A 144,179-nucleotide genomic window follows, 5' to 3' on the forward strand; every position below is an offset into this window, starting at 1 on the left:
AATCCTTTAATCCAATCAATTGATTGAACTCTGAATCCCATGAATGACAAAGAAGCTATCAAGAGCACTAACAAGAGGAGATGGGAATACCTCTCATAGCCGGACTTTTTTTTTCCCGTAGAAAATAACCTCTTCTCGAGGTTTTCTTTTTTACTGCTTACTGATTTTTTTGAGCAAAGGATTTTGTTAATTGCAATGAAAAATGATAACAGGAGGCTAGAAACAGTAACTAAGAGTAAGTTATCATGCTTGATGATTGAAGATTTCTCAAAATTGAATTGGGGATTTTTTTCATGGCTAGGGTTTTGATACTTGGAATTGGGGCTTTTTTCTCCTTTCTTTTCTGTTTCTCTCTCTACTTTTCTCTCTCTCATCTTTTTCATTTTACCTCCCGGACTATTAAATATTTTGGTTGAACTAAAGTGTTATTATAATCTACTTAGTTAATGGTTTGAATAAAAAGGGGTCAATGATGATTCTCGAGTTGTAAGTAACATATTATTTCTGTTGCAGTTTAGTTTTCATAATAAGGAGTAAGTTAATGTCTTCTTTTCAATAAGCCTTGCATTTCACCACGGCGATAACGCTCCCAAAGTCGATCGACGTAGTTTAGATGTGTATGGATTTTAGGGGTGTTACGCTTATGATATTGATGTTTGCAGATTATAATAATTGTCCATTATGGGATATTTTGGTATCTTGGTTAGGTGACGAGTATTAATTATATTGTTTATTATCCTGATGTCTTTAAATTACTAGTTGCCGATTTTCCCATAATAAGTTAGTAGTTTCTACTTTCTACCACTAGGACACTTTTCCTAAATAATGCCTCGTAAAATATAATTTCCTGTTTTATCTCGAGAAAACTTGATAACAACATTATCGTCTACACAGGTTCGGGCAAAATTTCGCGCATTTTTTTCTTAGTTCAAAATATAGTCGCTACTCAGGGTAGAGATAGCGATTTTGCATGTTATTTCTTTTTGTTGTTGCTTTGAGTCATTAACTAGTTATTAGGCCCCGGGTTATGCCCCGAGTAAGAAAAAATTTCATTTATTAATATAATACTTTATAATAATAACACTAAATACAACTTAGCCTAGTGCTTAAGACTTTAGTATATGTACTTGAGGTCTCGGGATTAAACTCTATACTATGAAATTTCTAAATTTTTCTGTTGTATGTGGATCACATGAACTAAAACTCCCTAGGGAGAGCGCCACGTGGCATAGTTTCTTGTTTGTGCACGCCTTTTAATATATTTGTATAGATTTGTGGATTGAAGGAGAAGAAATATATCAATGCAAAGTCCCTACTATCAGCAACAATTTTATTAAAAAATGTTGCGTAATCCCCCGTAATTTTATGGATTTTATAAATATATTTTCGTATTTATATATTTATATTTAAACATAATTTAGTTTAAAGATTTATTTATTTAAAGAAGGTTGACTATCTTGAAAGTCAAAGAAATTATTTTAAGGATTAAGGAAGTTAAAAATATTTATTTAGGCATGCTTTGAAAAATGTTTGAAATACTAATTTGATTTGGAAAAGAAGTCTAAATGGGCTTGAGGAACCCAAAATTCTAAGTAGATTAGGAAAATAGTTTATATTGATGTAAGAGTTCTAATTCATTAATCCTCTTCATCATCAAACTCTATTTGAACTAAATCTCCTTTTCCTAAGCCCAAAAGGAAAAGCCTCTTTATAAATACCTTAATACCCAATTATTTTACCACACAAGATTTATTTTCCTCTCTCTTCACACGCAAACAACCGGCCTTCCTTGTTCTCTCTCTCCTCAAATTTTTTCGGTTTTCTTATTCTCTCAACTTTTCTTCTTCTTCAAGTAACATTTCTTCTTCGACAAGAAACATCACTACACCTTCAAAATCATAAATCTTTGTGCGTAATTGCTGCTCCGTGCCTCCTTATTTCCGGCGCCCTTCCTTGTTCTTCTTGGTTCTTTGAATTGTTGGTTAAGTTATTTTCTTCTTTCTCAAGTTTCCATTAAAGATCATGTTTTCATGCTTTATTTTAATACTAATCATGATGATTACCTTTAAATTACTGTTTCAATGATTAATCTTGATTCATATATATTATGTATTAAAAAAAATTAAAGATTTGTTTATTATTTTTAGATTTAGTTTTAATTATCAAAGTATGAATTTTTAGGGTTTTAATTATTGGAAAATCATAGTATTTTGTTATAAACTATGAGATTGTTTTAAATTATGAATTTAAGCATGTTTATGTATGTAGAGAGATTTATAATTTATAAGTTGCTGGAATTTTAGGAAGGGCTTTAATAATGGAGTTTTAAGGATTTTAATTACTAGTATGGTAGTACTATGCTAGATGCTAAAAGAATTGAAGTCTTAATAGTAAAATCAACTTTTGAATATTTTTAAAGGAGATTTAAATTATTTTAAAGTTGCTATATTTTATTTAGAGTATTGATTTTAGTTTATGTTGATTATTTTAGACGGAGAATATTTAGTAGGTGACTTTCCTATCAACTGGTTTACACAAGGTACATACATACCTATGTATTCTGTGATATAGTATCATGATTTAAGAAGGCAAAGTTGTAGTATCATGTATAGAAACTTTATAAGTTCACATGTGATTTTTAGTATGATCTGATTTTACATGTTTTATGCCTGTGCGCAAACATGTTAATTATGAGATTGATTATGAGTTAAAGATTATCATGTTTGTATGAAATTATTGATGCAAGGATGTGGATGGTAACTTTAGCTATTATCACATGGGGAAATTAATATATTATTGAGATGGAATAATCATGTTTAATCATGTGTTCCCTTACAGTATTATTTTCACTACTTCATAATAAGGACTGTGGGCCTTATTTGGTAAGTTGATAAGTTATGCCTTTGAAAGGAAAGATTGATTATCGGCTAGGTTCAACAAAATAAGAAAGATTGATATTAAAGAAAGTAATATTGGATTGTAAGTTGTGTGATCACTTATTAAATCCTAAGATAAAAGAGAATTTTAGTTTTAAATGTTTGATTTGATATTTCTATGTTACTTGTATGTGTGTCATAACAAGTAATAAATTGTAAATCATGTAAAGTGTAACTTGGATAGTAATAAACTTTAGACTGGTGCACGTCTAGAGTTGGACAATCAGGAGTTGGCGTACATGGTGGTAGCCCATGACTTTTTCTGGAAAATGGATTGATCATCATTCCTATTTTTCAAAAGCTTCCTCGATATGGTAGATCATTTTGAAATACGAATTCGTGCCCGTATTTCGTCTTACTAAGTGAAGGCAAGTTTAGATAAGATAACTTAAGTCCAATAACTATTCCACTAAAGTAATAAAAATATGTTTAAAGTTTAGTTAAGTAGAAGTTATCTGCAGAATGTTATATTGTTATATTATTATTTATCCCTACATGTTATTTATTATTATCATGTTAGGAATATTTATGTAATACTATGTAGTACTCAACTTTGTTGATTACGTGCTTTGTTTGTGATTGTTGATCATGGCTTTGCCTTATTGATCCTATGATGACCCATTTTGGTGAGCAGATTCTTTAGAGATATGACATTTACAGGTTCGCATATATTGCATCATTGGGAATCTGGAAATGGAGAGCTTGTGTAATCTAATATTATATTTACTTATTTAGTTGGAACATTTTATAATAAGTTTGGTTTGAGGTAGTCATTTATATAGAGTGTTTGGTTTTAAGTACTTATTTATTTATTATATTAAAGTATGAAGTTTAGTTATATGTTTTCCGCTGCAAAATTCTGAATAAGCCAATACGTTATCACACGGGCGATAATTGTTTGATAATTCTCTATGTTTTATATTGAAAAGTTATTTCTAAAAAGGGAGATTTATCGGGGTGTTACATGATGTAACTCATAATAGTGACTTTGATCGATGAGGCAAATCCCAATGGTGAGTAGCGATTTTAAGATAGAGTCGCTACCTTTTAAAAAAAAACTTGCATAGTTCGAGTTTACATGAAATATATAATTGTAATTTGTAAAAATGAAGTTTCAAGTTTATGCAAAAGGAAAAACATGACATCATTGGTCCTAACCATCACCAATTTACTTCAGAAAAGTCTCAACTTTTTATTAGAGTAGTCCTAACTTTTACGGATCTCTTCTCAAAATGATATTTTATCTTACTTAAACTATTAAAAAAGTTTATTGAGACATACTCCCTCTATATTTTTTTTTATCTTTCTCACTTAGAATCTTGACACTATTCACAATTAGATAGAATCTTTTAGATTTTTCTCAATATATAAGAAAAAAAATATAGTCATGTAGGGTCTTGTTTGATTCGTCTCAATGAGTACTTTATTTATATTCAATTATTATAATTTTTACTAATATGTAATAAAAGATATTTAATGTAGAGTAAGTGTATTGGCAAACAAATAAAGTCAAAATAGGAAAGATAAACAAAATATAGAGGGAGTATCACACTATCCAATAAACTTATGAAACAGTCTAATATCTCTATTACATAAGGGAAGGGGGGGCCTATGGTGTCCTCTTTTGAAGTGACTATTTTGCCCCCCCTTCCCTTTCTAAAGTACAAAAAGAATATTAATACCAAAATGGGGGTTCAAACAAAGCCACCGAAAATTAAATTGAACATCACTCGCAAATCACTTATATCAAGAAATTTTACAAATCACTCAAAGAATTGAGAAAATCACATTGAAGAAATCACGCAAATCACTCACATGATCAGAAACTTTACAAAAAACTAAATATTAACTTACACACTAATATAGTAGAATGTCAATACATACAAAACATTCACAAAATTCACTTACAGATCGTTGTTCTAAAAAAACCATTTACAATTACATACTCACAAAAATTACCTATAAACACAATCTCAGAAAAACATAAGATTTTGACAGTCATATCACACATTCGTCCCGGCGATTTTCGAACTTTCAAACAGGTACATAATTCTTTTAATCATCAAAGTATTTCACATTAGTCGATTATGTAGTTGAAAAAATGGATAATAGCAATTAGTTGAGAAGGGCTTTATATAATTTGATTCATTTCAATATAAAATCAGAAAACAAGATGTGTAGGAAATTTGATTCATTTATGACACTGATAAAAAGTAACAATTTTAGTTCTTTTATTAAAATTCCAATATAAAATTTGTGCCCAAAACTTTTGCAAAATATCCATGTTCAGTTAAAGGAGGTCTGTACTCTTCGAACCGTAAATACTATTCTCAATTAAGAGAGGTGAATAATAACTTGGATCTAAAAACTGCTTCCTCCCAAAAACGAGGATTAAAAATATTTTTGCAAAAAGTATAAAAGTATGAATAAAAGGAAATGAAAGAAAAAGGAAAAAGTAAAAATAAAAGAAGTAAAAATAAGTGGGAGAAAATAAAAAGGAAAAAGAAAAAATAGAAGAAAAAAAAAACTGAAGAGTATAGCAAAAGCCAAAAGGAGTAGAAAGAAAAGGAAGAAAAAAAAAGGAAAAAGATAATAAAAATAGAGAAAGGAAATCAGAAACTGAAGCATCAGACCCCCTTTTTGCAAACAACTTTTTCAAAAATCCATTTTCAAAAAAATAAAATTACATTAATTTGCGAAATCAGATTGTGTATGAAAATTTTAAAATTTCATTTCAAATATAATTGAAACTCGAAGTGTTAAAATTTAAAAAAGGAGAAAAATTAAAAATGACCATTTCATGCGAAAATAGATTGTGTATGAAAAAATTAAAATTTTATTTCAAATATAATTCAAACTCAAAGTGTTAAAATTTAGAAAAGGAGAAAAATTAAAATGACCATTTCATGCAAAATCAGATTGTGTATGAAAATTTTAAAATTTAATTTCAAATATAATTGAAACTCAAAGTGTTAACATTTAGAAAAGGAGAAAAAAAAACTGAAATTGTATTTACTTTTCGGTTAACAAATTACTGAAGTCCATGATTTAGGAAATTACCTTTCTTTGTTACATAATCGCCCCAATTAGATCTACTGCTTCATGAGACTTGAATTGAAATGCTTGATTTTTTGATGTTGTTCTTTGACGTTGACCTGAAAATCTACTTGATGTATGTTCGAAAAGTTCCTGATTTTGTTATTGTATATTGCATACTTTGATGAACTGGGTGAACTAGGTTCCTTCAAAATATAGGTTGTAGATTTGTAGTGAGAGGAGAGAGAGAATGAATAGTTAGAATGTACTGAAATTTTTAGGCCGAGAGGAGAGAGAGAATCAATAGTTGGAGCATTTTTTTCTTATCTGATGGTCTTCAGTTCACTCTCACTCTTCACCAATTTAATCTCACTCTTCACCAATTTACATTCACCAAGTAAGATCATGGAGATTAATAAGTTCCACACCGTTGATTACATATTTGAAGTTGACTGGACTGATGAATGTGCGTGGATTTTCAAGAAAATTAGTTAAAGTCAACAAAAAAGTAGTTACAAATGCAATTTCATTATTTATACTTATTTATTAAAGTGTTTTGAAATACTATTTGATTGTATTTCAAAGAATCTTATTCACAAAATGGAGGTGAACTTAAATACTAACTTGCATTTTGTTTTTGCTTTCTACTTAATAATAATTAGGCCTAAAAATGTCATCGCACGCATCGCGTGCATAAAAAGCTAGTGTCATAATAAACCAATTTAATAGTTTACTTAAGTTGAATGACCATTTTAATAAGACTCTAAAGATGAAACTATTCTAACAAAAGTTGGGACCTTTATAGTGGGGACAAAATTTAAAAATTTCCAATACAAAATGCTAATCGATTTGCTTTTTCCATGATTCATTAAAAATCAAACCTACCACTTTACCATTCCCCATTTCCCCTAATGCCTGCATTGTGCTCCCAGTAGCACAATGAGAACTGTGCTCCCACAATACAAAATAGAACATTTACGAATACGAAAATGAACATATACGAATGCGAAAAGGAATATTTTACTGTTGAAGTGGAACATTACAAAATTCATTTATGAAAATGAATATTTTATTGTTGAAATGAAACATTACGAGAATTCATTTATGAAAAAGAATATTTTACTGTTGATGTGGAACACTACCAGAATCCAAATACGAAAATGAACATTTTTGGTTGAAGTGGAACATTACTAGAATTCAATTACTTAAGTAGAACATATGCTTATCAAATATGGAACATACTTTTAGTGAAAATAAAACTTACTGTTTTGGTGGAAATAAGTGTTATGGCCTGTTCTCCCCAACTTATTTTCAGTTCATTTCAGTTCGATTCAATTCAGTTCAGTTCAATTCAGTTCAGTTCAATTCAGTTCAGTTCAATTCAGTTCAGTTCAGTTCAATTCACTTCAGTTCAGCTCTGGACAATACTTTTACTCTCACATATCACTATTCATTTCAGTTCAGTTCAGTTCAATTCAGTTCAGTTCAATTTAGTTCAGTTCAATTCAGTTCAGTTCAGTTCAGTTCAATTCAATTCAGTTGAGTTGAGTTTAGTTCAATTCAGTTTAGTTCAATTCAATCCAGTTCAGTTCAATTATTTTATGCCGAAGAGAACAGACCCTTAGAAGAACATTTTTTAAAATTGAACATTTGCTTATCGAATATAAAACAATTCACAAAATATAGAACATAATTTTCTACTGAAAAATAAGCTTAAAACGAACATTTGTTGAAATAGAACACTTGTTGATTGAACATAGAACAATTTTTTTACGAAAACTAGAACATATTTTTTTGCTGAAAATATGCTTAAAATGAATATTTGGTGAAATAAAACATTTACTTATCAGAAATGAAACAAATTTATTGAATACGTAATGACTGATGTGTACCGTGCTCCTGGAAGCACAATAGAATTTTCACATCCCCCTCCCCTCCCCTCCCCTCCCCAACCCGAGCTTGTCTTGGCAACCAACCGTTTGAGTCTCTTAGGGGACTCAAACGGGGGTAATTTGGTCATTTTATGCGTTGGAAGATTTCACGCGTGTGTGGCTGACATTTGCTTGGTACCAATGCTAGGTTATAATGGTACCATTCTCCGAAAATATTGATACCTTGGTACCAGTCCTGATAACAATTTAATACCAATGTCAGGTTATAATGGTACCATTGTGTTTTATTTTGGGTGTTTGAGTCTTTTTTGGACTCAAACCGTTGGTTACCAAGCCTTTCTCTCCCTCCCCTCCCTCCCCTCCCTCCCTCCCCTCCCTCCCCTCCCCTCCCCTCCCCCCCAAAGTTGTGTGCATTACCCGATACACCCCTCTGGTTCATTACAACAACATTTTGTATGCTTACATTATCAACCAAGCGAGACAGAGACTGCGAGAGAGTAGAAGTCCGGCACAAAGATTTAGGACACAACAATTATATATGAAAAACCTACTTTAAGTCTTTAACCTCTCATCTTTTGCTTAATCTCAACGTTTTTTACCGATACTTTTCTCCCTAATTCTTTCTTCTAATCACACTCTCAATTCTCAAATCACATTTCCGCGCTGATTATCGAGGAGAGAGAAAATAAAGCAGAGATTTCTCTGCTCTGAATATCATGGAGGACGCATATGCCAGATCTGCTACTGAGGTTATTTTCTTAGCTTCATCAAAATTCTCAAATTTTGATAATTGCATGGTTGACAAATTCACATTTTGATTTTGAAATCAGGTGTTGGACTTTTTTGCTGTCGATCCAGCAAAAGGTCTTAGTGATTCTCAGGTATTCACACTCCTCAATTTCGCTGCTAATCAATTTCAATTTTTTTTGATTTTTTTTTTTTTTTTTTTTGAGTTTTATTATGTTTTTGCAGGTAGCTGACCATGGAAGGATTTATGGCAGAAACGGTTGGTACTTTTTTTTATTTTTTAAGTTAATTTTTCTTTGTCTTCTAATTAGACGTTGTCAGCTCTTTAAAAATACTAGCCTTATATGCACGCGAAATCGTAATCAAAATTGAATTAATTGCATGATTTCATGTAGTAATAATTTGAAAGAAATATAATTTACAAAGTTTTCATAAAGAAAAACATCCTCATAGTAAAATAATGTAATACATCTAAGATATTGTTTTTCAATTGCGTAATTTCACTTCATAGTGCTTGCTCAACCACATGCACTCCTCCGCCCAACCATTGCAATTTGAGAATACGGATACTTATACATTGGTCCCAAATTGATCATTATAGTCGTGCTTTGATGATCCTACAATTAAGAATTTGACTCTCATTAGCTTAAAGATCAAACTAGGACGCTTTTGGGTACTCAAGATGATGATATTCCTCTACTTCGAGAATGATGGGGGTGTCTTCTGTAAACTAATTTGGAAAGCATCACAAATACTTCCCACTAACAAAATAATGCGACATTGCAACATTAACCTTAAAGATCAAACTAGGACACTTTTGCGTTTACTAATGATCAAGCTTTTCATTAGCATTAAGTACACATCATGTGTATGCTTCTATTCTACAAAGACCAATTGAATGATGTGGCAGTGTCACCCCCAAAATGCTGTCAGCTGTCCGGTCGTCTAGAATTGTGATTTATGTGGCATGGCTGGTACCTTTGTGATTCTTATTTCTGATTTTTCATATTGTATTTTTACTTGCTTTCTAATGCATGATTTTTTTTCTCATGTGAATATTGCCCTGGAATTCTTTTGGCTGCTTGAACCATTTCAGTACTTCCACAAGAAAAGAGTAAGTTTATGTCTCTAATCCTTCTTTTTTTTTTGTACAGATATCTTTGAAGCATATGTATTGGTTGTATTGCTGTTTTGTTTCCCTGTCACTCAATTACACAATTTTTTACTTCCAAATAGCATAGTTTTTCAAAGAAATGTTGGGGGTTAGTATGATCATATGAAAGCAGGACAACTTAATGGTTCTACTCCCTTTGTTCGAAATTAGTTGCAACATAGTTTCAGGAAATAAGTTGTTGAGTGACTATCAGTTATTACTTCAACTAAAGGTTAGATGTGATAGGAAATTATGGGGTATGTTTTATTATCGAGTGAGAAAGTGGAGTATTAATTGTACTGAAAGAGACTGTCCTAAGTTAGAGAGGGGCGGGTTGGAGAGAGGCGTTAGAATATTAGTGGGCCCACTTTCTAAACAGAAGTGTTTAAATTAATATGGGACATATGAACAAAGGAAGTGTTCGAACAAATTTGGGATGGAGGGATTATTTGTTAATGGTCATGGCAGTCCATGGACCACGATCATGTGCAGCGTGGCAAGGACAGTGCAATTTCCCTAATGATTTTCTTGAAGAGGATGACACAACTATGATTGGTGGTAGTAGGTTTAGTTTGTTTGTTGGTCAGGCCTGATGATAGTTCTGGACCTTCTAGTGATGTTGCTGTGGCGTGTGGGTGGCTGGTGATAATAATTTTATTGAAGGCGTTGAATTATTACTAAATCAGTTAAGGGAAGTATAAATTGGCAGAAGATTGGCGGGTCTGAATCCCATCAATTTGTAGAGTTTGATAGGGAACCTTTGGCAAAGAAGTCAGGGAGTTAACGTGATCATGTTCTTAATAACTGAACTCAATTAGTGAGACTTTCTTTCCTAGAAGCATAGATGCTGACAGGCATGCAGTGATTATTTTTGTAACATGGGAATAAAACTGACTAAGTGGTACTAAAACATGGCCTATTACTTAGATGTACTCTAGGAAGGAGAACTAGATAAGGAACTGGAGAACTGAAAGTTGGTAATTACGATAATCATGACCGGAAAGAAGAATTTTTTCAGTTGTACTTACCGTATGATTATCTGTTGAGATTTTCTGCTTCTTCCATGAAAATTATTTACCCATGAAGATGAACTTCTCCTAAAGTTTGTTTTGCCTATTCTAGTTACTAGGGAATGTTAGCTAGTATCTGTGATAAGACATTGGAAAATGCATCGTGTCTCCACAAAAAGCATTAAAATCGTAAGGGGAGTTGGGGCGTAATGACTGGAACAGAAATTATGCAGATATTGTTAATACTTAATACTCATAGGCTAAGAAAAATGATTAAACTTTCCTTGCATCTGTATTCTCTCCTTTTTCTCTCTGCTATGCATGAGGGAAATTGCAAATGGAGTAGGGGTGAAGTGGTTACAGGCTGCATTTTGCCGAGTAAGATAAGTTCGAGATTTTAGGAAGTAGCAAATGGAATAGCAATAACATCAAATTTCAATAAATTCTTGTTACACAATACGGAAAGTTCTTTTTCTTTAAAGTGATATTTTACCCTCTCCCTGGAATAGCAATTAAATTGAACTTGGTTAATTCCTTATTACAGTCGTGCTGAGAATTGATAACAATCTTTTTTACAATTATTAAAGAATTAGGTTAGAAGGTGTTGCTGCCGCCCATTTACAGAAGGAGGGATAATGACCAAAATTCCCTCAAGCTATTTTGGTGCAATTTTTTCGAAAAAACTAGTCCAGTGACACTCACTTATTAAGCCTTTGACTCCAGCTGTACAAAAGTCTCAAAGAAAGAAACTTGAAAGCTTCACAAGTGGAAACTAAACCCTCAAAAATCTGTCGGTTTATTTCCTTCCAAGTACACCACCAACTTGCTAATAGAATCATCTTCCAAACCTTGGCGCACCAACCTTATTTCGTCCTTTTATTCCAAGACAACAAGAGCATATTTGACATGACAAGGTGGGAGTGTGGGACCCACCTTAGTGCAACAAGATCAAAGATAAGTGCCAAAGAGAAAGAGCCCACGGGCAAAAGAGGAGGAGTTTATCAACCAATGCCCCTCCTTAAGGCACAAAGTGCAACGAGTAGGAAACAAAAATTGCTTCTCTTAAGAATATATGTGGTATGAATTTTCTCGTACACTGCTGAATTAAGCTTCAGGAGCTTTTGTCTTCCAAATATCAAAAGCAAGGAAATTTGTGAGTACTGTTTTTTCTAACGACAAAGCAGGCTGTCTTGACAAATCATCTCGTCATTCTGCTCCAAACATCTTGTCATTTTGCTCTAAAGAAACCTCTTGAACAGATAGACATTGTAAACTTTTTGACACTGAATCTCCTTCCCAGTCTCTAGGAAGCTTAGAAAGGTAACATTCCAATGCTTTTGGTTACTATTCTAGATTACCACCTGAGAAATGGTGGTCTCTTTTAGTGAATTCAAATCTGAACAAATACGGAAACTGGAAATTGAGCTTTTAGAGGTTAATCCCTCACACCAAATATCATACCAAAACTTAACTATTGAACCACTTTTAACTTTCAAACCAATCACAAACTTAAAGTTTTGCCAACCACTTGAAATGATGCCAATTCTGTTTCACTTCTCACTTGAACAAAGCATGGATTATGGACTAAGATATTGTGCACCCGAAAAGAACATACCATCATACAAAAGAACACGAACTTTTATTCAGCCATTTCACTGAGTAAAAAGAACACACAATTGATAATTAAAGAACATGTATAATCTCCATTTTATAAAAAAACATACTTCCTCTATTCTTTTTCTATTGCAACGATACCACTTTGGTAGTTTCACATCTATGGCAACAATCCTATTTTTGGTATAAAAAGCAACTTTAGTTGACAATATTACCCTTACTTTATCTTAATAAAACCATCTTTAAATACTGAGTTTGCCTCATGAAGTTGCTTTTACTTTGTTAAGGATTTATTTCTCTCTTACTGTTGTTAATTAAAGAGATACCTTTATGCTAAACTACCCACCTTTTTCACTTCCTTAAAAATTGTACCCAAACCCATTGTTGCAATAGAAAAAGAATGGAGGAAGTGTCGTAATGATATGAACATATAGCAAATTAACATACAATTTACATTAAAAGAACATACCTTTATTTGAATTTTTTTGGTGTTAAAGAGTTTATATTGTGTTAAATTATCACACAAATCACAACTCAAATTTTCACAACAATTGAGAAGCCATAGATGAAAAAAATGAACTCAAAAATCAACTGGACGAACATACCAAAAGAAAACATGGTTTAAGATTAAAGAACATGTCTAATATCTAATCATTGAAAGACACATGTCATAATGAAAAGAACATATAATTTAAAATTAAAGAACATACATTCTACGTAAAAATAACACACATTTCAAAACAAATAAAGAACATATATATTCTCCATTTTTAAAAGTACATGTGTCATAAAAAAAAGAACATATAATTGAAGAAGATACAACATAAAAGTAAAAAAAAACATATTTTTTAGATAAAAAGAACATACAATAAAATGAAAAGAACATGTCTAATCATTTACCAAAAAGAAAGAACATAGTCAACATACATAAAAGCAAAAAGAGCAACATCTACATCATGTTAAAAAAAAATTCATCTATCATCTACATCAATTAAAAACCAGTAAAATATTTGAAACACTGATAAAAAAACAAATCGAGAGTATCTCTTATAGCTTAAGCAAGGTAGAGTATCAATTAAGGATTATAATATCAATACCCTTTTTTTGTAAAAAGGGAAAAGGAGTTGCACGATTTAAGAAAACAAACGACAGCATCTTTTTAAAAATCATGAACTCTAAAAATGGTAAAACGATATAGTTTAGAGTAGGGTGCACCATCCTCTACATGCACTTGGGTGCATTTTCCTATTTGCAGACCATATGTAGGTTACCTACTTTCAGTGCTCGTTATGATAACTTTAAGAGAGAATTATAATACTTACTATATCAATGTGTTTAATTCTCAATGCAGGTACTCCTTTCTGGAAGCTGGTCATAAAGCAATTCGATGATTTGCTTGTGAAGATATTGATTGTGGCTGCCCTTGTTTCATTTGTTTTGGCTTTAATTAATGGAGATACTGGCTTAACTGCATTTCTAGAACCTTCAGTAAGTTGATTTTTACTTCTACTTGATATGTGGGTCAAATTTGTTTTCCTTACCTACAAATAGACCCGGGCTTGACTCAATCTAAAGCGGATCTATTTGGAGGTAAGGAAAATAAACTGTTCAGTAAACTCAGAGTACATTAAAAGAGAATCATGAGGAATGTAAAAGTTATTAGAAATTGATTGCATGCCAACCAGGCTAACATTTATACAAGAACATTTAGGTCAAAGCCCTGTAGAAAAGTTTGAAAGTAATGTAGGAGAATTATCCTAAAGGTCTTTTGTCTAGAGAACTGGATTTCAGAACTTTCTGTCATTTATTTCCGACAACAGAAACGGCCAAATATGACGACCTGTTCCGCCTGAATCAACATAAACAAAAAGATGGCGGATACCCTCATCGTATTCTTAAGAAAATCTGTCTCAATCAGACCTCCTAGTTACAGTGTAAGCTTAAAGGACACAATTGTTAAGGAAAATGGGGAAAGGAAGGATAGTAAGATCTTCATGCTTTATATGGTATTTGCCATGGTTATATAAAAACTGGAGTTTAATATGGAAAAATTGAATATAGACCTGGAAAAAGGATTGTTGGGAATAAGTGTAGTTTGGGTCAACTTTGGCTGGTTGAATTTTGGGCTATTTTGCTTCCGTTGCCAGTTTTGAGCTTTCCGTTTCTGTTTAAACAATAAATGAGCTTTTGAAAACTATAAAATGTAGTTCATAGTGTTTGTTGTCACTTGTCAGCATAATTAGTGTAAGTATGACACATTGAAGTTCATTATATACCTTATATTATACAATTGTTGAAGTCTCATGATCAAGAAGTGAATTGCTTGTTGAGTTGATGAATAATCGCTTTGTTAGCTTGATTCTTCTGAATTTGGGTTTCTTTGAAATTGTCCAATGTGATCTGTGTCTGCTGCAGCAAATCCGAACCATGTACTATGCTACAGGTCAACCATTGGTCTTGCCAGGTTTATCACTTAGCAAGTATTATGATCTTATATGAGAGGGGGGGGGGGTTGGTAGTGGAATTTTTAGAGCTAAGATAGTGTTACAATGTTTAAGGTTAATAGTAAAGTAATGGGTATGAGATGATGTATTGTTGCATTTGTGTAACAGTTTTCCCGCTTTTTGGGCCCCACTTTAAAATGTTGATATTAACTGCCAAAATGTACAGGTTATTCTCATGATATTGGCTGCAAATGCTGCAGTAGGTGTAATTACAGAAACAAATGCTGAAAAAGCAATTGAGGTAAATTTATTGGATTTATTTGAGTTGCTGGATAGACATACTACCCTTTATCCAAAATGTCATTTTTTATATGACTATAGTCCCTTGATCACGTTTAGCATAGATAAACACCGATGATAATGATTGAGGATTTGTTTTTGAAGCTCGTTCTTAAAATTCTGGATGAAGCAATTCTTCATTATCCCAAACTCCTAATATGTGTTGCTTCCTTTATTCAATTATCCCTATTTCTGGTTTATGATCATGGATTTGGGGTCTATCGAGGTCATGTATATCTCTGCTGTAATATTGTTAGACCTCCTTACTGTCCAAATCAGTGTCACATGCCAATTGCGAAGCTCCAAGATGCTTTATCAACCTGAATGTTTGAGAATAATTGGTGAAGTAGTTCAATGGCTACTCTGTGTTCTTAATCCTTTCTTCAAATTTTGCTTCTAGTGGAAATAATTGCTTTGCAGATGCTAGATAGAGCTTGTACTCAAAATGCAAAAGAACAATGGTTCGCATAGTGGATATGGAAAATTCTTTCCATTGATTGTTTTGCTGCATTAATGGGGAGCAGATTACGGATGATAATTATTGAGTAGTATACAAAAGATGTAACCCTGTATAGGAGCTCTGTGTTGTCTTTGGATAAATATATTTCTTTGAAGTTGAAATATTATTTCTATGAAGTATGAAAGACTTACAACTATTCGATAACTAATTCTAGAGGCTGTTAGACCAGATGTTGTTAGTTCCATGGACATCCTATAGATGCGCAGTGCATATTCTATTCATTTAATAAATTTTAAATTAGTTAATATGATACAAAAAACAGCAATTAAGCTGACTTTTTTTTTCAAGTGAGACCCCTTAGAAATATTGATCATATCGCCTGGATTTGATGGTTTTTTTAGGACTTTACTTTTCAACCTTTCAAGTCGGACCTTTATGACCTGTGTCTTTTGTCTTTTCAATCTTTATGACGACTTGTTACTTTTTTTCATGATGTAATTGGTTTACTTTTTATGTTTGTGCTCATGCTGATGTGGCGTTTAATATGAATTTTCTATTTCTTGTTTTACCCCTGTTCTTATCACAGGAGCTAAGAGCCTATCAAGCAGATGTTGCGACTGTTCTAAGAAACGGTAATATGATTCCTTAGGGCCTGTTTGAAATCGTTTTTGTTTTCAGTTTTCAGTTATTTAAAACAAAAAAAATGGAAACCATAATATCTAGTTTTTTGTTTTCTGTTGTCTATTTTATCAAAATTGACATGTTCAGTACAAGTATTCTAATATTAAGTTTAATTATACCGCTTATATCATATGAGTTTTGCATATATCAAACCAAAACCGGAAACTGACAAGTGATCCCCAACGGGCCCTTAGTTATGCTGAACATGGCCATAGTTATGTCATGTTGTGCTTATGACTTATCCAAGCTTTTGTTGTCTTTATATTTTTTGTGTTCAGTCTTCACCTCTAATTCAATTGAAGTCTTGTTGGCTTCTTAACAGGTTGTTTCTCGATAGTACCTGCCACAGATCTTGTTCCAGGGGATGTTGTAGAAGTCACTGGTAAGTTGTTGATTATATATTCATTTCTTGCTGGGTTCCCATAATGGTATTTTTCTGACGTATTTTTTTATATCAAAATATAGTGGGCTGTAAAGTTCCAGCAGACTTGCGGATGATTGAATTGTTAAGTGATCATTTACGAGTTGATCAAGCCATTCTTACTGGTACTTGTTGATTTTCTATCTCTCATCATTTTTATTCCTGATTATCATTTGATATTCTATGTATGATAAACGTAAGGGAAGCAGATGTCTCATTTAGTTAATCTTAGTTATCTCACTCGTATGTGTTAGTTGCTGCAATATCATCATCCCTGGACATACCTCAATATTCCATTTCTGTATTTTGCTGTTTTCATGGAACTTTTGTCAAAAATATTTTATCTTCTTTCATCTTTGTGGCGAATTAATAGCATGGACCATCAGCTTGCTGGGTCTTATTTGTATAACTAGTATTTGGGGTATGATCCACTATAACCTTCATTTGACAACCTGCTGACTACTTGTTATGCTTACGGATACTGTGTGGGTAACCTGTAAATGGATTTGTTTTTGCTGACGGAGTTCCTTTTCTCATATTCTGGTCAAATTTTTACTGTAGGTGAGAGTTCCTCAGTAGAGAAAGAAGTTGATTCTACTTCAGCTGTGAATGCCGTCTATCAAGACAAAACGAATATTCTCTTCTCGGTAATGTCGTAGTCGGGATCGTAGCATCAAATTACTTGCTTGGTCGCATGTGTTGAGATACATCAGATTAATTCTTTATTCGTCAAACCAATTTTTATTTTCTTAGTAAAGAAAATAAGACTTGTATTATGAAGGTAAATGAGAGTTGACTTATAGAGAAAAGTGTATTGATTTATGTTTTGGAGGAGGTTTGTCTTGGTGATCTATAAGATTTCCTCAAGGATTGTTGTGGAATACATTAGGTCACTATTGCTAGAGGCTAAGATAAAAAGAAGAAGAATGTGGTGAACTGCATTTGACCCCCTTGTTTGGTTGTCCTGGTTGGACAAGAACATTGACTTTAATGCGCAAGTCCCAATCTGAACTGGTGAAGTCCTTGTGGGCTAGATCATCCTAATGCTACCTCAGTTGCAGATATGGAATGAAGGGTCAATCCATTATGTGAAGGTTTTGTTCAGGCTTTTTTTTTTGTTTTAAATGAATGCCTCTTAGTGCTCTGTGAATAGTAGTCCTGTAGCATATAGTTGAAATCATGCCATGAGGAATAGTATTCCAGCTCTCCATTCTTTTCACCGCAGCGTCCATCGCTTAACGATAGACATGCCAAAACTTAGAGGTTAGAGTAAATAGAGGATTTAGATGTTAGAGTGAGCAACCATTCTCCACTCTCATTCCTCATTTTTAAAGCCTCTCTTTGGCATATTTATCTCCTATTTCACCTTTTTTGTGAGATATGATGGTGCAGGTCATTTCCGTAGGATTGCATTTGACTTGAATTGGGGGGATACACTTTGTAGGCTATCCTAGAATCTTGTAATTAAGTGGGTGCCTTAGATCTTAAAGTTTATGGTTTAGGAATTTTCCTATCATCCTGCTACAAATAGTGGCAAAGAGCTGCTAATCCTTGCTCCCGAAACTACATCTGCAGTTCAAAAGGGATGAAAAGATTTCCGTGGACAACAATTTGCATAAACTCAACCCGAAAGATATTTTTTAGATTCACAAGCCAATGTAGGTATACTGGTAAGGTTTGAGTTAGGCAGGGAGGACCTGGTCCTTGTGCTGCAAAGTGCATTTCTTCAATTAAAAGTTCTTCACAAAGAGGTATCAATGCTTTAAATAAGTCTTTTTTATTACTTGCAACCTTTGTATGATATCATTTTCCCTTCACTCAGAATCAAGGGTGAACATAAAAGATACGGGATGCCTATTAGCGCTCAATGTGTTTAGGTGGGTTTTATATTCTTATCTCTTTCTGTCAATTGTTAGGGTACAGTTGTAGTTGCTGGTCGTGGAAGAGCGGTTGTGATTGGCGTTGGCTCTAATACTGCTATGGGCAGCATACGCGATTCAATGTTGAGGACAGATGATGTAAGCCATTAGATGGAAAACATCGTTGCTTTTTTTGATTTTCTTGGGGACTCTTCCTGTGTCATTGTGTTTAGAAAGAATGGGGGTGCTATTTTAATAGTGTTAGTTCAAGTAACAAGCTAACTTTTGATGCACAATTGCGCACCATCTGTTGCAGGAGGCGACACCGTTGAAACGGAAGCTGGATGAGTTTGGTACATTCTTGGCCAAGGTTATATGCTCTGCATTCCACTCTAATCATAAGAAAGTTCTAATGAAGAATATTGTTACTATGTTTGTATACACAAGAGTAATCTATGCATTTGCTAGGAAGATGAACTTTAATATGACTTGCTTCTATAGTTCTCATAATGCTTGGATTTTTTGGTTGGAGTGGATATGATTCATCATGGTGTTTCCATTTCGGACAGTCCTTGAATTGGGAATTCGGTGACCTTCCTAGTTGTCCCAGGCTGTCCATTTCTGGAGTTCTCTGGATCATATAACATGCTTGGGAATTTCATCTAGTTCTGCTCTCAGTATCTCGTTTCACAAGCACGTATAAAACATAGCATGTTTTTTTTTTCCACAAGTTTTTTTTGGAAAACCAAGCTGACGAGGCTTAATAATTTTCAGAGCCTTTTATGTTTAACTTTAATGGAACTGGAGCCTCAATGCTACTGACAACTCAGAAAACTGAATTCTTATATAAGTGTGTCCACTCATTTTTCTCTTGTATCTTATTATAGTCGGGGAATTAGGAGTTTTTACTTTTTACTCTTGCTTGTGATCCAGCTTCTTCTGGTTCTCTCTTTCTCTCTCCTCTCTCTTTTTTTTTTTGGGAAACGACTACCTGCGATTATGGGAGATCACAGGTTTACCATCCTGGAATATTTTGTGGAGCTCCAACAATATCGCTTCTCAATGCGGGATCCTTTTGTCTTTGCTACTGCTTAGAAAGAAAGCCTTTCATGAATCACTCTCCTAAGCTACCCCCAAAGAGAGAGTAGAAGAAAATTCTAGGCAAACAGGAGTAAAGTTAAGTAATATGGCACCCTAAATAGGATTCTGTTAAGCCATGCTCGCCACTATCTGATGTATGCTTATTCTATTGAGTAATGTGGAGAAATCTCTATATGAACATCCTATCATATGCAATAATGCAACATACAAATTATGCACCTGGGCCGTTTTTGAATCCTTAGGAATACAAAATTACGATACATACTCTCTTCATTTGTTATTAGTTGTTTTACTTTTTCGCAAGATATCATTGTTGATATATCACAACAAATCTTATTGTGTAATATACTAATATATTATTGATTTTGTCTCAATGTTTATTTTGAAGACATTAATTTTTTTCTTTTGCTAATAGATAGTTAAAGATATTAATGCTTAAAGTTTTGCATTGGCAAACACAAAAGTCAAAGTGGAACAACTAATAAAAAACAAAGGGAGTACAAGTGCCATGTTTTATAGTATACAATTCTATTAGATGCTTTCAAAGTGTTGATCATTTTGTCCCTTATGAGACTCTAATCGAGTTTGCAAATGATCATACAGAGAAGGGAAAGGAAAGCTAAGCTGCACATTAGAATATTCATTGCTGCCAATGATATGTATATATATATGATTTTGAGTTAGTTCATTCAGTTGATATCATGTTGACAAATTAATCATATAAGGTAATGGATTAAAGTCCGCTCTTGATTCCTCTCCTATGAAAAATAATTTATTCTTCATGATAATACAGCTTCATTTATTTCAGAAATTGCCTCTCTGGTAGTTTGACAATTATAGTGGTCGATCTGTGGACATGTGGACCTTCCCTTAACCTTGCGAAAGTGGAATGCATATATGGTGTTGTTGGTGATATAAATTTATCATATCTGTGAAGAATGGATAGAAAATTTGAGATATAGAGAGATAGTGTTGGATGACTTGAGGATGAGGGTAATAAACAATACTAGCGCCTAGCCAGAGGCTCAGATTTATAAAACTGTTTGAATTGGTTTCTCACAGAATGAGATATTCTATGAAATTGGCCATGGCTTCTCTACAGAGGAGGTTCTAGTAATCTTTAAATATGCTCTTGATATTTGTCATCAACTATGTAAGCCATGGAGTATTAGACTATCTGATAGCTGCTTAGCCTATTTAAATCTCAATGGTCTGGTCTGGTCTGGTTTTGTGATCAAAGGGCTTTTTGTGGAATGTTATACATTGTGATTGCCTAGTTCGACCGTTTTTTTTATCCTTTTAACTTATTTCTCAAGTTTTAGAGGACTTCTGCAGTTCTGCTCCTTTATCTTTGTGGCACCCCCCTTTATCTGAGCTTAGTCTATCCAATGAGGAAAAGTAATATATGTACCTTTTGTTTGTTCTCTGAAGACAAATATTGGAATGGAGAGTTGGAAATTAAAATCAGATACCAATGAGGGTTGATTCTCAAGCTGGTTATGAGTTCTGACTCTTTTGTTGTCTCAAGCTACACCATGTGGAGAGGGCATGATGGTCAAACTTGACCATAAAATTCCACATTTGGTGTATTTATGGTTGAATTTGACCTTGTGAGACCACAATTCATGTATTGAATCGTATTGATCATTCTCTATTTTTAATTTTTCTTTTTTGTCAAATTTGTGGTGTTTAAGTGGGTGGCGTTCTTTGGTTGGCGTGGTTGGTGGGATGAGGAATTGATTATAATCTAACACCGGTTGTGGGGTTACGGCGTTTGATTACGAGTTGAGTGATGGGTAAGGATTGTTGTTGAGGTGGGGATTGGGGAATTAGGATATGTTGGTGGCTATGATAAGGGGTATGAGTGTATGAGGGTGCTGTTGGTGGTGGGTAAGTGGTTGGGATTGGAACATGAAGGGGTTAGGGTTGGGACTTGGGAGTAGATATGAAGGGGCTGATAGTGAGTTCTTCGGAAGTGGTGGGGGTGGAACCTTGCTGGTGGCTTGGTGGGACATAAGGTTTGTTAAATGATGGAGGTCAAGAGCATAAGGGGTTGGGGGGGGGGGGTTCTGGGAAATTAGTGTCAAGTATTTAGTAAGCTCTCCAGCAGTGGTGTCGGAATTATTAGGTTGGTGATGTGAGCCATGGGGTGGAACGGTGGCGGTGCTAGTGGTTTGGTGGGGGAATGGCTGAGTGCTTTTTTTTTAGTAATAGTTACTACATATGGTTTTTACTAGTTTACCACTTATTTGGCCATAAAGTTTTAGGAGAAATATGTATGTGAGTCCTAAAAGGGAAGATATAGTACTCCCTCTGTTTCAAAATATAAGGCATTCACGCTTTACGAAAATTTGCTTTGACCACAAATATCTCTCAAATACGATAAATAAAAATTTTAAAAATTATACCGTTGAATTCGTATTGAAAACTACTATAATAATATTATTTTTTAAATTTTTTTATCAACATAAATTGAGAGTAATTAACGGTCAAAGTTCAACCTCGAACACCGTGCGTGCCTTATATTGTGAAACGGAGGGAGTATTAATTTATTGTATATTGTATTGAAGTCAATGTTGTGGGCCAAGAAAAGTAGAGTGAGAAAAACTGATTGTAAAGATAATAATACTTCTTCCTTTTTGTTTTAGATGTTACACTTTCCTAAAACGGAATGGTTCAAAATAAATGTTCACTTTTTTTTCTTTCCTAAATTAGTAAGTTTTGCCTTGTAAAATGACCAACTTACCCTTATAAGTTATAATAATTAATCAAAATTAAACCTATTTAATTTAGCCAAATTTAACCTAAATTAACAATTAACCACCATCCCTCTTCCACCCACCCTAGCAGTCCAACCCCCTCCCCACCACTACATCAACCCCCCTCCCCACCACTACGAGCCGAAAACCACACCCCATTCGCCGGAAACCCCACTACACCAGCCGTAAACCCCACCCAGCCGCCAAAAACCCACCCCATTCGCCGGAAACCCCACTACACCCGCCGTAAACCCCACCCAGCGCCAAAAACCCAACCCAGCCGCCCAAAATGCCACTCAACCCGCCGAAAACCCCACCCACCCACCGAAAACCCCACCCCACTTGCCGAAAACCTTACCCCACGCGCCGAAAACCCCATCCTAGCCTCGAAAACACCACCCCTACTGCCGAAAACCCCACCCACCCCACTCGCCGAAAACCCAGTCGAGCGACTGCAAGGAAGGTGAAGGGGAGGGGGGTTGCGAGTTCAGCAGGGGAAGGGGAGGGAGAGGGTGTCAATGGTCGATTTGGTTGTGTCGGTGGTCGATTTGGTGGCATCGGTGGTCGCAGCGGTGGCGCACTGGTGTGGCCCACTGGTGGTGGTGGTTCACTGGTGTTCCTTACTCCCTTTAATCCCCACCCTAACTTTTTCTTAATCCCTCATTATAATTTTGCCTAGGTAACCGAACTTTTTAAAGTGTAACATCTAAAAAAAAAACGGAGGAAGTATAAAATTGGTAGGACCATTCTAGAAACAGAAAAAAAAGTGGGTAAACTAATACATGATAACCCAAAAAGGAAAGTGGGTAAACTAATAAAACCAGAGGGAGTTATACATAGTTAGGAAGGCTTAAAAAAGGGTAATCTTGTTTCTCCTTTCTTGTTCATCTTCGTCGTTGATATCTTTGAGTAGGATTTTAAAAGCGGTTATTAGTCGGGTTTGTAGATAGCTTACATGAGGGAGCGAGGGAGGGTGTGGTGGTGTCTCACTGGAATTGTGTTCTTTTTCTTAAATAAACTTGGGGTGTCTCAAAATATTTTAACTGTTCTAGTTCTTTGTTTGTTTTTGGGTTTCATGGTTACTTCATCAAGAGCAGTTTCGGGATTATTGTCCAGCCCACTATCTTAGATAGCCTTTTTTATTTGATGGGAGTCATCCATGATCTTCCTCACCTTGTTTCTTCTTAAGGAGATAGTCCCCATACAACTTTTTGCTCATACCCGACTCTGGGTACTGGTGGAACAAAAGTTATTCTTTTATTGGGGGGGGGGGGTTCATGGTAATTATTTAAACTAGGCTTCTGTAGCGAGTGAAATGATTTATTTGGGTTTTAGATTGGAGAAACTCAATATGTTCAAGAATCTGTAGTTGCAGGGACCCGCAAGGTATTACCTCCTGAAGCAGTGAAGTGTGCATATTATGTCTTGTTAGTGAGGAGATAGGGATGATTTGTTTTGCTTTGTTGAATGGGACTTTTTTTAATGGTAGAATGTTTGTGTCAATTTTTTTTTGGGGTATCTTACTATACACTACGAGGTTTTGAAGGCAAAGGGGCACAAGAATTTGTGAGAGGTTCATGCTTTGGTTGCAGAGAAAAGAAATTTGTCGTGGTTGATTGTCTTTGTTTTTAATTCTATTTTTGTGGGATAGGGTGGTGTATTTAGGCTTCTCATTATGAGAACACCTATGGGGTGTATCTTTGTGTCTTGTTTTTGTTTATTATGGACTCCTGATTCCCCTTGTTTCATTATTTTTCATTTCCTTTTGGGTGCATTTCTGTTTCTCATCTAGAAATGTCTTTGCTATTTTGTTAGGTTATTGCTGGTATCTGTGTGCTGGTATGGGTTGTTAATATTGGTCATTTCCGTGATCCTTCTCATGGCGGCTTCTTGCAAGGTGCTATCCATTATTTCAAGGTAACCAGTCATGGTTGAATTTTGCCAACATTTCTTAGATTGCTTGTTGCCAATCTATCTACATCATACATGCTCAATATAGGGTGTACAATTCTCAATGTTTGGCTGTAAATTTATTTCCATCATTTGGTTTGGTTATCTTCAGTCTTACTATTGGCAGCCCACATCAGTTTTTTGCCAGGTACATAGGTTGTCGGCAAGGAAATCCCTATCTCAGGGAGATGCCCAAGCCGTAATTAAATTAACACGCGCCCCTACCAGGATCGAACCCATACCTTGGGTGTGGAAGACAAGATGGCAAGCCATCTTGCTCACTTGATTCTCTGCAACCCACATAATGCTGCTATCGTGTTCTTAAAGACTTTTTATTGCTCATCCCCAAAAAGAATTGAAGATTAAAAAAATAAATAAAAAGAAGATATATTTCTTGTGAAATTGTACTCTTAAACTTTGTTTTCTTGAGGCTGGTGCTGTATATGTTGGAGCGAAAATGTGGGCTTAGAAGTTAGAACTACTGATGGGGCATGGTACATTACATCCTGAGATCATTTATACTTTAGTCCTTGCTCTCCCTTGTACATGAGTGACAAAATGACAGTTGACCCCATGGGTCTCTTGCTAATGTATAGCCTTACTTCCTCATCCCATAAAAAAGAAGAGAAAAAAAAACGCATACATCTTCTTCCAGTATGATGTAAAATTTGCATGTTGGACTCCGTTCATTTTCTTCTGTTGTGAATTGTGATGTGTACTCTTCTTTTCTGTTGAATGTTGGGTTCCTTTTATTATTCCCCTCTCTCACGACTTGTGATTATCAACCAAAAGTTAAAAGTGGACTGCACCTCATGACACCAGAACTCCTGTTTCTGGTCACTTGAATCTCGTTAATAGATATTTTATGTGGACTGTACCTCATGAGACCAATAGTGTTTGATTTTCTGAGTGTAACAGAAATCAGTAGCGAAAGATTTGTAATTTTTATGTGGTTCACACTATCAACTGTTTGATAAACTTTTTTTTTATTATTATTCATGGTTTGATAATTACTGCTGTAATTCTTGTTTAAAAGTTCTCAGTGCATTGCTTTGTTTATCTGTCTAGATTGCAGTTGCTCTGGCTGTTGCGGCTATTCCAGAGGGGCTTCCAGCTGTTGTTACAACGTGTGTAGATACAACTTTTCATGTCTGTTGCATTGGCAATATTGTTGTTTATATTTATTTTGATTGGCTTCAGGGCCTCAGGCTGGTGTTTCATGAGTATCTTTTCGTCTTGAAGGTGTTTGGCTCTTGGTACGAAACGAATGGCCAGGTTAAATGCGATTGTAAGGTCTTTACCATCAGTAGAGACACTAGGCTGCACGACTGTGATTTGCAGTGACAAGACTGGTACTCTGACAACTAATATGATGTCTGCCTCTAAGGTACTTTTTGCACCTTATTGATGTGAAGCATTTCACTTCTAAAGTTCTTTAGTTAAGAGAGTCGGACATAATCATGGTTATGTAGCATAGGAGATGCAATGCAAGTAACTTTTATGGTTAACTATCCTCACCTTAATTCATTGGGTTGACAATAATATGATGATTAACCGAAAAAATCAACTTTGTAGTAAATAATGTATATATTATCATACTAATACCAATGATGGATACGGAGTGTAATTGTAAATATTTGCTAAAGTATAGTCAAAGTTGAACCTCACCGTGTCCAATGACCAAGGTGATCGATTCTTCAATACGTGCCTTTGATTTTGTATCAGCTATATGCACTTCTAAGTATGATGCTTAACATTTTTTATAATTTTTTTTTCAGATATGTGTGCTCCATTCTGTGCGCCATAATCCTATTACATCACAATACGGAGTCAGTGGGACAACATATGCTCCTGAAGGAACTATTTTTGACAACGAAGGAGAGCGGGTAGATCTTTCTTCCCTTTTTTTTATGGGGCGAAAAGCCGGAGACTTGTCTTTATACCTGCCATATTGTTGTTTATCACTAGCCATATTGTTGGCTTTCAGATACCTTCGATTTTTTTGATTGCTAAGTGATTGAACTTTATATGTTGTAAAAAACCATCTGAACCATCATATGTGTGTATTTTCCCAGAGTTTGGCGATAGCTGGATTATAATCACTTTTTGCGTATATCCTTGTTGAATACTTTGGTATGTCCATGTTAGATAGATTGTAAATGTGTGTGACTGCGGGGTCATTGTCAATTAAAATATGTAGAAAAAAAGGTGCATGCTGCATAGGTACTTGTTTGATGGTGTTAAAAGCTAACCTGCTTTGGTTCTATTTTTTGGGAAAAAAAAAGATTTCATCGACATCAACAGAACGAATACAGAGTTGAGGGGAGGGGTGGGGTTGGGGGGGGGGGACAGAAGTTCAAATCAAATGAAGGCAAAAATATTATGGTGCTCTGGGTTCAAGATACATAAAAAAAAAAGGAATTAGTTGGGGAATGCCCCGTGAACGTGAGCCCAAAGAGAATCTAGCTTGCTCCCTTATAGAAACCAAAGGAATCTTCTTGACCATTGAATACCCTGTCATTCTTCTCTAACCAAGGCACCCCACATATTGGCAATAAAGCAACTTGCCACAAAATTATAGAGTACAAGAGGCTTTCAGAGTGGCCCAACAAGTCGTGTACAATAATGGAAATCTTCTCTTAAGCCTTTTCGCTTTTTTTCTTTGGGTAGGGGGGGGGGGGTTGGGGGGGAGAGGCGTCCAATGTGTCCCAACTAGTCATACACAACATTTATGTACTATTCTAGAGAATGATTGAAAGTCCAATTTGGGGAAAGAAGCTCCAGTGAGTAATCCAATCTCAATTTTATGTATATGGATCATGTGATATAATACCCGGAAGTCAGAACATAGTAGGACTGAGCTGTATTATATTTTTTGCAACCTTTCCAGTAGGAAATGATATGACTTGCTATGGTACCGCATATTGTTTGAAAATCCCTAAACATTGGATGTTTGAAGAAATTACCTGACATGGATACACCTGCACTTGTTAATACCATATTGTGGTTTGCATAGTCTGCTCCTATTCATTTGAGGTGTCAGTAAAAGCTAGTAATTTGATGCTCAGATACTTTTATCCAGCGTTTGCTTTTAGCTTTGGCTCTTTCCGTTATAAGAACTGATTATTTAAACTTCTTGTTCCGTTGCAATTGCTATCTTCTTTGTTTTATAATTGAAAAATATGGCATTTGATTAAATGAATGATAATCAGTTTTCTTTCACTTGTGACATGTGGATGTGTTTCAGCTTGACATTCCGTCACAGAAACCCTGTCTTCTTCACATTGCCATGTGTTCAGCCCTCTGCAATGAGTCTTCATTGCAGTACAATCCTGATAAAGGATCCTATGAAAAAATTGGAGAGTCAACAGAAGTCGCACTTCGTGTATTGGCTGAAAAGGTTGTCTTGGCTTTTAGATCATATGCACATTGGCCTTTTCTGACCATACACTTGTTCTCTTTTTGCAAATATGTTTAAAGTATATCTCCAAGCTTATGGTAAAAAGTGATACTTGTTATAAAATTTTCAATTCAGATTGGAATTCCTGGCTTCGATTCTATGCCATCTGCTCTGAATATGCTAAGCAAGCACGATCGTGCCTCCTATTGTAATCGGTATTGGGAGACTCAATTTAAGAAGGTATGGTTATGTATACTCTTTAAGATTCCTTACTTGTTTCTTCCCATAATTATGTGGTTGATTTTTCAAGTGGATTTCTTTAGTAAGGTTGTCTTTGCCTATCCTTAGCTACATTTAATTCTTTATTATATTTGATATCTTTGTGTGTTAAGTATTGTCTTTGTATAATAATGTAAGTAGATTTCTTTAGTAAGGTTGTCTTTACCTATCCGTAGCTACATTTAATTCTTTATTATATTTGATATCTTTGTGTATTAAGTATTGTCTTTGTATATTTTTTAGGAGCTCTTTAGCAAAGTCTAATGGAACTCAGATTTTGCTTGTTTTAGTGTATGGTTGAAGACAAACCTGGGAAAACCTTGGCCGATGAGTTTATAGACAAGCTAAGCACATCTGTTTGCCTGTAGTTTCTTGGTAGGAAATCCAACTCCAAAGGCTATGAGATTTCCTTCCGATTAAATTATCTATAGAGTAGCTAAGGCCTAAGCTATCCAAGTAGGATCACCATGGGGACCTTCTCTTCTTTTTCTTCTTTAAGCCGACATATGTATATGTGTAGCTGGTCCAAAATATAGATACTAGGCAAGCTGATTGCAACTCTATTACCTCATACGATCCAATCCATGCCACAAGAAAGTTTCTAATTCTATACCTTAAAAAAATTGTAGGAGCAAGTACTGGATGATATAATTATAGGATGGTTGCCAAGGTCCAATATTTTTCTTCTTGCTAATTAGATACATGGTTGACAACTTGAAAACTTTAGTTTTTGGATCGTCTTGGCAGGGATCATCTATTTCCATTTTCTTCCAACATTTTAGCTGCTTGTCTTCTTATATCCCTACCCCTGTATCTGCTGGATGTTGACGATGTCATTATTGGAATTTCTTTGCAGAAGAAATTCAAATTCTTTAGGATGGCAGAGCTTACATATGTGTTAAATATTCTTAATTCCATTTCTTAGAATTTTGAGATCACAGAGCTTGGCAGCTGACTGCTCTGGAGTATTTTCTGCTGATATTTTTTTGCATCTAAGAATATTTTGAGTTAAGTACTTCAATGTGGACTATCATACAATATGAGCCACGAAAGAAAATCGTGGAAGCGGTTGTGTTCGCGGAATTGATTGCCATGATGCGGAAGCGGCTTGTAATGGTTGTGGAACGCGGTTAACGCAACGTGAATTTTTTCTTTAAAATCACATAAACAATTTTTAGCCTATCATAGTTAAACAGATTTCCGCTTCAAAGTGTAAAAAGTATCCCTTCAACATAATATGAAAAATATCATATTCTTCTGTTATATATATGGTGAATGAATAATTACTTAAAAAATGAGTGTTTTATCCTATTATTCATTTAACCAAACACCAACTCATATACATTACCCAACTTAAAAACCCGTTCTTCTCCCTTCTGTAGTGTGTGCACATTGTTCTTTTTAGTTGCAACTTATATTTTCGATTGATCTCTTTTGGCCAAATCTGACAAGAAACGGGAGAAAAACGTTCTAACATGGCGAGTCAGCGTTACGTAACGGACATCGCGATGGGAAGGCCATGATTTTCATTGTGGCGTTACGTCATGGCATTTCGCGGGACAGCAAGTTCAAAATAGTTACAGAACGGGCGTTGCGTAAAGCAACTGGTGAGTTTTTATTCGATGATATGAGCTCCCGAAAAGGAAGGTGGACCTTGTCAATACGGGTAGCAATTGGTGAGTTTTTATTCGATGGTATGAGCTCCCCAAAAGGAAGGTGAACCAAACTAACCAAGCCTTTTAAACACTAGTTGGGTATTTCGAGATGTGTTTTTATCCACTTTCTGTCTAGACTTTGGTGTTAAAGCTATGGGCAAGAACAATTGAATTTACAAAAGTTAGAGCTGAAGTCTCTGATGAGCTCAGTGATTAATGGAAAGCTTATGAAACCTATTCTGGTGGAGATGTTTGCTATTTGAATAATCATTTATGAAGCCTTGCAGGTCTCTGCGCTAGAATTTTCTCGTGATCGCAAGATGATGAGTGTGCTTTGCACTCGGAAACAGTCTACAACAATGTTTTCAAAAGGTGCCCCAGAGAGCATAATTTCAAGATGCACAAGTATTCTCTGCAATGATGACGGTTCTATCATTCCATTGACTTCCGAGATTCGACTTGAGTTGGAGGCAAAGTTTAATAGGTGAGCTCACTTTGTTACAGACTGCTTAATCCTGTGGAAATTCTATCTTTAAATTATTTCTTGGAAGTACTTAATACAGACAGAATGCCTAGTAAGTGTGTAGGCCTTGTACAACAGAAGTAAATTTTCTCTGAGTTAATGGTTCCCTTTTTTATTTTTCTTTTGAGCTTGAGCACCACTACTCATACACACACAAATGGCAGTGTAATATACAACTTAATCTTCTGTCAAAACTGCCTTTAAATCTATCATCTATGATTAGAAAGTTGTGAAAACTCGCTGTTGTCCTGTTATCCTCATTAAATTTTTTTTTTCGAAAAGAACAAGTTTTGATATATTAGCAGCTGATGATATTGCAGACAAGCTGTCCTCAACCAAGAAACAAAATTTCATAAATAACCTTTTCTCCAGCTGCCTTAGCCCATAGACAGTTGTAGGGACTTACTTTATCCCACAACATATCACCTGATCAAGAAATTCCTGAAAAGGCATTGGAGAGTTCCCGTCCAATCAGAGACTCCAAAAAATCACCCCTAGCATTGCAGCACAACATTTTCGTCTTCTTCAACCCTCCGACCCCACAAGACATATCTGCAGCCATTGCCCAATAGTTCATAAGGTTTCAAATTTCTTTCTCCTAGTGGTGGAGGAAGGGGGGGGGGGTTTCATGTGCAGAGTTCTCATACTATAGAGACATGTTTCAGAGGGGAAATCCTGTTCAAATTCAGACTAAAAAGCATCCTAGACACTAGCATGAGCCCAGAACTGAGCTATTCTGTTCCCCATTTTCCGTACTTATCCACTAATGACCATCTACATGACTGCATTCATTAAGAATCGCTGCTCTCTGTTGTATATCCTGAAAAAAACCCCAACAAATTCCTTGGAAAGTTCTCTCTTTAGCCTTGCCATGGGGCTAACCATAGTTGTAATTAATGTGATTCGTCTCACCAGAAATCTGCCGTTTTCCCCTGCTGTAAAGCCCTGTGCGTTTTTTTTTTTTTTTTGCTTCTTCTATTTAACTGGCCCATGGATCCATCATTATATGCATTCCATAGCAATCATGACTAAGTGCAGCTTTGTTTGTTGAATTTCTTCTTTTTGGAATTAGTTGTAAGGAGTTATATTAGAAAGAAATCCATTAAGTCTCACCCATATAAAGGAGGAATAGGAGAAAAGAGCTCATGTGCTCAAGCTATTAAAGCAGTTTATCTACAAAATCAAGAAAAGTCTAGTAATGTTTAAAAGCTAAAATGGGTTCCACTATATAAAGCTATTGTAACTTGAAACTTTGATGAGGAGTATCCAAAACCCTCCAAATTTGTGCAAGCCATAGAAAAATCTTGACTCTTGGTGGAATAATGCACTCGTTTATCTCCCACAAAATTTGGCGAGGTGGTGTGGTCCAAATGCAGCTGTCCTATTGTTTTTCACTGGTTTCCGCATCTCCAGTGAAGCGCATATTCTGCCGTATAAATATGTAAAGCATTCCGTATCCGTGTTATCAAAGGATTTTTGTTTAGTTCTTTGGCAAATTCACCTGTATTTTACACAAATAGGCTATGTATAATGTGTAGAGGCCTAGTGGGGTTAAGAATCATGTTGTACGTCTTTTTCGTTTGAAAAATTAGTTTGGGGCTTTAATATAAATCTATACCTTTCTTTTTATCAGTTTTGCAGGAAAAGAGACCTTGAGATGCCTGGCTGTGGCCCTTAAACGTTTACCCATGGATCAACATGTTCTGTCTTTTGATGATGAGAAAGACCTGACATTTATTGGGTTGGTATGCTTTCTCTATAACATGTGTTCTTTTCAGCATTATGATTTTCTGTTGATGGTTACTATCTTGCTGCATGTGGTGCAACTTTGACGAACGTCATTCTGCCTGTTGGCAATTTATGGATTTCAATTATTTGTTATGTTTTTTCTTTGATGATTTGTCTGTTCTTGCATGTTCTAGTTGTTTAGTCTATTTCCATATCTTTTTGTGAATGAGAAAAGAGTTAATTCTTTGAAAGGTCGGAATCGTAGTCAATGAGAGGACAAGGAAAGCTTAGAATAGTTATTTATAGAGAAAACTATTTCATTCATCTAGTCCTGGAGTAAGGTAGTTTTTACTCATATCTTAAATAGTTTTGTTGTGCATCAATGCTACTAATGGAGAAAAGGAAGCTCACTGTCTACTACCAATCTCTTTTATTTCTCTGCAAGTCTGTAACTAATTATTGCAAGAACTGTGGGGCTAAGATGGGAGAATAATCTGGCCTAGCACCCAAGTGGAGATAATAATCTTGGGGAACTCTGAAATTCTCATATTTGACTGGAGATCCATTAGTATTTCCCTACAAAAACATGATATTTCTGATTTTGATGCGTCCCTTGCTTATACATGTGGTTGTATTACTTTTCACGGCTCATCTGTCTTCTGTATTGATCATTACCATTTTGTGAGTAGGTGGGGATGCTTGATCCACCACGAGAAGAAGTACGAAATGCCATATTGTCATGCATGACTGCAGGAATACGTGTTATAGTTGTGACAGGGGACAACAAGGTACTTTACATAGTCCTCTGGTCTATTTTGCGGTAAATACTATAGATTAAAGTTAAAAAGAAAAACTAGATGGATTCACTAAATACCAAGATACTGCGGTTGCTTGTTTGGCTTTTCTAATTTGATTATGAACCTCAGGCAACTGCAGAATCATTATGCCGTAAGATAGGTGCTTTCGATCACCTGGGAGATTTTGTTGGGCACTCTTTTACTGCATCTGAATTTGAAGAACTTCCAGCTTTGCAGAAAACAATAGCATTGCAACGTATGGCTCTGTTTACAAGGTACAGATCATTTTTTTATGTAGATAGCGGTCAAATACTTTTGTATTCTATATTTCTTTCTCCCTTTCTTGCTTTAAAATGATATTCTCTTATTTTGATAATAGCTCTGTTGTATACACCAACCTTCTTACTTAGGGGAAGTTGTTGGCATCTGAATGTGACTATATTTAAAAGTAAATCTACCAAGTTACTGCTTCATGTCAAACCATGTTGTATTCTGGATACTTTCTTTAGCTCTATGACTGGATTTTTTTTCTTGGGTTTGCATCTGTTTCTAGGTTCACTAAGGCAATGTGACTTGCTATTCTCTTTGATCTGACTATCTTACATGATGCTGTAGGGTTGAGCCATCTCACAAGAGAATGCTGGTTGAAGCCTTACAGAATCAAAATGAAGTGGTAAGATACACTTCAACCATACATGTTTCATGCGATTCCAATATGTCTTGTGTCATTTGCCAGAGTTTTCATCGTAAAAGGGTTGTGACTGCTTCAAGCCTTGAATCTCTGTATAAACTATGATGTGTGACTGACGATGTTTTCAAGAACTACTTCCATGCAATTGTGCTATGTCCTAGTAAATTAAGCATGGGACAAATACAATAAGACATGAGCAGCATGTCATAGCTTGGTGATCAGGGTTCACCTTTGAACCTTGGAGTATCGGGTTTGAATTTTACACTATCACTGGGGACATCTATGGAATCACCTCTTACTCTCCTAGGTGGGTCATCTACATTACCTATCAATGTAAGAGTCAAAGGATAATAGTTCTGGGTTCTTATATCTTGGATGTAAGTTTAATTCTGTGTTAATTTTTTGGGTTATTATAACTCATAAGAAAAATTAACTGCTTATTGAAAGATGGTTGTTGCTATGTTAGCTGATAGTAGTATTAGTGGTTTTGAAGATGGTATACTTCTGGTAGAGGAGACGAAAGCCAAGGTTTGTAGTTATGGAGACAACAGCAAGAAATCTAGAATCAGGGGTTAGGCTAAGGCTCTATTCTTTTGGACTGAATTAATAAAAATTCAGTTCAGTTCAGTTCACACACATTCATTTCAGTTCATTTCAGTTATTTCAGTTATTTCAGTTTAGTTAGTTTCCTCTCAGAGTTTTCATTCATTTCAGTTCAGTTTATTTGAGTCCAGTTCAGACAAATTCAATTTACTTCAGTTCAGCTCAGACAAATTCAATTTACTTCAGTTCAGTTCAGTTCAAAAGAACAGAGCCTAAGTCGGAGTAAAACCTGAGTTCCCAAACGAGGATGTAATGACATTAGTTAGTAAGTAGACACCTTAAGTGAGTGTTCTAAGTATGTCGGGCCAGTTTTTCTGGAGGAATGGAGATACTGAAAAAGATGTTATTCAGAGGGTTAAGTCGAGGTGGGTCAAACGAAAAGCCGCAAATAAGATGTTGAATCATGCATAACTCAAAAGGAGAGTTCTGTATGTTCAGATGAAAGTGTGGAAATCCCTTAAGGGTTTTAATGGAAGATATTTGAGTTGCATTTATTGAGAATAAGATAGGATAGAACATATCACCTTGGTTTGGGTGTGTGCTGTCTACCAAAAGATGCATCATGTATTCATGTTAGAAAGTGAAGAGCTCGATAAATGAAGTTACAAGAAGTTGAGGGAGGCTAAAGATAACTTGTTGGGAGGGAGTCAAAGATAGAAAAACTGCAACTTCAATGCCTTGATGTCTGGGTTAATCCAAGTTTAGTGCCCTGATCTTTTCATATTCGAACTTTAGTACTCTGAGGTTTAGCCTAACCAAATTTAGTGCCCTGAGGTTTAGCCTTCTCCAAGCTTGGTGCCCTTACCTTTTCGTATTCCAACCTTAGTGGGTTGAGGGCCAACAGTGTTATCAGTAAGGGTCACGTTTCACAATTCAATATTTAATGTGTTAAAAACAGGTTTCACTATTAAATAATTAGAACACAGTATTATTGGTAAGGGTTTGAAGTTGAGATTTTTTATGTTCTAACAATTTATTTCAATGAGCACATGATTTTTTCACATTATGTATTGAACTATATACGTGGCCCTGACAGAAAACTTACACTGTCTGCCCTTGGGTCAATAAAGTTGGAATTCTTTTGTAACTTTAGGGCACTAAAGTTGGAATATGAAAAGGTCAGGGGACTAAACTTGGATTAGGTAAGGGTCACGTTTCACAGTTCAATATTTAATGTTTTAAAAACAGGTTTCACTATTAAATAATTAGAACACAGTATTATTGGTAAGGGTTTGAAGTTGAGATTTTTTATGTTCTAACAATTTATTTCAATGAGCACATGATTTTTTCACATTATGTATTGAACTATATACGTGGCCGTGACAGAAAACTTACACTGTCCGCCCTTGGGTCAATAAAGTTGGAATCTTTTTGTAACTTTAGGGCACTAATTGGAATATGAAAAGGTCAGGGGACTAAACTTGGATTAGGCCAAACCACAGGGCAATGTAGTTGGAATATGGAAAGGTCTGGCTATGAAACTTTATTCAGGCCAAATCTCAGGGGTCTGGGCACTAAAGTTGGAATTTTTCTAGAAATTTATAGAGAAATTTGCCGGAGTACACTAGATAAAAGTGTATGGAAGAAGAGGATCTTTGTGGGTGATCAAGGGAGCTACTTCTTGGTTAGCACAGATGATCCAATCTTTAGGGATCAAGGCGCGTTGTTGTTGTTTCATAAGAGGAAGTGGTTGTAAAAATAATGCTGAAATATCCTCACTTTTGCTGTGTCTGGGACAATAGTTCATTATGTATCCATGATTATCTCCTACACATGCGCAAACCCACTGATTGATTGTATTATTTTTAAAAAATAAAAACTGTAATTTGGATTCTAATTGAAAGTTCATATACATCCATAATTATTTCCTACACATGCAGGCACCACTGAGGTGATTGTATTATTTTTTGAGATAAAAACTTTGATTTGAACTGTAATTGAAATTTGAATGTGGTGTCTTTGTTTATCTTCCACTTTTTAAAGTACATAATAGTTGCTATATTTTAGAAGCTCTGCTTCCATTCAGTTTTTGCCTGGTTTTCTTTACGTTTCATGAATGTGTCCTTAAAGGCTTATCATGTGGCAGAGTAGAACTGAATTCGTCACTGCCAATAATTAGAAATATTCTACGTGGCTTTCAATTGTAAATCCGTATGTATATGTTGGGCTTCCTTTACATTGTGTTTGTCTTGATGATTATTTTCCATTTTAATTTAATCGTAAGGTTGCGATGACTGGTGATGGGGTCAATGATGCTCCTGCCTTGAAGAAAGCGGATATAGGGATTGCGATGGGATCTGGAACAGCTGTTGCTAAGGTAACTAACATCGGCACCTGCATTACTATGCTGCCTGATAGTCCATCTGTTCACAAAATAAATTTTGGTACTGTATGCTTGGCGTACTTTCCTCCCCCTTTCGTCCATTGTTTCAATGCTTGTATGGAATCTTGACTTTTGAAGAGTAAGAATATTGAGGAAATCTCATCAGAGGTCTTTGTGCATTGTACTTTATTAGCCTTGGTTTTTATTATAATGCTAGATTTAGTAAAAATTGTCACTGGGTAACTTTCTATAGATAATTTTGAATGATAGCAATTGAAAACCGTTAAATTCATATAAGTCACTAGCTTAGGCTAAATAGCTAAGATCTGATGGATAGAATTATTGAATTGTTTGATGGTCTAGAGTTTTTGTTTAAAAAATTCTTCAAGCCTTCGTTGGGTGCTGAAGGTTGGCTTTCATATTATTGAGAAGGAAAATTTCTTTGTCTTCAGGCTCTCCTTTTGTTGTTGATTATATCGTTCTTGAAACCTTTTCTTGGACCTATAAGTCAAAATCAGAATAGCAATATTGTCACTGTCATTTCTTTCTCTTCGCTACTGTTTGTTAACTGTAGTCGTAACTCGTAACTCATAAGCTCCAATTACTTCGCTGCAATCTTCTTAGTACTCATACTCATTGTATGATTCAAGCAAAATTGAATCCTCTGCCTTTTAGTGTTGGTAATTTGACATATCTTAGGTGGATGTTTGTCTGATCATGTAATTAAATGCCTCGTATTTTTTTCAAAATTCTTGGGTTGTCATCTGTTCTAAATGTGTGCCATATCATTCTTTCTCATCCAGAGTGCTTCTGACATGGTTTTGGCTGATGACAATTTTGCCACAATTATCGCGGTATGTGGCTTGGCTTCCTATTTGATTTATATCCATATTGACGGTGACAAAACATTGTGATATAACTATTTATTGTTAGTGCCGAATAACTCACAGGCTGTCGCAGAGGGGAGGGCTATATATAACAACACCAAGCAGTTCATCAGATACATGATCTCTTCAAATATTGGTGAAGTAGTTTGTATTTTTGTAGCAGCCGTACTTGGTATTCCTGACACTCTTGTGCCTGTGAGTCCATATCGTTTTAGCATTTAATGATATTTTGTTGATTATGTGTATATTTGAAAATGACATTGATAATTATCAATGTTCTTATGCTTTTTCCATATCCCACAGTATCAAAGATTGCTAATTCTTGAGTTATCATCATTAAAGGATCAAATGAAAATGATTCATGTATTAGTACTTATTAACTAATACTTCCTCCATTTATTTTCTATTGCAACAATGAAGATCGGCACACTTTTTAATGAGGCCATGTAAAGAGGGGGGAGCGGAGAGATAGAGAGAGAGAGAAATAGAGGGACCCATGTGATCTTAACTTTTTTAGTCCATCCATATCTTTTAATATGAGTTAATTGTTACATATTAATATATTAACTCATAGAAAGACCCATTTAGGGTGCGTTCTATTCAACTTATTGGCCCTGAACTTATTGGACCTTATCTGAACTGAACTTATTGAACTTGAACTGAACTTATTGGAACTTATTGGACCTGGTTGGACCTGATTCAACTTATTGGACCTGATTGAACCTGATTGGAACTTATTGGACCTTATTGAAACTTATTAGACCTTATTGGCCCTGATTGAAACTTATTAGACCTTATTGGACCTGATTGAAACTTATTAGACCTTATTGGACCTGATTGAAACTTATTTGACCTTATTAGACAAAAAAATTGATCATTAATAAATAAATATTACCACTAACGTAAATACTACCCTCAAAATTTTTTATGGAGTAATAATTATTATAATTCGTCCTTTAAAAAATAATGATTATTAATTATCTCTATGATAATTAATTTAACAAAAAAATTTACTATTTATATATTTGCCTATACATAACTTTCACCACTAATATATCTAATAGTCTTGTTTTGATTTTATAAAACACTAGTAGAAAAGAAAATTTTAATATGAATAATAAAATAATAGACATAATACAAATAAATAAAAATAATAGACATAAAAAAAAAAAATAAAATAATGTAATTATAATTATTATTGCAAAATATTGTAATTATAATTATTATTATTATTGTTAACCTTAATTATTTGACCATGATTATAATATTATTTAATAGCAATATGAATAATCATATAATAGACAATAATACAAGTATAATAATATACATTGTGGTACTTTAATAAAAAATTCTAATAATAACATAATCAGCTAATAGTAATATGAATAATAAAATAATAGACATAATATAAATAAATAATAAAATAATAGACATAATACAAATAAATAATAAAATAATAGACACTAATACAAGTATAATACTATATAATCATTGTGGTACTTTAATTAAAATTCTAATAATAACATAATCAGCTAATAGTGATATGAAATTATGAATAACAAAATAATGGACAATAATACAAATATTTATTAAACATTGACTATTTGGACCTTATTAGACCTGATTGGAACTTATTGGACCTTATTAGACCTGATTGGAACTATTGCACCTGATTGGAACTTATTGGACCTTATTAGACCTTATTGGAACTTATTGCCCCTATTAGACCTTATTGCAACTTATCTGAACTTATCTGAACTTATTGGACCTGAAACTTAATTTTTTAAGTTGAACAGAACGCACCCTTAATATAGTGATTTTAAGATGTTAACTCATAGAGGGACCCAGATGTTATTAACTAAGCCTCGCCGGAATGTGCAGTATGCTGGTTGATTACAGTTAACTATTTCAACTAATATACTCCCTCCGTCCCATAATATAGTGCTTACATTCCTCTTTGGGTGTCCCAAAATATTGTTCTTGTTTCTCACCATTCTAATTATAAAATGGTATGAATTCTCCAAAGTACCCTCATTCAATAAAATATTTTCCAGTTTTGTCCTCATTTTCTCTTTGAAATCTGTACCAATATTAATTTCTTATGGATAAAAAATGGTACAAGGACCTTTCTCGATGAAGTTCATCTGACTTCTTTTCCCCTCATTAAAGGGAGTATGACTCTCTCCTCTCAGTTTACTCCATTTCAAATTCAGAAATGAATACTTCTTTTGCTTTGTCTCTGTTTATCCAAAATAAAACCTAAATTGGTGCGTTTTACTCATCTCATTCACGCATATATTCGTTTTTGGTTGATATGTTAGTTTCATTCACAAAATAATAACTTCATATTCAGATGTCCTACTTGATTTCATATCAAAGTCAGTCTTTGACTTAGTTTTTCATTTGATATTGTGGTTTTCTCTCTTCAGAAAATTCATAAATCTTGGTTATTAAGTTGATTTTCAGTTTATAATTTTAAAAAAAAAAAATTTACAAGCACAACCTGTTCAATTTCCTCATGGATAAGAAAATCATGTTGCTAATTAATGTCTGAAGCCATTAGAGTAGGCAAATGAAGCATTTCTTTTTTGTGAAATTCTTTCTTCGTTTCCGTTGTTTTTTCCCTATGGTTGACAAGTCTTCATATTTTTTGGGGTTCATTTTGGTTGTTGTAATTGTTGTGTTTATGGTTATGGAGGTCAATATTTCTAGATTTGATAAGGGAAAGACTTCGTGGATTTGTTGTAGAAATGGTTGCAATTTGTGTGCCCCCATTCTCCATACATATTGGTTGATAAAATTATTATTGTATTCTTATTGGCTGTTTTGAGTTGGTTAGGACTTAGGATTAATCCAAATTTTTTTATTTTTTATGGGTTGTACTCTTTAGATGCTTTTTTCTGTAAACCTTCCAAATTCCATTAAATGATCCGTGCCATTTCTGATATAAGTGCAAATACAATTCCAATGCAACTCTCTCATTAAATCCTAATCATATCATGCTCCCCTCTCCTTAATTCCCGTGTAAAATGAGAAGTAAGCACTATATTATGGGAAGGAGGGAGTATTTGATAAATGTGAAGACATGATAGTTGAAACAGTAGAGGCTTAGGATTGGTTGTTAACCAATAGTATCTTCGAAAATGGTTTCCGGTTATTTGTCAACTATTTTAGGATATTTTATGTATATGCTGTTCAAAGGGTTTTTAATTTAATGCTGTAACTTTTTGAAAATCAGGTTCAACTACTTTGGGTTAATTTGGTTACTGATGGGTTACCTGCAACTGCTATTGGTTTCAATAAACAAGACTCAGATGTTATGAAGGCCAAACCACGTAAGGTATATGTTCTTTTCACATAAAGTACATATTTTTGTCGATTCCCGGTTCCCCTCTCCCCATCCTCCGTCCTCAAGTTTAATTAATTTATGTACGTATGAACAGTAAGAACTAGAATTCTTATTGAAACTCGAACTCATAGGGAAGAAAATCAATTTATGGATGGAATTAAATACCAGTGACAAAAGTATTCGGTTATTGATGAAAAATCAATATACTTCTAATGTCGAATCAAGATCAACTAGGATGGAACTAAAGCATTGGGTCGAACTTTGTAATAGCTATTAATGGTCATCGACTCCCGGGAAAGGGTAGAAGAATGGGACCTATTATGTTATGATAATTTTTAAAAGAGACTTGTCTTCTTTATTATTATTTACTTGGTTACCCAAGTATAGTAGTATACTACTCTTGTCGTTTGTTAAGGTGACAGTAAAAGATTATACGTGCATGTGTTTTATTGCGGTATTGCATTGCATAATATGGGTTGCACTTTCTTTGATATAGGGAGGTTGCTTATGTTACTTTCTCTTTATTTCATGGCGGTTTTAAGGATACAGTGTCTTAGTAATGAAAATATTACTTCCTCCGTTTTTTTTTTTTTACTTGCAACACTTTTTTTTCATCAACTCCAATGCAAAATTTGGGTAGGAGAGAGGTAGAGAGGAAAAAAAGAGAGAGCCTCATGTGATTGGAGAGAGATAGAGAGAAAGGAAAAGCAAAAGTAGAAAGTGTTGCAAAGAATTAATTATTTTTCTTTTAGAAAAGTGTTGCAAGTAAAAAAAACGGAGGAAGTAGTTAAAAGGTTTGATGTGGCAGTGCCTGTGAGCCCGTGACTCTTATTTATATATATATATATAAATATATATATATATATATATAATATATATATATAAGTGAGTTCATATGAGAATGCATACTTACATGTGAAATGAGAATGAATTCTACGCCCTATAATTCTTATGAATAAGTGATGTAACTCTAATGAAAAAGTGATATAACTCAAAAAAAAAAAAGAATATTAGAAAAAAAATTTAAATTTTTTCTTTTGGGTTCAAAATTTTTTAAGGGGTATAACTCTAATGAACAAGTGTTGTAACTCTAATCCAATCGTGTGGTTGAGATTCATTCTCATTTTTCAGGTGATCTATATATATATATGTATATATAATATATATATATATATATATATATATATATATATATATATATGTATATACATATATATATATGTATGTATATATGTATGTATGTATATATGTATATATATACATATATATATATGTATGTATGTATATATGTATGTATATATATATGTATGTATGTATGTATATATATATATATATATGTATATATGCATTAACACCACCAATTTGGAAATAGTTTTTAGTTTATACTCGCTTCGTTTCATATTATGTTGCAAGTAAGGTTGGCAATTTCAAGAGATCTAGTAATGTGAAAAACTGGGGCTTTTTGGAGATAGTCTTGTAATTTCATATGAAGGAGGTTGTTCAAAGTAGATGTACGAAAGCGTGAATAGATTTATGTTGAGAGAATAAAATATATATGAATGAAACTTATAGGTTTTTATGGAGGAGGGGGAAGTAAAGTGTAAAAAGAGTGGCCCCAAATTCCAATAATAGAGGGCAATGAAATATGGGACACATAAAAAAGGGAGCAATGCAATATAATGTGGGCAAAAGGGAATTAATGAAAACATAGAAATTAATTGGAGAAAATAATATGAAAGGTTCGTTTATATGCAGAAGCGTCACCATAAGGTCTGCCACTCTAGCCTCCTTGGACATTTAATACAAGGCTAGATTACCAATATGACAAGGTGTGAGAGCCTAATGTAACTTTCTGATGGTTTGTGTATCAAACAACGAGTGAACGAGCTCCCGTTGCTCGAGGTTTCCTGTCCTTTCCTGGTCCTGGGTCAAAGTATGTACTCAGCAATATTATTATGACGAACCAGTCCATCCTCTCCCTTACGGTTGAGCATAATGAAGAAACTCTCCCTAATATTTAACAGATGAAATGTAAGGAAAATATTGTGATATACAACAGTGTGACGTTGAACCTGAGTCTTTTATCATGACAATTTAACAAACTATAAAAGAAAAAAACAACTGAACAAAAAATCAATGCATGTAATAAACAATTGTATTACACACGATTGGCTAAGAGGATTTGACTACCTATAATGAAAAAAATTACCCTGGAAACAAAAGAGCAACTTACAAGTTCATTCACACTTTCTAATATGAATAAGAGTTTACTTTTTTAATGTCAACTCCACCTTGTTTTTGATTCTTTTTTTATTTTTTATGTTGTAAGAGAATTTGACTACCTATATGGGGAAGGTTTACCCTGGAAAACAAAGTGTAACATACAATTGCATTCAAATTTTATAATGTCAACCCCAGCTTGTTTTGAAAACAGCTATGATATATGTTGTGTTTCCTTTTTCCTGAAAATATAATCTTTTTGGAAAATTGGCTCCGGAAGGAAAAAGAAAAAGGTCAGAATTTAGCGCAGATGGATTATGTATTGGTTAAAAAGGATTATAACAAAGTGTTCTCATATAAGGACTTGTTCACATGGGAAGCCAACCCTATATATATATATATACCACCATTTATCATAAAGGGAAGAGGACTTCCATGAAATGGTGCATAGTTCTCCGCATCGACAAAAATTTTCACCTTGAGTTGGTTAATCAGATGTTAAGGTGAACTTGAACAGCCCATTCATAGCCCAACAATGACAGGAGCTAAGGTTGTAGATGATGGCTGTTCCGAAAATCGTAGTAGCAATAATCTTGTTTAAGATGGTTTAATTTTAAAATTCGCCATATCAGCTTTAGCAGCCCATATTGACCTTGAGTCGGCGGTATCTGCCTATATAAAAGGCTCTTTTGCGACTCCAAAAGGATCAAGTTGGATAACTGACTCATACCAATTAATTTGATGTTTATTGATATCTAAAATATGGATTGGGGAGACTATAAGAGTTCTCAACATGACAATATTTGATAATATGTTAGAAGACCAGGATCAAAATTGTACCAATGAGGTCACTCCCATACTGTTTTCATCTTCAGGAGATTCCAGCCACTTTGGTTCAATTTCTTTTTACATTCATTTTTTACTCCCAACTTATAAATGGTAAAGGAAATTTTGCTCTTTGGGCTTAAATATTACTTTCTTATCATGTTATGAAGCTCAAAGCCTCAACCAGATAGCAGAGTATAAGTTCTCTTTCACGTATACTCATCTCAAATTACCAAAAAGATATAGTAGTTAGTCTCTCAGTTCAGAATATAGTATCATCTGAAATTCCATCTCTTGATAACACTGCTGATAGATTTTTTATTGGCCATAAGTATCTCATGTCCAGACAATCAAAAATTATGCTTTTTGTCAATATAATTGTAAAAATGAAATTCACTTTCTGCTCACTATCACCAATCCATATAAATTTCACGTATAGCTCCCTTGAATTAGGTCAGTATGTTGTAAAAGAGTTGAAAGACCAGTTTTACTTGATGGTAAGTAATTTAGAAATTGATAACATTCTATCGCTATGTTTTCCACTTGAGCCTGTTTTGTCATTCCATTGTCATGTCTGATGCATACATATTGCTGTTTTCTTCTAGAATTGGTTATTTTGTATCACCAAACATGCAATGGTCTTATTTTGTATGACAATCCTTCTATCTCCTGAGGTTTGGTATTTTACATTATCAAACATGCAGGTCGGGGAAGCAGTTGTTACTGGCTGGTTATTTTTTCGCTATGTAGTTATTGGAGGTAACTTCTACTTTTTCATTGAGTACCTACGTCCTTCAGTAAGTTATGTATTATGTGTTGGTAATGGATTGGTCAAAGTTGGTTCCCCTGGTGTTAATGATCTGCTGGGCGTTCTGTGTGTATTGCTGTCAACTCAGTCTTGTGGTTGGACTTTCAACATAAAAACCTTAATCTTATGGTTAGAAAGAGGCAGTTAGAATTTTGCAAAACACGTCCTCCAGTTGGGAAATCTTTTTCAGGATGGACTTCTTTTTCAGGGTGAAGTATATATTTATAAAGTGAAGGTTTGTATTTGATAGATATTAAGTGTGACTAGCATGCAGTTCTGTATCGTTATTCCTTGAAAGTGACACCTATGCTTCTTAGGATATGCCTTTACATTGTCGTATTATCTTGATTGAATGTTCTACGCAACAAAATAATAATGCCAAAGCCTTAATCCAAAACGATGGCCAAAATGCCTCTTGTAGTCGTCCACAAAGACCCTCTCCCATCGTTCATTTCTATCTAGTGCTATATGCTCCTGCAAAAACCATTTTTCTTGATGTCGTTTTTAAGTCCCTCGACCCTCAATCCAAGTCATCTTTGGTCTCCCTCGTTGTCTAAAATCCTTTTATTCCTAACTCCCAAATGTTTTTTACTGGTGTAGCTTGTCATACGTTCCTAAGCGAACGTAGTTAGTGGAATATTGTTAGAATCTTCTCTATATATTTTCATAAAATCAACTCTGATATTTACTTATTGATAATTAGAGGTACTAATGGTCAAAGCTCTGCAGTGGCAAGCGTGAAAGGCAAATTGTGTAGATTAGAACAAAAACATAGCTATTATATTCCAGTTGTCAAGAAGTCATACAATGTGGTTAACATTGTTGCCATAATTTACTAGTCACGTTGGAATCTTTTTCTTACCTTACTAAAAGATATGGTTTTCTTTCTGTTGAAGAATTTCTTGCATTGAGCATGATTGTAGATGGGAGTCCTCACTCCTCACTCTTGGAAGTTTATCTTCTGATGCTTCTTGATATGGAATACAATTCAAAATGATTACATCACTTACCAGAAAAGAGGAATAACTGTTGTGATTCTTTATGACAGCTTATGTTGGCCTTGCCACTGTTGCGGGGTTCATATGGTGGTTTGTTTATGCTGATACTGGACCCAGGCTTCCGTACAGTGAATTGGTAACTATCTTTTTGATCTACTGCCCTATGTTTACAGTAAAATTTACCTGCACTTTTGTGTTTGTGCTTGTTGTAGTAAACCTATCTCTTCAGTAACAAAAGAGAGATGCTCTCTTCTGTACTCTGTAGGCCTTCCCGGAATGGTATGGTTTAGCAGACTCTTTGATAAGATAATCATGGTTATGTATGAAAGGATGCAGGATTTGTCCCTTTTTCTGTATATTCCTTCCTTCCTTACCCGCTATCATGTTGCAATTAGCTTCACTGTATTGCTGTCGCAGGTTCTTGGTCTCAAACGTTATGAGTGCCATGTGATCTGTTGTGTTCAAATACTTCTAATAAAGTAAATTATGTTATCGTTGTGGGTTATGAACTCCGGTTCCTACTTCTGTTTCTAGGCCAGCTCTATAAAGGGAAATTTCTCAGTGCAATCCCCTGAAATATTTACTTGAATGCAATTAATTTAAACCTGGAACATGTAAGATAATTCTAATTCTGTTTAATCATGGAATTGGTTTAAAATCATGAAAATATTTTATGACAACCATGTTGGAACTTGAAACTTGAAAGTGTTGCTCTGTAAGCTGAAAACTAGTGGCACAGAGTTTTGGGGCCTTGATTCGATTTATTTGATCTTATTCCATTTAAGTGTCTTGCTGAGAACATAATTTTTTATTGGAGTTTCTGAAATCTGCCATCATACCTAAATTAATTAGAGAGTCCAAGTTTGTCCTCACTCAAGGACTCGTCTCATTTCACATGAGCCTAAATCTTTCTAGTCACTAGAGATATTGACACACAAGCAGACATGCACTCAATTTGACTACACAGGGATAAAGTTTATTCATCATGGAATACAATGATCTACAACTCGTGAATCCAGGAATTATTCTCAATTTGTCTCTTGCACTACACTTGAAATATACCCTTTAGTCGATTATTCCAATTTGTGTAGTCCGTCTAATTACTGCTTCGTTGGCACTATTGTAGTTCTTGCTTCTTGAACACATGTTGCTTTTGGGATCCTGATGATGGATTTTCTTGTACCAGATGAACTTTGACACCTGTCATATGAGGCAGACAAGTTATCCATGTAGTATATTTGAAGATCGGCACCCATCTACTGTTTCAATGACAGTACTTGTTGTGGTAGAGATGTTCAATGCCTTGAATAACCTCAGTGAAAATCAATCTCTTGCGTGAGTATTCAGTTTGACTCGAAATCTTTGCTTTGTACACTGCTGCTTCTGCCATTTTTACAAATGCCATGTTGGTGCTCATGAATAATAATAATGCAGTATTTGTTTCAGCAATCATTCTTGTTTCTGGAATTTCAACTTCATGGATCCTCATTTGAAAACCTGTCTAATAGGATGAACAATATCATTTATGATAGCAAGTAAATCTAAAGAGAGAGAACATGTAGTCTGTTGGTAAAAAGGTTGATACAGTTGCATCACTGTGAACCTTGTAAATGAGATGCAAGGAAGAGCCCCATAAACGTGTGTCCAAAAAGACTCTGAATACTCAATTCTTTCCTCCAAACACATTAGCGCCACAAAATCTTCTGTCAGAAGAATATTGGAGGTTCTATTTGTTTGATGCTGTTGATTCCATGTCTCAAGTAAATTTTGTGCCATGTGGTGTTTATAATTGGTCAAAAATATAATGCTGGTCTATTGCTGGTTGCCCCGTTCCATGAACCAATCAACTAATAGAATTCTCTGGTCCATCTTATTGTTTTTTATCTAAATGGGTAGCTCGCAACCAAAACTAGTAAATAAAAAGATATTAAAGGGAAGTTGTGTTTTCCACTCATCAAAAGGAGTAGTGAATGATCAGAATTTCTAGCTATTCAACAATTAAAAAGTTAATAAACTTTTTGTATAATATTTTGGAATTATTTTTCAATCACAGGAATTTTTCTTTTGTTTGAATTCTGTAATGTTTCGTTATTGATATTGGAAAACAAGTTTCTATATTCTCTTTGTTAAGTGGACCAATATGACTGGCTGGATATGCTTATGATGCTATCGGGCAATATGGCTTTTTGTAACTATGCTAATTGGAGTACATAAAGAATATTCATCACTTGCCTCTTCTGAACACTACTCATTAATGCTTTTCGAGGAGTTCCGACTTCAGACTGTTGTATGATAACTGTCTCTGTAATCATTGTCGACTTTGGACAGTTATGTGATAACTAATCCGTATGATTTCACTTCTTTTTCTAGTGTTATACCTCCCTGGAGTAACTTATGGCTAGTTGGTTCTATCATTTTGACAATGCTTCTTCACATTGTGATCTTGTATATTCAGCCACTATCGATTTTATTCTCTGTAAGTTGTTCCCGCACATCAATTTATATCATCTGTATGAAATGGTTTGATTTCTCTTTGCTGAAACTGCAGTTTATAACAAAATTTTGTTTTATCTCAGGTGACACCGTTGTCTTGGGAAGAATGGAAAGTTGTTCTTTATCTATCATTTCCGGTCAGTAATTTCTTATATATGCCCTATGTTCATATGGTCTTTTTCCTTTGTGAATGAGTCAGCTTGCGACAAATTAAGTTATTGCCTCTGGCCATTGCACCTCTTAATTTTTCCTTACTACAGTACGTGGAAGAAGCTAGCACTTCGTATTCTCATCATTATATTGGAAATGGGAATATGTGCATCTGTATTATATGAGCCAACTCTTGAGGAGTTTGGTGTCTACCTAAAGTACCTTAAATGCCCTCTATTCAATTTACTGAATTTACATTGAACGTTAATATACTATTACTATCATACATGTTTTTATAACTTGAAGCACGCATTGCGTGCATTTGAATCTAATAACTCCTATAAGGCATCTTGAGGATTTGAATATCTCTGGAGTGATATTCCATGTATTTGCCGAGTGAAAAGTACAAGTCTCAAATTCACTTTCTGAAAAGTGAAACATCTTCGTTGTAGCCTTTCTCAAAATCAAGCCTCCCAAATATGAATTATGACCACCAGTCTCTGTTCCTGTCGAGGTCTTTCCTTCACCAGCGGGCAGCCTAAGAACCCCCTAGATTGCTCAACAATGACAGATATATTACGTAGCTGTTTGGTTCACCAGCAAAGAATGAAAGGAATCAAGAAAGGTAATAGAGGAGAAAAAATAGGAAAGGGAATGTAAGAAACATGTTTGCTTCGTTTTACAGAACTATCCCACTTCCCCGCCAACTCTTTCGCTCTCTTCAATTCTCCAATTCCACAACTGATCATCTTCCTATTCTCCATTTCATCTTCAACCATTCTCTTCATCAAACTAGTTACTCGCCATCTTCATCTTCTCCTACCCTTGGCCATCTTCTCTATCCTATTCTTCTTCAAATATTTCATCAACAGTGGTCAGAATTTTATTACATTGTTGCAGATTTGTGGTGCTTTTAGTGGTCAAATTCCACCATTGAAGCTGCAAATTTGAAGCTTTAATGCTTGAATTTGACCATTAAAGCCCATAATATGGGTCTATCAGTTCTATTTATCGAATCAAAAGAAACCAGCAAGTTTTCTCCTGAAATTAATTCTCTCTTCTCCCTTTTATCTTCTAATTTTGGTGGTGGTTTTGCTTTATAGCCTCTTTTTGATGGCTCTGTTAGCTTGGTCTTGATTCATCTAGTGGATAGAACTATAGCACTGGAAGGAATGATGGGAGGACGAAAGGTGGTTTTCTAGATGGCGATGAATTGACGGTGGTGCAAACCTGTGGTGCATCAGTGCAACATTGGGATGGGGTAGTGATGGATGCTCATGTTGCATTGCAGTAACAGGGTTGCTGGTTCAGTGAACTAGTGATGGAACCCAATACCTGAATTGGGGGAGTTCAAGTCCACGGTGGGTGAGGGCAATCAAGAAGAGGGGGTTTGGGGTACTTATATTCAGCAAAAGTGGGCAAGGAAAATTTGAAAAAAGTGAACCAAACACCAACAAAAGGAACTTATGGGAGCCACTCCCTTTCCCTTTCTTGATTACCCTCAACCCCCTCCCCCAAAAATTAAAAAATCAGGGGAGAAAGGATAGGATTGTATTAGGTAGTCAAAGTGATCCAGCGAATAGGATCTCCCACATGTCAGAGGTGGGTTCTCTACCAACTACCAAGGCAAGACTTTTCTCTACAATTTTCTGAATGCTTTTTTCGTACAATTCTCTTGGTATTGAATTATACAGCCAACTTCTGTTGACTTTCTCCGTCTGCTAAATGATATTTCGCAAAATGCCCTAAATCATTTGTGTAACTAACTTTCTCCCTAATTTTCACTGTTACCCTTTCTTCACCCTTCTAGAATACATGAGCAAGGGAGGGGATAATTATCGTGCTTTTACCCCCACTCAAACTCCCACCTTGTCTTCATGATGGAAATCTGGAAACAGATGAGAGACAGATGTAAAATGTTTCCACTTGATCAACACTTTCACTGGTAGAAACAATAGGTCTGACACCCCCCACCCCCTAATCACTGGTTCAACCTCCGGCACTCAATCATATGTCAGTTGAGCCACCGTATTCAGAGCGAGAAAGTTGTAGCTTTAGGTAAACCTCACCCCCTACCTCAAATACCTCATTGTGCCCTCATATGTTGTGGCCCAACGTGCAACTCTCTTCAGCTTCCCAAGCCAGATTTATGGGATGATCCCTGGTCCTGGCCCCCAAAATCCTGTGTTGTGGCCCAATGTGCAACTCTCTTCAGCTTCCCAAGCCAGACTTATGGGTTGATCCCTGGTCCTGGCCCCCAAAATCCTGACCTCAGCTTTAGTGTCCTCTTTCAGTCTATTTATAAAATGTCCTTTGTAAATTTACTCTGGAACTCCATCTATGCACATGCGGGCCATGAGATGGGGACAAAATTCCACAAGTCGTCTTACTGAAAAGGTGAAATGGTGAATGCAAGTGGTACCATTTGGGCTAATGCCGCTAATCAAACAAAACTAGATGAACTGTGTTTCCATACGTATTCTTGTAGCGAGATTTAGGTAACACTTTCCACAACTTCACCAGTTTGAGTAGTTAGTTACATATTTTCGTGAATTGTGCCGATGGTGGTGGATTGGAATTGTCACAGCGTAAACCCTTCAACTCCTCGCATCATCCAGAATGTCGCTGATGCTCCCATTGAAACTTCAGCGACACTTTTGTGTCCATATCTACCACCATCGTCTTCTGGTACGACAGAAATTGCAGTGTGTCTCTGTTCTTAGGACCCAACCATCGGGGTTAGATCCATCAAAGAGAGGTGTGTCAAGCTTCTTATAATACCAATCTACAGTTCGACCCATCAAACTGATTTTCATGGAGGGGCCTCTATATAATACCGTAAATTGTTAAGTGAGAAGGGAAAATGGAACAAGGAGGGTTGGGTTTTGTGAAGCTGGTTATAAACCCGTTGAAGATTTTTGTACTTTCATGTTTTGACAATATCACACACTGGCACTTTGGCTTACTGTTCTGACGTGCTCAGATCTGCAATGAAAAACCTCTCTGATCTATCCACCAAAGTCCAAAAGTTGATGCATGGTTTAGGATGGAAATCCTTAATGTACCCTGCCGGCATTGTGTTTCCTATTATACTTTCATATTTCACTATTGTCCCAGAGGACCACCTTTTTTGTATTCTTTTGAGCTATTATGATGAATGCTGAAATACATTGATACTGGCTGTAGGTAATTATGATTGATGAACTGCTCAAGTTCTTTTCCAGAAATTCAAGAGGTAACTGTCCTTTTTTAGTTCAAATTTTATCTGGAAGCTTAATCTTTAATTTTAATCCGTATTATGCTATCAGCTATATTTAAAATGATCTATCTTGATTGCATATTTTTTAATGGCTTACTATCTTTTCTAATTCCATATTGTTTTTTCACTTTCACATGTAAAATAAATGCAATTTGCCTCAAGTAGTGTCTACCAAATCTTACACTTGATAAGTTAATGGAATTTAATGAAAATAATAACATCTTCTGCCATGGATATGTGCATGTGTTTGCTCTCTTTGCTCGCTTGTGAAAAATTATGTGATGTTCAAGTTTGAATGACAATGTATATTGAAATCCTTAGTCAAAACAACATACTTCCTCAAGTATTGTTTACTGCAACTTGTATATTTTTCGGAAGTTATTGGCTGGAATTTTTTTTATCGTTTTGATTTTCATTCCTCAAAACCTGTTAAAATTATATAAAAATATACTTCCTCCGGAAATAAGTGAAACACTTCTCTCTTTTATGTAAGCTTTTCGAGAGAAGTGTTTCACTTATTTCAGAGAGGAGGAAGTATATATTATTCTTAAGTTCTCCTCCTCACATATTAACAAAGAAAAACTTGTTCCAAATAGAAATATTCTTTTTCTTGTTTTAACTATTTTCATTTTGGAATTTTTGTGGTTGGTGGCACCATTGGAATTGAAATATGGCTTCTTCGTTTACAGGTATAAGGTTGAAGTTGAAGTTCTGGAAAACCGATTTACTTCCCAAAAGAGAACTGCGCGACAAGTAATTGATGTTCTGTGTGAGTCCAAGCATCATTTTTTTACTGCTGCGCTATGTCTGGTATCTGGCCTATGACTCTCGTATGGCACCTTTCAGTTTATACCCCTTTCAACACCTCCGTGCATTTACAATATGGAAAAGGGATTATACAACCTATGAGGATCAAACGTGGCCGATATTTTTGCACCAAGCTGTCAGATTTAGACATGAAAGCCATGATCATCTGTTACAGATTTTTGAACACTGATTACGTTGTAGATTTTTTCTTTTTGTGCATATTGAGGCACGATCAAACAGAATTTTGACATCGGAGCTTGTATCTTGTTCTTGTAAAGTCTGCAGCATAGGTGCTCAAAACTTGTGCTAAATGTCTTGATTTGAGTACTCGAAACATAGTTTACATTACACACAAAGGATATTAGGATGTGTGCCACAGAATCAAATTGTTTGCACTCAATACATAGTTTACATTACATACAAAGGAAATCAGGATGTCTGTCACAGAAATTCAAATGGTGTGCTTTACATCTTGCTTTATAAAGCAAGTTATAAATCTAATTTTGTGAGCACACTCTCAATTAGCCATACAATTAACATGGCATTTCATTGATATAGATAGGTGGGTACGCCATACTTTTATGCAGCTAGTCACGTTCAGAGAAAAGAAAAGCTAGATATAGTTTTGAAATGGAAACTAAACTGCACTCTGGGACTAAGACAGGAATTGAGTCCCTCCAGCAGCAGTGCCGGATGCATGTTGATAGAAGTGGGGTCACTTGACCCTACTTGGGGCAAAAATATATGAGAGAGAACTAATTTTTAGTGTATAAATGTAGATAAAAGTGTTAATTAGTAGTAGAAGAGAGTCCATTCAACACTGTTTCGGGTACTTATTTCGGGTTATGACTAGTGATCTCGTTGCATATAATTTCTAGATCCGCCACTGTCCCGCATACACGGTGCTCATTCTTCTTGCTCCTTCAAAAAATTTAAGTGCAATGTTGTTGAAGTGGGCACGAGAATTTCGAGAGTTCTTCTCAGCCTTGAATAAAACAATATATTACTCATTTATATTAAATCAAACAACAACTTATCAATTACAATTAAGAAATAATGTGAGACAGAGGGACAATAATTTTTTCTTTTATGAATCTCTTTATTTTACTTTGAATAATTTCGAACTACATGTGTTATGATTTCCCCACTGCTACCTTGTGGTGCAGTTTGAAATTGAACTGGAAGCACACAAGGCGACTCAATTTCTACTGTTGAGTAGAAGAAATTGAAAATGTTCACTGGGTCCCATTGTTTATGTGTAAACAAGGTGGATGTTTCTTTTTTTTTACTTTTTGACTAGTAAGCAAGATGGATCATGGATGCTTATTAGTTATTAGTACGGAATTTGCTTATTAAATAATTTGGGAATTAGGAGTCCAAAAAACATAAAGGTGATGGCAAGTGAAGCACATGCGTATTCAGTATGGGCACTTCCACCGGAAGAAGCGAGGGTGAGGGTGAAGAAACTGATGGACAATCTCCGGTCGGAATTTGGTGGGCCAGAGTTTGATCCCCACCTCACTGTTGTTCGGGCCGTAACCTTGACGCCGGAGGATGCACTTGACAGATTCAGATCAGCTTGTAATGGAGTCAAGGCCTACAGTGTTCATGCTAGGGGAATCTCTATTGGAACTTGCCTTAACCTCATATTCGACCCTACACCTCAGGTATTTTGGAATGGAAGGAGTAAATGTTATTACTCTTATATAAACGTTTCATTTGCTATTAATTCAAAAGTTCAATTTAATTAATTTTGATGGTCAATTTCATTGGTATAAAATAAAAATCAGTTATGTAAAGTACTGATGGATTCGTTTCAACTTGTATACTAACGTACTCAAAGATGTATTATAAAGACGATTGAGTCACGGAAAGATTTATTTTTAGCTCAAGTTTCAAATTTTTTTAAAATATAGTTATCTTTATTTCTTTTCATTTATGTGTGAAATTGAGTATGATTTATGTACACAGGTAGTTGCAACTAGCGAACACTGCTGTGGCCATTTCGGGTTCAATCGCACCGCAGGTAAGTCAATTAAAACTTATTGCTCATAATTTTATGTGGTAACCAAGAGTTTCTTTTTGTTCATAATTTTTCATTATGCATCACTATTTAAAAATTTCAAAATGATGTCAATTGATATTAACAAAGATAAACACATACTCCCTCCGTTTCATTTTAATATACACACTTTGACATTTTACACCATTCACAAATTTCATTTTGACATCATTTGTGATTTATATGCGGATGAAAATATAGTCATGTGAGATCTTGTTAGATTCATCATAACATTTAGTTTATTAATATGTACTTTTTATAATTTTTACAAATACGAAACTAAAAATATATGTCCTCAATGTTTTACATTGGTTTGCGTGAAAATTGTAAGTGTGTAGATTAAAATGAAACGGATGAAATATATAATAAAAAAAAACCTAAATAGCATTATTATGACCATTTTAATGTTGATTATAAAAGAGTAGTAAAGTGTAACCTACCATTAGTTTAGTTTTCCGACCAACTTCCAGCAGAACAAAGTACCATTTGATATGGAAAACCTTGTGAAGTATACTTTTGGGTATTGAAATTTGTTAAAAGTTGCAGTTTGCTCACTCAACTTTCAAAAGTTCCAGTTTGCTCACCTAAAGGACAACGGTGTTAACTATTCTGTTAACTTGCAATTTAATATTAAAAAAAGAACCTGCGGCCCCACTATCGAGACTGACAGTTTAACTTTTACTGGAAAGATATTAATTCATAACGGCTATTTTATGGCCCGAAAACAAATGTATTTTTTTCCTCTCTCCTTCTCCAATTAAAGTCGCCCACTTCTTCTTCTCTAATTAAGCTTCTTTGAAAAATCCATTAGTACCAGGTCCCAACTGCAGTACAAAAATTTCGAACTTGTTATTGTTAATTTTCCAGCGATATTTTTTCTGAAATCATTTATTTTTTCCAAAATATATTTTATTTGTGCAAAGAAAAAAAAAATTCAACAAAATGTCAAGAAACAGGACACTCCCAACCCCAAAGCATTGTTACCGTGAATTCATAATCTTGTAGTGCTTGGCTGCTAATTGTTTGTGGGTTATTATTAGACCCTACATCAGGTTGTGACCAATTGTAGTCTTGATTGAAGGAGTAAACAGTCTGCTCTCCTTCAAAATCTGAGTAGACAGCTGCTAACCTTGGTTGTCTAGTAGCAGGTTGTGACCTTGCATTCACTCCAGTGTGAGGAACAAACTGCAACTTTAAACATGAATTAGTTATCTAATAACAGGACATGAAATTTGTTTGCTTAAAACATGATAAAACTATATTCACTTACAATTGCTATTCTCTGATGTCCATTAGGGTAAATATATACACCTACTCCCCTATTATGCATTGGTGTGGTTGCTTGTTCCGTTGTGGTTGTTGCTAGGTCACTGGTAGTTGAAGGACCATGGTTCTCAGACCTCACAATTTTACACCCTCTCTTGTTGTGTCCTTGGATGTCACAAGAACTACAAGTCATTGCAGTCCCAACCTTCTTCAACTTACCTAGCTGATTAGGTCACTTCTCCAGCTTGAAGTCTCCTTTTTGTTTTTTGTCTATGGTGCACTTTTTCACTTTTGGTGGAAGCACTAAGGAGTCAGATTGAGGAACATTCAGTGGCTCCAACAAAAACTCATAGGCTTTCATGTAGGTTTCTTTTGCGAAAAAATGAACATTATTCAGGTTCATCAACTTTGTTCCATATGGCCACCACTTCATGCTTGCAAGGTATTCCAGTAACTTGTCATGCATTGCAGCTACAACTTCTCTCTGACAAATTAAACAAATAGTTTGAGTGGCTCCTTCTCTTACTCCATAACAGAAGCCACCATCCCAAAAAGCATTCCAACCTCTAGCCCAAATCTTGGGCTTCTCTAGTAGTTGTTGAATTCTAGGGTATAAAAACAGTTCTTTCTTCCCAATTTCATCTCTTTTTTTATGTAATCTTTCTATCAGTTTCTCTCTAATATCTTCAAGCATTGTAATGATTGGCTTATGCCTGCTGTTGATGATGTAAGCATTGAAAGCTTCTGACATGTTGTTGGCAACACTATTACAACATGACATGGAACTATAGAAAGCTCCACACCACTTCCTATATAGTTTCTGTTTAGTAGATCTTCTGCTGCAGCAGCAGAAAGTAGCCTCATCACTTCCATTTGAGCATTGGATTCATTCTCAGTTGTGGATTTGACAATAATCCAAAATTGCTTCCTGTACTCCATGCTACCACTAAAAACGGTTCTGAAGTTTGTGTATACATGTCTGGCACAAACTTTTGTTTCAGCTTCTAGAAATACTTCTCTCACAGCAGCTAAAAACCCCTTTTGTTGATCTGACATGAATGTGTACCTTGCACCTGAATTGATCCTTAAATCTATTGCCAACAAATTCAAAAAAAAAACTCCAACTGTCAGTGCTTTCCACCTCCACCAGTACCCAAGCTATGGGGAAAAATTGGTTGTTCCCATCCCTGCCAACTGCAACTAATAGCTACCCCCCAAATGGACCCTTAAGAAATAAATGCCCTACAACCTCCCATAAACCCTTTTCTCAATGCTTCAAACCAGAAGTAAGCCCTCTCAAACACATTTGCATTCATCTGAAGCTTCACAGTATTGTTTCTATGTTTCTATTAGTCCTAAGGATCTCAGTTGCATACCTTGGGAGTAGTGAATACTGCTAGCTCCGTGTATTCACCAACTATTAAATCTTGTCCTTTCAACCTTTCTCTGCATGCCATGAATTTGCTAATCTTCATGCCCCGCTCAAGCCAAATTGTTTAAATTATGTCTTGCAAGTTAATGTGAGGGTTCACCTTAAACGTAGTATGATAGTTTACAGCTATCCAACTTGTTGTCATCCTCTTCAGTTTTGGAGTTCTCCCATAAGTGTGTTCAGGAGTATGTGTTTTCACCATGAAATTCCTCCTCCCTCTTTCCCAAGATGCCCAAATATTTCAAGGGGAGCCTTTGTTCTTATTAGTGCAGTGTGCACCAACCCTCTAACTATCATTTCTATTCATAGGGATGTCCCTCCCAACTGAAATGGAGCAGTCAATAAGGGCTTTCCTAAAAGTCTTAGCATTCTCAAATGACTGTCCAACGTAAAACTTGGACTCCGTACCTTCTCCTTCCTCCAATAGCATGTTCTTGCTTTTCTTAATTGCTTCTGGTGGAATTAGATACCCACAATCCTCATCATCTGATTCACTAGGGCTTTCTAAATCACTCCCATCTTCATCAAATTCAGTTTCAATGTTAATGCTCTTGCCCTTACTCTGAGCTAGCCTATTCAACATCTTCAACTGCTCATCATATGATAACTGCTTCTTTTTTCCTCCCTCACCCTATCCCTAACATGCACTACCTCAACATCATCTTGATTAGTACCTTTTGTGTCATAGTCTATTTCTGGTTGGTTTTCATTTGTTGAAGGAATAGGGTTCTCTACTGAAGTCAGTAGGTCAAGTAAGGAATTAGTTTGGCTATTCAGGTCAAACTGAGCTCGGGTCTGGTTGTCTACATGAATGAGGTCTTCTAGATCACAGTCATGGTCAGTGTAGATATGAATCAGTTTGTAGGTCATAAGTAATGATAGAAAAAGGGTCAAATGTACATCTATTATAACAAAGAAACCTAATACCATTGTTGAAGTCCTTTCTAGGGTCAGCATAATGAAGTTTCATTATGTTCTTATGACCTAAGCTGCTAATCAAGTCTTTTAAGTAAGACATACTCACACAGTCAGGAATGTCATTAAACACACTAACATTCCCCCCATTGTACTCCATACCACATTCAGATGTCCATTTTCCACCATGATGCATAATCAAATATTGTTTAAGTTATGTAATAATAAAAGACCAAACCAAAAAAAAAATGAACTAAATGAGAATATGTGTACCAAAATAAGTCATTTTCATTAATTTCATCAAAAATTTACATCTATATAGTTGGCTCATCATGTAACAATATCAACCAACAAAGTACAACCAACTTTGTATAAGCAAAACAAGGATGTCATAGCAGTGACAAATGCCAAAAACAAAAACCTTACTTATGTCACATTTACCTCCTACAAATGGTTATGACATCCATCCTAATACAAATTAAAAAAAAACTTAACATAGGCAGTTACCACCCCAAAATAATCCATCTGCCTACCCACAACCTACAGAACCTCTCAATCCTCCTTGAAGAGCCAAGGAAAGCCATCAAAATAAGCTATCATATCTTGTTGAGTCAAGCCATGAGATCATACCCATTGTTGTATATGATATCCTTCAGGACCCATACCTTAAAATTGCTATATGTCCCAAAGTATGGTTGTCCAAATGATAGTTGTCTCAGCCTACACCATATCCTCCATTTCTTGCATGTAAGCTCCACATTGAGTTGAGCTTCCCAATTCAGCTTTGGGAAGATGTGGAAACAGAGGATGTTTTGCTCACGGCATAAGGGATGTGCGTCAGTTAGGGCAGTCAATCCTATGCAAAATTAAAAAAACCAACTAGTTTAAACAAATCCAACTTCAACAAATCCTACTCTCTATTTAAACAAGTTTAAAATTGATTTCGTATTATTTTAATGGAGAAATTAAATCACTAAACATAATTTTAAAAAATTGAAACCCTAATCCGTAAAAGCTTCAACTGATATTTCACTTTCACTTACATCATTATCGGAAATTGAAGTACAATTACACAACAAAATCATACAACAATTCACTCACATGTGTAACACATAGTCGCACAACAAAATTGCTTACTCATGCTTTTGATGTTCTCGTGCAGAGTAAAACAACAGAAAAAACAAACCACCACTTTACAACAACAACAGTTTCAAAAAAAAGTAAGGAATATAAGGTAAGGTAGAAAAAAATATACCAGAGGAGAAAGATTTAGAATTTTCCTTGCAGATGAGCATTGTCGCGCCATTCTTGTGAAATAAATGAGAAATAAATGAAGTTTGAGGGAGAGAAAGTTCTTTTCCACTTGCAGAGAGAATAAAATAAGTGTTGAAGTGGGATGTCTTTGTCTTATATAGCACAACGAAAAGGTACTTTGGGCGCCAAAAAATACCGCCCCTTCATTACCCTTCCCTAGATTCTTGTGCGTTGCATTATTTTAATTAGATATCTCAAAGTTAGTGGGGCCGCAGGTTTTTTTAATATTAAATTGCAAGTTAACAGAATACTTAACACCGTTGTCCTTTGGGTGAGTAAACTGCAACTTTTGAAAATTGAGTGAGCAAACTGCAACTTTTAGCAAAGTTCAGTAGCCAAAGTATACTTAACTCTCCTTCAACTAGTAGTAAATTTCGATTTGATTTATACAACTTTAAACACATTGATCATTTAGTTAAAAAAAATCATATATTATTCAACAGTTGTTTTACTTTTATGCATTATAATATATAGGTACTTATAAGTAAGTAATTGGTCTACTAATAAGGTTTGTAGTATCTCGCAGTTTCAAGGTTGTGGATCAAACTCCACTAGAGATATTGTGGAGTTGAGATTCCCTAAACTTCTCAAGCTTGTTAAGTTCTTCGTTTTTCATATGGGTTTGATCTCAACATTCATCTTATAGCTATGTTTTGAAAATCGAGTATAAAAGTAGCAAAACTAATAAAATGCTAACCACCATTTCTAAAAAATTGCAACAGCTTGACTTTCACGCTTGTAAACGCACATATTTGACCGTTAATTAATGATATTTATGTATTTGTCAAAGTTACAAAAAGTTGATATTATGAAAAAAAAAACATTGAAGCAAATCCAATAACATTTTATATGATCCTTTTTGTTTTTATATATTAGTTAAAAACACGGTCAAAATAAGATGTGCAAATAGTGTAAAAGTCAAAATGTTGCATGTAAAAAGAAACGAAGGAAGTATAACAATTGAACTAGACAACATATTCTACACTTAGTTCCTAGTATTCCATAATCATAATGATTAGTGATTGGTCATTTTTTTTTTTTCTGTATATACAAAAAATTAAGAAATTATTTTTTGTTACCTATGGTTAGGAACTTAGGATTTTCTTTTACCATGTTATTTGTTACTTCTGTCTTAATTTGATTTGCAACAAAATACTACAATTTTTTTTAAAATTTTTTTTGCAGCTTATAGGCCACACATGAGCCTTCTATATGCCGACTTGACAAATGAAATGATGAAGAAAGCTGAAGAGAGAGCTACTATTTTGGATGACAGCATTGCTAACTTGTGCTTCACTGTTAATCGTTTAGCACTTTACATAACTGATGAAGATAAGACCCTCAAATCCTGGAAAAAGGTGGCTGAATATGAACTTCAACCCATATAATAGTCACGTGTATAATAGAAACTACTAAATAAATCAAAGGGACTGTCTCATATAATCTTGTATTATTGCTCACATGGTGGTTGCTTGTTATTGTTCCCATCGAATCGACGAGCTTGTAATTTACTAAAGGTTTCCTCCAAAGTTTCCTAACTTTGGCAGAGCTTAATAATATGTTCCCCTCTTCCCATCTTCTCCTAGAAATAAGAAAGGAATATGGTCATTGTTATCGCCGCTGTGATATAAATAACAAATATTGAATGTAAAAAAAAAAAAAAACACTTATTTACGTGATTCAACAATGTTGGATACGTCCACAGACAGAGAGAGAATAGTTTTTATTGATCTGGAGTAATTCTAAATTACAGATGTGTATAATACACTAATGATGACTTAAAATGAATTAAGTTAAAACGTATTTAATAACCCGACTCGAAATCACATCCCCGCGTCAAAAAGCCCACACCCGATTGGGTCGGACGACCTCCGTCTGACCAGGTGGTCATAATCTCCAAACCTAGTTTTGTCTCGGGCTCGATCGAGAATTGGTCGTCCGTTCGTGATTTCGTAACCATGCCCAATCGATCCCGCCTGAGTCAATCGGGCACCCTACTTTATGGCCCCTGCTGAGACCATCGACCCCGCCCGGTCGGGTGAGCCTGTCCGGTCAGACTAGACGGGCCAGCGTAAATGCCTTTTGACGAGATTCAAGGCATGAATCCTTACACTTTCCCACCTTGACCTAATCCTCTCACAACGAACCAGATAACTAGATGCATTGATCACAATGCCCAAATTCTCCCTGCACCCAGATTTGTCCTGAAAGACAACCAAAATACATTTGTCCCTTAAGGACACTAGATTAGCCACTAAGGATCCCATACTTGCCCCGAGGACAATTAATAACCTCAAACGTTGAGCAAGTCCAAACAATGTTGAAACTTACTTCGTGGAACCGGCTTAGTGAACATATCAGGATTATCAGTTGTACCTACCTTCTTCACCTTAATACTTGTCTCACTTCTTAGAAAATGATACATGACATCAATATGTTTATTCCTCTCATGATGAACTTGATCTTTGGCTAAGCATATTGCACTCAAGTTGTCACAATACACTATCGACTAATCATAAGGTAGACCCAAATCACTGACTAGTTCCTTTAACCAGATTCCCTCCTTAGCTACTTCTGTCAAGGACATATACTATGTTTCAGTAATAGACAAAGTCATCGTAGGCTGCAAAGTAGCTTTCTAACTCACAACAGAACCCCCACAACAGAACCACCAAGAGTGAACACATAACCATTCATAGATCTCCTACCGTCGACATCCCTAACATAATCAGAATCAGATAATCATGTAACTAAACATGCCACATCACCTCCATAAATAAGACCAAATCTGATGTAGCTCTAAGATAACAAAAGATCCTCTTGATTGTCTGCCTATGCTCCTTACCAGGATCACCCATGAACCTACTAACAACACTGACTACATGTGCATGATCTAGCCTAGTGCAAACCATGGCATACATCAAGCTCCCTACTGCACTAGCATAAGGAACCCGAGTCATGTACTCCTTCTCGTTCTTGTGAAGTGACTCCATCTCACCTCCCATTGCAGCAAGCCAATGGTAAAATTCCGTACATGTAACTGCCTCCCTGTAGGTAGATGGCTCATAGACATCCACCTCCTCAGCAACCTGCAGTGCATAAGCCACTATATCTTCAAAGCCATGCCTGTTTGTGTGTTTCCTGAAATTCTTCCTCATATGACGCTCCCGAGCAAGGCTAGGCGCCTCTTCATTTGGTATTGAAGAATTTGATGCTTCAGAATTTATGTGTTGACTTTCTTCATGTGTTTCATCACTCTCATCATGAGTGACTTGCTGCTCCACCTACACTTCAACACTAACAATCTTTGGTGCAACACTAGAATTCATTGTAGGATTAACCATAGAATTTTCATCAAAGACTATATTTCTACTAAGTATAACCCTATGCTCTAATGGGGACCAAATTATGTAACCTTTCACCCCATCTCATATCCTACAAACACTATCTTTTTGGATCTCGGCTCCAATTTACCCTCATTTACATGATAGTAAACACTACAACCAAAGATTTCATATTAAAGTAATATGCATGCTAACTTTGACCACACCTCATATGGTGTTTTAAGGTTTATCTCTGAGTGAGGCCCATGGTTGATCAGATAGCTCGCTATAACTACTTCTCCTTAAAACCTTCTAGTCCTCCTAGCATTTTAGAGCATGCACCAAGCTCTCTTTAGAAGTGTTTGATTCATTCATTCAGCTACACCATTCTGCTAGGGTGTATTCATGACAGTATGATACCTAGCAATCCCTTCATTATTACAGAAGTCATCGACTTAAGCAAACATAACTTTAGACCATTATCAGTCCCTAGCCTTTTGATCTTCTTCCCAGTTTGATTTATTAAAATTATTGAATAATCATATGCCCAAGTCATAGTAATTGAAAGCTTCACCTTTTGACTTCATAATAATCAACCAAGTCATTCTTAAAAAATCATTAATGAAAGATACAAAATACATGTGACCTTCCAAAGATTTCACACGTGAAGGACCCCAACAATCGGAGTGGATAAAATCCAGAGTACCTTATGTTTTATGAATGCCCTTAGGAAACTTGCTACGATGTAGTTTCCTAAAGACAAAGTGCTCACAAAACTAAAGGTTAGTGACCTTGTGGCAACCCAGAAGATCTGCCTTGGAGAGGATTTGCATTCCTCTCTTACTCATATGCCCAAGTCCCATGTGTCATAGCTTAGTCATATCCTCCTTCTATATTTCAGATGAAGCAACAACAACTGAACTTGAGAGAGTGGAACCTTGCAAGATATACAAAGTACTACACTTGACCCCCTTCAACACATCCTTTAAACCCTTGCAGACATACACAACTCCACCCCCACCTCTGAAACTGAACCCCTTATTGTCTAACAGACTAAGTGAAATCAGATTCTTGGTCATTTGTGGAATATGTTTAACATTATTCAAAGTGCAGAATGTACCATCATGTGTCCGAATTTTGATAGAGCTTATTCCAACTATTTTGCAGACTACATTGTTAGCCATTGAAATATTACCCTCATCTACCTGCTCATAAGTAGTGAACCACTCCCTACGAGGACTCATATGATACGACGCTCCAGAATCAAGAATCCGCACATCATTGCAACGTGTTGGTTCATTAGCAAGTAAAACCAAATCATCCTCAGAATTCAAATTTTCTGCTGCAAGAGGAGCAGAACTAGACCCATATTTATTTTCCAGATGCTTCTTTTTAGTATATTCCTTATTCCAATGCCTCTTCTCCTTACAGTAACTACATATATCATTACGTTTAGGACCCCCTTTGGAATTTCCGAATTTTCTGAAATTCTTCTTTTCGGAATTCCCATGTCCCTTACTACTACTGGCTACTAATCAAGAAGTCTGCTTATTTGTACTTGTACTACCGGATGCCTTATGACGCAATTCCCAAGTATGAAGAGATGATCTAACCTCTTCTACGGACATATAATCTTTACCAACAATAAAAGATTGCACCAAATTCTCATATGACATGGTAAAGACACAAGAAGAATTAAAGCAACATCATCATCCTCCACCTTACGCTGGTGGAAAAAAAACCCATCTGATGCGGTAAAAACTAGGCTTACTGGTGCGGTTTTGGTCCGCGTCATCTAAAAAAAATGATGCGGTCCCACAATCCAAAAATGCAATCAATGTGTTGGAAAGATTCGCAACAAGAGGGCATCAAAAGAAAAATCCAAGCAAAAATTTTAAAGTCATATCAAGAATATTAACAATACAAAATATAAAAGTTTACTACCCAATTGAAGTATCGAATAAGCTTAAAAATCATATTGCACGACTTCTTGAAGACTAACTTGAACTTTTCGCTGCCTTTTGCACAAATCCTACAACAATCATCAATTAAAGAAAGAAAAAAAAAATTAGATGATTATGAGAAAAGGTACTAATAAAAGAAAAAAATGAAAAAATAATTAAAAAAAAAAATAGCAGACTAATGCGAATGAAAAGAAAAGAAAAGCGGGGGAAAAGAAAAGCAAGAAAGAAAGAGAAAAAGAAAAAAGAAAAAAGATCAGAGGGAAATCGTCTTGGCCAAAGAAGGAAGGCGGGAGGATGGTGGGGGTACGGTGGAATCCGGCGAGAGTGGATGGCGGTAGGGCAGTGAAGACGCGTAAAAGTCCGGCGCGGGTGGTGCCGGTAAGAGGTCGGTGCTTGGTTCAGGGGTGTGGCGCCTGGCAGCGGGTGAGAGACACGAGAGAGGCTCGGTGGTCCGATGGTGGTGCGGTCTGTGGCGGTTCTTGGTGGTCGTGCAGGGGCAGAGGGAGGGAGGCGCGCGCGGAACGACGCCGGCGACGGGTGAAGGCGTTGGGGGGCAGGTGTGGCGCGGAGAGCAGTCGACGGTGTGGCGCGGAGATCAGTCGACGGTGGGTGGTCGGTACTGCTGTCGGAGCAGGTGGACGGACAGATGGTGGTGGCACACCAGCATCATCAAATCGCTCCTCTTTCTCTCTCGACGTACTGCTGCGTCTTCTCCTCAATTTTTTTTTTTTAATTTTTTTTTTTTAGATTCTTTTGAATTTCCACCTACAATCACAAGAACCAACAACACACCAAAAATCACACACAAAGAATGAAAAAAAAGTAAAAAGGAAAGAAAAGAAGAAATAAACTAAGTTAAAACTCGGGTTGCCTCCCGAAAAGCGCAAATTTAAGGTCTTGCATGACCATTTAAGATTAGTAGATCACTCATAATAGTTCAATGCTCGAAGAAGCTTATCATATGTTCCTGCAAACATCTCAAAGCATATTATATAACAGTGAAAAGGAAAAATGAAAAATATTAGTACTAAAAAATTACTGAAACTACAAAAAGAAGAAAAATTGTTAGTCTTTTTACATGACTCAAAAGAAGGAAAAGAAACTAACTGTACATTATTTACATTATCATGAAAGTCATTCAAAAGGGGAGAAAGAAGGAACGATGGAGGATATAATAATAGGGAAGAAGATATAATATCAAGTTTCTCAGAGAATGGAACATGAGACTCAAAAACAGTAGGTGGTAGCGACAAAGACTCATAAATCACCTCACGCTCAACTTGACTTTCCTCCAAAGAGAAATTTCAACCATGACTTCTTCCTCCTGCAAAACATCCATCACATTAGTCGTTCTTTCAATCTTTTCGTCATCCCAATAGCTCTCATTTATTATCCACCCCTCATTATCATCATAAATAAACGGATCGGGGCTAGAATTCTGAGCAGATTGACATTCAAATTGGGAAGAGGGGTCGAAACCATCTATTAATGTCACATCACAAGAAGAAAAATCATGAGAAGTAGACTGACAATTAGAACAATAAGGGGGTGGTGACATGTAAGTTTGGGGTGCAAGAGCAGATGAAGACATCTCCCACTCATAAGTATCTCTAGCCAACCACTCAATTAAATCCCAACAATAATCAGGCGTTGGAATAGAAATCCTCCATCACACATAGATTCTACCACCATCCTAGTTTCTTCATTTAACCCCTCATAAATCACTAGGCACATATCCCATAATTCAATTCCATGATTAGGACCTATAAAATCACCAAGTCTGTGATAGTATTTCCAAAACAATTCATTCTCATATTGAGGAAAATAAAAAATTGCTCTAGAATTACTAGCATATACATGGGAGTCACATAACATATGAGGTAATTCTAGAGAACTCATGCAAAAATTGGGAGGATTTTGATATGATGCATCAAAACTGTAAACATGAGAATTCCAAAAATTATTACTATGTTGCCTAGCAAAATAATTATCCCCATCATCAAAATAGCATGACTCCATGATACAAAAAAAAAATTAAAAAAAAATTAAAAAAAAATATTCACAAAAAGCGAAAAAAAAAATATATGCAAATTAGTCTCACCAACAATAAAAACTAACTAAAACAAAACCGTCTCCCCGGCAACGGCGCCAAAATTTGATTGGCGTGTCGCGCACCTATCAAAAATAAATAACCTAACTAATCCTCCTAACTATGTAGTAGGGTAAGTCAGGGTCGATCCCACAGAGAGAAAATTATTCTATGATTAGTCCTTAAATAATGGTAAGACTAAAGGAGATTAATAACAAGAATAATGGAGGAATTAAACTACACTAATCAATATATAAATAAAAGACTCTACAGTTAAGTATCCCCACTAGCACGAAATAACACAAAATAATTTCTACCCCAAACTAATCAATTAAATGTTCACAAGGAAAAGTACTCCCTATAAAGTACCATAAACCTCTCCCGAGTATCTATGGCTTCTCTAATATGCATTCAAGCCTACTCCCGTGGAATCATGCAAATTAAAGACATTAAACACGACACTTTAACTTCCTAACAATCCATTCTACCTACTCCCGTGGAGAACTTCATGCCCTTAATTGAAATACTCAAATCCGTCAAAATCCAACTCCCGTTGTGATCAAGACAAAGGAATCATAACAATACTAGTTATCCCTAATCTAGTATTGGCATATGCACAATCAATTAAGCAAGAACAATTAATAATTAATATGAGAATTTAAAGAAACAATCATGAATTAATTCATACTAGGGTTCAACTTAACCATAGATAAAAGAAACTACTCTATCATGAAATAAATAATGAAATCTAAAACTATAAAAGAAAACATAATTAAAGGATTCAATGAAAGAAACTAATAGAACTCATGAATTAATGAAAAAGAATGAAAACTAGGGTTTACATAAAAACTAGAGAGAAAAAGAAGAGAAAACTAAACCTAAAACCTAAAAAGAAAATAACGTGAGAGGGAGGAGGAGAGAGAAAGAATGAAAACCTATCTAAATAAATATTCAATAACCTAATATGACTTGGAAAGTAATTAACAAGATAAGGAAAATCTTAAATAAATCATTAATACGCGGATTAGTGATCCGCGCTTACGCGTGGCATATTCCAGCAGAATCAGTGCAATCTTCCGAAAGGCATAACTCCTTGACTAAAAGTCTCCTCGGGGCGTGCCACCTATCGTTGGAAAGCTCTTCAAGTCTAGTTTCCAAATATGCTGGAATTACTCGATTCTAAGAATCACATCAAAAGTTATGATCAGAAGAGTATACATGACTCCTTTTTCACATTTCTTCTAATGATTTTCTGCTTCGTTTTCGCTCAAATTCGTACTATAAAATATCTATGACGATCCTTATGCATTGTAGCTTCCTTCCAAGTGCTCCTAATCCTCAAGCTTAGCTAATCATAATCCAAATACGTCTTCAATGTCTGAAATTCATCAAAAACAAGAAAACATACCGAATAGAAATAGAAAAACATAACTTAAGAATATAATGCAAAATGAAACTAAATATGAAACTAAATGCTCTAAAATGCAACTAAATGCATCTAAAAACTATATATAAAAATGACTTATCAGTGCCCATTCGCTGCCAACTAAATAAAAGTGAAGAATGTAATGATATGGTAGTATCATGTCTAGGAATGATCCTTATTGCTTTATTTATGCTTGTATGCACTCAATGCTTTACTATGTACTCAGTATAGCTTATTGTGTGTTATTGTGTTGTTTGTTGACCTGTGATGAAACATTGATGCTACAATGGGGAGCAGACTAGGTGTGCTGGTGTTGCTGCATGATGTTGAGCATACGGGGGATTGTTCTTAGTCTTGAAACTTTAAAGCGTTTTAATTAATCATTATAAGACTATTATGATTTACTAGTCTTTGGTTTGAATAAACGGGGTCGTTGATGATTCCCGAGTTGTAGTTACATCTTTATTTCCGCTGCATTTCAGTTTTCTTGACAATGATTTGAGTTAACATTTCCTTTCAATAAGCCTTGCGTTTCACCGCGGCGGTAACACTCCCAAATTCGATGCGACGTAGTCGTAGACGTGTATGGATTTTGGTGGTGTTACATGTATAATACATTAATGACGACTTAAAATGAATTAGGTTAAAAGAAATTTAATAACCTAACTCGAAATCGTATCCCCACGTTAAAAAGCCCACCACCCAATCGAGTACGGCGACATCCGCCTGATCGGGCGGTCATAAGCTCCAAACCCAATTTTATCTCGGGCCCAATCAGGCGCTGGTAGTCCGGTAGTGATTTGGTAACCACGCCCGATCGGGCGAAACCGCCCGAGTCAATCGGGTGCCCTGCTTACCCCTGGTGAGACCATCGATCCTGCCCTGTTAGGCGAGCTTGCCCGATCAAATCGGGCGGGCCTGCATGAATGCCTTTTAACAAGATTCAAGGCATGAATCCTTACAATCGTTTTCTAGTATAACTCTTGCTTATTGACCCCTCTCATCATGGTGCGGGAGGCATCTTTCAAGTTATTCCAATTAAGAAACTTTATGAGTTATGATTAAGGATGTAGGTCACGAAGTTTGAAAGTCAAAGTGAAATAACAACATAATAACCTTGTATGATTTCACACCCATGTTAAAATAATGTAGAAAAATCTGGAAAAAAAGAATAATAGCTAAGAATCCTAGAAAAATTTAGATGTAGCTTGAAGTTTGTAAAAAATTGAAAAAAAAAAAAATTGGTAAAAAGCTCTAGATAGCTTTGTAAGTCCATGTAAATATTTGAGAATCAATCCAAGAAAATATCTATACTAATATATTAAAAGGCGTGCCTAAGCCAGAAACGGTGCCACGTGGCGCTCTCCCTAAGAGAGTTTTACTCCATGTAATCCATAACAATAAAAAAAATTAGATTGCATAATGTAAGGTTTGATCCCAGAACCTCAAGAACATACACTAAAGTCTTAACCACTAGACCAAATAATAATTAGTGTTATCATCTTAAATTATAATATTAATAAATAAAAAATTTCCTTACCCGGGGCATCTCCCGGACCTAATAACTAGTTTTTCAATCAAAAACCAATCAATAAATTTCATTTTCAACATCTCTCCTCCATCTCATTTAAACAATCAATCTAAAATACTAAAGCCCATTTTTTAACAATAATCCCAACATTTGTTATCCAAGCCATTTTAATCTAAAGCCTCCCATATTTTATACATCACTAATCTGATGTCAAATTGAACTCCACATAATTTAAAATTATTTCCCCAAACACTTTAATCTTAAACACATTTAACTATCCTCAAGTAAATTGGGTATTCATATTCAAGGGAGAAAAATATCAATAACGGTTTATCCAAATGAAGTTCATATTTATCTCACAAGATTTGCGGATGTTAGTAAAAAAAAGGGTTATGAACGACCAAATGATTTGATCCAAAAAGCCACTTGGGATGAAGCACGACTAGGGATGGGAATGGGTCCAGGACCCTACCCAGACCCTATTGGAGCCGACCCTAATTTAAGGGTTTGGGTCCAAGTTTTTCAGACCCTAAGGGTCCGGGTCTGGGTCCAAGTGAATTTTTTAGGGTCCGGGTCCGGATCTTCAAAATTTGGACCCCGATCCTACCCTTAGACCCTTAACTTATTTAATATATACATTTTAACTTTTTTAAAAAAAAAAACAAATTGATTTTCTAAAAGACTAAAACCTAAACTAAAACACCAAAACACTCATTCTGAACTCTTATGTAAATTGTGTTTGTTTAGTTTTTTTTCAGTTTGTATGTTTGTGTGTTTTTTTTTCAGTTTATATGTTTATGAATTGTGTTTGTTTCACTTTTTTTCAGTTTATAAGTTTCTGTTTGTTTCGTTTTTTTTTTTCAATTTATATGTTTGTGTTTGTTTCATGCGATATTTTGTGTTTATTTCATGCAAATTACAAATGATTATTGACATTAATAATGCTGAAAATTTGGCAAAATAAAGAATTTAGGTTTGGACCCTCCAGACCCTAAGGGTCAGGGTCAAGGTCCAATTTTTTCAGACCCTTAGGGTCCGGGTCCGGGTCTTGGTCTGCAAAAAAATTAGGGTCCGGGTCTAGGGTCCAGCTGGACCCGACCCAGACACGACCCTTGCCCATCCCTAAGCACGACAAAACTAATATAAACAAAATTGGATAAGGGGAAATTATGTCATATCCTAAATATATCAGGGAGTAGATACAACAATTCTCCCTACTTTTATGGCTGCTACAACGGCCAATGAGGCTTAGTATATCATGTAAACAAAATATAGGGGCTTTGAAAATGTAATACTCGTTAAACTTCGATCTTTATGGAAAGACTTTGATAATTTATTTGAGACGAAAAATTAAACAATTCAAGAGCTTTTTAGTGCGGTAACAAATATCATAAATCGAATTCGAACTAATGGAGATAAAATTGAAGATGTTCAAGTAATTAAATCCGGAAATTATTAAGCCTCTCTAAAAATTATGATCATATAGTGGTTGCCATAGATGAATCCAATAAAGACTCTTCTAAATTAAGTTTAACTGAATTAATGGGCTCACTTCTAGCACATGAATATAGAATGTGAACATAGCAACCACTAGAACAAGCATTTCAGGCTATATTGAAATTCAATAACTATGGAGAAAATCAAAATTAAAATGGATACGGTAAAAGATTTCAAAAAGTAGGAACATCATATAACCGTGACCGGGGGAGAGAAAGTTATAAAAATCAAGGAACTCAAAAATAATTGTTCAGACGTAATTATGTAAGAAACATGATCATTATACACAAAATTATCGCTATGAGTGTAAAAAATGCAAAAAGTACAAAAGGAAGAGGCCAATTTTATGAAAAACAATGTGCCTACAAATCAATTATTTTATACTTTTTTAAGTGCTCAACAGGAGTCAAATGATATAGGTATATCGATAGTTGTCGTTCATTCCACATGACTGGTAATAAATATTCATTTGTAAGTTGAAAACATTAAAATTCAAATTACTCTTGGTAATATAAGCAATCAAGAGGTTGCTGGCAAAGTTACAATCGTGGTTAGAGCGAGAAACGACCCCTCTAAATTTATTATTCATGAAGTTTTCTATATCCTTAGACTTGCACAAAATTTATTAAGTCTGGGCCAACTAATCCAAAGAGGCTATATGCTGAAATTCGATGCTAATAAATGCCTCATATTTGATAAGAATAATGGAAAATTAATTACTACTGCTCAAATGACTTCTAATAAAATATTTCCATAAATGATGTTAGGCCTTCCAAATATTTCCATAAATTATAAAATATTTCCATAAATTAATTACTACTGCTCAAATGGCTTCTAATAAAATATTTTCCCGATTTACTTTGGGGAAATGGGCCTATCCGATGGAAATCATTTTGATTTCTTCATTCATTGCTTCAATTTATTTTTCTTCTCACATCATGTTGCTCTTGAAAGTTTTGTGGTTCGCTGGTAAAGAGAGACATGATAGCTTGATTGCACTGAAAATCTTCCAAATGGTGGTCGCTGATCTCGTGGTGAACGCCGCACTACTGGAGTTGGACTTAAGAGCTAGACTTTGTTGTTGTATTCACAGATCTCGGGGATTTTATTGGAGATCCTTCCAGCTCCAAAAACAATGATGTTATTTTCGGATTTTATTATTTCCTTAATTTCCTATTAGGGTTTTGTGTTAAGTATTTAAATATTATTAGGTCATTATTGGGAGGCAGTTTTTGACTTTTAATAATATCACAGAGTTCCTACTCTTTTTTGGTGGATTTTGGAGTTTTTTTTACAAATTTATCGCTTGTAAATCTGTTTGTTCTTGATCGAGATTAGCGCTTGCTTTTCTCCATATTTTTCGATTGTGTCAAAGTCTTATAATTATAAAGACATAAACTAGTCTTTTAATCTCTAACACTTTTATTAAGTAATAACATTCTTTTACCTCAATTCCATCGAAATTGTTATCTTTATCCCTAATTCCTTATAAGTTCTTTCAAACAATTTATTATGTCATAACGTTCATTTTCCGATTTCGCACTAAAGAGGATATAATGAAAAGTTAATAAAATCAATTATGAAATTTATGAATAGTAAGATATCTATACTAATATATTAAAAAGCTATGAAGCATGGGTACGGCACCCAGGGTCCGAATCCCGTACCGGGGACGGGGACGTCCTGGGTACGGTACAGATTCGCCTAGGATTCGTACCCAGGACGAATCCAAATACCGGGTACGGGTGTTATGTATGGGTACGACTGAGGTGAGATCGGGGACGGGGCTGAGGACGTTTCTTAGAGTGAGCCCACGTACCCATCTAGTTTAATGAAATTTGAGAGCCCAAATATCATTTTCTAGGGTTTCAGATTTTCGCAAAAACCCAAATACTCTCTCAACTCACCTGAAACTGGGAGTGCGAACTGCTTCACTATCTCGCCGGACGCCGCCTCGCCACCTCGCCGCCCGCCGTTCACCGGTCTTCCGTCGAGTCGCCGGTTTCTGAGTTTCTTCTCTCTCGTTTCTTCTCCTTTCACTCGCCGGTTTCTTCTCCTTTGAAGGACTGAAGGTCGACTCGTACTCGCAAAGTCGCAGCCAAGCGCTGGTTTTTCTTCTCCGTCGAAGTCGCCGGTAACTCGGTAAGCTTCTCTCACTCTCTCAGTTCTCTGTTCCTACTTTCTAATTTGCGTGGATGTATGTTTGGCGAGTTGGCAGACAGTTTGGTCTTTTTTTTTCTTTTGTTTGTGGAGGTTTGTTTGCTTTTTTTTTTTTTTAAGGAATAAATGCAGTAAGTTAGTGACTTAGTTTAGTGTTAGTTTATTTAGTTTAATTGAGTGTTGATAATTGAATTGTTGTTGTGTTGATTCTGTTTTGATTGTTGAATGTTGGGTTGAATTGTTGTGTTGATTGTTGAATGTGTTTATTAGGAAAAATATGGCATCCCAATCTCAACAACAAAGTACTAATATTGGTAGCAGCACGGGTAGTGGGTCTGGTGCGGAATCAACGCAAAATGAGGGTTTGCCTCCATTGTGGAGGTTTGTAACAAGACTTGAAAAACAAGGGGCGGTTGGTGGAACATGGAAATATAGATGTAATTTTTGTAATGAAAATCGAACATCTAGTTATTCTAGAGTTAGAGCCCATTTGCTTCAAATTAAGGGTCAAGGAATTGCATGTTGTAAGAAAGTGTCCCGTGTTGATAAACTTGAAATGCAAAAACTTGATGATGAATATGAGACTAAGAAATAGGATTCGGGCCCTAGGGAAGTTCCTTTGCCTAGTGAATCTCTTTCTCATTTGGACTCCGATTCTACATTCAAGAAAAGAAAGTCTGAAAAATCACCTATTACTAGATGTTTTGGGATTGAAACTAGGGATCAATTGGATCAAGAAATTGCAAGGATGTTTTACACAGGAGGGTTGCCATTTAATCTTGCTAGGAATCCACACTATATGAGGGCCTTCACTTTTGCTGCCACCCATAATATAGGAGGTTACAAACCTCCTGGTTACAACAAGCTTAGAACTACATTACTTGTACAAGAAAAAGCTAATGTAGAGAGGCTTATGATACCATTGAAATCAACTTGGAGAGAAAAAGGGGTAACAATTGTGACTGATGGATGGAGTGATCCAACAAGAAAACCTCTCATTAATTTCATGGCTACTTCTGGTAATGGTCCAATCTTTCTTAAAGCTGTGAATTGTTTTGGTGAAGTGAAAGATAAGTATTTCATTGCTAATCTTATGAAAGAAGTCATTCAAGAAGTAGGCCATCAAAATGTTGTGCAAATCATAACTGACAATGCAGCAAATTGCAAAGGGGCGGGGAGCTCATTGAGAGTGAGTTTCCTCACATTTATTGGACACCATGTGTTGTTCATACCCTTAATCTTGCTTTGAAGAATATTTGTGCGGCAAGGAATGTGAATAGCAATCATGAAACTTATGAAGAATGTAGTTGGATCACAGAAATCCATGGAGATGCCATTCAAATTAAAAATTTCATCATGAACCACAACATGAGATTGGCCATGTTCCAAAGATTTTCTCCTCTTAAGTTGCTTTCCGTGGCCGATACTCGCTTTGCCTCCATTATTGTGATGCTTAAGAGATTTAAGCTCATCAAACGAGGTCTTCAAGCCATGGTTATAAGTGATGAGTGGACTTCTTATAGAGAAGAAGACATGGGGAAGGCAAACTTTGTGAAGGAGAAGATTGTGAATGATGATTGGTGGGACAAACTTTCTTACATTGTTGATTTCACAAGGCCTATCTATGACATGATTAGGCATTGTGACACCGATAAACCATGCCTTCACTTAGTGTATGAGATGTGGGATTCCATGATTGAACAAGTGAAGCTTGAGATTTACAAGAAAGAATGCCGTCCTCATTCGGAGTTTAGTCCCTTTTTTCATGTGGTTTATGAAATCTTGGTAGCTCGTTGGGCAAAAAGCAACACTCCTCTCCATTGTTTAGCCCACTCCTTGAACCCGAGGTATATATTCTTTGGCCTTCTTTTTATCTTGTTATATTTATACACAAATTTATAAACTTTTTTTTTAAATATTGAAGGTTCTATAGTGATGAATGGCTACTTGGAGCTCCATCTAGAGTTGCTCCTCATAGAGATGGTGAAGTATCTCGAGAAAGAATGAAGTGCTTTCGTAGATTATTTGCACTTAGTGATGATGTTGGTAAAGTAATGGATGAATATGCACTATTCTCTATGAAGAGTGGACCTTTTGAGGATTTAACTTGTATTGAAAGGATGCATTCTATGGATCCTAAGAGTTGGTGGGCAAACTTTGGAGCTCAAACTCCTCTCCTCCAATCTTTGGCATTTAAAGTGCTTGGGCAACCTACTTCATCATCTTGTAGTGAGAGAAATTGGAGTACATATTCCTTCATTCACTCACTTAGGAGGAACAAGCTAAATCCAAGTCGTGCACAAGATTTGGTTTTCATCCACAACAATCTTCGCCTTTTATCAAGGAATTCCGAAGAGTATTGGGAGCTTTACACTAAGATGTGGGATATTGGTGGAGATGCATTTGATTCATTGGAGGATGTTGGGTTTCTAGAGTTTGCGGAACTCTCACTAGATGAGCCGGATTTAGAAAATGAGTTGCTTCTTGAAGATTGATGTGTTGCGATGTTGCCTTATCTAAGCTTTATCTAGTTTAAGACATTAAATTTAGTTGTTGTTTTATGTTATTTTTAACTTTGAACTATTTATGTATGAATGTTTAATTTAGTTAATTTTTTTTTTTGCCGAATCCATGCCGTACCCGTTTTTTGCAATTTTGATTTTGCCGTTTTCCGTCCCCGTACTCGTCCCCGTACCCGTTTCCGTGCAACATAGTAAAAAGCGCCTAAGGGAGTTATACTCCATGTCATTGACAACAATAAAAAAGTTAGAAATTGCATAGTATAGGGTTTGATCCCGCAACCTCAAGAACACAAATTAAAGTCTCAACCACTAGACCATATAACATTTAGTGTTATCATCTTAAAGTACAATATTAATAAATTGAAATTTTTCCTTACTCGGGGCGTAGCTCGGACCTATAACTAGTTTAATAATTAAAACTGAGCCGCAATATTGCCCGCTAAATGTGGATATGCTTGAGTCGTTAAGATGCCGCTGGACTCCATGCTTAATTATGATTATCAGAGCACGTAGGCCACGCAACACATTCAATATAATCCGCTTCCACTTGTCAAATTGTCAATTTACTGACCCATTTAATGCTATATTAAAAAACAAAGAAAAACCAAGAGTGTAAAGTAAGCATATAAACATTTAACTTTATGATAAGAATATTTTTGAGGAGACAACGTGCATAGGCATAAGTCACCAAAAGTCTTTAATAATAATATTGTTAAAGAAGAAAGTAAACTTAAAGGAAAAAATTGGTATAAATCTCAAGTAAACTACACAATAACATGAAATTGGAACTTAATAGAGTTGAGCAATAAAAATGTCTTACGAGATGGAGAAGTGCACGGAAGGCGAGATCGGATCGTATGCGGTATCGGCAATTCCATCAAAGGATGCGAATATGAGGCTAAAGAAGCTGATGAAAGGCCTAAGATCTAAGTTTGGTGGGCCCAAATTCGATCCTCATCTTACTATAGTGGGACCCTTAAGCTTAACGCGTGAAGATGCTCTTCTTAAATTCAAAGAAGCATGCCAAGGGTTAAAGGCTTATCCTGCTCAAGCTAAGGCCGTCTCTGCTGGGAACTCTTTCTGGCAGACTGTTTATGTCCTCCTTGAGCCCACTCCTCAGGTAAAATTTGCGTGTTTGGTTTGACGGAAAATATTTTGTAATTTTATTACAAGTCTGGGAAGATTTTCTTTCATAATCAGTTTTGGCTTTATTGCATTGTAATTTGAATGAAAAAGTTGATATGTTCGATAGTAATTATGATAAATGGTTAAATGGAAAAGTGATATGGGTGACCAGTGTATTGAATAAGTAGGGTTAAGATTGAGAAATTCTGCCCATTTAGTAAATGAGTTATGTTTGAGTTGTGGAATTTGCAATCTGAAAGAATATGATCTCAACGCAATTAGACCTATTTGCCAACTCTATTTAGAAGTGCTAATAATGTTGCGTGCGAACAATTTGGCGAGAGATGTAGAGTGTAGACCCTGATTGTCAATTGGCAAATAGCTGGTTGACAAGATGTTATATTGAAATAATGCGTCATTACTCATTACGTATTTGTTATAATGTTATGGTATGTGTTTGGCAATTCTTGGGATTTTTATCATTATACCTTAACATGCTTAATCTTATCTTAACAAAAAGTTCTCCCTGCCAATTTTTTCGAAATTAAAGTTTAGATTTCTAACAACTTTTATGATTCTCTGTTACCAAACATTAATATTAAACAAGTTATACTCAAGTAACTCCACGTCTCAACCCTATGTTTACCGAATAGGACATGGCGGGTAAATTTGCTAACCTTCAATTGATTCTCACGTAGTTCGAAATCATGTTCCCATAAATGATTTTTGACTGCTTTTTGTAGGTGTTTTAGTAAAAAAAACTTGGAGATATCTACTCTTTGGATATTGCTACATTTACCCACTGGATAGACTACCTATTAGGAATAGACAATTAAAATAAATAATTCTGCTAAGTTGGACTCCACTCATTATTAATGTCTATCTCTAATGAGTAGATTACCCAGTGGGTAGATAAAGTTTTTCCCCTATTCTTTCCACCCGAAACGTAATAATTTGAAACTTCTTTTCTCTTATCCTGTGCACTTATTATTGCTTTTCTTGATTTGTATATTTTTAATAATCATTTATAATCTTATGTTAAAAAGAAAAAAAAAGTATTAGAACAATCTGAAAACATGGCCTAAATCTAGTTGTATTGTTTTACAGGTGGTCCAAATAAGCGATCATTTTGATGCACATTTTGGTAATGACCGTTCCACACGTAAGTTCAAAGTGCTTCTTTTACTCAAATTAACTCGTTCGCTTGTCTGATCTAAGAAATATTAGAGTACAATATTTGAATTACATTACACACATAAATGCATAATAATATAGTACATTAAAAAATGACACGCATACTTAAGTATCTAACATATGGCTTACCGAATGTCCTACATGCTGATGCTGTGCTCATGAGTATACCTCCCCCCATCACCAAAAAAAAAAAAAAATGACCTTAAAAAATTACACACATAATTCGACTTTTGGCTTTTATCTTTTAGCTTTTATCTTTATGACTATTTCAAGCGTTTACTGTTTAGATAGAAAAGAACTTTTAGAATTGTACTTGTAATGATATTAAACAAACTGAATGACATATTAACTTTTAGAGAGATAGTGAGAGATAGCCTAGTAGTTAGTGCTTCTTTCCTGGTTCCACGAGATTTTGGGATCGATTCTCACTCTTGACAAATTGGGATTTCCTTTATTCCCCCAATTTGTCAAAGTTTCTACTTACCTTATTTTTTAGAAAATATTAACTCTTAGAGATCTATATACTACTATCCAAGTTTGGGAGTAAACTTAATTTTGATATTCTAAATCTTTAACCAAGGCTGCTACACAAAATGCTCTTGACTCATGGAGGAAAAAAAAACTTCCACTGAAAAGTTTTGAGATCCAATATCACAAGAAAAAAAAAATTGAAAACAAAAATTGAAATTTATGTAGCCTAGATTTGGGAAAAAGAAAATGACCATTTCCTAACTTAAGGACCTTTAATGATGGATAAGATTTTGAGATAAAGACAGGGAAGAGAAGAGCAAAGATTTGCCACGTTAGAGTTTCTAGGCAGAAAGGATTCCTTGCTCTTCCTCCTGATACATTTGAAATCTTCCATTTGCACTTGATTTCCTCAATGAAATTCAAAATTCACAATTTAAAATTTCAAACTTATGATCGTATTAGCAATTGTTGTAGGAACGTAAATTGGTAACTAACTAAAAGAACTTATCTTACAACCGTGGCGTGAAATAATCACTGCCCTAAAGTTGAATTTGCCCCGCAACAACACATGGAATCACAACAATCAACCTCCAGGGATACACGCTTCTACCTTTTCGGTGTTGACAGAAAAATAGATTGAGAACGGTCTTGAATATTACCTAGAAAAGAGGAGAATGAAGGAGAAGAGAAGATGTATTTGTGTGTTTTCTGCATCCTCAATTAATATCAGAACACTGGTATTAATAGAAAATCAAAGAACAAACGTGATCAAATCATGGCTGAGAACATGGGAAAGACGGTGAGTAAGTGGGGAAGTTAATGGTAGCACTTTGGAGAGAAATTAGGAAAAACAGTAACTTAATCAGTTACAAAAAACGTTCATTAAATGCTAATACATTATTGACCCAAAAAGATATAGCTAACTTAAGTTTATTCCCCAAGGTCCTGGCCCGGACCGAGCAGGCGGCGTGCGCGTGTGGTAACCACACATTACCACATACTCACTAAAAGTCTCATTGCTACTCAATTCAAAGGATAGAGGAAGAGTAATAGTTATAAAACTTACTCTTCCCTTCTATTCTTTCAATGTGAGACATAGGCAAAAAACATCTCATATTCTTTTGAAGCAAAACATAAGAGTTTGAGTTCTAAACTCCAACAATCCCCCACATGATTTAAAAGAAGAAAACAGAAAGAAGCAGGGCTGAAAAAAGATGATATGGGAAATAGATAATAGGTTTTGAAGTATCAATGTCTTATATATGTACTTGAATTGACACTCAGTGCATACAAAAATATCTTTACTCTCATAGTAGGTATATTTCTCTTTGAACCTTTCACAAGGTTAACAAAGCAAAGTTGCACAACTCAACCTTTTTCAAATCAAGAAACGTTCTCGCAATTGTAATTATAGTGCTCCACAATTTGCCTGGATTTTCATGGATGCTTTAGAGGTCTTAAGCCTTAGGGACTCTCGTAGGAGATCAGGTGTAACCACCACATTCACATATGTAAGTTCATCAAGTTTGTACAGTCACAAACCACCTTAATTAAGGCTATGAACTTATTAAGAGCTCTAAGCTCAACCTTACACAAATGACAGTATAATGAAACAAAATACTACATCACTTTTCTTAATAGGAATGGTAGTAGTATCGACAACTTGAGTTCTTTTGTGATTTCATTTGACCCTTTGAACTTAAGAATTCCTAAAAAGAGTATCCATCACAATTCACTCCACAATAGGCGTCAAACCCATTCCTTGTGCTAACTCTAGTAACAATATTCTTCAATGTTCTTTGGTGGAATGATCACAATATTCGTTTCCAACTTCATATATACTCTAGTCACATTTTCTAATTAGATATCTCATAATAGCATTCCTTAAACGAATATGCTTCTCTTTCATTATAGGCTTGATTATTTGCTACCATAATTGTTGCTTATGAGTCACAACGCATGGTAACTGATGGAGCTAGCTTACACCACAGTGGAGTATCAACAACCAATCTCTTTATCCACTCAACTTCCTGCCAATTTTCAGGCATTTAAATATTTGTTATGCAGCAATGTATTATAAACCATAGGCAAATGAAAACTATCAAAGTCGATCACATACAATACACACATGCATGAGGTTAACATAGCCAAAGAGAAGAGTAGCTCAACAAAACTTCTCACACCATTACTTAGGTCTCTACAACTGATCCCATAAAGACATTTTCAAGTGTACTCATCTTGCGTTCCTTACAAGAGCGAGACACACACACACACACACAAAAGAGTTTATCTACTCTCACTTTCACATTTGCATTGCCACAACAGAATGCCATCTTTATTTGAACCACTATCAGATACCAAAGGATAAAAGGCAACCAACTAGATGAAAATACAAATTTAATTACTAGAGAGACAAAACAAATGCTCAACACCAACACTATAGTGAACCCTCTTACCCTTAGCCACTCTACTTGGCTTTCACCTTTCAACACATTATAAAAGTGAATCTTACTGCCTATGACCCTACTAAGATTAGACAAGTATGGCACATCCCAAGTATAATAAATCATAAAGTACTCACCGAGTATTAATATTGCTTCTTTTCATAAACTAGCATCAAAGAGACTCATGACCTCTTAAACAATTTGGAAAACTAATCCGTTACTTCATTAAGACTGTCCATGATTTCACTAAGTCCATTAACACCTTTATAACCAAGAAAGCATTAAAACACTAGAACATATCTAGTTTAAGAATCTATGTTACTCCTTAGTTGATTTACTCACCAATTATGGTGCAAACAAAGGGAAGAATCTAACAACCATAGTTAGAAAACCGACATAAAACGAACAATCCAAGTTAATACTACAACTTTCTTTGACAAAAATGGGAGCATAGTTATCATTCAAGAGATTATGTAACACAAAACTCTAAGTGCTGAAAATGACAGTCACCCCCAGGCCCCCACATAGGAGATGATAACCAAAGATGGTCAGTAAGAATCTTAAGGAACACTCATGTTTATTCAACCTTGAATGATCTCACTCTCTTAGCACAAAACCACATTAAACAGTAAATTTATGCTTTCAAACATGAAGTCCCAAATGGTCTCACCTAGACCCTTAACAAAATGAATGCTAGCTCCGAATCAATCAACACATGAAACATGATAACATTAATCAGTTATTACTCCAAGTTTACCAACGAAGCTAAGTCCTCAAGAATTAACTCAAATAATTCTTTACTCATAAAATAGCACAATTAGGAAGAACTAAAGTTATTGAAATGCTATAAATAATTACCTCAAAAAGAAAAAATTTAAAGGGTTTACTGCGAATAAATAACCAACAAAGAGAATTATTAATTAAAGCATGCATCGCGTGCATAGATTGCTATTTGTCTAGAAAAGAGGAATATGAAAGAGAAGAGAAGATGTATTTGTGTGTTTTTTGTGTCGTGTTCTGGTATTTATAGGAAATCAAAGAACAAACGTGATTAGATCATGGCTGAAAATGTGGGGAAAAAAGTTAGTAAATGGGGACGTTAATGGCAGCGGTTTTGGTGAGAAATTAGGAAAAACGGTAACTTAATCAGTTACATAAACCAATCATTAAATGCCGATACATTGTTGACCTAAAAAGATAGTTAAGTTAAGTTTATTCCCCAATGCCCAATTAAGGCCCTGGCCCAGATTGGGTGGCGCGCGTGTGGTAACCACACATTAGTATATTACCACATACCCACTAAAAGGCTCATTGCTATTCAACTCACAAGGTAAAAGAAGAATAATACTTATAAATCTTATTTTTTCCTTCTATTCTTTCAATGTGAAACAAAAGGCAAAAGACTTCTCATATTCTTTTGAAGCAAAATATAAGAGTTTGAACTCTAAACTTTAACACTTGTATTATTAAATTACAAATTAATCAAACCATGATGACAATCTAAGACAAGGAGAAACTTTAGTTGGTTGACTAATAGGAATTAATCAAGATATTGACTGTTTCATTTTATTTTTTTATATGTATATGATTAGTAACAAACACTAATTTTGCAGCTTACATGCCACACATAAGCCTTCTATATGCGCACTTGACAGAAGAAGAAAAGCAAGAAGCCGTGGAGGAAGTTAAAGAACTGGATGACACCATTAACACCATGAGCTTTACGATAGATGGCCTAGAATTAGACAAATTAACTCTTGGTGATGAGACTCTTAAATCATGGGTAAAGGTAGCTGAGTATAAGCTTGATACACTTTATTAGACTCTTTTTCCGATCTTGATATGTACTTCATTTGCAAAGACGATGGAATAGGCTTGCCACATGTTGATTGATGTTGCTACAAGGAGGATTACTGGTGTACGCTGTAATCTGTACTTTATGGTGTTCAATAAAAGCTTTTCATGCTGTTGTTAGTTGGTGTTCTTAGTAAAGAATTATAGACCATTTGGTATAAACTTTGTTTATGGGCAATGTTAATTATTATGCATGTTGTAGGCGTGTGTTTATTAGCCTATGCAGGATGAGCGCGAATTTGACTATCACGTTGTAAAGATTTTGTGGAAAACGTTTTGAAGTCGCTAACAAGTCTCTAAAAAGAAGACTAATAAACCTAATTGAATATTGGAAAACCTGGTCAACTTTGAGACATATTCAATTTAGATCTCTTCGTTATAACTTCATTAATGGTCAATGAACCATAGATTGAGTTCGGGGATGAGAATACAAACGCGGTAAGGAATCACGTTAGTCCATTGCTGGCCTCTACTAAATATTGATTCATATCAAAGTTTATACCAAAGAACAACCAAATATTATTTACAAATACCCTAAAATATTAGTCTGGATTGGTTCATTAAACACATGAAATTTAAAAGGCTATTTTTAGTGATACATTATTAAACAATAAAAATTATTGGGTTCTTAATATGTTGTCCAAATAATCTGATTAGTCGTTAGAACAATTATTTCTTAGGTATTGATTAGCAATAATAACATATTGGTGATGAAAGTATGAGTAGGACAATCATAGAAAATGTATAAGAGAATAAGAAAGAAAAAGGGGATATTAGAATGTACAAAAGAATGAATTTTTATTAAAGATCTACATAATATAAAAAATCGTTAGTAACTTCAATAAAATAAATAAGAAAGATTTAAGGACCCCCAAGAATATACTGGTGTGGCTTAGGTTTGAGAATAGCAACATTCGAGAGGAGCAATCGTGAAACCTTTCAACGAAAACTTGTGAAGATCGCTCAAAGTACAAGTAAGTGTTTATGTGTTTGTGTGTTTGAGTGTGAAAATATTATTGGCTCAGCAAGGACAGGGTATGAAGGATGATATTATAATATTTTAGAGATCATTTGTATTGTTGATTGCCCAGAAAGAATATTGAAACGATGATCAATAAACCCCCCATTCTCTATATCATGGCCATATTTGGTTGCATGAAACATATAACCGTTACTTTGAATGAAATGATGTCATAACATCACCATTGTTTGTCTCTTGGGTACTAAATAACCATTGAATTGGTTGATTTGTAAGACACGACCCAACATTTTAGGCTTATAACATGACCTAATAGACGATTCTTAGGAAAAACAACCAAACTCTGATACCAAATAATTCCAAGAGACCCTTTACTTCATAGCATGAGTTACTTTTGTTAGGCTTAGTTTCATTAGAACAAAGTAGTGTCTCACACCAATACCATAATCATGACTTACTATAATATAATTGGAGTCAATAATGACATAATATAATAACAACAGTATAGGACTATGTGTTAGGCTTAGTACATGACCCAAGATATGATTATCCGGAAACAGAACCAATCTCTAACACGAAATGGTCCCGAGAGACCACTGCTTTATAATCATATGAGTTACTTTTGTTGTCTCCATTGTATAATAATTCTAACTCATGAAGAAAGCAAGCTCTCCGAACAATACCATTTGAGTTACTTTAAGGACACAAGCTAAGTTTCATTAGAATATAGTAGTCTCTTGTATCAATATTGTAATTCGGACTTACTTGAATATAATTGTAGTTAATAATGACAAAATATAATAACAATATTAGGACTATATTTTAGGCTTAGGATATGACCTAAGACACGATTCTTCAAAATTACAACCAATTTCTGACACCAAATGATCCCGAAAATACCCCTTTCTTATAATTATATTACTTTTGTGGTAGCTATTGGATAATAATCATCCTAATTCATTAAGAAACCAATCTCTCGCACCAATATAATATGAGTTATTTTAAGGACACGAGCTAAGTTTCAGGGCCATCTCAAACATTTTGAAGGCCCTATACAAATATTTAAATTAAAACCCTAAAAAACACAACATGAAAAAATTATCTTTTAAAAAATACAATGTGATAAGTTTCGTATTATATAATTACTATTTTTTTTTTACAATTGTTTTCTTATACTAGGTATCACCAAAAATTCCTTAAACTAGCATATTGATATTATTGTTATGAAAATTCTAAATTAACTTTAAAATTATATTGGTAATGAAGTCTAGCCACATATTAAAAAAGTTCGATTTGTCTAAACGTATTCGAAATATATTTATCAATATTCATAATCCTACATTACTAGTAAGTACTAGTGTACTACGACAACCAAGAAAATGAAAAACTATCTCTCTCTCTCTCTCTCTCTATATATATATATATATATATATATATATATATATAAAGGAGGAATTTTTCGGGAGCATAGAGCGCGCCATATAGGGTTGCCATGTCATCAAGTTTATTTTTCTTTTTTTACAAAAATAGAGTTCTTCATAGATTTAATTACATATAACAAGCTTTGGATAAGCGAAAATTGGAGTTTCGTGTTGATAGAACGACTTAAATATATTATGTAATTTGTGTACAACTTTTGCAAAATTGTTCGGAATATTATAATTTTTGTACCATTGGATAGTGCTCGAAATATGCTTCGAAATAAGATCTGAATACAATATAGTTCTAAAACTTATGAATAGAGCGCGCCACGTAGGATTGTCATGTCATCAATTTTAATTTCAATTTTTTTATAGAAATAGATTTCTACGTAGATTTAAATATATATAAGGAGTTTTGGATAAGCGAAAGAGAGTTCCACGTTGAATGTAACTTAAATTATTATATTATATAATTTGGGTATAAGTTTTGCTACGTAATTCGAAATATTATAATTTTGCACCATTAGATAGAGCTCGAAATATGCTTCGAAATAAGATCCATATACAATATAGTTATACAACTTATGAATATAGCGCCTCACGTAGGATCGGATCGCCATGTCATCAATTTTTTTTTTACTAAAATAGATTTCTACGTAGATTTAAATATATATAAGGAGCTTTGGATAAGCGAAATAGAGTTTCGTATTGAATGTAACTTAAATTATTATATTATGTATATTGTATATGTTTGAATCAAACTAATTTATCAAATTAGGTAAATTGTGTATGACTTTTGCTACATAATTCAGAATATTATGATTTTTATACCATTAGAGAGCACCCAAAATATACTTCAAAATAAGATCCATTTACAATATAGTTCAATAATTATAAAATGGAGAGCGCCACGTTGGATTATCATGTCATGCATTTTTATTTTTACCTTTAAAAAAATAGAGATCTACATAGATTTAAATACATGTAATGAGTTGTAGATAAGGGAAAATGAGCGTTTGATTTTGAATGGACAACGTAAATTATTATATTATGTATATTGTATATGTTTAAATCAACAACCTAATATATCAAATTAGTTAAATTGTGTCTAACTTTTGCTACATAATTCAGAATGTTATGATTTTTATACCGTTGGAGAGCACTCAAAATATGTTTCAAAATAAGATCCATTTATGATATAGTTCGATAACTTATGAAACGGAGAGCACCACGTCAGATTGACATGTCATGCATTTTTATTTTTAGCTTTATAAATATACTTCTACATAGATTTAAATACATATAGTGAGTTGTAGATAAGGAAAAATTAGCGTTTGATTTTAAAAGAACAACCTAAATAATTATATTATGTAAATTGTATATGTTTGAATCAATAACCTAATTTATCAAATTAGATAAATTATGTATAACTTTTATTACGTAATTCGAAAAATCATGATTTTTATACCCTTGGAGAGCACTCGAAATATGCTTCGAAATAAGATCCATTTTCAATATAGTTCATGTTACTACCATTTATAGATAATGGCCAACATTTATTATGAGATATTGTATTATGTCCCAAAGGGTTCAATATTTATGCTCATGTGAAGGCCTAATCATACTAAAGGGCCCACGAAAAAGAGTCAACGAAAGTCAAAGACTTGAAGCCCATAAAAGGAAGCTCATGGAAGCCAAAAATGTTCAAGATATGGAAGCCAAACAATTATGAAGATGTGGATAAAGGACGTGGGTAACTACCAATCTGATCATGGAGCACGTAAATTACATGGGCATTGAGACGTGGCCTTTCTGGCACCAGAAGAAAGTAGTTATGATTTGAATCATAAATGATTCAGATCATTTCCCTCCAAAGATGCATGGAAGTTACACATAATGATGAAGTATAAATACAAGTAGAAGGATCAATTGAAAAAAAAAAAACACAACACACAACAACGTGCAATTGACTTCCTTTCTATCGTAACTTTAACCTAGATTAGCCAACCCCCTTCTGAGGTTATAGTTTATTTCTTAGAATTAGAGCAAGTACTAAGTGACAAGTTTATTCATCTCCAGTTTTAGCCGGAACTCATGGAGGTAATCATCTTCGTGTTTTCCCTTTAATTGTCCAGCCTGCTTTATCTCCATGTTTGTTATAGAGAATCTTTCTAGAAGTTTGTGATGTGAGTGGGAATGTTCAGCTCTAGTTAATAGATTAATTATTGCATCTTTTGCTCTATTTAATGCTTATCGCCTGAATTTATTAGGCGTTGTAGTTCAATTAATTAGATTACAACAAAGTACGTTAGCAAGGTTTTAACTAATTAAAACCGGTAACCCCCAAAGACTAAGACTCCTGTGGCACTCAATATCTAACTATTAGGTGTGCATTGACTTGTTTGCAAGGTCAACCAAGTGATTTTGCACCAACAGGTTTTTTGGCGACCACAGTGAGAGGAGAAAGATTCATAATCAAATTATGAAATTTCTTCTTTAATAACTTTTACACTTTAACTGTTTGAAGTAGCCATTGTTAGTTTTTCCTTGAATGCTGGATACACGTTCTCGAAGAAATAGGGAAGGTCCTAGAGTTGAACCAGTCTCCCAAAATATGGAAGACAATAATTCGATACCTTCAGAGTCTAGGGTACTTGAGGATGGTGATGAACCAATTCATCATGCCTTAGGAGAGTCACAAGGAGAAACTCCCCAAAGGGAAATTTCATCTCCAAGTAGCACTAGCCGTGGATTTGTACATCAATTGTATGGAAAATTCATTGAAAGAGTAAAACAATTACTCTTGGAGACCAGGGAGAGTAAAGGGCAACAATTTGATTCTAACTACACAACTCTAGCCCTTGAGTCAGCCAGAGTATTTACAGATATCCTTCAAAGGATAAGAGAGGAGAGTAGAGATATTAACTCTAGGCAAATAGACCGAATACTTGTAGATATCAATGATACTATGACTGCAACCTTTACGACAATGTCAACATCCCTTGCTACCGAAGTAGTTACTCGTTTGGATCCGTTAGTTGAAAAACACTATCAATTAAATGAGAAACTGCTTAAGGCTTTACAAGAAGTCCCATTGAATAGAACACAAGGAGATCGTGGAATAATGCCAGATCTTCCAATAGCCTACCCATCAACGGTGCAATATGTTGTGAATAGAGACCCAGTGGTCTGAAATGATCCACAAACTTCCTCCCATGAGCGTCGAACAAGGGCAAGTCTCTTGAGCCTTGGAGAGAATGTTCATGAGAATTTTAGGAGAAGTGATGAAATGGCGGCGGGCGTGGAGCCAGGCTGGCACCAGTCATCAAGACGTCACCAACCTTCTTTTTCCATGGGTGGTGGATATTTTGGAGATAACACACACCAACCTGGACCATCACATGGAGGACAGAGGCAAGGTACTTTTGTTGCAAACAACAACAATTCACGTCACGCATATGTGCCTCTAAATCAGCCAATTATGGTTGGGAACCTTTCATCTTCTACTTATATGACTTACCAACCACCTATCACTGGGACGTCTCATTATGGGAATGCTCCAGGTTATGGTCATAATCAGGCTCCACTTGCTCACGCAACTAGAGCTTACCAACAGGGGGTACCCACGATTGGGCACAGTTTCGAAAAAGGTTTGATGGTCATGCCTTTGGTGATTTTGTTGAGTTAGCAGAATTGGCTGTAAGGTATGAAAGGAACCTACAAGTGGAAAGTGCAACAAGACACCAGAGTTTCTTTGTTCAGAAGGAACAACCCTTTCACTTTGAAACTGCACAAGAGGTTTGATGTGGCTGAAATCATCCAGGGGGTACCTTATAAGTGTTCTCCCCTTGAGAAAAGAGAGTTCTCATCACCAAAAGACTTAAAGTCTGGGCAAAAGAGGATGTATACTTTTGATGCTAAAAAATCTAATGCCATCTTTAATTGATTATTATATAATAAAAAGATAAAACTTGTAGGGAGGCATAAATTGAAAACTGCTAATGAAGTTAAGGGTAAAAAATATTGTAAATGTGATGATGCAGTAACCCATGATACTTCTGAATGTATTATGTTTAGAAATAAAATTCAGGATGAGATTGATTAGAAAAATATCATGTTCCCAGATGATGAAGATGTAAATGTGATTGGAATGGGAGAACCATTCGAATTATTCAGTAATATGGTAGAAAATAATAATAATTTTACTGTTACTCTGTAGGCATCTCAAGCCACTGAAATTGGTAATCATCTCTTTAACAGGCTACTTGATGAAGGAGTTCTGATCATGCCAAAGATAGCTAATGAAGAAGGACTAGAAGACATGTGCTGATGGCATATGAATGGGTCGCATACAACAGACCAATGACAAGTCTTCAAAGGGTTCCTTACTAGACAATTAAATCTTAAAAAATTAGTTGCCTCAGAGATACAGCATCAGACCATGGAGTTAGAAGCATACATGATCAGTTTAGCCAATGGTAAACAAATCCAAGTCTGGCAGTGCCTGAGGAAAAAGCTGTAACTTACATAGAAGCCGCTCAAAAATTCTCGTTGCAAACCAGAGCAATAGAGGGATTAAAGGCTCTAAGGGGAGGTATGTGCTCATCATGTTCAGATAACTTAACTTTTGAAATGATTAGAACACTGGTCATACCAAATGATCCTACATACATGCATGCTTACCAACGCCCCTTCCAGAAGAGGTCCAAGAGTCAAGGACCAAGAAGACGTCCAAAATCACTAGGCTTGTTTGAATAAGTAGCTATGCCATTTGGTTTAAAAAATGCTAGTGCTACATACCGACAAGCCATGGACGCATTCTTTAAAGATATGATTGGTAAGATAGTGGAAGTTCGTGTGGATGACATACTCATGAAATCAAATGATTTCTTAAGTCATAAAGAACATTTGGTTAAGTCATTTACAATGATGAGAGAGTATCACCTAAAAATGAATCCACTGAAGCGTGCATTTGGGTTTAAAGCCAATAACTTTTTAGGATTTCTCATCCATAAAATGGAATGGAAATTGACCAAAATAAGGCAAAAGCAGTTCTGACAGCTAAGCCACCTTCTACCAAGAAGAAGTTGTAAAGGTTCCTTGGATAGGTCAATTATGTTAGAAGATTCATGGCTAATCTAGCTGGGAAGACTAAAAAGTTTTCACCTATATTAAGATTAAAACATGAACCAAACTTTAAATGGAATAAGGAGCATCAAGAGGCTTTTGATCAAATCAAACAAGATTTGGCAAGTCCTCCCGTATTGATCCCTCCAAGGCAAAATGGAAAACCATTAAGGTTGTATCTATCAACCTGTGAAGATTTCATTGGTAGTCTCCTTACTCAAGAAAATCAGAAGTGACATGAGCAAGCCATTTTCTATCTAAGTAGTTACTTGCATGATACAGATCGAAGGTATACCATGGCTGAAAAATGGTGTTTATGCTTATATGATGCGTCCATTAAGCTCGTACATTATTTCATGACCTTCGCAGTGGAAGTGGTATCTCTAACAGATGTCACAAAATATATGATATCCAAATCTTTCATAAAAAGTAGGTTAAGTAAGTGGAGTCTACATCTATTGTAATTTGACTTAGTATATATGTCTCAAAAGGCAGTAAGAGGTCAAGCTCTAGCTGATTTCTTAGCAACTCACCCTTGTTGTGAATCTAGAATTATTGATGAGGACATCCTTCCATGGATATTGTTCTTTGATGGCTCTAATACCAGAGAAACAGCAGGGGCTGTAATATATATTCTATCTCCTGATGGGGTTCCAACTAAGTTAGTATTAACCCTAAAGGGTCCATGGTATGCACATACAATAGAGCATAATACAAAGTTTTATTGATTGGATTGGAGTTGTTATTAGAATTGGGGGATAAAAAAGCTAAGGTATATGGATATTCTCAGCTAGTTATTTATCACATGATTGAAGAATTTAAATGTATTTCATCTGTATCACAGGAATGTAGCAAGAAAGCACAAGAATTGTCTAAACAATTTAAGAGGATTTCTTTCATATACATTCCTAGAGAAGAAAATGGAATAGCAGATCAGTTTTCCCAAATAGCTTCTGCTAGAGACGAAATACCTTCACCAAATGAAGATATTATCCTTTAGAAAAAGAACCTGGATCCTATTAATGGAACTGATAAAGAAATATCATAAAATATATTAGAAGTCTATAGAATCTCAATATGAAGAGAGAATGAGGACTGGGGAAATGAAATTATACAATATCTCCATAATCCAACTGGAATAAAAGTGCCAAATAGAGTTAAAATGGCTGCAACTAAATTTTGCATGCAATTCGGGGAATTACACATGAGGGGTCTAGAAGGATTACTTTGAAAATGTGTAGATGCTAGAGAAGCTTTAACCCACATGGCAGAAATTCATCAAGAATTATGTGGTGCTCATCAAAATGGCTTGAAAATGAGATGGATATTGCACGAACATGGTTACTATTGGCCTACTATGAGAAAGGATTGTATAGATTATGCAAAAGGTTGTAAGAGATGTCAAAAGTTTGGACCCATTAGTAGGGCGCCAGCCTCAGAACTAAAGTATATTCTTAAACCTTGACCATTTAGATGATGGGCAGTAGATGCTATAGGAGAAATTAATAATACATCTTCTAAGAAGCATTCATAATCCTAGTAGTTACTGATTATTTAACTAAATGGGTAGAAGCTCAAGTTTTCATTAATGTCAATACACAGGTTGTGATAAATATCTTGGAATAAAAGATCTTTAAAAGATTTGGGATTCCAGAAACCATAACTTTTGATCAACCCACAGTGTTCAGAAACCCTGATTTATTAGACTACCTCACCCAATTAGGGATTACTAAGTTGCATTCAACATCGTACTATGCTCAGGCTACCAATAAGATCATAGTGAATGGAATCTCAAAGATGGTAGATAATAACCCTAGGAAGTGGGATGAATTGTTGTTATATGCTCTATGGGCCTATAGGACCTCTAAGAGAGAAGCAACATGAGTTACTCCTTTCAACTTAGTTTATGGACACACTCCAGTAATCCTTGCTGAAGTGAATGTAAGTTCATATAGAGTAACCCAACAAATGGGACTATCTAGAGATGACTATTTACAGGCAATGAACATTGGAATAATGGATGCTCTAGAATTCAAGGAAGAAGCCTTGGCTAAAATGAGAATCCAAAAGGAAAAAGTTGCCACGGCCTATAACAAAAAAGTAGTGCCTAGAGACTTTCAAGAGAATGAATATGTATGGAAGATGCTTCTACCAGAAGCAGCCCATAAAGATCCTTAGTTAGGGAAGTGGTCATCTAAATGGCAAGGTCCTTATATCATTCATAAGAAAATGTATGGAAATGCATATCTATTAAAAGATATAGATGGTAATGTAAAAGATAGGGCCTTAAATGGCAAGCTTCTTAAAAATACTATCCATCCATATGGGAACAACATGATCCTGTGTTTCAATGGAAACATGCAGACATCCAGGGATTACTAAGATTACATCATTAAAAAATTAATGGTATGTATCTTAAACGTTCCAGCATTGTCTAATAGCTGAACTAAGGATTTTTATCGCTAACCAAGCATTACAAAGTTTCTCCCTTTACAGAATCAAGCTTTGTTGTACATCCATTTCTTTAAACATCTCTTGCCTCAAAGTGGCAAGCTTGGCCCGTCCCTGGTCCAACTTTGTTTTTGCAACATCAATGGAGCTCTAAACTGAAGACTTCTCATTAATAATGTTGATTTTTTTTCTGTTAATCTCAAGCAAGCGATTCTGTAAGGATGGCCTCTCATCAGAAAGAGACTTCAGTTGCTGATCATATAGAGTTTAAAAAATCCTGGGTCTGTGCAGTGAAGCTTCTAAAAGATTTGGCTTGAGCTTCCAAAGAAATCTCCTCTTCTAGGAGTTTATAAGCTGAAAAACTTAATAGATTGAACTCCTATGTCAGCATCGCGTTGTTGAAGAAGAAGAATTTCCTTCACATAATCAAGACAAGGTATCCAATATTCAAAGCCTTGAGATATTAAGGATTCCAAAATCTACTTAAGAGCTTGTTTGGAGTTCTGGTCATGAGGATTTTCTGAGAGAATAAGGCAGAGGTCCCATATCTTGTCTTCTTGTTTGATGTGCTTAGAGTGTTCCTCATTGGGACTACTCGCAGAATTGCTAGAAGTAGGTTTCAATAATGAACATGTCCACATTTACCTCTTTTCCTCCATCAGACTCTTTCATCACACTTGCTTCTTGAGTACTGCCCTCTGCATCATAAAGAAGAATAGCCAAGTTAGCAAGGTAGTGAAGTCTGATTTTTTAAGGATATGGATTCATATAGAGGAATTCAAAAATGAATATATGAGGAAAGGAATGCAAACCAGTCTCAGAAGAGGATTGTGAAGCTGGTGATGGACCCTTTGATATAGGGGTGTTCAAAAGTTCAAAATTGCTCCTCAAAGGTGCAACATCTAAAGGAATTACATCTGCTGGAACCTCATCTCTAAGAATAGAAGGGTTTGTTATAACGATCGTTGAAGTAGAAGGAGAACTTGGAAACTCAACATTCAATGGAATTGAATCCAGAAGATCTTTATCACCCTAAAAGGGTATACTTTATTCCGCAGATGCCATGTTAAGATGAGTGCTCTTTTCCAACTGAGCGGCACCTTATCTTTTCGAAGTAGGAATGGCCTCTAACTCCAACAGGGGGTCAATCTTGCTTGGCGTAGAGACAATAGGCTTGTCAGCAGGTGTAATAATGCGCTGATCAAAAGGACCACCCTCCATATCTAGTCCTGGATCAACTATTATGGGAATATCTGTAGAAGGTTGTTGATAAAGTTGAGATTTGAAGGTTGTTTAAGATTAAGATTTGTCGGCCTTTCCAAAAACAAATTACCAGGATCCTTAGACTTTGTCAAACCAGAAGAACCTGCAATAAAAAACAGGTTAATGACAAAATGAAACTTTCATGCCAAGGAGTATAAAGAGATGTATATACCTGTTTTAGCTCCATGAAGTTTTATTTTTGGGAAGATTTGAGATATAGTCTTTTCATTATCCTCATCAAAAGAAATATCATAATGTTGGACCTCAGAAGATGTTTCTAATTTAGGATGTTTGCTATATGAATGCCTCAAGGGCTTAGGAGCTGAAAAAAGAATTGATATCTCTTTTCTTGTAGACTTTCTGAACAAATTCAGATTGCTCCACTAGCCCCCCTATTTATAGAGGAATGGCTAACTCCGTAGATGGATTTTCAAATTTTAAAAATTCTTCAAACCATTCGCATCCATGGATTTCAGGAAAATAAGAAGTTTTACCTATTGTGTTTCTGAATTTCGATGGGTTAAGTGTGATTGAGATAGTAAAATTTAAATACGTTTCTAGAAGATTAAATACATTGAGCTGGAATGAGTGGTTTTTTACTTTGTTGAGCAACCTTCATCCTTGCTCTTACACGTATGGAGGAGGAAGAAGATGAAGTTATTTTTCTTTTCTTTTAATTTGTGTTTTTTTCTGATTTGGGGGAAAATGGTGTTGGGCTAATTTTAGCTTATAAGTTTATTTTTGTTTGTTTGGGCTCATAGAGTTGGGCATTGAGCCATTAGAATTTGTGACTAACCTCAAGTCTTATACCCAAATTACTTACTAAGTTGATTACAAGATTTTATTAGTTCGATTTATAGACTTCATTATCCATAAATTATTTATTAAAATATTTATTACCTTTTTAACGTTACATAGAAATTAGCTTAGTGATTGTTATTTACTAAAAATGGATTACTTTTAGTTTAAATAATTCAAATTAGTTATTAATTAAATAAAATTAAAACTTGGGTAACAACACATTTGGTTAACGGCGATGATGAAAATGAGGTTTGGATTGAGTAAGGCGAGAGAAAAAAAGTGAGGGGTGACTAGTTCAATTATGTTTGAGAAGTGCGAAGTGGTTGTATTGTGATAGGGATGAGAGAGGAGAAAGTTAGGGTTGCAGAAGAGGAGAGGAAGTTAATGAGAGAAGAGGAGATGTGTAGGGTTTGAAAAGGGGAAGTGTTTAAGGCCTTTGGGTTGTGTCTCATTTATACAGAATGTTGGGTTTTAAGTTTTTTGGGCCATTTAGCTGATCCGGTTTGGAGGAGAACTGGATCAATTTTACAAAACTGATCTTGTTCTCCTCCAAACCGAATCAGCTAAATGGCCCAAAAAATTTTGCCAAAAATTCAAACTTACTGATCCGATTTTAGGAGAACCAAACTAGTTTGTTTATGTCATTTAAATTTTTTTCCACGCACTAGTGGATCCGTGAGGAAGAGAGAGAGTGTGTGTGTGGGAGTTTGAGGTAGCGAGGGTCTGGGAAAGCTTGAAGACACAGAGAGAGAGAGGCGGGGTGGGAGTGAGAGAGGCAAATGGATTTTGAGTAGCGAGGGTTTGCGAGAGGAAAAGCGCGCATTAATTTTAAAAAGTGGCGATTTTTAGGTTAACCGCATCCCATTGTGATAAAGGGTTGCGATTCTTAAATTAGCTGCAGCCCTTTTTTATAAAGAGTGATGGTTTTTGGGCTAACCTGTAACACTCTTAGGTGTTCAGGAACCCACTAGTAAATATTGTCCTCTTTGGGCCTTAACCCGCAAGGTTTTGCTTTGGTGCAGGACCGTAGTCCTACCCAAAAAGCCTCTATTGTAACAACCCGATAATTCTCTCTTTTCCAAAATTACTTTTGAACTATAAAATTAGAGAATCATCAAAGCATTATCGCCCGTGTGATAACGTATCGACTTTTTCAGAATTTTATAGCGGAAAACATATAACTAACTTTAGATTTGAAATATAAAAATAAAATAACAAAGTAACTTTAAAACCAAACAACACTGTTAACGTTAACTTCAAACAAAAATTAAATATAAATGTATCAACTATGAAACCGTAAATAAATCAACATGCTACTTAAGCTCTCCATTCCTTAAACCCCATGATGCATCATTTCCACACCTGTAGATGTCACTGCACTAGAGAAATTGCTCACCAAGAATGGATCATCACGTGATCAATAAGGAAAAGCCACGATCAACGCATACAAACAAAGCATGTAGTCAGCAAAGTTGAGTACTACATAATAATAAATAAACATTCTTAATATGATACTAATAAATATTAAGCAGGGATAAATAGCAACATAACAATCTGCAGATAACTTTTACTGAACTAAACTTTAACAACCTTTTTATTACTTTAATAGAATAGTCATTGGACCGAGTTGTCTAACTAAAAACTAGCCTTCCCTTTGGAAGAAGAAATACGAGCGCGACTCTGTATTCCCATGACTTACGATATCGAGGAACCTTTTAAATAAAAATAGGAACGGTGATCAATTCGAACCCAGAAAAAGCCATGGCCCGCTCACCATGTATCCCAACTCTTGATTTTCCATCTTCATACGTGCACCAGTCTAAAGTTTATCACTATCCAGGTTTCACTTTACATGATTTACTAATTATTACTTGTTATGACATACAAGCAACACAGATAATATATAATCAAACATCCACAACTTTATTTCTTTTATCTTCGGATTAAATAAGTGATCATATATACAACTTACAACCTAGCCAACAACCAACTTACCTTTCAAAGATACAAATTATCAACTTACCAAATAAAGGCTCAGAGTCCTCATAGAATAGTGAAAATAATAATAAAAGGGAACACATGATTGAATCATGATCCTGACCAATAAATATACTAATAACCCCGTGTGAATTAATACATAATGTCCCCAACCAACATGCTTGCATCAATCTTCCATACAAACATGATATAAATCTCATAATTAAATCTCATACTTAACATGTTCGCACACAGGCATAAAACATGTAAAATCCAAGCATATATGAACTCACAAATTTTCAATACATGATACTAAATAACTTTCCTTCCTAAAATCATGATAATACATCAAACAACACTTAGGTATGTACGTACCTTGTGTAAAAAAATTGATAGGCCACTTTAACAACTTTAGAAGTCGCCTACAGAGAAATCTCCACCTAAAACAACCAATAAAATTTATAAACAATACTCCAAACTAATTCCAGAAACTTTAAAATATTTTTATTCTCTATTAAAAATATTTAAAAGTTATTTTTATCATTAAAACTTCAATTACTTATATTCCCTAGAATAGTATTACTATACTAGTTATTAAAATCCATAAAACTCCATTAATAACAACTTTTCTAAAATTCCAGCAGCATATAATTTATTAACACTCCCTTCAAACACACTTAAACATGCTTAAATTCATAAGTTTAATCAATTTCATAGTTTATCACATGCTATTATAATTTTTCAATCTTTAATACCCTAAAAATCGATGCTTTGATAATTCAAATTCCAATTTAAACATAATAATAAGATCTGAATTTTTATTCTTCAATACATAATTTATATAATCATATATTCATCAGTAAAACATTAAATTAAAGCTTCTACATATAATTAGTACTAAAACAAATCATAAAAACGTAATCTTTAATCAAAACTTGAGGAAGAAGAAAAGTAATCAACCCAACACAAGAAGCAAGAACAAGGAAAGGGTGTCGGCGGAATCAAGGCAACAACTGCCGGAACAGTTCGGTGGTTGGTTCTATGTGGAAGGGAGGAGAGATAAAGTTTTGTGTGTGTTAAATATATGGGTTTAAAGTATTTATAGGTATGTTTTCCTTTTGCGCTTAGAAAAAGGCAATTGGGTTTTGAAGTAGAGTTGAATGATAAATATGATTAATGATTAAAACTCCCAACATCACTAGAAGTCCATTTTCCTAGTCCAATTAGTATTTGGATTCCTCAAGCCCATTTAAACTCATTTTTCAAATCCAAATAGTATTTTGAATTTTTTCAAAACATGCCTTAACGAAATATTTTAACTTCCTTAAATCCTTAAAATAATTCCTTAGACTTTTAAAATAGTCAACCTTTTAAATAATTAAATTATTTTAAACTAAATTATATTTAAACATAAATATTATATATATACTAAAATATATTTATAAAATCCGTAAATTTATGGGGGATTATAAGCTACCCCTCTTAAAAGAAGTTATGTCCCGAAACGTGACATAAAAACTCCCATATTCGAAAATTTTGATCTTAATTTTCATTTGTCAAATACTTGTGTTACTCTTGAGCACATTTTTCTATGCGGATTTATTTTGCACCAACACATGCAAATCGCCAAAATAAGCATAAAAATGCATAAAAATCTCATACAAATAGGTAAAAAGCGTGAAATCCTATCACATTCTACCCCCCTTAAAGAAAATGAGTTACGCCCTCGTAACTCACCTAAAGGAACAATTCTGGATATTTCTTCTTCATGTCATCTTCGGCTTCCCACGTTGCCTCTTCAGACTCATTTTTAGACCAAAGTATTTTCACAATGTGGACAATTTTATTGCGTATACTACGCACCTTTCTGGCAAGAATCTTCACGGGCCTTTTCTCATATGTGAGGCTACTATCAATTTGTATCATTTCAGGCTCCAAAACATGACGCTCATCAAGGATATATCGCTTGAGTTGGGACATGTGGAACACATCGTACATCTTCTCAAACTCCATTGGCAATGCCAACCTATAGGCTACTTTCCCAATTCGCTCTAAAATCTCATATGGGCCTACATATTTGGCACTTAACCTGCCTTTTTCCCAAATCTCATGACACCCTTAGTTGGTGATACTTTCAAAAACACTTTATCACCTTAATACAATACAAGTGTACATGCCTTTTATGGCAAGAAGACATGCTGGATATGGGATTTCTAATGCCCGTGAATGAAGATTACTCAGATGATGATGATCCTGACGTGGATGAGAATGAATAACCACAAATCATCATTAGCTTTGCTCATCTTAGGACAAATTTAAATGTTAGGTAGAGACGCTTAAGCTTAGTTTGTCAACCTAGTTTGTCAACGGTCATGTTTAACATACGTAGTATCCCTTTATGAGACTATGTAATGACTTTTGATGAAATGTCATGTTTATTGAAGTTTATGTTCACAAAATGAATATACTCATATATTTATTTCCAACGTATAAAATTTTTGTACACCTTAAGATCTCCCCAGTAGGTATACTAATAGGCAAGTCAATTTCTTCATATTCTACTAACTCCAGACTCTTAAGGACAGATGATGACACAAAAGAATAAGTCGCCCCCGAATCAAACAATGTTTTAACAAGGACGGAGTTAATAGAAAAAGTACCAGAAACTACGTTTCCAGAGCTTTCAACTTCATTGCGACTCATCACCTACAGTTACCTGGAGCCTTATTTTGGTTGAGGTCCTCACTAGCAGGCTTATTATAGTTCCCTTAGTTGTTATGCGACCCTTCAGGCTTAGAACCTTGGTTTCCCGACTGGTTGAACCCCGATATGACTTGGTTACCACTCCCATTGTCATTCTGCTCCTTCTTTGGCTTAATAAAGCACTCATACTCCCTATGGCCCTTCTTCTAGCAGTAGTTACAAGTTACTGATTCTTCCTTACAGTCTCGATCAGGATGGTTGTTGCTACACTTCTTGTAGTGATACACTCTCTCAATTTGACCATTATTGTTGTTGTCCTGGTTATTCCTCCCTTTGAAATTCTCATTCACATTACTGTTTCTCTTGAAGTTCCCCTGATTTCCCCCAGCACTGAAATCTTTCCTTATCTCACCTACCACAACATTCTTTTTTTATCCCGCCTCGACTAGAGTCCATAAATGTGGGCGGCTCTCTCATACACAATGTTAGGGATGTAAAGGTCTCACCTCCTAACCCCCAACTGTATCTCTCCAGTCAACCCCTGCTCAAACTTTTGAGCCTTCAACTCCTCAGTAGCTACAACCTCATGTGCAAACCCCGACAGTGCTATAAACTTGCTGTAATACTCAAAGATGGTCATACTACCCATTCTAAGGTTAATGAACTCTTGGGCCTTCTGTTTCCTACTGCGCGACTTGAAATTAATGTAACTCTACTTTAGGTTTCAATATAACTTATATGCCAGTCTAAGAAGGCAACACTTGATTTGATCAAACAAGATCGCATCAACAAATAATTTCTCAAATAGTTCCAAGTACAACACCAAATGTTCTTTAACAACCACATAATCATCCATGAGAAAATATTCACATCAAAATACACATGTGGAAAACAACAAATAAGAATTCAATCCCACAGTAAAAAAATTATATATGATTTTTTTCACCAGGTACCCCTGAGATTTCTTAACGTTCACATGGTACCCTCGCATTTTCCAAAATCCACCAAGTACCCCTGTGGTTTGGAAAAATCATCAGAATACCCTTAATGACAAACGATCGTCAACTTCGTTAATTATTAAGGCTAAATCAATGAAATTAACCCCTAACTAACCTAATTAATACTAATTAATCCTAATTAACTCTAATTAAACCTAATTAATACTTTTAACCCTAATTAACCTATCTCTCTCCCTAACCCCTAACCCACCACCTGACCCCACCTCACCCTAATGTCCTAACCACCGAAACCCCACCACCCAACCACCCTTAACCCTCCCCACCACAGCCCCTCCCACCAGCCCTACCCCTCCCCTCGTGGAGCGCCTCCTTCCACCCCATGCCTCGCGCAGAGCCTCCCCCACCCCCACCCCCATCGAATTTCGCGCTCCCCTCCCCCCACCCCTCGTTGAATTTCGCGCTCCCCTCCTGCCACCGCCATCGAATTTCGTGCTCCCCCTCCCCCCACCCCCGTCGAATTTTGCGCAGCGCCTCCCCTTAGTCGATTTTGACATTTTTAGTACTGGGGTGGGAGAATCATTGCGCGAGGGGTGGGAGTGGGGGGACGTTGCGCGAAGAGTGGGGGTGGGGCTGCGGTGGGGAGGGGCAGGGGTGGTGGGAGGGTTAGGGTAGAGTTAGAAGTTAAGGTTAATTAAGTTTTGTTAGGGTTATATTTAATAGAAAGTTGACGGTAGGGTCACGTCAGGTATTTTTCAAAACCACAGGGGTACTTGGTTAATTTTGGAAAACGCGAGGGTACCAGGTGAATATTAAGAAACCTCAAGGGTACCTGGTGAAAAAACCGAATTAAATAATAAAAAGATTACCAACACGTGCCCAGAATATATTGTTGCTCACTCGAATAAATAAATATTAAACTTTTATTCCTCCAAAAGGGTATTATAAAATAATTGTTGTAACTATAGCATTATATTTTTCTTAAAAAAAAAAATTCTATAAAATAAATTTAATCGTTGTTAACATAAATACATAACTAGTGATCTAAGGTGAAACATTATCATTCTTGTCCTTAGATTCCTTGTACCGTTTAGGCGTGAAGATCTCATTTTCAAATTCATCGATGTCCTCAGTGTTAAAGTAGACATATTTCTTAGGTCTGCTGGATCTTCTTGTAAGTTGAGACTCGTCCTCCTTTGATTCTGGATCACTCCCATATCTGAAGGTCGTATGGTAAATATCGGATCTGGTCTAGCCTCTAGCACGATCAAACTCCACAATGAGCTCATCTTCACTTTTCATACCTGCTCTTAATATATTATGCATAACATATTCTAGGCTGGTGTAGTTATTCCCATCACCTTCATCATTACTTATAATAATGGAATTATTGTAGCTTCCTACTTAATTATATCGACTGGTAGACATGGTTAGGGATCTACAATAAATAAACATATTCCAATAGATATATTTAGTATTGTCCCTAAACGCAATTCCTAAGAATAAGCAATAAGTAGCTACCATCAACAACACATGCACAAGAATATAAACAGTTAGCAGGGAAGAAAAATATATAACTATTTAATACCAACATATAATATTTTTATCCTATATGCCCTTCCTATACTACTCATTTTCACAACACAACACAACAAAATGAATTAAATTAGAAGTGTTAATATAATGAATAATAACAATTATAATTTTTGACTAAATAATAAATAAAATAAAAAACGTCGAGCTCAACAACAAAAAAAAACTTCCGAAAAAAAAAATCGACAAATAAAAAAAAAATCGAACTATAAAATTTCGGACCTTAATTATTATTATTTTTTGAATAATTTCTTTTTTTTTTTCGAATGCTAATTTAAATATAATAATGTATTTCAAAAGTTAATTTAAACACCATGAATAACTAGGAGCTCAATTCTAAAATATTCATTTAAACAACTCGCTAGTTAGGCGCCTAAAAATTTCAAAATAAACTAAAACTCCCAGATACCACTTTGTAATTTTTTCCAAAAATACTTTTCAAATATAAAATCAGAGAATCATCAAAGCATTATTACTTGTGTGATAACATATCGGCTTACTCAGAATTTTGCACCGGAAAACATATAACTAACTTTAGAATTGAAAAATAATAAATAACAAAGTAACTTTAAAACCAAACAACACTGTTAACGTTAACTTTGAACCAAACGTAAATATAAATGTATCAACTATGAAACCGTAAATAAATCAACATGCTACACAAGCTCTCCATCCCCGAAACCCCATGATGCGTCATCTTCCATACATGTTTGCATCAATCTTCTATACGAACATGATATAAATCTCATAATACTTAACATGTTCGCACACATGCATAAAACATGTAAAATCCAATCATAATAGCAATCATATATGAAAGCACAAAGTTCCTATACATGATACTACATAACTTTCCTTCCTAAAATCATGATACTACATCAAACAACACATAGGTATGTACGTACCTTGGGTAGAAAAATTGATAGGCCACTTCAACAACTTTAGAAGTCTCCTACAGAGAAATCTCCGCCTAAAACAACCAATAAATTTATAGTCAATACTCCAAATAAATTCCAGCAACTTTAAAATACTTTAAATCTCCTTTAAAAATATTTAAAAGTTTTCATCATTAGAAATCCAATTTCATATATTTCGTGGCATATATAGTATTATTATACTATTCATTAAAATCCATAAAACTCCATTAATAATAACTTTTCTAAAATTTCAGCAGCATATAATTTATTAGAACTCTTTAAACATGCTTAAATTCATAAGTTTAATCAATTTCATAGTTTATAGCATACTACTATGCATTTCCAATCTTTAACACCCTAAAAATCCATGCTTTGATAATTAAAATTCCAATTTAAACATAATCAATTTTGAATTTTTTTCTTTCAATACATAATTTATGCAATCATAGAATCAACATTAAAACAGTAATTTAAGGTGTCGGTTCTATGTGGGAGGGAGGAGAGAGAGTTTTTGTGTGGGTACGTAACATATTTGGGTTGAAAGTATTTATTGGTATATGTTTTTCTTTTGGGCTTAGGAGAAGGCAATTGGGTTTTAAGTAGAGTTAAATGATGAATATGATTGATGATTGAAACTCCTAACATCATTAGAAGCCCCTTTTCCTAGTCCAATTAGTATTTGGATTCCTCAAGCCCATTTAAACTCCTTTTTCAAATCCAGATAGTATTTTAAATGTTTTTCAAAGCATGTCTTAACAAAATATTTTAACTTCCTTAAAACCTTAAAATAAATCCTTTCAAAATAGTCAACCTTTTACATAAATAAATTATTTTAAACTAATATATATATATATATATATATATATATATATATATATATATATATATATATATATATATATATATATATATATATATATATATATATATAAATTTATGGGGGATTACATCTACTAGGTTGAGGTGTCCACCTCTTAATAAAGAAGGTTTCGTTCTCCTCAACTTTCGATGTGCGATAGCTAAGATCTTAGGTGCTTATTTCTCTAACGATCATATGGAAATCTTATATAGTTAAATAATCCAATCATTACTATTTTTTAACAATTATTTCTTCAACTGAAAAAAAAACATGTATAATACAATTGCCTCAAAGTCGGAGTCAAACTATACATACATAATACAATAATATAAATAAAAAAGGACTAATTGCCTTAAAGGCGGATTCTGATTCGGATGTCGAATTATTCTATGTGATCCGACTCCGACCGTCCTCCAACTCAAAGTCGGACCTTTTTAAACAAAGCCAGATTCGGGTTATTTCTTTGTCGACGCGGACCAGGGTCAGATTTGGACTAGACTGTAACAACCCTGAATTTCCAATACTTCTAAAAACAACTTAATATAAATAAACTCGAAAATCCAAAGGTGTTATGCTGCGATAATTAGTAATAACAACCGCAAGGCTAATGGTTCTAATTAAAACAATAAACAATAAGTTTTAAATCATTATTACAGACCAACTAGATAGAATGTAATTTAATTATCACAAACCAGAATATAAATCTTATAGTCAAATAAATAACAGCGAAAGTATTTTTAAAGTCTTATTAAATAGAAAGAGATCCAACGCACGCTTTAATCCAACCGGAGCTAACTATCTTTAAGTCCCTGCACATTAAACACTATAATATCAGCCAAAGGCAAGCAAGATTTAATATTGTAATAGAACAAAACTATTCAATGCGCATGTAAGATATATAGGAATATCTTACAAATTCATTTAAAAGCTGTAAAGATTATATATAATATATTAACTTTCTAAAAACCTCAAATCCAAGCTTTCTTTCTTTTATATGTATTATGTAAAACCTTCAAATATAACCGTTCATAATCTGTGAGTAGGAAGCAACATTAAGGGTCTAGTGAGCTAGTTAGGCTCACTAGACAAAACACACCAATGCCCCTAGTATGCATACCCCTTACTTGGTAACCTACCAAAAAGGAAGATAATTGGCAAGAGTATTGATCAACATACTCCCGATTACTATATATGATGGTTGAGACATTGTTAACTCAACATACTTCTAAACTCGGAGAATATCGCTTACCGGAAACCCCACAATAAAACTTTATAAACCCTCGTAAGGGTGAGGAACTTCCTTCTTTTAAAATCTCAACTTAGTAATATAGAGGAACTTCCTCCTTCCAATATAAATCCCATTAACTTTTCAGTTCAAATACGAGTACAGATAATGATTTATATCTCAATATTTAAGCATCTTAAGTAAAACGATTTCACTTTGACAAAAACAATGCCCAATAAATACAAAACATAACTGTACAGGTTTAGTAAGAAATCTTACCTTATCAGCACTCACATTCAATGAATCTCAATCTCAAGTTAAGAAGGTTCCTCTACGAACTCGTAATCTACAATATAGTAATATAGTATAAGTCACTGGGCTATACTTCACACAACTCATCTGTAGATAACATAACCTAGTGAATGATGAGCCTTCACTATTTAAAAAAAAATCTCAACTAACTTAAACTTAATCCAAAAGATCACAAAAATCAATAGGTTAAAGGTCAAAGACACTGAACTATGCAAATTTATTAAACTTGGATAATCTTAATAATGATATAAAATCTTGTATTTTATTCTGAACTTATTGAAGATGCATAATCAACATGATGTTGATATATACGTATAGTGATGGTAAAGCTATGAGACATGGCTAGTAACCAGGATGATCTATGGTCATATAACTTTTCTTTCTTTATCTAACAGTTTTACTCCTACTTGGCACCATTATGAATACAACTAATCCAACTCCAATTCATTCCACAATCATAGTTAGCATGTTTCCAGATTGAATTTGCATAATCATTAGCTTTGAAATTTATTCAAAAATCCTTGTTATGTTGGATTGTTGTTAATTGCCTAGTTCGAATTATAACCCCATTATTATAGTTGGTGAGCAGAAAAATTTGGCAGAAATCGGTGTGAAATTTATCGTAGTATAGTGAACTAGGGATGATAGTCAAGTGTAGTGTTTTTATAGATATGTTGACGTTGTTATGATGGGTTGTTATATATTCAACAACCCTAATTTACACAACCCCCAAATTCATATTATCAACCAAACACGAAATTAAAGTTGAATATTATAACTTACTTGATTAAGGGGAGTAAATGACAATGAAATTACTCTATGAAAGACCTGAACAAGTTCTTCTTTGATCCTACTTTTGACCCGAAAACCCAAGCCTGAATCAAATTTTTTTCCCTCTTTGAGATACCCACAAAACCAAGAGATATAATGAAGATGGATGAACGACGGTTGATGTATGATGATGGATGGTAATAGATTTAAGGTCTAATGGTGTCAAAGCAAGAAATAGAGAGAGAAAAGAATAGGATCAAAGAGGTTGAAGATGAGTCGTGGTTTTTGGTTGCAAAAACAGAAGTTGCACTCCTCTCTTTCTTTTCTCTTTTGGCTTTCTTTCTTTCCTTTTTTTTCTTTTCCTTTACTTTTCTTTTATAACTTGGTTTAGCTAACTTAATGGTACTTAACCTAGTCAAACTAGGAATAGACTTTGGGTTATTTTAAAGATAAAGTCAAAGGGTAGAAAAATTAATAAAAATAATATTTTAAATAATTTTCTTAAAATAATTTAACGTACATAAATACTAAACTTGTATAAAAATACGGGGTGTTACAATCTACCCCCCTTAAAATAAGTTTTGTCTCGAAACTTAAAATATTACCCCAAAGAACAAGCATATACTCCTTTACATAGAGATAACACACTTACTCTATACTTTAGTCAACTACTATCACTTGATGTATAAAACCTCAACTAGCATTTCATATATTCATAAATAAACTCAAATGACCAAAATAACACTTACTAATATAGAAACCATCAATAATAATATGCACGAATTAGTATGAATTCTACCCCCCTTAAAGAGGGAGTTACGTTCCAGTAACTAAAACCTTACCTAGGTGAAGAGATGAGGATAGTTAAGATGCATGGCATCCTCGGCTTCCCAAGTAGCCTCCTCTGAGTTTTGGTTTGACCACAAGACTTTCACAATCTTTGTCTCACCTCTACGAGTCTTTTGAACATTATGATCTAGAATCTTAACTGGAAACTCTTCATAGGTCATGATATCATCTAGCTGTAGAGACTCGGGCTCTAGCACATGATACGGGTCACTAAAATATCGTCGTAATTGAGAAACATGGAATACATTATGCACACGATCAACACCTGGTGGCAATGCCAATCTATAAGCAACCTCTCCTATCCTCTCCAGAATCTCGTATGGGCCAATGAACTTAGGGATCAACTTTCCCTTCTTCCCGAATCTCATTACTCCTTTCATAGGAGAAACTCTAAGCAACACCTTCTCTCCCACCTGAAACTCCTCATGGCGACGATCCTTATCACCATAGATCTTCTGTCTATCTTGCGCCGCCTTTATTTTCTACTGGATGAGCTTTACCTACTCAACAGTCTCCTGAATCATATCTGGACCAATCACAACCGGCTCACCAATATTACTCCAACACAAAGGAGTACGACAACGCCTACCATACAAAGCTTGAAAAAACCGCATCAATAAGCATTTATTTTACTAGTGAATCCTCCCAAGAGCCCTGGAACTCTAAGGCAGATTCACTAGTAAAATAAATGCTTATTGATGCGGTTATTAAGTGGCCTATTGCGGCGGTTTTGGCCGCGCAGCAATTAAAGGCGTAGCAATAGGTAACTAATATATTGCTGCGGTTTTTAACCGCAGCAGTATTTTAACATATTGTTGCAGTTTCTAGTGAAAATCGCAGCAATATATTCATTTTATATTAGAATGATTCAGTATATTCTGGCGGTTTTACGGAAAAACCGCAGCAATATACTCTATTTTATAATAAATAATAAGCATATTGCTGCGATTTTTACCAGAAACCGCAGCAATAGGTACAGGTGTAGGTAAAAAAAAATTATGTGCATTTGTCATTAATTCGAGTGAAAATTCATTAATTCGAGTGCATTTAATTTGTGCATTCATCATTAATTCCAATGAAAATTTCAAGCATGTGTATGTCATTAATTCGAGTCAAAATAATAAGCATGTTCGCTCTCGAAATTTGATGCCGGCGAGCGCAGTGAACTTTTTTTTTAAAAAAAAAAAAATAGAAGTACAAACAAAACAGAAGTACAAAATTAATAAAAGAAATCAAAAAAATAAAGAAACAAGTGAAAACAACAAAACAGATCTTAAAACCAAAGAGGTGAACGATGACCGACGACCGCAAACGACGAACGACTTGGTGAGAGGTGCGAACGACTTGGTGAATGACGAAGAAGACGACGTTGGTGAGAGGGTTTGAAGGAGACGACGTCGGTGAGAGGTGAAGAAGACGACGTTGGTGAGAGCTTGAGAGGTGAAGACAACGACGTTGGTGAGAGGTGAAGACAGCGAACGACGAGATGAGAGGCGCGGGTTTGAACAGCAAACGAAAAGGTGAGAGGGGAAAGTTGAGAGGTGAGAGGATGAGCGGAGAGAGAAGGTTTGCAAAAACGGTTGTGGGTTTGCAAACGGATGAGAGGAAAGAGAAGGTTTGCAAAAACGGTTGTGGCTTTGCAAACGAATGAGAGGTAGAAGGAACCCTAAATGCCACTTTGGGGACGCATTTTATTAAATTCTAAAGAGTATTACTGCGGTTTTTTGTAGGAACCGCGGAAATAGATTAAAATATTATTTTTTAATATTATTTTAATATGTTGCTGCGGTTTTTTCAAGAACCACAGCAATATATCTGGTCAAATAGTCAACTTTGTCAAAAAAATTCCTGTTCACACCATATTGCTGCGGTTTTAGGCCAAAATCGCAGCAATATCTTTATTTTATATTTTACCTTTTCTTTTTACGCGATATATTGCTGCGTATGGGTGAAATCGCAGCAATACCACCGCAGCAATTATTCTACTAGTGAATCCCTCAACATATCTTTCAATGTTTGAATAGTGCGTTCCGTCTGACCATTTGTAGTAGGATGAAAAATTGTACTCATCTTCAATTTAGTCCCCAAAGCTTCCTGAAGCTTCCGCCAAAAGTTAGACAAGAATCTGTGATCCCAATTCGAAATAATATCACTCGAAACAACATGAAGTCTAATCACGTGCTCTCTATAAGCAAAAGCCAATCGTTCATGCTTCTAAGTATCCTTCACGGGAACAAAATGAGCAGACTTGGTAAGACGATCCACAATAACCCAAATCATATTATTCCCCTTTGGTGTCCTCGGAAGTCTACAAACGAAATCCATTGAGATCGAGTCTCATTTCCATGTAGGAACCTCTAAAGGTTGAATCATCCCCCGAGGCCTCTTTTGCTCACTCTTGACCTTCTGACAAGTCAAGCATCTCGAGACATACTTAGCAACATCGGTCTTCATATGCGGCCCCCAAAAAGTCTGCTTGAGATCCTTGTACATCTTATCCCCTCCAGGATGAACTGAATACTGTCCTGAGTGAGCTTCTTCTAAGATCTTTTTCTTCAACTCAGGAACATTAGGAACACACCATCTCCCCTTGAATCTCACACTACCATCCTCAACCACAATGAAATTGACAAGCTCATTAGCTTGCTTGTCCCTCAAGAATTGATCATGTACTTTGTGCTTTCTTCATCTCATCATACAATGTGGACTTAATTATAAGAGAGTTAAGTTGAGCTTCCAATTGCACTAGCTCCACATCAAGATTATGAAACTCCTCTCGAAGACAATTCCTCGAACGCATGGTTTGCAAACAGTGAGAGGATTTTCTACTAAGTGCATCTACAACAACATTATCCTTACCCTCATGGTATTGAATCTCTATATCATAATCCTTGATCGGCTCTAACCATCTCCTATGCCTCATGTTCAGCTCTATATGAGTGAAGATGTATTTCAGACTCTTATGGTCCGAAAATATCTTGATGATGTGCCCAACAGATAATGACGCCAAATCTTAAGTGGAAAAACAACAACTGCCCATTCTAGATCATGCGTCGGATAATTCAAGTCATGGTTCTTTAGTTGCCTAGAAGCGTAAGCAACAACCTTTTGTTCCTTCATAATCACACAACCAAGACCATTCTTTGAAGCATCTTAGAACACTTCGTACTCAAGGTTACCATCAAGTAAAGTCAACACAGGGGCTGTGGTGAGGCGCTCCTTCAAAATTTGGAATGCCTTCTCACAATCATCATCCCAATGATACCTAGTATCCTTCCTCATCAATGCAGTCAACGACCGAGCTATTTTCGAGAAGTCCTTCAGTAACCTCCTATAATAACCCGCCAAGCCAAGGAAACTGCGAATTTCAGTCACGCTCTTTGGAATAAGCCATTCTGAAACAGCTTGGATCTTTTATGGATTAATTGAGACACCCTCCCTATAAATGATATGACCAAGAAAAGCAACTTTCTCCAGCCATAATTCGCACTTGGAGAACTTAGCATACAACTCATTCTCCCTCAAGACCTGCAGAACAGTGCGAAGATGTTTTTCATGCTCACTAGCATCCTTTGAATAAATCAATATATCATCTATGAACACCATAACAAACTTATCCAAGTACGGCCTGAAGACTTTATTCATCAAGTCCATGAACATTGCTGGAGCATTAGTCAACCCAAAGGGCATAATAGTAAACTCATAATGCCCATAGCGAGTTCTGAAAGCTGTCTTAGGAACATCATTCTCTGCAATACGAAGTTGATGGTATCCAGATCTCAAATCAATCTGCGAGAAAACTCCAGCTCACGCCAACTTATCGAACAAATCATCTATTCTTGGCAAGGAGGTACTTGTTTTTCACTGTAACATTGTTGAGCTCTCTGTAATCAATACACAGACGAAGACTCCCATCCTTCTTTTTCACAAATAAAACCGGAGCACCCCATGGAGATACATTAGGCCGAATGTAGCCCTTATCAAGAAACTCTTCTAAGTGAGCCTTAAGTTCTTTCATTTCAGCAAGCGTCATTCTATAACGAGGCTTAGAAATAGGTCAAGTTCCAGGCATTAAGTCAACACTGAACTCAACATCACGCTCGGAGGCATGCCGGGAATATCATTAGGAAAAACATCTACAAATTCATTAGCAATACGGACATCTTCAACACGTGGCTCTTCCTTACTAGTGTCGTGTACATGGCACAAGTACATAGGACAACCCTTCCTCAAATAGGATTTTAGAGTCAAAGCATAAATGATTTTCAAAAAAGACCCTCTATAAAACTCATGGACTCCACTAGGGCCAACTACAGACACCTTTTGTTTCTCACAATCTATCGTGGCTTTATGCTTACTAAGCCAATCCATCCCTAGAATTACATCAAAATCATGCAAAGCAAAAACTATCAAATCAGCTACTAGAGTGGTACTACCACACATAATAGGGACATCTGGATACAAGTTATTACTAGTTATGATCACACCAGAAGGAATAGAGATGTCTACATCACAAGTTCTAGAGTGCTCTAACCCTAAATTTTTCACAAAAGGTTCAGGCATAAGAGAATGAGAAGCACCAGAATCAAATAGCACATAAACAAACATCGAATGAATAGAAAAAGTACCAGTGACCACGTTACCCTTGGTGCTTGCCTCAGTCTGGTTCAGCACATGAACATGTCCATTGTTCCTCCTCACATCACCTCTGTGTGCCTGAGTAGCATTTGCAGTCCCTCCATTGCGATTAGGTGCAGGGTTCCCTAGAGTAGAAAGAGCAAGGCGACTGTTGTTTCCATTCTGGGGTCTCTTATCCGCTTGCGCCCCATTCCTCGAACTCATCTCAAGTCTGAAGTTCATCGATCTAGGGTTAGTAAAACGTTCATAAGCACAATACCTCCAGAATCACGGTTCCCAAAGTTTCGATTTTTATTGAAACCTCCTCTACCTTTATTGTAACCAGTGGAACCAGATGTATCACCCTTTTCCTGTCGCTTAAGTAGATCCTACTGGAATGGATTTCAACTTCTTTGCAGGTAGTCACTTTTCCTCAATCCTCTCAGCATTACAAGCACGAGTGTACACCTCCTTTACTATAGTATACTCATAGCTCCCATCCTAGAACGAAGATCAGGGTCTAACTTCTCCTCGAATTTCACCGCTCTCTCCTGCTCATCAGGAACTAATCCCTTGGAAAAATGAGCCAAGTCTTGAAATTTCACATAGAACTCATGAACGGTCATATCTCCCTGCACAAAATCATTAAACTGCGTCCTCTTCCTCATATGGGCTGGAAATAACTCATCACGAATTGTCTTCTTGAACTTAGTCCAACCAAACTCTCTCTCCTCAATGAGCTCTTCTTTGATCCGACTTTTGACCCGAAAACCCAAGCCTTCGAATCCAATTTTTATTCCTTTTTGAGATATCCACAAAACCAAGAGATATAATGATGATGGACGAATAACGGTCCATGTATGATAATGGATGGTAGTAGATTTTAGGTCTAATGGTGTCAAAGCAAGAAATAGAGAGAGAAAAAAAATAGGATTAAAGAGGTTGAAGATGAGTCGAGGTTTTTGGTTGCAAAAACATAAGCTGCGCTCCTTTCTTTCTTTTTTCTTTTGGCATTCTTTTTTTTTTTCTTTTCCTTTACTTTTCTTTTATAACATGGTTTGGCTAACCTAATGGTACTTAACCTAGTCAAACTAGGAATAGGTTTTGGGCTATTTTTAAGATAAAGTCAAAGGGTAGGAAAAATAATAAAAATAATATTTTAAATAATTTTCTTAAAATAATTTAACGTACATGAATACTAACCTACATAAATACTAACCTTGTATAAAGATACGGGGTGTTACAATTGTTATCCCTAATTCCAACGCCATTGGAAACTAGACCTGAAGAGCTTTCCAATCATAGGTTGTACGACCTAAGACAAGTTATATTGCGGGAGATATGGGTTTTCAAGTTCGCACTGTTTTGTTGAGGCCTCCTATGTGAGCGCGGATTAGTTCATTCCACCTCTTTAATAATTTAAGTGACTTTCTTTATCTTGTAATTTACTTTTCAACTAGTATTAGGAGATCTAATTTAATTTTATTTTGGGTTTTTTGCCCGAAACTACCTTTAATTAACTTTCAATTTTTGCAAGAAACTACCTTACAAAAAATAGTTGTCCCGAACTACCTTACTTTTACCATTTTGTTGTTAAGAGCTACCTTATGCAGTTTCTGGCGTTGACTTTTGATTTTTCTGGTTTTTTTTATTGTCACGTTATACTACTTGATCTGTTGAAACCCTTTTTAAATTTTTCCTATCATAATTTGCCATTTCCCTTTATGCACGCGCGCGCGCTCTCTCTCTCTCATTTTTCTGTGACACTTTGTAACACCAATGCACCATTAAATTCCTCGTCTACTTAACTACAATTAAAAAAATCACCTTCCTCAATCACCCTCTGAGTATATTCGTATCTCAAGCAATTTCCATAAGGAAAGTTTTATTTTTCCCACAATTTTCTACTGAAAAAAAAAAGTCAACACCGAAAACCAGCATAAGGTAGTTGTTAACAACAAAATTGTAAAAGTAAGGTAGTTTGGGGCAATAAATTTTTTATAAGGTTGTTTCTCACAAAAACTTGAAAATTAAAGGTAGTTTGGGACAAAAAAAAACTTTTATCGTAGTGGACTTTTATATTAGGTTAAAAGGCCAAGTTCCCCAATGGTTAAACCAATTAAAACTAGTTTTATTATTAGTTAGACCAATTAAAACTCACCCATTGTAGATGCTCTAACAGCACCTCGGATGGAGTGCACAAGACCAATGACTCTCCAATGGTAGCGCGCCACTTGGCATTTTTGTCTACAACACTCTTCCATTTAATTTGCAATGTTCTAAATTTGTAATGTTAATAAAAAAAAATCAACTTATTATTTTTTTTAAAAAAATTACAATAACGCGTATAAAATATTTTTATCTATAAATTGAGTCCAAATTTCATATATTTTACCAAACTTTTTTTTTTTTGACGGGATATTTTACCAAACTTCTTCCCATCCTAATTTTATAATTACTCTCTCCTACCTAAATTACTTATACTAAGCCAATATTGTGAATTCAAATAATCCTAATTACTCCAAACTAATCCAAACCACCCACAAAAATTCATATCTCACTAAAATTTCATGTATGTATGTTTTTTAAATTTTCTATCTTATGTATGTGTTTCGTTTTTTAATTTATAACATCAAGTTAACGTAATTTAAATTAACGTAAGCTAATTAACTTGTAACGTAATTTAATTTATCTTAATTAATTTAACGTAATATAATTAGTTTTTATTAATTGAAATCATCTATTTCATATAAAAATACAAGTAGAAGAAGAGAGAGGATATTGTGGGGTTTGGTAAAAGTAGGAAAGAGAAATAGAAAAATCAAGTAAGACCAACCAAACCATTGTGAGAAAAAAAAGATGAGTTGTTGGGAGTTTTAGTGGGATGTGAGGTGTAAGATCCTGGAAAGGAGAGAAAAAAAAAAAACTCAAAAACCATTTAAGATCAACCCACCCATTGTAAAGTACATCACAAAGCTTTAAAAAAAAAAAAACATACACACCTCAAACACAAATAAATATAAAAAACAAACACAAATAAATATAAAAAACAAATTGAAAGGGAAACCAAATTCACGATTTCCACTTTGGGAATTTGCATAGTTAACGCTTAACACGAACATATAATATTCTCCATTTCTTTCTTCATCCAAAGCTCAACTCTCACAACTCCGATAACTGTAAAAAAAAATACACAATTTTCTTACTTTGCGAAATCAAAGTAGATCATGGCGACACAAACACACGTATATTCAGTGTGGGGACTTCCACCGGACGATGTGAAGCAGCGTGTGAAGAACGTGATGAACACCCTCCGATTAGAATTCAATGGTCCCGAGTTCGATCCCCATGTCACTGTTGTTGGAGCCATTGATTTGACACCGCAAGATGCCGTTGACAAATTCAAATCAGCGTGCCATGGTTTGAAGGCTTACGCTGCTCAAGGTAGGGGTGTCTCCACTGGAACTTTCTTCTACCAGTGTGTCTTCCTCCTCCTTGACTCCACCCCTGAGGTACTTTTATTAACTAATGCTTCCTCAGTTCTAAATTAATTCATTAATTGTGGTGTTTTATATTAATTGTAATGTTTCTAAATTGATTGTTGTGTTTTATATTAATTGCAACGTTTCTACTAGAGGTAAACAAAGAGGTAATTGTTGCCTGTTTTTAATTAAAACTAGTTATTATCCCCTCAAAAAAAAAAAATTAAAACTAGTTATTAGGCCACGGGCTATGCCTCGGGTAAGAGAAAAATTCATTTATTAATATAATACTTTATGATAATAGCATTAAATACAACTTAGCCTAGTGGCTAAAACTTTAATATATGTACTTGAGGTCTCGGGATCAAACTCTATACTATGCAATTTCTTGATTTTTTTATATGACATAATAAGTAATTCGCTTAAAAAACTTCTAAAGAATTGGAATAAAAGTGTTAGAGATTAAAAACTTGTTTATGTCTTTATAGTTACATTTACATATAATCAAAAGATTTTATTATATTTAACTTTAAAGCATCAAATGTCAAAATTGTAGTAGATTGATGGATATATTCTCACAGTTCATCTCAAAGGTAATGTGTTAGATTCCTAATAGCTACACATTGTTATTATTTTTAAATGATATCATAAACATGTGTATTCGAAGTTTTGAGAAGAGTGTCATATGGCACCATTCCTTTGATATGAACGCCCTTTTAATATATTTGGATAGACTAGTTTTAGGCCTCGAGTTATTTGATTTTTCTAAAAGTAGGATAATCATGGACGTATATATGATTACAAAAATGTCACTTGGTGTACATATTTTGTTCATCTTTAGAGATGAACTAAATAATTTCTCTACATTATAAATAATGAAGAAGGGGTTGGTTGTATATGATTGACATTCTACTTATTTTTTAGCATGAGTACAAGGTTATTTAATAGGGTTAGTAATACAGAATTCCACTCCAACCATTTGCTTCTACTAAGTTTTAGTATGTTTATGAGGGAAAAATTAAGAGTGAAAATGTATATTACTGGCCTCTACTTTAGTATGTCAGATTTTATAAAATACCATCCTCATTTGAATGGCTTCCTTTTTCTAAGGGAATAGATTAGATATTGTTTATGATGAAATTTGTGACGCTATCTTCAGAATATTATTTCATAGCTACTAGATTGAGAGGTTCTGCATTATTTTACAGGTAGTCAAAACTAGTGATCACTGCTCTGCACATTTTGGTTACAATCGCTCGACACGTAAGTTGAATTTGCCACAAATACTGTTCATTGAAAATGTTCTTATAATGTGTTTTAGATCTTAAAAATTTGAATCTTATTGTAATGTTGTACTTCATTGCAACCATTCGAGTAAATTATGTGAATGAAAATTAGCATAGTTGGTAAAGTCATATGATTATATGAAGGAAGTAGCTATGTCTTTGGATTGAATTCCGCCATCTATATAGGCCCTGTGGCTTCAGGTGCTTTTCTATACACCAAAGAGGGGAAAAAACAATTAGAATGATATATCTTCCATACAGTCACATATGTTATTTGAGGATGTCGAAAGAAGTTGTAATCTTTCCTGAAATAGTTACAAATACTTACAATTGTTTCTACAAAACTATCCTTTATGATTAAATGATTGAGAGGGTATGAGATTTCATATATAGTTCCAACTGATAAAGGGCACCTTCTTTGATAAACTTGTAAACTACTGAAAAAAGAGGTGGCCTATTTGTGTAATAATACACCTGAACTTTCTGGTTGTTTGATTGATAAGTCGTTGCTTCATGAATCTGAGTTCTAGGTAAACATGAGTACAATGAACGTCTTGTGTATACCTGTTATATTATGATCATTCCTGTTCTTAGTTAGATTTGGAAGCTTAGGACATTGTTGCACTTTTCTTTTTCTTTTGATGACTGTAAATTGATCCTTTTGGTATCGGAAGCTTAGCAAACATTAAACTTCATCCCCTAAATATAAGTTGGAATAAATGATCACTCTTCTGATGAAGGGAAAGTTGGAATTTTTTTTCTAGCTTTACCAATTCCTTTCCCTAATTATCAACGTATGAAATTGCAGCCTACATGCCACACATGAGCCTTCTTTATGCGGACCTAACTGATGAAGAGAAAAAGAGAGCTCAGGAGAGAGCAAATGCCTTGGACGACAGCCTTGGCAACTTGTGCTTCACAATAAATCGCCTAGCGCTGTACAAAACTGATACCGAAGATAAGACACTTACATCTTGGGAGAAGGTGTTGGAATTTGATCTCGAAGCAGTTTAGATTTTCAGGTACATTGTTGAACAAAAGCTCTCCAAATTGCTAACTGCTCGTGCTGACTATCGGCAGTTTCATAAGATGGAAATCCAGCAAGTTTCCAAGGTTTTTTTTTAACAAGTTTTCAGATGTCAGATATATGCATAAGTGCAGTTGTAATGGCATGCTATCTTCGGTTTTAGATTCAACAGAAGACTGACTCGTTTGTAGCAATAAGTTTATAATCAACACCAGAATCCTGATATTGTGCAGCAGCAGCATATTGAAATAAACATTATCCCATGTTCTGTTTAGATAGTACAAGTTGAGCCTTCATGTCAAGTTAGATAAAGTCAACCTCATGCACCTGGTCATTTATTCTTAATCTGGCTCTATTTTATATTGTTTTGTGTTTGTGCTTCAAATCGGCACCCAAATAATCGATGATTACAGCTTTCAGTCCCCAAGCCTCCTGATTAAGGAGGGCAATGGATCCTAGAGCTGATGCAAATTTTGTTGGACATGATTGCTCTAATAGGACTTGCATTGATTTTTAAAATTCAATGGAATGATCAGCCTTTTTAAGACATCCGATTCTTTATAATTGCAACATATGGAATTGACACATGAAGAGAGAGAGAGGGGAGACATGACCTATCACCTATGTGATAAATAATACAGTAAGGCTTTCTTTGTATACATAGTTACCCACATAGAAATGGCGTACGTATTTTGTGACTAAACGTGATATTCATCTATGATAGGCATCTACATATATTATTTGATAAGAAGTTAGAAAGCACCTTTTATTATATATATTCTCTCAGATAAGATCTTTTTGTGAAAAAGTATTTTGTACTATCTTTTTGTATTAGATTTCACATTGAAGTACAAGAATCCAACCAAAACGTCAACTATTCGAGGCTTTAACCTCAAGTTACACATTTATTTAATTCTTGAATGAGATCGATGTACAATTATTGTCACACGCTGGTAACTTTTTGGCCTAAATGGGCTATTTACATAGAACTGATCTCTTTAAGATAAAATGTTATTCACCAGCGTGGGTGACTTTCTCCCATTCTATTGTCCAAAGACTGAAAAATGTCATTGATATCCTTCGTAATTCTTGTCCACCTCAACTTATTATAAAAATAGTAATTTGTAAATATAAATTCAGTTCAATAATAATAAATTCAATTTGGTAGAAAAAAGTTCTCATCGAACAAAATAAGTTTAGAAAAATCAATTTAGTAAAAAATAATATAATTCTAAAAATGAGTTTTCACCATATAAGTTTAATATAGTAATATTAAGTTCAGTAAAAATAAGGGTATGTTTGAGTCTTGCAGTGAATTTTCTAATTCAATCACGTTGATTACAGTGTTAAATCCTTGTTATATGGCTAATCTTCAATTAAAACGAGTTCATGGGGTTGCTAACAAAGTTAGACTAGAATTTGAGTATTTGATACGATGGTGGGAACCAAGGGCGGATCCATGTTTATTTAACTAGGGTCAGTTGACCCCACTTAACTTCTAAAAATCTGTAGAAGTAGGAAATAACAAGGGTAAAAAAGAAAGAAAAAGAAGCTTGTAATTTTAGAGTCTAACACGTGGGAAACAGAATTCAAGTATTGAGAGAAAAGATATTGAATATCTTTTAAAAAGATGCGATGGACTATTTAGTTACATTAATACTTCTTTTTACTTTTTCTATAAGTTGGTATTTTATTTTTTGCTTGTAGTACTACTGCCATTACATGGCAAGAGCTACTACTAGAAAAGTTATTTAAAAACCTAAAATAGAACATTGACAGTACAAAGTCTACACGGCAAGGGTTACCTCTATCTAGCATTGACCTTGACCTTAACTTTGACTTTCTTGAACCCACTTAACTTGAAGTCTAGATCTGCCACTCACTAAGAACTACACTTGTAGATATATATTGTAATTTGTAAATATGGCTCTTTTTCAGGTTATCATGCATTCAGAAAAATGAAGGATTTCAGGAATCTGATTACATGGAACTCAATCATGGCTGGAATATTGTCATCTGGTGATTGTGATACTGCCTTAGAGCTCTTCTCTGAACTGGACTCTCAAGTATTGGTACCATATTCTATAACTTGGAACACAATAATCAGTAGGTTTTCAAAGCAACTAAAACATGAGAAAGTATTTCAGTTCTTTACTAAGATGGTATCTTAAGGAATTGCTCCTAGTTGGAATTCTCTCACTAGCCTTCTGGATGCATGTTCCGTGATCTCATCTTTGCAGTCAGGAAAGAAATTCGTGCACATCCAGACATGCCACTTGAGCTGATATTTATTGATGATGGAGAACGGGTCAATCAGTAAATGATAGTACATAACATACCTTTGTTGAAAAATATAATCATGTGAAGTCTTATTTGATTCGATTTAATTAGTATTATTAAAATTCAATCGTTATAATCTTTACAAATATATAATAAAAGATATTTAAGTTCAAAGATGTACATCAGTTAAGACTGGAGCTACATCCAACATGAGAACTGCAACATGAACTCCCGTTCACCACAGGACATGCTAAAATTTTCCAAGAGATTATGCAGTTTCCGTGCTATATATGATGATGGAGAAATTGTTCAAAACATAATGCAGTTTTCGTTGTATATATGGCTGGCAAGAATTGAAGTAATTCTTCAAGGTGTCCATCAAAAAGCTGTAAAAATCTTTAAATTAAAGCCTTCAGAATGAGATTATCACAGGTGAAAGAAGTTGCATAACAGTAAGCTCGCAAGACTAAATGAAGGAACCATTGATCAAAATGAGTGACATAACGAAACTAAACTCACATACTCGAACACTAGGAAGAGAGACAGAAGAAGACTGAATGGATTCCCAGACAATTACAGTACTAATGACTAGAGAGCACTACACTTTTTACAAGCACAAAAATTGGATTCACAGACAATGATATTCCATTTTCAAGCCAAGGAAATGCATTTATAGTACCACAAAATTTCTCTTATTTCACTAGTCATTGCTTAATCAGAGAAGGTAAGATTGCCGTAGCTTCACCATCGAGAGCAAGGACATTGTCTTTCTTCAAGCACCTAGTCGAAAATGTCACGCTGGCCAACCAAAAAAAAAAATTAATCAAAGAATCAAAATAAAGATAAATATCTCATAATATCAATTGGAAGCTTATTCAAGTAGTTTCGGTAAAATTCCCTACAGGTGGTTCTTCTTGAAAGCCCTTATGTTCATTGCCTGTACCTCAGCAACAACTTCATCTCCAACATAGACAGGTTGTCTGAATTGTAAGTTCTGTGAAACATAAACAGCACCAGGCTACAGGCACAAAATATAAAGTCAGGAACCTTAACCATCCAACCATATGCACAGTGATACTGCAAAATAAGTTCCAGATGTTAACATCATGCAAGATGTGCAAAGTGTGGCAGGACTCATGCGATCTGCAAAAAAAATTGTGCTCTTGGGGCTGATTTTCTCTCAGTCCATACACTACATGTACTCCTACTGTGATTAACCTGCTTCTTTGGGTTTGCAAGGTGATCTGGAGAAAATGGGCACTGAACAGATATACGAGTCCCTTTGAATATCTTGGAGTTCTCTATTACTTGAATACTACAGTTCAATATCAACCTCCAGTTGGAAGAAGTAATGTCTGGTTTAATTGGGACTTCTAACTCGCCCTCATAGGACGACGAGTTGTAGTTTGTAGTAGCAAGCATATCAAGCTGGAATCTTTTTCCACCCAAGAAGGTGCTCCAAACAAATGGAGGTTGCCAATCGAACACGATTTAAGGACAACAGAACGTGAAATATCAGATTAAATTCAAATAGAACTTTTGTGCCAAGACAATATGTTGTTGATGGAGCTTCCTTGACTAAAGCAATGAAGTTGGATTGTTATTTAGGTCTTCGACCGTCAAGGGCTAATTCAGGTTGCTTATATTGATCATATTGCTTCACTGCAACACACAAGGAGCAGTTGCCCTATAAAATGAAATGCTATAAACTCCCAGTCTCCTTCTAAGTAAAAAGTGCCCTCACCGAAATTGACCTTGCAGAACATTTGATGCCCACAATAGCTTCATTCTGCAGTGGTCCCATTAGCAGACTACAAACTAGCAAAGTAGAGGATTCAAACGGGTTGCCGGTGCATTTCCGAGCAACACTTGGAAAGTACAGCACATCTATTTGTTGAACATGTAGTTTTGCTGTTGAGCAGAGCTAGTTTGGTTGGGATTTAACAGCAACTCTGGAAAATGGTTTAGGCACTACTATTAAAATTTTCGCATACTTCATAGAGCAAGCACAAAGGGCAGATTTTGGTAAAGAGTAAATTGAAGCCACAAGAGTATAATTAATTCAAGTATTAGTGACTAGGTAATTCACTATTTAATAGTGTTTGTAGAAGTAATTAGAGACGGACTCACGGAAGCAATTTGCAAATCAACAAGCAAACAGTCATGGTAGCCAAAGATTTTGAGGAAATATGTAGGCCAAAAATCCCTCTTCATGTACCCCCACCAAAGAAGACACCCACAAGTAGAGCTAGAGCAGAAACCAATTAGTTTCTGTTGGACAATAATCATTAATTGCTCTTCATTTACACCAACTCCTCATTAATTGCCATGTTCTGTCCTTGGATCTAATATTATTTGATTCGTGCTCCCAAACTCAAAGTCACATAAACCCAAGAACACGATAAAGTCTAACACTCCAAGCCATTGGTTTGACATTTCTTACCAGACCTATCAAATGGGTTGGTCAGGTTGAGCTTAAGTCAGATGACATTTCAATTTTGGATCAAATCATGCTTGTTGAAGATCCAGAGCAATTGGATTTGGATTGATTCAATAGGTTAAAAGATTTTAGGTTACCCTTTCTATGTCCATTTTTACTTTTTTAGCACGATATATTTTATATCCAACCTTGTCTCAACATCGGTAGCAAATAACTACTCCTAAATACTAATAAACAGTCATTCATAGCTAGTTTTTTTTTTTCTGCTACATAAGGTATCATATTACTCTAGATGCAACATATGTGTCAATTACATGCCATATCAGGATTGAGGTAGAATATTCCAAGTTGTTCGGGTTTGGATAGTTTGTTATTCCAGCCACAAAATCCACCTTTCCCGAGACGAGTTACGAGTAAACCGATTATTGACGAGTCTTTTCCTATTGAAAAAAAAAAGTTTACAAGACTGGTTCAGATAACTCAACACAATATGCATAGCATATAATGTTTACCTAAAGTCACATCACACTTTTAACAAGTTTCTTTTTTTTTTTTCCTGAAGGAAACTTCAAGAAGTTTCACAACAATAATTACTGCCCAAGCAATAGTTCATACTATTCTTCTTTCAATATGTTCAAAACAATATTGAATAACTTCATACATAAAAGTGGAAGACCAAAATCCATTAACTAAGAACATGACCACATTAAAGATGAAAGGAAAGAATTTGGCAGTGACTCACAAAATGGGAGGATATAGAAGGAAACTTCAAGAAGTTTCACAACAATAATTACTGCCCAAGCAATAGTTCATACTATTCTTCTTTCAACATGTTCAAAACGATATTGAATAACCTCATACATAAAAGTGGAAGACCAAAATCCATCAACTAAGAACATGACCACATTAAAGATGAAAGGAAAGAATTTGGCATGACTCACAAAATGGGAGGATATAATCCGAGGAAACAAGGAAGCAACTAGCATCCCATGAACAAGTCGATCTTCAAATCCAGCATTTTGAGCACAATCAGTGTCCAAGTGCAAAGGATTCGTGTCAGAACTGACTCTGGAATATTCAACAACATCCTCAATTGTAAATGTTCTTCTCAGTTGTAAAATATCGCCTGCTCTCAATGTAGACTCTGCCTTAGAACATAACTTGTAGGAGGAAAGAAAGCTCGACGCAAGGCGGTTGGATAGCATCCCCATCATGCATCAATCTAACCAAATTCCTGAATAACACAATACAAAAGCTGACTCAAGTTAAGCATCTACTAAATCCAACTCTTAAAGTAAAAACTAGTTCATCAATTCGTCGATATGTAACACCCCGATACTATGGACACTCAAAACTCTAATTACATATATAAATAATCGAATAGTCTCTAGATAAAATATTTGGCAACATTTCCTTTGAAATAAACCATCCCAAAACCTTTAAGCTTGCTAACTTGTTTGCAAATAACGTCCAAGGGGTCTGTTCTTTTACCTTATTTTCAGTCCTCTAAGTTCATATATCTAATGAATCCTCACAAGTTCATATAAGTTTATGTAAGCAGGAATAAGGTTTGACACTCACAAATAAGTTCCGCTACAGTGAAAATAGTTTAAATGAGATCTAATAGATTCACATAAGTTCGGGATAAGACAATAAGTTGAAAAGAATGGACCCAAAATAAAATATCATAATCCAAGGCGTCACATCCGCACTTCAGGAAGTAAATGCAAGGCTAAGCTTCTAATTCTAAGGGGAGTTTCTAGGTGACAACTGAAAATCAGCTCAAAAACATACCAAATTTAAGTAGTAAGCACACATATAGAATGTGATGTTTTAATAGCATAAAAGCTTCTTTTAAAATCTGGGCAGCATGTATAATAAGAAAAGAATCATGTTTATACTTCACAAAACACTAAGTTCAAGCATTCAGATGATGGGAAGTCTCTTACTCTTGGGTTTGATCTGCTTCTCGTAAGTTTATCCATTAGTCATGAAAATAGGATAGAGAATTAGTTTCAGTTTAAGACTTAGGCTAAGACAAAAAGATGGAAGAATGTCTAAGTTTACTTTTCAAACTCCATTTTTAGACCCTCAAAATTAAACTAAGTAAAGCTGTTAGTAACTTAAACCTTTGAAATCACTAACTTTAAACGAGCTCCTAATAAACTAGCTCCTAATAGCTCAAAGTTGATGAATAAGTCGTGAATATATTATACTTCAAACTAGCAATTAAAGAACATCAATGCATATGCTTAAATACTTTAAAATATATTACAAAATATATACAATTCAATAGAAATAATCTCAAGTGAGTGCTTGAAAGCATAATCAAGATATTCATATAAGTTATTAAAATTCTGAATTTCCTTTATATAGCAATTAGAAATCTGATTAATAATTCATACATTCAGATTACATCAAAACAATCAAAATTATATAATATTCCAAAAAGAATAAAAGGTTCAAGAAACTGAACTTGGGTGGTTGTCAGATTCCGGCAAGGGTAGTGCTCTGTGTCGTCGGCGACGTGGGAGGGGAAGGGTGGGGCCTGGGGGTTCGTCAACAATTGGCGATGGGTAGGAAGGATGATAAGTAAGGTTTGAGAATGCGGGAAAAAGGGGGGCAGCTGGTTTGTAATACTTTGTCGTAGCCTTGTAAGTCATAACTCACAAGTCATAAGTCATAAGTCATAAGTTATAAGTTATAGCTAGGGGTGTTCATAGGCAGGACTACGGACAACCCACTGATATTGGCCCTCCCGACCTGCTATAACAGCGGGCTTGGATAACCAATTTTAATGAAGTATAAAGAATTCATATATGGTTGGGTCCTATTCTATCAATCAAGGTTCCTGTTGTACTTGTACCTCACAAAATTAATTTTTTAATTAAAAAAAATGAAGTTCAATAATTATTAAATCTATACAAATATATTAAAAGGCGTTCCTAACAAAGGAACGTTGAAATGTGAGAGTTTAACTACTAATCTACTACAATTTCAATGCTTAAATTTTCAAAGTAAAATATAATAAAGTCTTATAATTATATATAATAAAGACATAAACAAGTTTTTTGATCTCTAACACTTTTATTAAATAATAACATTCTCTTACTCTAATTCCATTAAAATTGTTATTTTTATTCCTAATTCCTTAAAACAACTTATTATGCATAATCAACTTGTTACTGATAAGCTTAATTTTGGTGCAATGCATGTGGTTCCTCTTGAAAAGCCATTATCCACGTCAAAAATGTTGATGAATTTAATGGTTTACCACTAGTACTTGAACCACTCACATGCATATCATTTTCTTGAGTTTGAAGGGATTCATGAGGAGGAGACACACTAGGCTCACTAGCATTAGGAGAAGGAGTTTCACTATCTACCGGAGAAGTAGATGAAGTTTCTTGAGATTTCATTTTCTTGAACATAAATTGTCGAAGATCGGGTTGTTGTTTCCCATTTGACCTTTTTGACAGGTATCATTTCCTATATCGAATACAAAAATAAACTAATCACTAAATAGTCCATATAAACCAAATTAATAACCAACCATCTATCCATCTTATAAACCAATTAATTCAAACTAATTCATAAACACATTAAAGTTGATTCAATTGGCCAATTCCTATATACTAGTATTAGTTTCTATGATATTACAATTCAAAACAAGCAAAACAGATCTAATTCATAAATTAGAAGAAAAATCAACATATTGAACAACATAGAAAAAATATAGACTTCCATATAATTGCACTAAGGTTGCTCTTGTTAAACAATTAGGCAACTAGTCAACTTCTTCACAACAATTAGGCACACAAACTGATCCAATTTGGTAATTGATACATTCATGATTCAGCAATAATAGCACATCACAGTATCACACAAAGTTGAAAGTTAAATTGTTCAAAAATCATGAGTACAATCACTCAATCACAACAAAGATAATCCAATAACATATTTTCCCTCAAAAGAACAAGTTAACTAACCGCAATCCGGCAGGCGGCAGTTCCGGGCTTCCGAGTTCCGGCGTTTCCAAGCAGCGCGTACTCGGCGAGCGGGCGACTGGGCGAGTGTCGGACAGTCGGAGTATGGGGCTGGCGAGTGCGGCACCTCAGCAGACCTGTCGGCAACGGCGACCTTTCTTTTGCGGTAGAATTCCGGTAAGCGGCGCCGAGGCGGCAGTCGCGACAGATCTAGTCTGAGGAGTGAGGACTGATAATTGGGAGGATAGAGAAAGTGATAAAATGAGTCTTTTCTCATATTTTGGGTCAGTTTGTTTTATTTTTGTATATGCAGCCTAAGAACACTCCAAATGGTGATCAAATCCATCACCAAAATCAGAAAATTTGGGTTGAACAAAAAAAACATGCATCCCATTGGTGACATAAAACCATCATCAAATGATAAAACATGTCATTGTTCACATGGTGAACAAACTCATCACCTCACGACTGCTGCCACGTGGCTTTGTTACACACAGCCAGCCAGTGGCAAGCTGTCATGTGGCTGCTGCTGTGTAATTTTGGGAAATTTTGAGGAAATTTCCACGGAATTTCCCAGAAAATCTCTTTAAAAAAAAAAAAAAACCAAAATTCATATTTTTTTCCCCTCTATAAAATGATACCCATATTGATATATTTCAGAACAAAAAAAAACACTTCTCCTCCTCACCTTTCTCGTTTTAAAAATATTTATACATCTTTTTCTCTATAATTTATACTAATAACCCAATAATGATAATTAATTTTTGATACTTAATTATTATAATTTTAAGTAATCATAAGATGATTCATTTTTATTTTTAATATGTAAATTATATTATTAATTGAAGTAGGAAAGAGAAATAGGAGAGAGAAAGTTGAGGTGGGGTAGTGAAAAGTAGAAGAGATATAGTGGAGTTTGATGATTTTTTTGTTCATGAGTGGGGTGGAGGTGATACATTTGTTCATGAAATGATCAAAACATGAGTAAGTAGGGAAATTTGGTGATCAAACCCATCACCATTGGGAATGCTATAATAGGTGATATAATCCATCACCAAAATCAAAAATTTTGGGTTGAACAAAAAAAACATGCATCCCATTGGTGATACAAAACCTATCACCAAATGACAAATCATGTCATTGCTCACCATATGAAAAAACTCATCACCATGTGAACCGTATAAATTGAAGACAAAAGGAGCATTGTCACACACAACTAGCCAGTGGCAAGCTGCCACGTGGCTGCTGCTGTGTTTTTTTGGGAAATTTCGTGGAAATTTCCACGGAATTTCCCAGAAAATTCCTATTTAAAAAAAAAACCATAATTCATATTTTTTTTATCCTCTATAAAATGATACCCATATTGATATATTTCAGAACAAAAAAAAAACACTTCTCCTCCTCACCTTTCTCTCTCTAAAAATATTTATACATCATTTTTCTCTATAATTTTTTACCTTCTCCTCCTCACCTAAAAAGAGGAAAAAAAAACTCATATTTTCTAATATTATATTTTTGTAATTAATTATTATTTTACTAATAACCCAATGATGATAATTAATTTTTGGTAATTAATTGTTATCATTTTAAGTAATCATAAGATGATTTATTTTTATTTTTAATATGTAAATTATATTATTAATTGAAGTAGGAAAGAGAAATAGGAGAGAGAAAGTTGACGTGGGGTAGTGAAAAGTAGGAGAGATAAAATGGAGTTTGATGGGTTTTTTGTTCATGAGTGGAGTGGAGTGGAGGTGATATATTTGATCATGAAATGATCAAAACATGAGTAAGTAGGAAAATTTGGTGATCAAACCCATCACCATTGGGAATGCTCTAAGAACTGTATATAAGAGTTAAAAATGGAAATAAGTTCCATTAATTGATCATTATTACATCGGTTGATGTAAAAAAAATTCATAAATTCACAACTTATTTCCATTTTAGGTAGTGTATTTATGTCGCATATGCAACCCTAAGAACTGCATATAGCATAACTTTTTTATTTTTTGATTAAAAAATTATTTGAATTCTGATAAAGTTAACTAAAGAAAAAAAAAACTAAAGCTAAAAAACAAAAATAATAAATGATTTGCAGTTCTGCTTTTTCCTTTTGGCAAATGGGTTGATACTGACCAGTTTTCAAGACTCTAACTCACGCGAAACAGTAACTTTTAAAAGAAAAAAATTCCTTTTTCTTTTTGCTTTGGGGATATTGCATTACCCCCACGACCCCTCTAAATATGCCACTGCCATGAAAGAATGTTATTTCAAGACAGATCATCCTACTATTATTCTTGTAAATTCTAATTATTTCATTCTTCATTCAAAGCTTTATAAGAAAATCCATTGATGGAGTCATTTACAAGGATGCTCACTGATAACCAGTTTTTCTTTGATCAAGTGAGTACTTTGGAATTCCCTAATTGCAATGAAAATCAAATTGAGGAGAATCAATTAGATGATTCTCAATTAGTGTCTATAGTTTCTAATTATATTGATGTGGAGGATCTATACTATTATCTAAAGTAAAATCTTAAATCCTACGTGGCGAGCTCATGTTCACCAAGCAATTCTAGAGTTTTACAGAATAAAGACTCTCAAATCCGGTGTCCATGTGGCATGTCACTATATTGTGGCCGAAAATCATTTGTAAAATGCTAAAAAAAATCGTGAGTTATGTTTTTTTTATTAGGAAATTAAGTCAACCCAAGGGCTAACCCCTACAAGGCTCCTAGCCTGTAGGAAATACCAACACATTGGCTGAAAGGCATGCATAGCATGCTAATAAAATACCCTAGTATAATGGGGGGGTAAGGATCAAACCCCTGACCTCAAGGGCCAAGGGGGAGCGCTCTACCAACTTGAGCTAACTCCTATCCTTAATCGTGAATTATGTTGATTGAGCATTTAAATTAGGCAATTAATATCATGATCTCATATGATATTTATAGAAATCAAGCATATCCCCTAAATGATTCGAAATTCAATCAATTAGAATCTTTAATCATGTACAAGTTGATCACCTAAATCAAAATCAATCATAAATTGAATTACGTATTTTTAGGGATTGATACAATCAAGCTTTAATATGGAAATTATCAATTAATGATATTTGTTTACAATTACGTAATCAATCTATGACAATAATCACGTGATTGATATCATATAAATATCAAACTTTGCATAAATTAGGGAAGTAATTCAAGCAAGTTTTCAATTTCAAAATCGAAAAGACCGGTGAATATTAAGTATAAATACACGTTTTATGTAGTGTTATCATCCACCAAATTCATCATATTTTTTCCTCCATACATTCATTTCATCACCTTGCAATTTGCCCTATTAGACTGAATGTTTTCCTTTGCAAGTTGCATTAGCTAGATAGAGAAATTATCATGGCAAAACACAAAGTAATCATATCATCTATATATTACTATAAAGCAATAAGGTTATGCTTAGGTGTCATAAGCAAGTTAATTTGCTGACTTGATAACCTTTTGTTAAACAATTCCTTTGTCTCTCTCCATTACAAAACACTAGGGGAAAAAAGCAGAAGGGCTGCGCAAGAAGGGTTGCGCTTTTGATAAAAGCGCAGCCCTATTGTTGAAGGGCTGCGCTTTTAAAAAGGCGCAGCCCTACACTTTGAGAAGGGTTGCGCTTTTTAGAAAGGTGCAGCCCTACTGTAACACCCCGATAATTCTCTCTTTCTAGAAAATACTTTTATAATAACCTTAGAGAATTACCCAGGCATTATCGCCCGTGTGATAACGTTTCGGCTTACTCAGAATTTTGCAGCGGAAAACAACTTATTAAAAACAACTTTATTAAAACTTATGAAACCAATAACAATGTCAGAAACTAAACACACCAACTTAAACTATTGTCTGAAAACATAAACCCCTAGGAAAACAACTTTAATGAAACTAATAACACAAGAGCCTCCCTATTCCAGATTCCCCAATGATATGCATCTTCGAACCTGTAATGTCAATGCCGTCTCAACTCTGCTCCCCCGAAAGATGACCACAGGATCAATAGGCAAAGCCATGATCACAAACACAGACAAGCACGTAATCAGCAAAGCTGAGTACTACATATCAGACATACATAACCCTAAACAGTACTATAAAAATATAACTTGCAGGAATAGATAATAATAAAACATATAATAATCTGCAGACGACTCTTACTGAACTAGACTCTAAACTTTATCTATTCTTTAAATGGAATAGTTATGGGACGAGTTGTCTATACTGAAAATAGGAAATATGGGAGCTACCACATATTCCAAAATTGACCTGCGATATCGAGGAACCTTTAACTAATGAGGAAAGGTGATCAATCCAATCCTAGGAAAGCCATGGGCTACCACCATGTACTCCAACCCTTAGTGTCCAACTCTAGACGTGCACCAGTCTAAAGTCTATAACCTATTCTCGTTTCACTTTACGTTGCATACATTTTAATACTTGTGTTGACACCAACCAAGCAAATAACACATAACTACTAATCACATAATCATCACAGAAATCCTTTTTATCTTAGAATTAACAAGTGTTCACAACTTATCAATCAAGACTCCTTTAACTCTTTTTATACTTTACTAACTTGTTGGAACTAGCCAACAGTAAACTTTACCTTTATATAGGTATAACTTGTACTTACCAAATAAGATCCACGGTTCTTATAAGATAAATAAATAATACTCAAGAATCCATGTAACACATGATTCAATCTTACTTACATTAATTCACTCACGAATTAATACATAAACTGGACTTATCTGCTTGCATCAAACTTCCATACAAACATTCATACTCATAAATACTTCTAGTTTACATGTAGCACACAGGCAAATAACATGTAAAACAATTCCAGTAAATCATATATATGAACAACAGAGTCCTATACATGATACTAATAAATAAAACATCCTTAAGCATGTTTCTAAATCATATAGCACGTAGACAATGTACGTACCTTGTATAAACGAATCTGTAGGCCACTTTTACGCTCTAAAAGTCTCCTACTACGAAATCTCCGCCTAGAAAATAAAGTAATGAAATAAATATCTCATACTAAAAATTTACAGCAACTTTAAAAACGATCCAAACCCCTTAAACGTGTTTTAAAATCGTTTTTACGTATCAAACTTTCGTTATTTTTAATCCCTAGTATAGTACAACTATTCTAGTGATTAAAAATCATTTAAAACCCTTAAAATACATATTTTCTGAAATTACAGCACTTATAAAATTTTATAAATCTTCTGAAAATATATTTAATACATATAAAATTATATGCTAACCAAATCTCATGATTTATATTTTATAAATATAGTTTCTAGTGATTAAAAACCCTAAAAACTATAACTTTCATAATAAAAATTGAAAATAACTTAATATAATAAATCTGAAATTTATTATATTTATATATACGGTTTTTTCACCAAATACCCCCAACAAATTAAAAAATTCACCATATACCCTCAATGTTTCAGAATTGCACCGTATACCCTTGAGATTTCGAAAACGTGCACCAGATACCCTTTTCCTAACTCCCGTTAAGTCACAGTTAGCTTTATTTACGATTTTGCCATCATTAAACCCTAATCCTAATCTAACCTAACCCTAAACCTAATCCAACCCTAATCCTTACTCTAATCCTTCCCTTAAACCCATACCCTAACCCTAACCCTAACTCTCTGGCAGCCCCACCCCTCCTTCCACCCACCCCAGCCCTACCCTTCCCCTCCCCCACCGCGACCTCCCCAACCGCCGGCCTTCCCAGCCCCTACCCTTCCCCCTCCCCACCGCCGGCCTCCCCCACTCCCTATCCCGTCACCGCCGGCTCCCCACCCCCTGCTGCCGTTTGCCGACCACCCTCACCTTCCCTTTCGAACACCAAACCCCCACCCTTCTTCTTCGAACAGCGACCACCCCTCACCCTCCCTTTCGAACACCAAACCCCTCACCCTCCCTTTAGATTTTAGGGTTAGGAGTTAATTGTGGCAAAATGGTAAATAAAGTTAACGGGGAGTTAACGGTAGTTAAAAAAGGGTATTTGGTGCACAAAAATGAAAATTCAGGGGTATATGGTAAATTGTTGAAACATTGAGGGTATATTGTGAATTTCTTGATTTGTCGGGGGTATTTGATGAAATAACCGTTATATATATGATAGCCGAAATATATATTGCATATAAAACAATAATTTAAATCATAAACATGCTAATAAATAATAAAATAATATAAACTAATACTTTAATGGAATCTTAGAGAAGAAGAAAAGAAAAACAACCACAACAATGGAGGAAGGAAGGGCGCCGGGCAGCAGTGACAGCAAAAAGGGGCCGGCGGCAGCACTAACTTGGTTCTTGAAAAGATTTGTGACGTTTCTTGTTGAACAAGAAACATTACTTAGCGAAGAAGAAACAAACTTTTGAGAAGAAACGAAGAGCAACGCACAAAGAGGAGAGAGAAAGTGAAAGTCGAGTGGAAGGGGAAGAATGACGTGAAAGGAGGAGAGAGAAATAAAGTGTGTAGGGTAAAATTTGGGTTTTTAGGATATTTAAATAGAGGCTTTTCCTTTTGGGCTTAGGAAAAGAGATTTTAATAAATAAAACTTTGATGACTAATAAGATGGGCTCATTAGGACTTTAGTCATCAAATAATCCTTTCCCTTTTTATCACTTTTGGGCTTTCGATTCCATTAACCTTTCTTTTCAAATACGCTTTTAATAATTAAAACTCTTATTAAAACATGCTTGATTAAAACATAACAAATTTTATTAAGCTATGAAAAATATTTTTAGTTGACTTTTAAAATAGTCAACCCTTTTTAAAAGTCAAATCATTTTCCAAACTCATTTGGATTTAAATATAACTTCATAAATACTTTAATATATTTATGAAAATTCTTTAAAATTGTGGGGGATTACACCTACACTTTGGGAAGGGATGCGCCTTTTAAAAAAGCGCAGCCCTACTAAGTGAAGGGATGCACTTTTTTTAAAAGCGCAGCCCTTCTGGCTTGGTAGGGCTGCGCTTTTTTTAACTAGCGCAACCCTACTTTGATTTTTTTTTTGAGTGAGTTTTAGTGCGCGCATGTACAATATCCTTCCCACTTTCCCTCTTTCTTTCACTTAGAGTAATTACGAGCGAAAAACCGAGTGCACCACCACCACCTTGCGAGCCCTAATTTGACACACCACCACCACCCACATTGCTCCACCGCTTTGCACGACCACCACCACCACCAATACTACCACATTAGCGAGTTTTTTCGAGTGCACCACTACCACCACCACCACATTGCGCGACGGAATTCGAGTGCACCACCACTGCACCACTGCCGCCCACTTCTCTTCTCTTCTCTTCTCTTCTCGAGTACAGTGGGTTTGCGCGACCTAACTCGACTGGTCCGCCACCACTGCACCACTTCTCTTCTCTTCTCTTCTCTTCTCCACCATCACCACTACCCTTCTCTTCTCTTCTCATTTCTTCTCCACCATTTGAGTGGTTAATTAGGTATGAATTAATTTTGTTTTTAAGTTACTTTTGTTTTTCTTAATTGAATTAAATGATTAATGTGCAATGTGGGTTTTGTCAATTGTAGGAAGAAGAGGCTAAGGAAGGCAAATAAAGTCCAAGTAGCTCTTTTCTCTTCATTGCTCGTCGTTGGTGTTAAGAGGTAACAATAGATAGTTTAACATGTAGACAAAGTTGATAATTTATTGATGTATATATGTATTTTTTATAATGTTATATAATTATTGATATGAGATTGTATGAAAACGCAATGTGATTTAGCTATATATGAAAATCTACAAGTTGTTTGAATCATCATCATATATGCCTAGATACCCGTTCAAGACTTACTCATTAGGAGTAAGTCTTGAATAGTCCCCGGTTTGGGACTGTTCTTGGACGTTTGATCTCACTTAGGTGGTGAATGTGTGTCTTCTTTTCAATTCTGAGGAAAATCTTGGCTTATCGTTTCTCTACATTGTTCTCTGGTACATATGTAGATAAGCAATTATCTACATTGTGTACTTGGAGAACTGTAGGGAAATGCTGTCGATTTTCCTTAGAATTGAAAAGTTGGCATATATTCACTAGTGAGATTAGACGTCCAAGGATGGGTTAGGTTGGAGTGATAAGGACCTTGATTGCATGCATACAATTGAACATGACTATCTTAGCTTGTTGTATACGTGTGTGATTTGAATATGTGAGTGTATGTTACTTTAATAATGATTGATGCATTATAATGAATGTTGTGTTTAATTATTAGAGGTGGTCTTCTTGAATGAGATGGATCGTACTTGGATGTATGGTAGTCGTGAATCGATTGAGTTTGTGAATGGGGTCTCGGAATTCTGTAGAAGTGCATTAGAATATCAAACATCCTCTGGAGCAGTCGACTTTTATTGTCCTTGTTTGGATTGTAGAAATGTGAGCAAGGTTAGTAGTATACATGTGGTTAGGGAGCATGTCTTTCGCCGTGGGTTTAGGCCTCAATACCACGTATGGTTTGGCATGGTGAGCATGGGAGGTATATGGGAAGCTGTGGAGTAAAGAATGATGTATGTGAAGAAAAAAAGAAGGATGATGATGAGTTAGGGGATGAGAATTTGGAGATGATGATAGGGATCGGGTAGACGAGATGATACACGAGGTTGAAGATCAGTCGTGTAGACGACCTCGTATTTTTGAGTCTATGTCTTAGGCTGCTGAAAAGCCGTTGTATCCAGGTTGTACAAAGTACACCAAACTTTCCGCGGTGGTAACACTGTTCAACATTAAGTCGAACGCTGGTTGGACGGACTCTAGTTTCACATCGTTGTTGGAAGTTTTAGCTGAGATGCTCCCTGATGGAAATGAACTGCCAAAGTCGTACTATTATGCGAAGAAGCTGATGTGTCCTTTGGGTTTAGAGTACGAGCGGATACATGCTTGTCCTAACGATTGTGTGCTTTATCGTAATGAGTATGAGCATTTACATGAGTGTCCACGTTGTGGATTGTCGAGGTACAAGCGTGAAGGAGCTGGAGGTAGTGAAGGACCACCAGCCAAGGTGTTGTGGTATCTACCCATAATACCTAGATTTAAGCGCATGTTCTCAATTAAAGGAGATGCGAAGAATTTGAGGTGGCATGCAGATCGTAGGAAGAAAGACGGTCTGCTCAAGCATCCGGCTGATTCGCCTGAGTGGAAAACTATCGACAGGGTGCATAAGTCATTTGGTAATGAGGATAGGAATCTGAGGCTTGGATTATGTACGGATGGCATGAACCCTTTTGGCAATCTCAGCTCGCAGCATAGTACATGGCCAGTAGTTTTAGTGGTTTACAACTTGCCTCCTTGGTTGTGCATGAAACGCAAGTACATGATGTTGTCGCTTCTTATATCGGGGCCCAAACAACCTGGAAATGACATAGATGTATATCTTCAGCCGCTTGTTGAAGATTTACAGAAGATGTGGAACGAAGGAGTGTTAGTATTTGATGCGTATGCTAATGAGATGTTCACTCTGCGTGCCATGCTTTTTTGTACTATGAACGATTATCCAGCTTATGGGAACTTATCTGGGTATAAGACTAAAGGAAAACAACCTTGCCCGATTTGTTTAGATGACATGAAATCTACACACCTTAAGGGCTGCAAACATGTGTATATGCGCACACGAAGGCTCCTCAGCCGCGACCATCCCTATCGGTTTAAGAAGAAGGCATTCGATGGGACGGTTGAAGAAGAAGTTGCTCATAGACCATTAACTGGTACTGAAGTTTATAATCAGGTGAAGGGCATTGAAACAGTCTTTGGTAAACCTGCTAGTGAGGTTGATGGACCTACAGGATTATGGAAAAAACAGTCCATTTTTTGGAAACTCCCATATTGGAAAGATCTAAAGGTCAGACATTGTTTGGATGTCATGCACATAGAGAAGAATGTTTGTGAAGCTATTATCGCGACACTTATGAATATTCCGGGCAAGACAAAAGATGTTAAGGCGTCACGACTTTACTTGGAAAAAGAGGGGATTCGACCAGAGTTGTGGGCTCAGAAAAGGGACGGAAGGAAGAAGAAAAGAGGGGAGGAAAGGGTTGATGATGAAACTCAGAAAAGTAAAAAGGTGGAGGATTCGGAGAAGAATTATTTGCCACCAGCTTGCTACACGATGTCGCGTGCAGAGAAACGGATTTTTTGCGAGTCATTAGTATGGCATTAAGGTCCCTACTGGCTACTCATCGAATATGAAGCGCTTTGTTACCTTAAATGGTGAGTTGAAGTTATCGAGTATGAAATCGCACGATTGTCATGTCATGATGCAAGTATTCTTACCGATTGCAATTCGTGGGATACTTCCAAAGCATGTGAGGCACACCATTACAGAATGTGTTCATTTTTTCATTCAATCTGCAGCAAAGTCCTAGACCCGTCGACCCTCGATTCCTTGCAGCCAAGAGTATTGAAACTCTATGCAAATTTGAGATGTATTTCCCCCCCGCATTCTTTGACATTATGGTCCATCTCATTGTCCATCTAGTTCGAGAAATTAAGCTGTGTGGTCCAGTGTTTTTGAGGTGGTGCTATCCTTTTGAGAGATATATGGGAACTTTGAAGGATAAAGTTCGGAATCCTGCACAACCAGAAGGTAGTATAATTCAAGGGATTGTGGGTGAAGAGATCAGTAATTTTGTGGCTGAGTATTTTGCTAGTGTTGATCCTGTTGGACTTCCGACATCCCGACACGAGGGCAGACTTGAGGGCAAGGGTACAATTGGTTCAAAATTGATCACACCTTCCGTAGAAAAGCGTAAACAAGCTCACTTATTTGTATTGCATCACGTACCAGATGTCCATCCTTATTTAAGTGAACATATGGAGGAATTACGTGTTAGCAATCCTGGAAAAGGAGTGAGGGCATTGACGCAAATGCATAACAAGACTTTCATTGATTGGTTTCATAAACGAGTACTCAATGATTTGGATGAAAGTGTTCCTGAAACAGTCAAGTGGTTAGCATTTGGTCCTCGTGAAGCTGTACGCTCTTATGAGGGTTATGATATTAATGGGTATACGTTTTGGACTGAACGTCAAGATCTAAAGTCAAGATCGCAACAAAATAGTGGTGTTTCACTTGTGGCGTCGTCTACACAATATGCAAGCTCGAAAGATAAGTCGCTGTACATGCTGAAAGCAACTATTATGGGCGAATACAAGAAATATGGGAGCTGGACTACTGTACTTTTAATATTTGCCTCTTGTGTTGCACGTGGGTTGACAATAATCGACGTTGTGTAAGAAACGATGATCCTTGCGGTTTCACTCTTGTTGACCTTAGTCGTCTACGTGAAACTGAGGAGCCATTTGTAATTGCATCACAAGTCAAGCAAGTATTTTTTGTAACTGATCCTGCTGATCATAAGTGGTCAATTGTTGTACCTGGTAAAAGGAGTATCCTCGGTATTGGTGATGTTGATAATGAGGAAGAATATGATGCATTTGAGGACCTCCCCCCTTTTACCTATCCTGAAATTTGTGTGGAAGATGATGTAAATATGTCGGAGAACTATATGCGTGTAGATCACACGGAAGGGATAAATGTACTTGAGGATCCTGTGAAACGGCGGAAGGTCAATAAATCATGAGACATAAACTCAGGTGTGTAATTTCTCCATTTCGCTATTTTGGCCTATTTTGGCCTTTTCGCTCCCAAATCGTACTTATCGAGTGATTTAACCCCAAATTTTCTTTGAACATGATTATATGATGTATAATGTAACTAGTATGTATATTTTAGGCTTTAATTTGTTGTTGGTTGCATTTGGGAACGAAAAGGCCATTTCCGGCCTATTTTGGCCTTTTCGCTCCCAAATCGTACTTATCGAGTGATTTAACCCCAAATTTTCTTTAACATGATTATATGAGGTATAATATAACTAGTATGTAGATTGTTAGGCTTTAATTTGTTATTGGTTGCATTTCAGGAACGAAAAGGTCATTCCCGGCCTATTTTGGCCTTTTGCTCCCAAATCGTACTTATCGAGTATTTAACCCCAAATTTTCTTTTGAACATGATTATATGATGTATAATGTAACTAGTATGTAGATTGTTAGGCTTTAATTTGTTGTTGGTTGCATTTCGAGAACGAAGAGGCCATTTACGACCTATTTTGGCCTTTTCGCTCCCAAATCGTACTTATCGAGTGATTTAACCCCAAATTTTCTTTGAACATGATTATATGATGTATAATGTAACTTGAGTTTAGATTCATAGGCTTTAATTTGTTGTTGGTTGTATTTCGGGAACGAAAAGGCCATTTCCGGCGTATTTTGGCCTTTTCGCTCCCAAATCGTACTTATCGAGTGATTTAACCCCAAATTTTCTTTGAACATGATTATATGATGTATAATGTAACTAGTGTTTAGATTCAAAGGCTTTAATTTGTTGTTGGTTGCATTTCGGGAACGAAAAGACCATTTCCGGCCTATTTTGGCCTTTTCGCTCCCAAATCGTACTTAATCAAACCTGAACTTGTTAGACCTAATTGACCGTAATTGGAACTTATATTTTAATGTTGTGTGAGACCTAATCAAATATGATGTGATCTAATATGAACTTATTGGACTCAAAAATTTTTTTTTATGGTGAAGCACACACCCCCTTCCCCTCCTTTGCTCCCCCCTCCCCTCCCCACTGCACTTGCACACAGCCCTGCTGCACACACCTCCCTTCCCCTGCTGGCTTGCTGCCCTCCCCTCCCCCACTGCCCTGCACACACCTCCCCCACTACCCCCCTCCCCTCCCCCACCCTGCACTGCCTCCCCTCCCCACTGCTGCCCTCCCCTCCCCACTGTTGCCCTCCCCTGCACACCCACACCCCCTGCACACACACCCCCTCCCCTCCCCTGCACACCCCTTCCCCCACTGCCCCCTCCACTCATTGCCCCTCCCTCCCTTGCACACCCCCTCCCCCACTGCCCCCTCCACTCATTACCCCTTCCCTCCCCCACCCTGCACTGCCTGCACACACCTCCCCCACTGCCCCTCCCCTCCCCCACCCCTGCAATGCCTCCCCTCCCCACTGCCCCCTCCCTCCCCCACCCCTGCACTCCCTGCACACAGCCCTGCTGCACACCCTCCCCACTGCTGCCCTCCCCTGCACACCCCTCCCCCACTGCCCCCTCCCCACTGCCCCCCTCCCGCTGCTGCCCCTCCCCCTGCTGCACCTACTCCCCCTCCCCACTGCACCACCCCCTCCCGCCTGCTGCACACCCCCTCCCCACTGCACACCCCCTCCCCTACACCACCCCCTCCGGCCCTAAATGTTTAATTTTTTTAATGCGTATGCTTGTACAATTTCAGGGATATGGCGGAGGTGCATACGGATACGAGTGCGGAACACACTACCGAGGATGAGTGTTAGGATTACGAAAAGGATCGGCGGCAATTGGTTAAGGCTCGCCGTGAAGAAAAGCTTTACAAAGGCCAAGTAAGAACTTGGAGACGAAAAAGAGGAAAGGAAGGGGACCTACAAAGTCATTAGGGAAACCCACCCTAATGACTTTGGAGTACGATCATTTGGGGCAACCTTGTGGAAAATGGCGGCAAAAGTATGCCATGCAAATTGGGATTTGCATGCATAAGCTCTCCATTCTCCACTCATGGAAAGATGTGCCCGAGTCCTTGAAGAATATGATTTGGGAAGATACTATGGTAAGTTTCGAGTACACTAACGTTTACAATCAATACGCTTTAATTAAATATACTATGTAATATTTACTAATTTGTGAAATGCATTTCTGTAGAATCAATTCAATATTCAAAATGATGAAGCCAAGAAGAACTTGTTCCTATCCGCGATTGCGCAGAGATTCCGAGACTTCAAAGCCAAGCTAGTGTCGGGGTGGATAACGAAGCGGAGGAAAGTCGTGGGAACAAAGAAGAAGAAAATCTACGGGGTAGAAACACAGACCAGTTCTCAGGCTTCACCAGACACATCGTTTCAGGCGCCCTCCAAGTTACCATTTCAGATATGGAGGCATATCACACCTGAGCAGTGGCTAGCATTTGTTGCACAGAAAACAATGCCGGAAGCTGTTGTAAGAATATTTTACTTGCTAAGATATAATATTTTAGATCCATTATTGTTGTATAACACCATATCTAACCTTTGTTTATATTTGTGTGTTTCAGGCATCTCGTGAGAAAAATAGCGCGAATGCAAAAGCTAGGAAGTACTATCACCATCTGGGTTCTCAATCATATGGTCAGGCGAGAGAATCATTAATGTATAGCCATTACCCCACGATTGCGTCGACCACGACATCGGGCACTAGCTCTACGACGACAGTTGCACAGCCTCGGCAACCAAATAGAGTGCTCGATTGGTGGTGTTCCATGCATGGGGTTTATGCTAGGGACAGAGAGTCATACCTGATCCCGGAACAAAACAGATAGCTAATGCCATTGTAAGTACATATTATAAGTTTTTGATAAGGTATTCATAATAATATAACTTGTGCGCTCACGAGTATTTCTCTCTTATCCTTATGCAGATTGGCTTGAAGGAAAAGGAGGCAACTGTGAGTTCACTCCTAGAGGACAAGTTGATGCCTTACACGAGACTCTAGGACGGGACCAATATGGACGTGTGAGGGGCGTAGGAGGTGTCCGCCTCGGGGTCATAAAGGTGTATGGTGATCAATACACCTCTACGTCAAAATCCAGTGCCTTTAGTGTCAATTCATCAGCTTCCATAGATGTGGAGGCTATGAAAGCCCAGATTCGGGGGAGCTCAGAGCGGAGATGACTCAGAATTTCAACGCCATTTTGGCGCAGATGGGCTTACCAACTTTTGGTGCTTTCTCGCAGGGCAGTGTTCCTACGCAGCCTCATCCAGATCCGGAGTTCACGGTAATCATTTAATATCACAACTATTGTTCTTAAATATGTTGTTTCATAGACTAACTATGAATAGAGTTTTTCTTTAAAGGAAGAGACACCATGTGAGCTATTAAATCAAGGAGATGGTCATGGTAGTTTCATTGTCCAGTAGTGGAAAAAAACTCTTTTGCTACATTACAAATACTACGGTTTTAATAAAAACGTAGCATTTGAAATTATAAAAATAACGAAATTAAAAAAAAATGTAAAATGAGTCAAATGCTCCGGTTAACCGTAGCATTTGAATAATTTAACCGCTTGAAATGAAAAGAAAACCCTAGCCTCTAGGTATTCTTCTAACGCCCCCCTCTCACATTCTCTCTCTCCTCAAATTGACCCTCTCTCGTAACTGTTCTTCGCCCACTGAAAACCCTCAAATTCCTAATATCTCACCTCCCTTCTCTCCAACGCTTCTCTGACATTTTCTCTCCTCAATTCGACCCTCAATCATTCTTCTCAGTTCTCATTTTCATTTTCGATTCTTCTTATCTTCTTAATCTCATGCGTAAAAACCCCTAATTTTCATCTCGAATTTGGTTTTTTTTTTTTTTTTTTACGAAATTGGAGTTCTCTTTGGAATGAGGTTAGACGAAGTGATTTAGAGATGAATCCAGTTTCATATTCGGATTCGTTATCTTAACATCTAAGAAGAAGCAGATTTTCTTGCAACCTAAACTTCTGCCATATTATCCTCCTTCACTATTTGTCGGCTCGAAGATCAAACCCCAACTTCAGCTTGTTTGGTTTAAGGTCGTTGAATCAACTTCAGGTAAATTGCACCTTTTAAACCCATTAATTTTAACAAACCCCAATATAAAAAACAGTCTAGAAATTAACAATAACAATAATAATGATGAAATTGTTTTTAAAAGGAGTGTCAACATGTTGAATTTTCGTTTGATTGAGTTATTCAAAGGTTACACCTTAAAAGTCAAGAATTCTCCATCTAGGTATACTCTCAAGAGAGTATTTTTGTTTGATAAAGTTGGAATTTTGGTATTATATTATTTAGTAAAATTGAGGTATTGGGGGTTTGAGGATAAAAATTGGACTAATTTGGGTAACGAAGGTATTTATTATGATGATCTTATTATTTACAAGGGTCAATTTTATTTCAAAAAATTTCCTTGTTCTTCAGCAGCGGCGGCAGCGATGGTGGTGCAGTATTCTTACTTTCGCTCTCCTTGTTCTCATATCCAAAAGGTAACCCTAATTCTCTCGCCCTCTTTCGTGATTCTTCCAGATCCGGAGCCATGATTGTCATCGTCTTCGGTAACCTCCAACTCGCCAGCAAACAACACGCTGTCAAATTTAGTCGAATTGATGAATTTCATTTAATTGTTCTTTATGTCGTAAAAGTTCGAATCACAGGTTCATAATAATTTGTATTCATTTGAGTGTAGTTAGTAGAACTGGATTGTTGTTCTAGTGATGAATTTATCATTCTGAAGATTAGCAAACAGCCAAACCTCCTTTCCCCATATTCAATGCACTGCACCTCTGTTTCGCAACCTCTCTGCCCACTGCATGCTGCCTTGTCACACACTCACCGGTTTTTAAGTGTCTGATTTCATTGTTATTGTTTTAGTTATATTCATGTCATTGCAAGTTGTGAAATGTGCATCTTTACATCAATTTAAGAATGATTGTGGAAAATATATTTTCAATTTATGTGAAAGTGAATTTTGAATGGAAAATTTATACTAAAACATATCCTTTTGGTTTTTAATGTGTTCTTTCCTTGCATTCAGGGGCGGATCCAGGATTTCAAATTTGGTGGGGCACCAAATTACAAAAGAAAAATCATAATATTATATTTTAAAACAATGCAATACTTTGATTTTCACAATCTTAATAAATAATATTAAGTATTCAATACTATCTCCATTTTTAGTATATTTAACATATTGACTTTCACTTCCCTCAAAAAAAAAAAAAAAAATATTGACTTTCATATTCATCAACAGATGCAACTTTTATTTCAATTTGCTACTAAACTTTATAAGAAGCTGATATAAATTTATTTAATGTAAAAAAAAATCAAAACAAAATTTTAAATAGTAAAATTTATTTTTAAGTATTTGTAAATAAATCTTGGTCATAGTTAATATATTTGAATAATGTCGAAAGTCAAATTGTTGCATTTATTTGTAAATGAAAGAAAAAGTAACTGTTATATCACAAACAAAAACAAATGGTTAAAATTAGAGTTAGAATTCAGGGAGATGGATACTATTTAGAATATGAAATGAATATCGAAAATGGAGAAGAAAAAAAATACTAAAATAGAGAATAAGAGAAAGAGTAAGAAGTAAAAAAAAAAAAAAAACAAAACAAAACAAAAGCAAATAAGAAAGAAAAGAAAAAAAGAAAAAAAAAGCAGACAATGCAAGTATGGGAAGTCGAACCTGGGTGGGCGGCAACAGCATTTACTATATTACATGTTAGTAAGAGAACCACTGGACCAAGTTGCATTATATGTTATTTTCTGCGCGCGTTTTAATTTTAACTTATTGTAAAAATCTGCTTAACCTTTAAAAGTAAAACGAAACTGATTTTTTTTTGGTGGGGCACGTGCCACCCAGGACCCTTAATAGGTCCGCCCCTGCTTGCATTTCTGACTGCTAATCATGTTCCTATATTTTCTTATTTCTTTCCTCCCTATTTGGGTCTATTAGAAGCGGGTGGGATAAAGGGAAACAATCTCATGTGGAAGGTTGCTGGATTCTGTCTTTATGTTGGTCGTTGCCACTTTGTTAGCAGGCAATCTAGATTGGTTCTTGTAAAGAGCTCAGTTCCTATTTGAATCTTAATTTGATTTATTTCCTTTTATTCCTTTAGAAGGCTTCTTTGTCTTTATGAATCTCTTTTCGTGGCAATGTGCTTTGTATTTTCTATTGGTTATTTCAAGCAGGGCTCATGTGGTACTTTTTACAATTAATATAACCTTTTGTTTCCTATTGAATAATTTAGGTTTGTTTTGTTTGTGTTTGTGTTTAAAATCTTGCCATCAGATTCACACAACCTCTATCTGTATCCTATTCGGAAACCTGCAATCTGTTAGTTTGTTTCTATTATAATGGTAATGAAGTTCCTTGCAGTGGTTTACCCGA

The 144,179-nt window shown here is 35.4% G+C and overlaps 7 protein-coding genes and 1 long non-coding RNA gene across 10 annotated transcripts; 5 read left to right on the forward strand and 3 right to left on the reverse strand.

Moving 5' to 3' along the window:
• Positions 1–8,306: 8,306 nt before the first annotated feature.
• Positions 8,307–52,698, forward strand: LOC104901319 (calcium-transporting ATPase 3, endoplasmic reticulum-type). 2 transcript variants are annotated; one of them, XM_010688881.4, is made up of 34 exons: positions 8,310–8,613; positions 8,695–8,745; positions 8,837–8,870; positions 9,708–9,725; positions 13,740–13,876; positions 15,059–15,133; positions 16,218–16,263; positions 16,635–16,694; positions 16,778–16,858; positions 17,295–17,380; positions 18,650–18,751; positions 18,909–18,962; positions 24,268–24,369; positions 25,471–25,529; positions 25,645–25,789; positions 26,181–26,288; positions 27,650–27,802; positions 27,938–28,042; positions 30,024–30,220; positions 31,893–32,004; positions 32,677–32,775; positions 32,914–33,059; positions 33,400–33,457; positions 36,303–36,395; positions 37,205–37,255; positions 37,352–37,483; positions 40,527–40,628; positions 44,387–44,441; positions 45,539–45,624; positions 46,675–46,823; positions 47,859–47,964; positions 48,065–48,118; positions 51,318–51,366; positions 52,080–52,698. In XM_010688881.4, the coding sequence occupies exons 1-34, from the start codon at positions 8,581–8,583 to the stop codon at positions 52,145–52,147; spliced, it is 3,006 nt and encodes a 1,001-aa protein (XP_010687183.1). In that variant the 5' UTR covers positions 8,310–8,580; the 3' UTR covers positions 52,148–52,698. The 2 variants fall into 2 exon arrangements, with proteins under 2 accessions (XP_048490220.1, XP_010687183.1); XM_048634263.2 differs by lacking the exons at positions 47,859–47,964; positions 48,065–48,118; positions 51,318–51,366; positions 52,080–52,698 and having other exon boundaries at positions 8,307–8,613; positions 40,527–40,623; positions 46,675–46,816.
• A 775-nt stretch (positions 52,699–53,473) lies between these two features.
• Positions 53,474–60,764, forward strand: LOC104901318 (cyclic phosphodiesterase). Its single transcript, XM_010688880.4, has 3 exons — positions 53,474–53,864; positions 54,169–54,223; positions 60,372–60,764. Exons 1-3 carry the CDS (start codon positions 53,592–53,594, stop codon positions 60,572–60,574), a joined length of 531 nt encoding a protein of 176 aa, XP_010687182.1. The 5' UTR covers positions 53,474–53,591; the 3' UTR covers positions 60,575–60,764.
• Positions 58,141–59,235, reverse strand: LOC125492225 (uncharacterized). Its single transcript, XR_007268666.1, has 2 exons — positions 59,128–59,235; positions 58,141–58,728 (listed from the first exon to the last, which is right to left on the reverse strand). It is a non-coding gene; the product is annotated as an uncharacterized LOC125492225 (long non-coding RNA).
• A 12,689-nt stretch (positions 60,765–73,453) lies between the features above and the next one.
• Positions 73,454–75,671, forward strand: LOC104901331 (uncharacterized). Its single transcript, XM_057391463.1, has 4 exons — positions 73,454–73,557; positions 73,786–74,365; positions 74,428–75,023; positions 75,101–75,671. The coding sequence occupies exons 1-4, from the start codon at positions 73,454–73,456 to the stop codon at positions 75,669–75,671; spliced, it is 1,851 nt and encodes a 616-aa protein (XP_057247446.1).
• A 682-nt stretch (positions 75,672–76,353) lies between these two features.
• On the forward strand, positions 76,354–82,980 carry LOC104901317 (cyclic phosphodiesterase). Its single transcript, XM_010688879.4, has 3 exons — positions 76,354–76,818; positions 77,931–77,985; positions 82,546–82,980. The coding sequence occupies exons 1-3, from the start codon at positions 76,510–76,512 to the stop codon at positions 82,752–82,754; spliced, it is 573 nt and encodes a 190-aa protein (XP_010687181.1). The 5' UTR covers positions 76,354–76,509; the 3' UTR covers positions 82,755–82,980.
• Positions 82,981–106,983: 24,003 nt separating this feature from the next.
• Positions 106,984–107,358, reverse strand: LOC104901330 (uncharacterized). The gene has a single exon (XM_010688892.1). It carries the CDS (start codon positions 107,356–107,358, stop codon positions 106,984–106,986), a length of 375 nt encoding a protein of 124 aa, XP_010687194.1.
• A 7,288-nt stretch (positions 107,359–114,646) lies between these two features.
• On the forward strand, positions 114,647–117,686 carry LOC104901316 (cyclic phosphodiesterase). The gene is made up of 3 exons (XM_010688878.4): positions 114,647–115,119; positions 116,298–116,352; positions 117,184–117,686. Exons 1-3 carry the CDS (start codon positions 114,835–114,837, stop codon positions 117,387–117,389), a joined length of 546 nt encoding a protein of 181 aa, XP_010687180.1. The 5' UTR covers positions 114,647–114,834; the 3' UTR covers positions 117,390–117,686.
• Positions 117,687–120,054: 2,368 nt separating this feature from the next.
• On the reverse strand, positions 120,055–126,399 carry LOC104901314 (3-hydroxyacyl-[acyl-carrier-protein] dehydratase FERN, mitochondrial). 2 transcript variants are annotated; one of them, XM_010688877.4, is made up of 5 exons: positions 126,112–126,399; positions 125,419–125,611; positions 123,064–123,356; positions 120,585–120,700; positions 120,055–120,480 (listed from the first exon to the last, which is right to left on the reverse strand). In XM_010688877.4, exons 3-5 carry the CDS (start codon positions 123,334–123,336, stop codon positions 120,387–120,389), a joined length of 483 nt encoding a protein of 160 aa, XP_010687179.1. In that variant the 5' UTR covers positions 123,337–123,356; positions 125,419–125,611; positions 126,112–126,399; the 3' UTR covers positions 120,055–120,386. The 2 variants fall into 2 exon arrangements, with proteins under 2 accessions (XP_010687179.1, XP_010687178.1); XM_010688876.3 differs by lacking the exon at positions 125,419–125,611.
• Positions 126,400–144,179: the final 17,780 nt, after the last annotated feature.

This window comes from Beta vulgaris, chromosome 8 (assembly GCF_026745355.1).
Source record: "Beta vulgaris subsp. vulgaris cultivar EL10 chromosome 8, EL10.2, whole genome shotgun sequence".
Taxonomy (NCBI): domain Eukaryota; kingdom Viridiplantae; phylum Streptophyta; class Magnoliopsida; order Caryophyllales; family Amaranthaceae; genus Beta; species Beta vulgaris.

Bases quoted from the DNA above. Each gene is read 5' to 3' on its own strand.
- LOC104901314 (XM_010688876.3), bottom strand. From the start codon at position 123,336: ATGATGGGGATGCTATCCAACCGCCTTGCGTCGAGCTTTCTTTCCTCC. The intron at 120,701-123,063 runs GTGAGTCATGCC...TTGTGCCTGTAG, and splicing joins GGATTATATCCTCCCATTTT to CCTGGTGCTGTTTATGTTTC. The intron at 120,481-120,584 runs GTAGGGAATTTT...TTGGTTGGCCAG, and splicing joins GCTTTCAAGAAGAACCACCT to CGTGACATTTTCGACTAGGT.
- LOC104901317 (XM_010688879.4), top strand. From the start codon at position 76,510: ATGTCTTACGAGATGGAGAAGTGCACGGAAGGCGAGATCGGATCGTAT. The intron at 76,819-77,930 runs GTAAAATTTGCG...ATTGTTTTACAG, and splicing joins TCCTTGAGCCCACTCCTCAG to GTGGTCCAAATAAGCGATCA. The intron at 77,986-82,545 runs GTAAGTTCAAAG...CTAATTTTGCAG, and splicing joins TGGTAATGACCGTTCCACAC to CTTACATGCCACACATAAGC.
- LOC104901319 (XM_010688881.4), top strand. From the start codon at position 8,581: ATGGAGGACGCATATGCCAGATCTGCTACTGAG. The intron at 32,005-32,676 runs GTATGCTTTCTC...TTTTGTGAGTAG, and splicing joins ACCTGACATTTATTGGGTTG to GTGGGGATGCTTGATCCACC. The intron at 51,367-52,079 runs GTAACTGTCCTT...CTTCGTTTACAG, and splicing joins CTTTTCCAGAAATTCAAGAG to GTATAAGGTTGAAGTTGAAG.
- LOC104901316 (XM_010688878.4), top strand. From the start codon at position 114,835: ATGGCGACACAAACACACGTATATTCAGTGTGGGGACTTCCACCGGAC. The intron at 115,120-116,297 runs GTACTTTTATTA...ATTATTTTACAG, and splicing joins TCCTTGACTCCACCCCTGAG to GTAGTCAAAACTAGTGATCA. The intron at 116,353-117,183 runs GTAAGTTGAATT...ATGAAATTGCAG, and splicing joins TGGTTACAATCGCTCGACAC to CCTACATGCCACACATGAGC.
- LOC104901331 (XM_057391463.1), top strand. From the start codon at position 73,454: ATGGCATCCCAATCTCAACAACAAAGTACTAATATTGGTAGCAGCACG. The intron at 74,366-74,427 runs GTGAGTTTCCTC...CTTGCTTTGAAG, and splicing joins GGGCGGGGAGCTCATTGAGA to AATATTTGTGCGGCAAGGAA. The intron at 75,024-75,100 runs GTATATATTCTT...TAAATATTGAAG, and splicing joins GCCCACTCCTTGAACCCGAG to GTTCTATAGTGATGAATGGC.
- LOC104901318 (XM_010688880.4), top strand. From the start codon at position 53,592: ATGGCAAGTGAAGCACATGCGTATTCAGTATGGGCACTTCCACCGGAA. The intron at 53,865-54,168 runs GTATTTTGGAAT...TTATGTACACAG, and splicing joins TATTCGACCCTACACCTCAG to GTAGTTGCAACTAGCGAACA. The intron at 54,224-60,371 runs GTAAGTCAATTA...TTTTTTTTGCAG, and splicing joins CGGGTTCAATCGCACCGCAG to CTTATAGGCCACACATGAGC.
- LOC104901330 (XM_010688892.1), bottom strand. From the start codon at position 107,358: ATGAGATTCGGGAAGAAGGGAAAGTTGATCCCTAAGTTCATTGGCCCA.